Source organism: Quercus robur, chromosome 7 (genome assembly GCF_932294415.1).
Source record: "Quercus robur chromosome 7, dhQueRobu3.1, whole genome shotgun sequence".
NCBI lineage: Eukaryota > Viridiplantae > Streptophyta > Magnoliopsida > Fagales > Fagaceae > Quercus > Quercus robur.
In genome coordinates, this window is record NC_065540.1 from 41195360 (window position 1) to 41311634 (window position 116275).

Consider the following 116275-nt stretch of genomic DNA (forward strand, 5'->3'; position numbering starts at 1 on the left):
AAGCTTTTTGTGACTAATGGGTTGTTTGTGACTAGTTGGAGGACATTTTTGAGCTGTGATTGTGTAAAGGGAGGAGAAGAATATCTGGGATTAGATGACTGTAGGCTAAAGATGATGAGTGGTGAGCTTAAGGAGAGCTAAACCACCAACAAAAATGGCAAACGAACCCCAAAGTCTCAGTGGGGGGTGGCTGTCCCTTTGTGGGCTGAGATACTTATGCTTTTATAATGGAGTTTAGAGAAGCATTAATTAACAAGCATCCAAAAAAACGTAGGTCTCATTCAGGGGAGCAGGTTAGCTGAATTAATAACCTGGATTTGGTCTAAAAATGAGAGATTTTCTTTTGGGGCTATTTTGCTTCTTTAGGCAAGGTAGTATTTGGAGTAATCTTGCATTAAATGCTAAGATTGTTGAGATTGTGTTTAGCCAATAGGATTAAGGCAAGTATTAAGGAAAAATCCTAGTGCTGCAACTGAGATATGGACCCTAGGAAGTAGGATTCAACACCCCAAGCCAGGTGTCAAAGTTTAAGCCCACTTTATAGGGTTCCTCTGGAGATCCTTTTATGCCTTTCTAACCACATGTTCCCAATTTTTTCCCCTTTAGGATTCATGGGCTTGGCACATGAATCACATCTTGAACGTTTTTCAACATTTATAGCATCAATTTGTTGAAGTTTGGATAATTTGGTTTCAGCTCCCCTTTTGTTAGAGGAGCAGTTTTGAGAAAGATGATGGAGTCCCTTCATCCTTTTGACTTCAGTTGATATGACAGCTCTTGGGCACTGTTTACGTCAGGTAGAGGGTGGCAAAAAACTGATGGGACAACCCTTAGTCCATTCTTAAAGGCTTGGTTCCCTTGTATGAGTCCCTAGTTGCTTTTTTTGTTAGGAATGAACAAAGGCTGTTTACACACTCTCCTTTGCCTCCTGTTGGTGCTTTTTGGGCTTGCTCACATGGGCTGGGTTGTGTACACATGTTGCCATAGGTTTTCATTCCTCATGGACTTTTATTAGTAAATATTTTTGGGTTTTTCATAAATACTTGCAATGGGCCTTTGGGCAATTAGTTGTAATGTTTGAAACAATAGGACAAGTTTCAAAATACTTTTGTAAATAATATTTACTTTGATGAATTCCATGTTGCAATAATGTTCATGGTTTCTAATAATCGCATCATAACTTAAATGATGATCTTGTGGGTTTGAATGTTTACCATGAGTGTCGAAGGCATATATTATGGATGTCACGATGCAAATGATGTCCATGTATTTCATGGGTTTATAATATGAGAACATAATTTTCAAGATAACTCCCAATGAGTTTTTTTATAAGAAGATTGCCATGGTTTTTTCCATGGTAATATTTTACCATGATATTTTTTTTTTGCCAAGTATTGATAATCTTGGGTTCTTTTTTGACAAAATAGCGCAAATGAAAATTGGGTTTTGATATTGCCAATGAGAATTGGATTTTGATATTACCAATGAGAATTGGGCTAATTGGGTTTTGACATTGCCAATGAGAATTGAGCTTTGATGTTGCCAATGAGAATTAGACTTTGATGTTGCCAATGTGAATTGGGCTTTGATTTTGCCAATGAGAATTGGGCTTTTGGATAGATAAATTGCCATGGGTTTAAATCATGGGCTTTGATTATGGATTTGAATTCCATTTATAAAATTGTTTTGCCATGGACTTGAATCATGGGCTTTTTAAATATTGCCAAACATAAGTATTATTGGGCTTTAAATAGAATAGGATGTGTGTATTTGAAAGTAAATAGGTGATACTTAAATAAAATTAGGTGAAAAAAAAGTACCTTAACAATATATAAAGCACATATCATTCCTTTTTTTAATGAAAACTTCATAAACATTAATATAAACATATACATATACATATACATCTACATTAAATTTTTTATATGCTAAATTGAAATTACACCATCTAACTTTAATTTTAATATCGCTTCAAATGCAATTGAGATTTTTGAATATTATAACAACTAGCTTGTAATCCCATGCATATGCATGAATACACTTAAAGATATACAATAAGATGCATAATATAATTTATATATATATATATATATATATACAATTTAAATACTATTGATAATCATTTTTATATTTTGTTAACTCTTTAAAAATTTTTGTAAGGATATTATTAGGTATAACATGTAAATTGTTCATTTAAAAAAAAAAAAAAATTATTGTGAAGCACCTTTTTTTTTTTACAATTCATTTATTCTAGATTCTTTGGTTTTTATACTTTTTTTTTTTTTTTTTTCACAAAAATATACTAGATTCTATATAGCTACGTTGCTAGAAACTTCAAAAGACTAATCTTCATATTCAGACGATGCATTTACCCCCATCAAGTAGAACCAAATTCTCCATAAAATTAGATGCATAACCAACCCATCTAATATATCTTTTTGATACACGAATGTTTTGATTTAGATTCTTCTCAGGGTCAATCAAATTCAGCTCTGTGTCATTGCCAAATAGAAGTTCACCATTGTCAGTGACGCCCAAAAAATAATGAATCCAATCGATTGGTACAGATTTTCTAGTCCAAGACTCTACCAAACCATATTCCTTCATCACCCATATGTCGCATATGGGGTCTATATCACGAGACAAAACAATAAAAGCCAGCAATCCCTTGAACACTGCAAGACATCCTTGGTATCCACCTAAGGAATCCTGAGGCAACATTATCTTATGGAATCTCTCATCATTGACTTCAAAGGACAAAATGAAACGGCCGTTGTTAGTAGACGCTATAGAGTGAAGTGCTCCATTAAAAAATATAAGCGGTGAAGTATGATAAACATATCCAATGTTGGGTTCGGATGAATCCACCGATATTACAACCTTTCTCCATGAATCCGTACTCAATGTGTAAACCTCGGCCTCAGCCGGTCGATCTGGGCCATCTGGCTCTTCATCAGACTTTTGAGAACACGTAAGTCTGAGAATCTTGAAATCATTGTTTTGAGAATTATAGGCAAGTCCAAGAGTGATCCAACTAAAAAATTCAGTCAGAAGAGCAGGAGCAAGCATCTTAAACTTTCTAATGCTTGGGTTCCAACATATTATAGGATCATCATCATATCTACTTAGGCAGAAGATGCCGTTACAGAAGCAATTGACGAAGTAACCATCCAAAAAGCAAAATGGGTTTTTAAACCTTGAAATCTCAGTCAATATGTGGTCCCTATTCCAAATAAATGCAACCAATTCTTCATTAGATGAAAAGTACTCTGATTTAGATGTATATAGCAGATAATCATTGTGACTATCTTTATTGGATAGTGATTTGGCTTCGTTGAGCTTGAAGTGTGTGGTAATAAATATGCGGCTGGTTATGGTGGAGTTCAAAGATTTTGAAACGCATCTGAATCGGATTAAAGATTTCACTGGCAGCCGAGTCAGTATGTCGAATACGATGTCGTCCGGGACACACTCGGTTGACAATATTAGCTTTTTCGTAGGTTGAGACATCGGTGGTACTTTTGGTTTGGGTTTGCGGCTAAAAGGAAGTTTTTTTTTTTTTTTTTTTTTGAGAAGAAGCGGCTAGTCGGCTGCAAGAAGGCAAAGTAAAAAAAAATACAGCGTTTATATATATACATTCTCCACCTAAAAAGAGTCCAAGTAAAAATCAAATACCTTAAAATTCTTGAACTTTAAGTTAATAGTTAATACTGACACAATATGCATCAAACGTTTTTATTTGTTGGAGGGGAATTTTTTTTCTAAATAACAATAAATATTAAAAAATTTAGTTAATTGTCAAGTTTCAAAACAATATTGAAAACTAGCATTTCGAGTGTCTAAAACTCGAGTTCCAAGATAAAAATCGAGTTTTTAAGTCTCGATCTGTATGTGGATTACGCGAAAGTGGGAAAAAATCAAGCTGAAAATCGAGTTTTAAAGACTTGATTACCACAAATTGAATAAAAACGCCGCTATAGGTCTATAAAACGTCACTATAGGGCTTAAAAACGCCACTATAGGACTCCCTAAACCTATGCTTGCAAAAAAATTTTGCAGAAAAACGCCGCTATAGGGCTTTAAAACGTCACTGTAAGACTTAAAAACGCCACTATAGGGGAAATTTTTTTTTGCATGAAACTCGAGTTTTAAAGACTCGAGATCTACGTGGCATTTTCACGCTCGCTACGCGAGTCTTTTGAACTAAAGTTCTAATAGGATCTCGAGTTTCTAAAACTCGAGATGCTATTTTCCTTTATTGTTTCAAACGTTGTCTAACTAACTATATACAATCCTTTTGCACTACTATTTTGCACATTACCTCGTTGGAGGGGATATATACGGTTTTTAGGATAGGTTTACAATGCCATGATACTACTAAATTCTATTAGCTCACAGTTCTAAGCTTATCATACTCCTTTGTAATATATACTATAATTTTAGCAATAAATTTTCTAATTTTTATTAAAAATACAACCGGGCTAGAGAAATATAATAAAATTTTTTTTTATCTAAAAATTTCCTGTGATAATTTAAATCTCTTTCAAGTATAGTGGTTGTATGGCATCAACCAACTAAATTTAATTATTTTTAAAAATGAAATTTAATGAATTTTCTGCAATTTGATATAGTCACTTGGTGCAACCACGGCTTTTAAGCCCCATTTTTATTATATAATAAGTGTGTATATATATATATATATAGGGGGAAAATAACAACATTAACTAACAAAATAAGATCCTTTATTTCGCTAAGATTCCTCCTACACTCTTAATAACAATTTAACAAAAATCTTAACCAAATAAGATTTATTGTTCATTGCTTCTTGCGGATCTAAAAATTTTTATTTTTTGTACTTCAAATTTACAACACCAAACAACTAATATAACCCCAATGTACTTACATAACGCTAATTCAACCAAATTCCTAAGCACAAACAATACAACATATCAAATGAAAATACTTCCTCAATATGAAAATACATTTTAGCATATAAACCTTTGCAATACCTAAAACTATTCCTCACCTATGTCAAAAAAATTTCTATGTACTTGAGATGATAGAGAGATGATAGAGAGATGATCGCTTGAGAGATAACATCGAATCCAGGGATGTATATAGCTATGGAGCTGTGAGAAACACTGAAGTTAAGGGGACCAGAAACATTGATTCTGACAAAACTTGTTTTGGATATAACGTTAGTGAAACATGATTTTCTTAAAATCGAGTTCACTTTAAAAAAAAGTCCCAATATAATTTGATACTTTTAAAATTGAGTTACAGACATGACAAAAAAATTTCATAGAATATTTTTTCAAATTCCCATGAAACTGGATCTTAAGAATATTGAGTACAGCATTGAAAAAATTTCTAAGGAACTCGAGTTCCAACTGGATTTATTTATTTATTTATTTTATTGGGAAAAGCCACGGATGCTCGTCTAGCTTGGCAAAAACTTACCTAAAACTCAAAAACATTAAAATTGAGTTACATTGAAGCTCGATTTTTTAAAAATCAAGTTTCAAAATAGGGACACGGTGCTTAATAGTTTGAAAATAGGAATATTGTGCTGGATATTTTAAAAATAAACCCATTTTCCCCGTCTTTTTTATACAAAAATGTTCCAATGCAGCACAAGAATTCTTACTGTTTCAGAGTATGCTAAAGAAGCTAGACCTTGAGGTTTGGACTGTCATCGCTTGGTCTCTACTCTCGATTGGAATGCCCGTAACAAGTTCGATTTTGAAAACATTCAGCTACAACCAAATGCCATCCGTGATGGAGCTATTGTATTTTCTGGAAAAGTACCGGCACTTCACAGCAGCTCAAAAAAAATAAAGACTTATAGCAGAGTCCGTTTTTGTCAAGCGTGTATCTTTTACAGCAACGTCTGTATTGTGTTTAGCTGCTAAGCCTGCTAGGCTCTTTCGTGAGATGTTCACTTTTTCGTCTGCCTATCTGTCACTAGAATCAATGGTATTTAGAAGGCTATTGCTTTTAAACCTTCTAGTTTTCTTCTTAAGCTAGAAGTGGATCTCCTTAGGGATCTTGATCTTGTTCTCAATCAAGAAGAGGAGTTATGGGCTTTGAAGTCTCGGGTTAATTGGTTGGTTCAAGGGGATCGTAATACAGCTTTCTTCCATGTCTCAACTTTGGTTAGGAGGAAAAGGAATCAAATCATGGCTATTAAGAATTTAGTGGGGGAGTGGATCCTTGAGGAGAATGATATTAAAGAGTTTATTAGAAGCGGTTTTAGTGGGATATACACAACATCTCATGAGGCTGTTTCAAGGGATGAGACTAGTTTTGTCTAGTGTCAGGCCAGCCTATCAGATGGGGAGAGGGAGAGCATCAATGAAGAGGTTACTAAAATAGGAATCAAGGCTGCCTTGTGGGCTTTAAAACCATTTAAAGCCCCGGGTCCGGATGGTCTTCATGAGGGCTTTTTCCAAAAATTTTGGCCAATTGTGGGGGACTCTATGATTGAGGAAGTTAAGCAGATTTTTAGGAGTGGGAAAGTGCCTGAGCATCTGAATAAGACTCTTATTGCTTTGATTCCTAAGATCCAAGGTCCGGAGACTTTAGGTAATTACAGACCTATTAGCCTGTGTAATACGGCGTATAAAGTGGTGACCAAGATCATTGTGGCAAGGCTGAGACCTTTTTTGGATAAGCTTATTTCTCCCCTTCAGACGGCTTTTGTCCCGAGTAGAAAGGGTATTGATAATGTCATCATTGCCCAAGAGATAATCCATTCCCTTGGGAAGAAGAAAGGGAAGACGGGGTACATGGCCTTAAAGATTGATTTGGAGAAGACTTATGTCAAGCTTGAGTGGGGTTTTATTCGGAACATGCTTATTAGGATTAACCTTCCCACACAGCTCATAGATGTTATAATGAGTTGTGTGTCGACGGTCTCCACCTCCATTTTGTTTAATGGGGAAGTCTTGGATCCGATTCTTCCTTCTAGAGGGATAAGGTAGGGTGACCCACTCTCCCTGTATCTGTTCATCATTTGCATGGATTTTCTTGGTCAGTTAATAGAAGAAACGTGCAATATGAAGACTTGGCAACCAGTTAAAGCCTCTCAAAGTGGTCCTGAATTCTCTCGTCTCTTCTTTGCGGATGACCTCATCCTTTTTGCTAAGGCAGATTGGGTTAATTGTGCTGCCATTAGAGATGTTCTTGATGATTTTTGTGAGTTATTGGGGCAATCTATGAGTGAAGCTAAGTCGAGGGTGTATTTCTCCCCAAATGTAGACCGTGACACAAGGGAATCTCTTTGTGACATTCTGAGTTTTGCTTCCACTCCTTTCTTGGGGAAGTATCTTGGCTTTTCTCTTAAGCAACCTGGATCTTCTTCTCAGGAGTACAACTTCATCCTTGATAGAGCTAAACAAAAGCTTTCGGGTTGGAAGGCTAACATGCTTTCTCTGGCGGGGCGGAATGTTCTCATTCAAGCCTCTTTAGCTGCTGTTCCTTCGTATGTCATGCAATGTAACTTGTTGCCTGGTAGAATTTTGAATGGATTAGATAGATTGAATCGAAATTTCTTGTGGGGTTCTTCTGAGGCTGCCAAGAAGATTCATTGGGTTGGTTAGGATAAGGTGATAAAGTCTAAGGAGGAAGGGGGGCTTGGGCTGCAATCTGCAAAGGGGAAGAATATAGCTCTCCTTTCTAAGCTTAATTGGAGGTTCCATACTGAGAAGAAGGCCCTTTGGGCTAGAGTTTTGAATATGAAGTATTGTAATTCGAGAAGAAGAGTTGCTACCAATGCTAATAGGCTTCCTTGTTCTCACATTTGGGCTGCGATGAAAAAAGGTATGGACACTTTCAATAAGGGTAGCAGATGGTTGGTTGGTAGGGATAGTGGGCTTAATGTGTGGCAAAGCAATTGGACTAATGGAGGATCTCTTAGAGGCTTGATTCAGGGTCCTATCACGAGGGAGGCTAGTCAGCTAGAAGTGAAAGACTTTATGTTAGACACTGGTTTGGATTGGGGGAAGATTCCTTTTGATCTTCCTATTGAGGTTTGAAGGTTGATTCAAGCAACCCCAGTGACTTTGTTGAGAAGAGGTGTTGATAAGTTGGCTTGGTCGGGATCTCCTAAAGGCACCTTTGATTTGAAGAGTGCTTATAGGATTGCCATGGGGGATGAAGGGATAGATCTTTTCCCAGCTCATTGGATTTGGAAAGTGAATACTCTTCCAAGGATTAGAACTTTTCTTTGGAAGTGTGCCCATAATAGCATTGGAGTTAAGGTTTTCCTTGAGAGGAGAGGTGTTAGTCATGATACTACTTGCCCTTTATTCCAGGAAGGAGTTGAAAGCATTTTACATGCCTTGAGAGATTGCCCTCTTTTAAGAGGCCTGTGGAACCAGTTGGGGATTTTACCTTCTAATCAAGCCTTTTGGAGTAGCAACCTTTAGGATTGGATGATGTTAAATAGTAAATTTAAGCACAGTTTAGGTGCTAACCACCCTCCTTGGAATGTTGTTTTTCCTTTTGCTATGTGGAATGTCTGGAAGAGTAGAAACAATGTGGTCTTCAATGGTAAAAGTAGGAATTCGAAGCTTGATTTGGTGATTATAAACTAAGCAGTGGAATTTTTTCATTGCCTTTCCTCTCCAAGGCTAATGACTCGGAAAATTTTAAGGAGGATTAGGTGGGAGAAGCCAGTTCAAGGTTGGTGGAAGCTTAACACAGATGGCTCTTATTGTGGTAACACTAGTATGGCAGGTTGTGGAGGGGTGATTAGAGATGATGCAGGTAGGTGGATTATGGGGTTTAGTAGGAGTATTGGCATGACCAACAACTTTGCCGCTGAGCTATGGGGTTTAAGGGAGGGTCTTCTTTTATGCAGCAACCTTAACATTAATGCTCTTGAAGTTGAACTTGATGCCAAGGCTATTGTGGATGCTTTGGATAATCCTTCTTATGTGAATAATGTCATATCGCCTCTATTGGATGATTGCAAACTTTTGATTTCGCGCATTCCGCAATTTTGTATTCAACATTGCTTCCGTCAGGCGAATAGGTGTGCGGATAGTCTTGCTAGATTAAGCTATTGTCTAGATGCTGATTTTTCTACTTTTGATAGTCCGCCTGTGGACCTTTTAGATGTTTTTGAGGATGACCTCAATGGGGTGTTTTGTAATAGAATCTGTTCTGATTGTATTGTTGCTGCTTAGTTTGTAATGAAGCTTTTTTAACCAAAAAAAAAAAAAAAAAGATCAGTTTTTGTATACTTAGCTTTCTATCTTTTAACTTAAAAAAAAAAAAAAAAAAAAAAAAAAAAAAAAAAAAAACCTAAAATTTTGGAATTTTATTTTGGCCTGAAATTTTTTTAAAAATATAGGAATTTAAAATTGAGTGCTTATACTCAGTTGACCAGATTCTTTAAACCTTTCTAAGACTTAATAAAGTGTGAGTGAGGGTGTTTTGTGACAAAAAAAAATTATTAAACCCTGGCAAGAAAAACACTTAAACTAGATTATTTATTTTACACTCCATTTCAATAAAATATTATTTCTTTACCAATTTTTATTACTCTCCCAAATCATTTCTCCCTCCCTCGGTGTATATGAGTAAAGAAGTAAAAATGTAATCCCAAATTAAAAACTAAACATTCAAATAGTAAAATTTGGGATTAAGGACTAAAAGCTAAAGCAATGCTCATGACGTTTTTGTCACCAGCACAAAAATGAAACAAATATTATGTTTGCTAAGCATATATTTGTGTCCATGACATTGCCATGTCAAAACAAATATAATAACATCTTTGTTTTAAACAGAAGCTTCATATGCTAACAATTCTTCAGCAGCTTTCCAATGACAACATAAAACACTCACCACAAAAGGGTCATTTTTTATAATTTACATCATTTATGTCAAAACTGTAACCAAAATTATTCCTAAGCTTGAGGTTGAAATGCCTGTCTAAATCCCTAGGGCAGGAGTAACATATTAGCAAACTTAACTACCAAATCATTCAACTAGGAAAAAAATGTTACAATCAAGAAGCAAGAGAGTACATCAATTTATCAATGACTTAACCATTGAAACAGAGGCAGAAAAATAGAATCACTTGTAATATTTTAAGTTTGCACATTATCCTTGCACAGACCAGAAACAATCAGATTTATAACTTAATGCTTTTAAAAAGAGCTAAAAGATTAATGGCATTGAAAAATCATAGATTTGAGTCAAAAATTTGACTTTGACTTCTGCTGTATTCAAAAGTAAAGAGTATTCAGTCATACCAAGTTCTCCATATCACTAGCCCACTTATCAACAATCTCACTAAACCCAGCCATCTTATATCATACAAAATCATATATTTCAATAATTCCATGATTTCCAGCATACTCTAACTAATTGAAGCAGTTGAAACATATTTTATAAAAAAGCATAAGATCAATCAACTATGGCTGCAAAGAATATAAAGCCTTCTATATGATATCGGGAGATATAAAATCAGCCTTATTTATTGCTTACCACCAATAAATCAACTTTCTGCACGCAGAAATTAAGCCCCTATTTTTTTGGTGGGGACTGAAAGCAAAGAGATTTAGCTCATCAAATTTTTCATGAGGGCAATCAGATGCGATAAGATTATGTTGGCTAAGCATGTATGCAGCACCATGACATTGCCATCTTTGAGGATGTGAACAATGTTATTGACACGAATATCAATTCGGCATAATAGCCATAATCTCCTTTAAACACAATTCTTAATAAATTAGTACCTCTAATGCTCATGTCATAAAAAATAAGGGGGAAGAAAGAAACAGCATAATTAGAGCTCGGATTCAAATTGCATATTTGATACCAAAATACTTGCCATTGAACTTCACAAAAATAGCCACCTTGCTAGAACCTCAACAGACTAATCTTCGTATTCAGATGACACATTTACCCCATCAAGTAGAACCAAACTCTCTATGGAATTGGCTGCGTAACCAGCCCATCTAATATTTGATTCCATTATAAGACTGTTCTGAAGTAGATTCTCAGGGTCAATTGATATCAGCTCCATGCAAATCGTAATTAGCAATTCACCATTGTCTGTACAGCCATGGAAATGATGAAACCAATCCATTGGTACACATTTTCTGGTCCAAGACTCTGCCACGCCATACTCCTTCATCACCCATAAGTGGCACATAATGCCCCCAGTAGCTCGATGGTTAGAGATAATAATATAAGCGAGCGATCCCTTGAACACTGTAAGATATGATTGGTATAAATCTAATAAATCCAGAGGCAGCATTATCTTATGGAATCTCTCATCATTAATGTCAAAGGACAAAATGAAACTGCAGTGTTTATTAGCTGCTATACAGTGCAGTGCTCCATTAAAAAATATATATGGTGAATGATGAGAAAGACGTCCAGCGTTGGGGTCGGACAACTCCGCCGACACTACCTTCCTCCACGAATCCGTACTCAATGTGTAAACCTCAGCCTCAGTCGGTGGATCTGGCTCTCCAAGAGACCCTGGGGAACTCACAAGTCTAAGAATCTTGAAATCATTCATTTGAGAATGATAAGCAAGTCCAAGGGTGGCACTATCAAAAGGGTCAGTCAAAAGAGCAGGAGCAAGCATCTTAAACTTTCTAATGCTTGGGTTCCACAAATATATCATATGATCACCATTGTTTTCGTCAAACCTATCGAGGCAGAAGATGCCATTACAGAAGCAATTCATGAAGGCATCACAAATGGGAAAGGGGGTTATAAACCTGGAAATCTCAGTCACTGTGCGGTCCCTATTGTAAACAAGTGTACGCAATTCTTCGTGAAAAGAATAGCCCTCTGTTACAGGTGAATATAGCAGATAACCATTGTGACTATTTTTATTGGATAATGATTTGGCTTCGTTGAGCTTGAAGTGTGTGGCAATGAAAATGGGGTTTGTGATTGTAGAGTACCATGATTTAGAAACGCACCTGAATCGGATTAAGGATTTCACTGGTAGCCGAGTCAGTATGTCGAATACGATGTCGTCGTCCAGAACACGCTCGGTCAACAATCTTAGCTTTTCCGTAGGTCGAGACATCGGTGGCACTTTTGGACCTTTGGTATAGGTTTGCGGCTGCAAGAAGGTAAAGTAAAAGAGGAGCCAAGTTAACAGACTATTTTCAGCGTGTTTGGTTCAAAATGAAAATGCTTCCTTTTTAATTTTCACATGTTTGGAAATGGAAAGACTGAGGGAAGAGAAAAAGTAAAGAATATAATATATTTAATTTAGATATATATATATTTTTTCCTTGAATACTCCAAATAAAAATTGAAATTTTAAAAGTCATCAGTGGTGACCTCCAAAAATTGCAGCATTTTTACTTGTCTTTCTCCTCATTTCTACCCATTTAGGGTTGATGAGAAAAGTGGGCCCTAGTGGATAATAACTCCCTCTATTTTCTCATTACATATATATACAAAATCCTCCGCCACCCATACCCATAGATCAACCGCCACAGCCCACAACCATCGACTACCCCCACAAAATCAACCACTGCTACCAAAAAAAAAAAAAGAAGCTCAAACAAACATTAACCCACCAGCTTCAACCCCTACACCCAAAAAAAAAAACACCACAACATCAACCACCATAACTTGATCTGAGATCATCCCAAATCTCACACCCACAACCCGATCAACCCACCACCTTCAACCAAAATCAGCGAACCACCATTAGAAACACTGCCACAACCACCCAAAGAGAGAGGTGTGGACCGAGGAGAGATTAGCAGCACTAGGCAAGATAGGCGGGCAGCGGCTCCAGGTGAGATCGGTGGCACGGCAGCGGATTGAAGTCGATGAAGTAGAGTGAGTACAAGAGAGGAAGAGAGTGAGAGAAAAAAAAATGAAAGTGAGAAAGAAATAGGGAGCAATGGGAGAAATGGAGACCAGAGAGGAGAGAGAGAGCTGTGTTGCAGAGAGAGAGAGAGAGAGAGAGAGACGTGTTTGGTCCAAAGAGAAAAGCAAATAAAATAAACAAAAGTAATTTTGGCATTGCAATTCTTACCGTCTCATATTTGAGACGGTACTGTAGCGGTGTGCCAAAATATTTAGGATTTGAAATACCTGATAAGGATTGATTTTTGGTGTTTGGTGTGCCAAATGCCAAATATTTGGCATTTGACACACCTAATGGTAATGTTCTTATAATAATGCCAACAAAAAAGGGAAATTGTCATGTTAGCACAACTTTTTTTTTTCCTCTCCATTTTCAAACAAAACTTAAATTTTTTTTATTGTTTGAGGTGTCACCAATCACTTAAAACAATCTAAACATTCATTTATTTGATATTTGAAGTTTATAAATCACATTTATTATCATATTAGTAAAAATTTTATAGCATGTTTAGTATTTTACAAAAAATTAAAAAAAGAAAAAAAAGGATGAAAATTGGTGTAACTACTAGTATAAAACAAATTTTAATATAATTAGAGCACTCTACAAATATTTTACTAAACGAAATTACCATCGTGCACCCTTGGTGCACTGGTCTCCATAAGTATAAATACTTGTAGGGTGTGAAGTGTGGGGGCAAGGGTCAAGGTTCAAATCTCTAGAAGTAAGTTTCACACATATATACACTTAAATTTCATCAGTCTCAATAATTTATACTTAAATTTTATTTATGAAATATATAGCTCAGTATACTTATTGAGATATCAACATGCCAAATAATTGTATTTTTTATTCATCTTTTGACTCACTTCTCTCTGCCACTTGGATTAACTGATGTTCGTATGGATAAATTGATGTTGGCAACCTTTGGATTGGCAAACGATGGAGATCAGTGATGCTCTTGACGCTATTGTTGTCAAGCGATAGCAAGAAGGGTCTTTTTGTTGTTGAAGGTGCTTTGCAAAGGAGATGGTGGTGTTGCTATGAAAGGAAAGGTGTTTAAGAGAAAAACAAATATTAATATATTTAGAGATCAAACTAAAATTTAAATAAAATAGAGAAATTAATATTAAGTCTGATGTAAGTGTATGTGACTTTGAGTTTGTTAAAAGAGAAAAAGTGAAAATTTTATTTTCTAGACCGAATAATTTGACTAAAATTGTGTTAAGACTGATGTGAATGCTCTAACAATACGATTGTGCCAAGAGTATTGATGGCCATATATATATATATATATATGACCATCGATACTCCTCCAACTATTGAATTAAAAAATTAATGTTTTAATTAATATTTTTTTTAAATCTTGTAAAGTAATTTTTTTTTACCATTTATAATGTATGATTGTATTTTTATTTTAAAATAGAAAATATTTTAAATTTTGTTTCAAAATTTTATTTGAAATAGTAATTTAAACTTTTTTTACTTTGGTAATAGGACTTCATATAGATTAGAATATGAGAATTAAATATCTTGGTTGAAAACACCAAAAATTCAGTTAAGCTACATGACTCTTGATATGCATAATAATTTTAGCTTACCAATGATATGATGAAGACTCTAATAACTAATATATTTACACTATAAGAAATAAAGATGCAGTTTTACAAGTTTTTCTAATTTGAATTGTACATAATCAATTGTAAAAAAGGATTATCTTTATTTGTCATTCTAAGGATCCTTACTAGTAATTTCATACTAAATTGTGTAGAATTCTATGAATTTACAAAGGAAAAAATTATTATAAGTCTCCCAACCTAATATGGCAATCAGGAATTTGTTTGGCCATTGAAATAGAGTTTCAACGAAAGAAACTCTGTTCCTATTTGGTCTGGTAGGTTAAAGGAGAAGGAGGAAGTCTCTCAATCTCTTTTTATTATTATTATTATTTTTATTATCTTAACTTATTTTTAGGGATGCTATTGTGCTTTTAGTAATGCTGGTCCTATCAAAAGCTTCGAGCTCAAAATATGCCTTCAACAGATAGTAATACAAAGAAACTCAATTTCAGCCTCATAACAAGGAACTTCAGAGAAATGCTATGGACAAATATCTCTATCTCACTATTGTATAGCACAAATCATACTATCCATCCGTAGAACTTTGGAATCTTATTAAAAAGAAATTTATAAGCTTCACAAGCAATTGGATCTAGTTAGATTAGTCAACAAATAAAAAAAAAGGTAATTGGATCTATTTAGATGCCCAACCTTCTCATTCAAAATATTTATCTTGCAGTTCAAAGATATACATATAACTCTGGAGCAAGCAATAAGATGGAATGGTATAAGAAAGAAACACTAGAGTAATTAGCTTTAATATTTTCTTTGATACAAGAAAACTTGAGTAAGGACATCAGCGGCCACACATAAAACAACAAACAAATGATTAGTTTCAAAATTTTGGGTTAGACTATGGATCCTCGACAGATTAGTTAAAGTTGACCGCATATCATACTATGTCCAAATGATTGTCACTGGTGTTTTGAATTTATATAATCATCTCTCTTCTAGTGAAGCATAAAACTATTCTATGAAAGTTATATAACACATTTAAAACAAACTTTACGTAACTAAGCAAAACAATATAAAACATGCAAAAGCCTTATAAATTGCAAGCTTGTAAATTTGCCGCATCTACATCAGTTAATGCTGCACATAAAAGAACTCCAACTTAAAACAGGATAAAATGCAGCCACAAGATAATTCACACGAGCAGTTAACATATTCTTTTATCGATAATAACTAATAACTTATACACACACTTGCTTTTAACTGAAATCATGACCTCAAGACACAATTTCTGTTAAAACAAGTCTGTGTGATAACCAATGCTCTTCTTTAATTCCAAGAAGGATTTATCTTATCTCATTATACATATTAATGTATCCCAAACCAAAAGTGCTTAACATACAAATAGCAAGTTAGAAATAGAAGTTTGAAGTGCTGGGTAGCATGGTAGCCTTGGACAGAGCAGCAACAATCAGTGGCTAGTAGCCTACTAGGCAAACTAATAAATGTATCTAGTCAAAAAAATCGACTAGGACTTCTACTGTATACAACATTAAGGCAGTTCCACACATTCCTAATTGTTCATGTTGCTGTGTCCACTTATCAATTATCTAACTAATCCCAGCCATCTTATATCAAACAGAATCATATATTTCAATAATTTGGATGTTATATTGAAAAGGATTGTTTGTGCTGCCTTGGTTTGAGCAAGTACAAGTCTGTCGCCCGCCCCTACTATATCTCTCTCTTTCTCTCTCCACCAAAAACCACCGGCAGCTCCACCAAGAGATCCCTATGCCACTAATAGGCCCACCCACAATGGTACACTCCCCTCTTTAATCATTAGTCTATTTCGTTGATTCTTTAACCACTGTATCTCTTTGTTTATGCTAACTAAACAAACCTCAGTATGGACTTAAACTAGTAGATATCTACAGTGAGATTGCCATAGATCCACTAACTGTTTAAAATCGATCTTTTTCAATAGCCACTGACCCACTACTTTCTTTAGGTATAACACTAAAGCTCTTCAGTTTCCAAGATTTTTTTTTTTTTTAAAAAAAAAAAAAAAAATTCCGTATGTGAGATTTGATTTTTTCCCCTCTTTATTTGGTTGCATGACAAGAACAAGGCATGGCAAGTTGCCCTGACTAGTGAGGCGAGTTCGGGGAAAAATCACTAGACTACAGATGGGGGGGGGGGGGGGGGGGCATTATCCAGCCCCACCCTGCCCCGCCATGTTGCCATCCCATTGTCGGTCACAGAACTTAATATTGAAAATTTAACAATTAATTTATTTACCATACTAGAAATAAAGATGCATTTTTTCTAATTTGTACATAATCCAATTATGAATAAAAGAATTATCTCTATTTGTAATGCTAAGGATCCTCACTAGTAATTTCGTACTAAATTGTATAGAATTCTATGGATCTACAATAATAACACCAACAACAGTTAACAAAGCTTTAGTCCCAAAATTTTGGGGTCAACTATGGATCTTCAATAGATTATATAATTATTTGAAGCAAGTATCCAACCTTTTATGGCAATTGGAAGTTGTTTGGCCATTGAAATGGAGTTTCAATGAAAAATCCTCTGTTCCTAATTGGTCTGGCATTTTAGAGGAGAAGGAGAAAGTCCCCCACTCTCCCTCCTTGCATGGAAGAGTATGACAAAGACACACTAGAGTAATTGGCTTCAATATATTATGTGAATGTGATACAAGTTAAACTTGTGTAAGGACATCAGCAGTCACACATACTATGTCAAAATTATTGACACTGGTGTTTCGAAGTTGTATAATTATCTCTCTTCTAGTGAAACATAAAACTATTATATCAAAGTTATGTAACACTTTCAAGACAAACTTTATGTAACTAAGCAAAACAATGTAACATGCAAAAGCCTTCTTAAGTAGTAAGCTTGTAATTGTGTCGCATCTACATCAATTAACACATCACATAAAAGAACTATAACTTAAACCAGGATACAATCCAGCCAAAAGATAATTCATACTAGCAGTTAGCATATTCTAACATTTTAAGCAAGTAGGTCTTATCTGATTATTGCTGTCATTTACCAAAATCCGAACATATCAAGGCTGGCTAGCCTTTTTTTTTTTTTTTACTACTCCGGTATTTTTGACTAATGGATAAGATTTAGGTATACTTACTTACATCGATAAATAAGCAGCCGTATCTTGTAAGTCATGTAATTGAACTCTATTATAAGCTTGGCACGAAAGGGTCTCCCTGAATTTCTAGGTCGGGAGTAACAGCTTAAGAAAATTATACTACCCTATCATTCAATCTGGTAAAAGGGTTCAATAGAAGAAAGTGCATCAAATTGTTATTATTATCTGGAACTTTGAAACAGAGGCAAAAAACAATGACTAATCAATTGCATTTGGAAACATTCACTTGCATAGTAGTTTTGGAAAGAGCCGCAACAATCAGTGGCTAGTAGGCAAATTAAACAAAACATATAGTATTTAGTAAAAAATTTGACTATGACTTCTACTGTATACAAAATTAAAGCAGTTCAGGCATCCCTAATTGTCCATATCGCTAAGCACACTTATCAATTATCTCATTAAGCCCAGCCATCTTTTACCATACAAAATCATATATTTCAATAATTTCATGATGTTTAGCAAACCTTAACATTTTCAAACAGTAGAAAGTTCAGTAGCCCTGTTTTTATTTTTTCTTGTTAAAAAAGAAAATTTGAAGACTTAGAGATTAAGCTGATCTAATTGTTAATGTCTCTAGGGTATACCTATGAGAAAAGATTATATTGGCTAGGCATGTACTGCACCATGGCATTTCCATGTTTGTAGTATAATGGCAGGATCAGTAAATCAACCTCACATCTCATACAAAATGAAAATATTCATGCTTTCTTTTGGGACTAATGGCTTAAAGCTGAAGCAAATCTTGCTCGATACATTTTTGACACTAGAACAAATTTTAAGCAACATTTTTAAGCACCTATTCTTTACCATGACATTGCCATGTCAAATAATATGCATAATCCTTATACAATAGCCGTCAGTTAAATAAATAATAGCCATAAGCTCTTAAGGATTTGCCTTTCTCTTGTTCGACAAAGATAAATGTGGCATTCCATGTCACAGCCATACTTTCATGTCTGCAGCAGGAAGGAAGAAAGCCGACATAATAAAAACTTTGTTTTAAACAAAAGCCTCATAATCCCATCCATCATATATCATACCAAATCATATATTTGATGAATTTCATCAAATCATAACAATTTCAAGCAGTTAAAAACATCTTTAAAAAAACCACATAATCAATTAAATATTTGTGCAAGGAATCAAAAGCCTTCTATTTGATATAGTGAAATATAAATTTGACTTATTCATTACTTACAACCTAAATATAAACTTTCTGCTTCCTGTGCAGATTGCACAAGTTCAGCCTCTTTTTTTTTAGGGACTAAAGTCAAAGAGAAGCTCATCAAATTGTCCATGTTGTCACATGGGCAATAAAATAAGATAAGATTATGTTGGCTAGGTATGTATGACATTTCTATCTTTGAGGCTGTGCACAATGTTATTGACCCTAGTATCAGTTGGGATATAATAGCCACAATTCCCATTAGGATTTTTTTACTCCTTAATAAATTAATAACTCTAATGTTCATGTGTTCAACAATAAGAGGGGGAAAAAATAAAGAGAGCATAATAAGGGCTCAATTTAGTAGTCAAATTCCATATTTGATACCACAAATACCTGTCAACATGAACTTCACCAAAATAGTCACCTTTCAGAAAATTCAACAAACTAATCTTTGTATTCAGATACACTATTACCCTCATCAAGTAAAACCAAACTCTCCATAGAATTAGCAGTGTAATCCGCCCAACGTGCATCTTCAATAGCAAAAATGTTCTGATGATTCTCAGGGTCAAATGAAACTAGCCCATTAACATTCTTCATTAGAATTTCACCATTGTCAGTGCAACCGTTGCAGCTATAGAAGGAATTCAATGTTATACATTTTTTAGTCCAAGTCCAAGACTCAGCCACACCATACTCCATCTCCCATATAAGGCATATGTAACCCCTATTAGGAGGATCATGACAAAAACAATCAAAGCAAGCGATCCCTTGTATACTCCAAGTTGTCTAAACTCTACATTGAATCCACTTGAGTAATTTTGAGGCAGCTTTATCTCATGGAATCTCTCATCATCGGCATCAAAGGACAAGATATATTCATAGCCCTAAAAATATGCTATAATGTGCAGAGCTCTATTTACAAATACACAACGTTTACCTAAAATAAAAATAGGTCGACTTAAGGACTCCACTGATATTTCAACCTTTCTCCACGAATCAGTACTGGATGTGTAAATCTCGGCCTCAATCCTGAACCGATTTATTACAAATTTTTCAATAATATCATAAAAACACGCAAGTCTAAGAATCTTGAAATCATTGTTTTGAGAATTATAAGCAAGTCCAAGAGTGACGCTCTCAAGTCTAAGAGTGCCGCTATCAACATAGTCAATCAAGCGAAAAGGGGCAAGTGTCTTAAACTTTCTAATGCTTGGGTTCCACAAACATATTATATGATCACCTTGGTCGGTAAGACAATCAAGGCAGAACATGCCATTACAGAAGCTAACCACGTTGAAACCAGAAAAGGGGATTTGAAAAGCAGAAATCTGGGTGAGCGTGTGGTCGCTATTGTAAAAAGCCGTACACAGTTCATGGCTAGATGAAAAATCCTTTGGTACATGTGTATATAACAGAACCATTATTATTGTTATTGTTGTCAGTGGATAGTGATTCTTTCGCTTTGTTGAGGTTGAGATGTGTGGTGATGAAAATCGGGTTGGTGATGATGGAGTACCAAGATTTGGAAACGTATCTGAATCGGACTAAGGATGTCGAACACGATGTCGTCAGGGACAGGGAGGCGCTTTTCCGTAGGTCGAGACATCTTCGTTGGCGGTTCCATTTAGGTTTCTGAATATTTCTGATTATTTAACTATTCAGACCTTACTACTTTATAATGCCTATGGCCCATGGTGCTGCGGCCCACGTTGTAAAAAGCCCATTTACCAAAAAAAAATGGGTAAATTTTCTAGAAAGTTTTTGAACTTCTGCTTATAATAAATATAATTTTTTTTTTAAATCTAACGGTAGAATTACATTTTTTATTATATTTTTCATACTTTTAAAATTTTAAAAAGATTAAAGATCAATAAGTACATTAACAATCAAATTTTAAAGTTTCATTCTATCATTTTTTTTTAAAAAAAAAAAAAAATTAAGTTTCAAGTTTTTGTAATATAAAATTATGCATAAAAAAATGTATATTGTCAAGAGATCTCGGTTGGCGGTTCGATTTAGCTTTCTGAATATTTTTGATTACTTTTAACTATTAAGAACTTTCTACTTTTATAATACCTATGGTCCATGATGCTGCGACTCTGGACCTAAACACCCACGTTGCCAAAAGCCCATTTACCAAAAAAAAAAAGGGTAAATTTTCTAGAAATTTTTTGATCTTCTTTTTATAATAAATATAAATTTTAAAAATCTAATGGTAGAATTACATTTTTTATTATATTTTCCATACTTATAAAATTTTAAGAAGATTAAAGATCAATAACTACATCAACAATCAAATTTTAAAGTTTCATTCTATCATTTAAAAAAAAAAAAAAATTTAAGTTTCAAGTTTTTGTAGTGTAGAATTATGCATAAAAAAAATAAGTGTATTGATTAAATAGTAAATGACACCGATTTGAATGAAATTTGACATACCTTATTGTCATCCCATTGTTCGACCCAGGACTTTATAAATATGCATTTTTGACAAAATTTTCTAAATTGCATGTAAACCATTATGAAAAAAGAATTTTATTTATTTGTTATGCCAAGGAGCCGCACCAGTAATTTTGTACTAAATTGTGTTGAATTATATGGATTTACAAATTATAAAATTATTTGAAGCAATTATCCAGCCTTGTATGGCAATTGTAAATTGTTTGGCCATTGAAACAAATTTCGATGAAAAAAAAATCTTTGCTCCTATATGGTCTGGTAGGTTAAAGGAGGAGAAAGTCTCCCCCTCTTCCCTCACCCTTGGGTTTGTTTTTATTTTCCAATAACAAGAAGTCAATAACATTCTCGTGCCTTTTGTAATGCTGGTCCTATCAAAAGCTACCAACTAAAACGTACTTGACATTCAAATAGTAAGTTATAAATAGACATTTGGAATTAAGGACTAAAACCTAAAGCTATGCTCATTACAATTTTGTAGTCTTCCAAATCACAGCAATAGTGCCATGCCAGCAGCAGCAAGAATAAAAGTCAACATAATTACAGCTATGTTTTAAACACAAGCTTCATTCGATAACAATTCTTCAGCAGCTTTCCTATACCATAAAACACTATCACCACAAAAGGGTCATGTCTTACATCTTTTATGTCAAACCTGTAATCAAAATTATTCCTGAGCTTGAGGTTGAAAAGGCCTATCTAAATCCCTAGGCAAGGAGTGACATGTTAGCAAACATAACTACCAAATCATTCAACCAGGAAAAATTGTTTGAAACAAGAGAGTACATCAATTTATTAGTGACTTAATTTTTTTTTTTTTTAAAAAAATTTTATGCAGTGACTTAACCGTTGAAACAGAGGCAGAAAAATAGTGATTCAATCACTTGTCATATAAGTGTGCACATTATCCTTGAACAGATCAGCAACAATCATTGGAAAATAGGCAAACTAAACTAAGCATGTAATTTTATTAAATTAATAGGCTTAATTCTTTTAAAAAGAACTAAAAGAATAAAGGCACTGAAAAATCATATAATTGAGTAAAAAATTTGACTTTGACTTATGCTGTATACAAAAGTAGGAGTATTCAATCATATCAAGTGGTCTATATATATATCACTAGCCCACTTATCAACAATCTCAATAAGTCCAACCATCTTATATTATACAAAATAATATATTTTGATAACTCCAAGATTTTCAGCAAACTCTTAACATTTTCAAGCAGTTAAAACATTTTTTTTAAAAAAACAATAGAATCAAATGCAAAGAATATGAAGGCTTTATTTGATAAAGTGAAATATAAAATTAGACTTATTTATTGCTTATCACCAATAAGTCCACTCTCTGCACCCTGGATAGGATACAGAAATTAAGCCCCTTTTTTTGGGTGGGTTCTGATTTCTGAAGGCAAAGAGATTAAGCTCATCAAAATTTTCATTTTATCAGAAGGGCAATCACATATGATAAGATTATGTAATGTATGCAGCACCATGACATTGCCATCTTTGAGGATGCGAAAAACGTTGTTGACACAAATATCAATTGGGCATAACAGCCACAATCCCCATTAAAATAATTTTCTTAATAAATTAATACGTCTGATGTTCATGTCATAAACAATAAGAGAAAAGAAAGAAACAACATAATAAGAGCTCAAATTCAAATTGCATATTTGATACCAAAATACATGTCATTGAACTTCACAAAAATAGCTACCTCGCTAGAAACTTCAACAGACTAATCTTCATATTCAGACGATGCATTTACCCCCATCAAGTAGAACCAGACTCTCCATAAAATTAGATGCATAACCAACCCATCTAATATATCTCTTTGATACAAGAATGTTTTGATTTAGATTCTTCTCAGGGTCAATCAAATTCAGCTCTGTGGCATTGCCAAATAGAAGTTCACCATTGTCAGTGACGCCTAAAAAAGAATGAATCCAATCGATTGGTACAGATTTTCTAGTCCAAGACTCTACCAAACCATATTCCTTCATCACCCATATGTCGCATATGGGGTCTATATCACGAGACAAAACAATAAAAGCCAGCAATCCCTTGAACACTGCAAGACATCCTTGGTATCCACCTAAGGAATCCTGAGGCAACATTATCTTATGGAATCTCTCATCATTGACTTCAAAGGACAAAATGAAACGGCCGTTGTTAGTAGATGCTATAGAGTGAAGTGCTCCATTAAAAAATATAAGCGGTGAAGTATGATAAACATATCCAATGTTGGGTTCGGATGAATCCACCGATATTACAACCTTTCTCCATGAATCCGTACTCAATGTGTAAACCTCGGCCTCAGCCGGTCGATCTGGGCCATCTGGCTCTTCATCTGACTTTTGAGAACACGTAAGTCTGAGAATCTTGAAATCATTGTTTTGAGAATTATAGGCAAGTCCAAGAGTGACCCAACTAAAAAATTCAGTCAGAAGAGCAGGAGCAAGCATCTTAAACTTTCTAATGCTTGGGTTCCAACATATTATAGGATCATCATCATATCTACTTAGGCAGAAGATGCCGTTACAGAAGCAATTGACGAAGTAACCATCCAAAAAGCAAAATGGGGTTTTAAACCTTGAAATCTCAGTCAATATGTGGTCCCTATTGCAAACAAATGCAACCAATTCTTCTTCATTAGATGAAAAGTACTCTGATTTAGATGTATATAGCAGATAATCATTGTGACTATCTTTATTAGATAGTGATTTGGCTTCGTTGAGCTTGAAGTGTGTGGTAATAAATATGCGGCTGGTTATGGTGGAGTTCAAAGATTTTGAAACGCACCTGAATCGGATTAAAGATTTCACTGGCAGCCGAGTCAGTATGTCGAATACGATGTCGTCCGGGACACACTCGGTAGACAATATTAGCTTTTTCGTAGGTTGAGACATCGGTGGTTCTTTTGGTTTGGGTTTGCGGCTAAAAGAAAGTTTTTTTTTTTTTTTTTTTTTTTTTGAAGATGCGGCTAGTCGGCTACAAAAAGGCAAAGTAAAAAAAAAAAATACAGCGTGTATATGTATACATTCTCCACCTGAATGGAGTCCAAGTAAAAATCAAACACCTTAAAATTCTTGAACTTTAAGTTAATACTGACACAATATGTATCAAACATTTTTATTTGGTGGAGAGGATATATACCGTTTTTTAGGATAGGTTTACAATGCTATGATACTACTAAATTCTGTTAGCTCGCAATTCTAAGCTTATCATACTCCTTTGTAATATATACTATAATTTTAGCAATAAATTTTCTAATTTTTATTAAAAATACAACTAGGCAAGGGAAATATAATAATTTTTTTTTTTATCTAAAAATTTCCTGTGATAATTTAAGTCTCAAGTATAGTGGTTGTATGGCATCAACCAACTAAATTTAATTTTTTTTAAAATGAAATTTAATGAATTTTCTGCAATTTGGTATAGTCACTTGGTGCAACCACGGCTTTTAAGCCCAATTTTTATTATATAATAAATAAATAAATAAATATATATATATATATATATATATATAGGGGAAAATAACAACATTAACTAACAAAATAAGATCCTTTATTTCACTAAGATTCCACCTAAACTCTTAATAACAATTTTAAAAAAATCTTAACCAAAAAAAATTTATTGTTCATTGCTTCTTGCAAATCTAAAAATTTTTATTTTTTGTACTTCAAATTTACAACACCAAACAACTAATATAACCCCAATGTACTCACATAATGCTTATTCAACCAAATTCCTAAGCACAAACAATACAACATATCAAATGAAAATACTTCCTCAATATGAAAATACATTTTAGCAGATAAACCTTTGCAATACCTAAAACTATTCCTCACCTATGTCAAAATATTTTCTATGTGCATCAAATTATGATATGGGTTTTGTACTTGAGATGATAGAGAGATGATTGCTTGAGAGATAACACCAAATCCAGGGATGTATAGCTATGGAGCTGTGAGAAACACTGAAGTTAAGGGGACCAAAAACATTGATTTTGAAAAAACTTGTTTTGGATATAACGTTAGTGAAACTTGATTTTCTTAAAATCAAGTTCACTTTAAAAAAAAATCCCAACATAATTCAATAATTTTAAAATTGAGTTACAGACACAACAAAAATATTTCATAGAATATTTTTTCAAATTCCCATGAAACTCGGTCTTAAGAATATCGAGTTTAGCATTGAAAAAATTTCTGAAGAACTCGAGTTCCAACTGGATTTTTTTTTGTTTTTTTTTTTTTTTTTTAAATGTTGGGAAAAGCCACGGATGCTCGTCTAGCTTGGCAAAAACTTACCTAAAACTCAAAAACATTAAAATTGAGTTACATTGAAGCTCGATTTTTAAAAATCGAGTTTCAAAACAAGGGCACGGTACTTAATAGTTTGAAAATAGGAATATTGTGTTGGATATTTTAAAAAAAAAACCTATTTCCCCCATCTTTTTTATACAAAAATGTTCCAATGCAACACAAGACTTCTTATTGTTTCAGAGTATGCTAAAGAAGCTAGACCTTGAGGTTTGGACAGTCATCGCTTGGTCTCTACTCTCTATTGGAATGCTTGTAACAAGTTCGATTTTGAAAACATTCAACTACAACCGAATGCCATCCGTGATGGAGCTACTATATTTTCTGGAAGAGTACTAGCACTTCAAAGCAGCTCAAAAAAAATAAAGACCCAACAGAGTCCGTTTTTGTCAAGCGTGTATCTTTTACAGCAACGTCATGTATTGTGTTTAGCTGGAGAAATTATAGCGTCCTCTAGTGGACCACGTCACTTGTCCATTATTCCACAAAAAAACTTTCACTTGTTTAAAATTGCTGAGTTAGTAATTAACTTCTGTTTAAAATTCTTTTCTAACTAACAATTTTAAACAGGTGGAAGTTTTTTAATGGAATGGTGAACCATATCACTTGTTTACTATGTGGATCTTATAATTTCTCGTTTAGCTGCTAAGCTTGCTAGGCTCTTTCGTGAGCTGTTCACTTTTTCGTTTGCTTGTCTGTCACTAGATCAGTTTTTGTATACTTAGCTTCCTAACTTTTAAATTTTAAAAAAAATAAAAAATAAAAAATAAAAAAAGCCTAAAATTTCGGAATTTTATTTTGGCCTGAAATTTTTTTAAAATATAGGAATTTAAAATTGAGTGCTTATACTCAGTTGACCAGATTCTTTAAACCTTTCTAAGACTTAATAAAGTGTGAGTGAAGGTGTTTTGTGACCCAAAAAAAAAAAAAAAAAGATTAAACCCTGGCAAGAAAAACACTTACATTAGATTATTTATTTTACACTACATTTCAATAAAATATTATTTCTTTATCAATTTTTATTACTCTCCCAAATCATTTCTCCCTCCCTCAGTGTATATGAGTAAAGAAGTAAAAATGTAATCCCAAATTAAAAACTAAACATTCAAATAGTAAAATTTGGGATTAAGGACTAAAAGCTAAAGCAACGCTCATGACATTTTTGTCACCAGCACAAAAATGAAACAAATATTATGTTTGCTAAGCATATATTCGTGTCCATGACTTTGCCATGTCAAAACAAATATAATAACATCTTTGTTTTAAACAGAAGCTTCATATGCTAACAATTCTTCAGCAGCTTTCCAATGACAACATAAAACACTCGCCAGAAAAGGGTCATTTTTTAAAATTTACATCATTTATGTCAAACCTGTAACCAAAATTATTCCTAAGCTTGAGGTTGAAATGCCTGTCTAAATCCCTAGGGCAGGAGTTACATATTAGCAAACTTAACTACCAAATCATTCAACTAGGAAAAAAATGTTACAATCAAGACTCAAGAGAGTACATCAATTTATCAATGACTTAACCATTGAAACAGAGGCAGAAAAATAGTGATTCAATCACTTGTAATATTTGAAGTGTGCACATTATCCTTGCACAGACCAGAAACAATCAGATTTATAACTTAATGCTTTTAAAAAGAGCTAAAAGATTAATGGCATTGAAAAATCATAGATTTGAGTAAAAAATTTGACTTTGACTTCTGCTCTATACAAAAGTAAAGAGTATTCAATCATTTACCAAGTTCTCTATATCACTAGCCCATTTATCAACAATCTCACTAAGCCCAGCCATCTTATATCATACAAAATCATATATTTCAATAATTCCATGATTTCCAGCATACTCTAACTAACTGAAGCAGTTGAAACATATTTTATAAAAAAGCATAAGATCAATCAACTATGGCTGCAAAGAATATAAAGCCTTCTATATGATATCGTGAGATATAAAATCAGCCTTATTTATTGCTTACCACCGATAAATCAACTTTCTGCACGCAGAAATTAAGCCACTTTTTTTTTGGTGGGGGCTGAAAGCAAAGAGATCAAGCTCATCAAATTTTTCATGAGGGCAATCAGATGTGATAAGATTATGTTGGCTAAGCATGTATGCAGCACCATGAAATTGCCATCTTTGAGGATGTGAACAATGTTATTGACACGAATATCAATTCGGCATAATAGCCATAATCTCCTTAAAAAAAAATTCTTAATAAATTAGTACCTCTGATGTTCATGTCATAAAAAATAAGAGGGAAGAAACAAACAACATAATAAGAGCTCAGATTCAAATTGCATATTTGATACCAAAATACTTGCCATTGAACTTCACAAAAATAGCCACCTTACTATAAACCTCAACAGACTAATCTTTGTATTCAGATGACACATTTACCCCATCAAGTAGAACCAAACTCTCTATGGAATTGGCTGCGTAACCAGCCCATCTAATAATTGATTCCGTTATAAGACTGTTCTGAAGTAGATTCTCAGGGTCAATTGATATCAGCCCCATGAAAATCATAATTAGCAATTCACCATTGTCTGTGCAGCCATGGAAATGATGAAACCAATCGATTGGTACACATTTTCTGGTCCAAGACTCTGCCACGCCATACTCCTTCATCACCCATAAGTGGCACATAATGCCCCCAGTAGCTAGACGGTTAGAGATAATAATATAAGCGAGCGATCCCTTGAACACTGTAAGATATGATTGGTACACATCTAAGAAATCCAGAGGCAGCATTATCTTATGGAATCTCTCATCATTAATGTCAAAGGATAAAATGAACCTGCAGTGTTTATGCGCTGCTATACAGTGCAGTGCTCCGTTAAAAAATATATATGGTGAATGATGATAAAGACGTCCAGCGTTGGGGTCGGACAACTCGGCAGACACTACCTTCCTCCACGAATCCGTACTCAATGTGTAAACCTCAGCCTCAGTCAGTGGATCTGGCTCTCCAAGAGACCCTGGGAAACTCACAAGTCTAAGAATCTTGAAATCATTCATTTGAGAATGATAAGCAAGTCCAAGGGTGGCACTATCAAAAGGGTCAGTCAAAAGAGCAGGAGCAAGCATCTTAAACTTTCTAATGCTTGGGTTCCACAAATATATCATATGATCACCATTATTTTCGTTACACCTATCAAGGCAGAAGATGCCATTACAGAAGCAATTCAGGAAGGCATCACAAATGGGAAAGGGGGTTATAAACCTGGAAATCTCAGTCACTGTGTGGTCCCTATTGTAAACAAGTGTACGCAATTCTTCGTGAAAAGAATAGCCCTCTGTTACAGGTGTATATAGCAGATAACCATTGTGACTATTTTTATTGTATAATGATTTGGCTTCGTTAAGCTTGAAGTGTGTGGCAATGAAAATGGGGTTTGTGATTGTAGAGTACCATGATTTAGAAACGCACCTGAATCGGATTAAGGATTTCACTGGTAGCCGAGTCAGTATGTCGAATACGATGTCGTCGTCCAGAACACGCTGGGTCAATAATCTTAGCTTTTCCGTAGGTCGAGACATCGGTGGTACTTTTGGATCTTTGGTATAGGTTTGCGGCTGCCAGAAGGTAAAGTAAAAGAGGAGCCATTTAACAGACTATTTTCAGCGTGTTTGGTTGAAAATGAAAATGCTTCCTTTTTAATTTTCACATGTTTGGAAATGGAAAGACTGAGGGAAGAGAAAAAGAAAAGAATATAATATATTTAATTTAGATATATATATATATATATATATATATATTTTCCTTGAATACTCCAAATAAAAATTGAAATTTTAAAAGTCATCAGTGGTGACCTCCAAAAATTGCAGCATTTTTACTTGTCTTTCTTCTCATTTCTACCCATTTAGGGTTGATGAGAAAAGTGGGCCTTGGTGGATAATTACTCCCTCTACTTTCTCATTTTCTTTCTTATAATGCCAACCAAAGAAGGGAAATTGTCATGTCAGTACAACTTTTTTTTTTTTTTTTTTCCCTCTGTTTTCAAACAAAGTTTAATTTTTTTTTTACTGTTTGAAGTGTCACAAATCACTTATTAAAACAATCTAAACATTCATTTATTTGATATTTGAAGTTTATAAATCACATTTATTATAATATTAGTAAAAATTTTATAGCATGTTTAGTATTTTACAAAAAATTAAAAAAAAAAGAAAAAAAAAGGATGAAAATTGGTGTAACTAGTAGTATAAAACAAATTTTAATATAATTAGAGCACTTTACAAATATTTTACTAAATGAAATTACCACCGCGCACCCTTGATGCAGTGGTTATTCCACAAGTGTATGTGCTTGTAGGGTGTGAGGTGTGAGGGGAAAGGGTCGAGGTTCAAGTCTTCAAAAGTGAGTTTCATACATATATATATATATATATATATATATATATATATATATACTTAAATTAGGTTATAGTAGAATTTCAATCTTGTATAAATAAATAAAAACTAAACAAAATTAAAAATGCCTATCATTAGTCTCCACAATTTATACTTAAATTTTATTTATGAATAATATATAAATGTATATCAACATGCCAAATAATTGTATTTTTTATTCATCTTTTGACTCACTTCTCTCTGCCACTTGGATTAACTGATGTTTGTATAGATAAATTGATGTTGGCAACCTTTGGATTGGCAAACGATGGAGATCAGTGATGCTCTTGATGCTATTGTTGTCAAGTGATAGTAGAAGGGTCAACCGACCCACCCATTATTTAATTAATAAATTTTTTAAAATAACTAGCTCTTCCTATCTTATATAAAAGCCAATTAGTTCATACAAACCCTTGTAAATTACTATTGTTGTTTAGTTATTAGTGTTGTTTGCCTTTAAAGAGTTACATTGATACTAATCTTAGGGTTTTTTTAATATATTTATATTTATATTTTTTCTACTTAATTTAATAATAATAATAAATTTGTCCAACCCATAGGTTCAACCCGGCCTAATCCGACCCATGTAGGTTGGGTTGGGTTGGACTTATGTGGTGGGTTGGGTTGAGTTGAATTTTTTTTGATCCACCATAGTGGGTTGGGTCAAAAAATCCCCTTAACTAGACTTAACCTGACCCATGCACACCCCTAGTGCTTTGCAAAGGAGATGGTGGTGTTGCTATGAAAGGAAAGGTGGGGAAGAGAAAAACAAATATTAATATGTTTAGAGATCAAAATAATATTTAAATAAAATAGAGAAACTAATATTAAGTCAGATGTAAGTGTATGTGACTTTGAGTTTGTTAAAAGAGAAAAAGTGAAAATTTTATTTTCTAGACCAAATAATTTGGCTAAAATTGCGTTAAGATTGATGTGAATGCTCTAACAATATGATTGTGCCAAGAGTATTGATGGTCATCTATACACACACACCATTGATACTCCTCCAACTATTGAATTAAAAAATTAATTAATATTTTTTTAAAATCTTGTAAAGTAATTTTTTTACCACTTATAATGTATGATTGTTTTTTTTTTTTAAATAGAAAATATTTTAAATTTTGTTTCAAAATTTTATTTGAAATAGTAATTTAAACTTTTTTTTACTCTGGTAATAGGGCTTCATATAGAGTAGAATATGAGAATTAAATATCTTGGTTAGTCAGTTAAGCTATAAGGCTTGATACGCATAATAATTTTAGCTTACCTATGATATGATGAAGACTCTAATAACTAATTTATTTACACTATAAGAAATAAAGATGCATTTTGACAAGTTTTTCTAATTTGAACTGTACATAATCAATTGTAATGGTCTTCATAAGTATAAGTACTTGTAGGGTGTGAGGTGTGGGGGCAAGGGTCAAGATTCAAGTCTCTAGAAGTGAGTTTCACACACATATACACTTAAATTTCATCAGTCTCAACAATTTATACTTAAATTTTATTTATGAATAATATAGCTCAGTATACTTATTGAGATATCAACATGCCAAATAATTGTATTTTTTATTCATCTTTTGACTCACTTCTCTTTGCCACTTGGATTAACTGATGTTTGTATAGATAAATTGATGTTGGCAACCTTTGGATTGGCAAACGATGGAGATCAATGATGCTCTTGATGCTATTGTTGTCAAGCGAAAGTAGAAGGGTCTTTTTGTTGTTGAAGGTGCTTTGCAAAGGAGAAGGTGGTGTTGTTATGAAAGGAAAGGTGGGTAAGAGAAAAACAAATATTAATATGTTTAGAGATCAAACTAATATTTAAATAAAATAGAGAAACTCATATTAAGTCTAATGTAAGTGTATGTGACTTTGAGTTTGTTAAAAGAGAAAAAGTGAAAATTTTATTTTCTAGACCGAATAATATGACTAAAATTGTGTTAAGACTGATGTGAATGCTCTAACAATATGATTGTGCCAAGAGTATCGATGGTCATATATATATATATATATATGACCATCGATACTCCTCCAACTATTGAATTCAAAAATTAATGTTTTAATTAATATTTTTTAAAATCTTGTAAAGTAATTTTTTTTTTTTACCATTTATAATGTATGATTGTATTTTTTTTTTAAATAGAAAATATTTTAAATTTTGTTTCAAAATTTTATTTCAAATAGTAATTTAAACTTTTTTAACTTTGGTAATAGGGCTTCATATAGAGTAGAATATGAGAATTAAATATCTTGGTTGAAAACACCAAAAATTCAGTTAAGCTACATGACTCTTGATATGCATAATAATTTTAGCTTACCAATGATATGATGTAGACTCTAATAACTAATTTATTTACACTATAAGAAATAAAGATGCATTTTGACAAGTTTTTCTAATTTGAATTGTACATAATCAATTGTAAAAAAGGATTATCTTTATTTGTCATTCTAAGGATCCTTACTAGTAATTTCATACTAAATTGTGTAGAATTCTATGAATTTACAAAGGAAAAGATTATTATAAGTCTCCCAACCTAATATGGCAATCAGAAATTTGTTTGGCCATTGAAATAGAGTTTCGACGAAAGAAACTCTGTTCCTATTTGGTCTGGTAGGTTAAAGGAGAAGGAGGAAGTCTCTCAATCTCTTTTTATTATCTTAACTTATTTTTAGGGATGCTGTTGTGCTTTTAGTAATGCTGGTTCTATCAAAAGCTTCGAGCTCAAAATATGCCTTCAACAGATAGTAATACAAAGAAACTCAATTTCAGCCTCATGACAAGGAACTACAGAGAAATGCTATGGACAAGTATCTCTATCACCCTATTGTATAGCACAAATCATACTATCCATCCTTAGAACTTTGGAATCTTATTAAAAAGCAATTTATAAGCTTAACAAGCAATTGGATCTAGTTAGAGTAGTCAACAAATAAAAAAAAGGTAATTGTATCTATTTAGATGCCCAACCTTCTCATTCAAAATATTTATCTTGCAGTTCAAAGATATACATATAACTCTGGAGAAAGCAATAAGATGGAATGGTATAAGAAAGAAACACTAGAGTAATTAGCTTTAATATTTTCTTTGATACAAGAAAACTTGAGTAAGGACATCAGTGGCCACACATAAAACAACAAACAAAGGATTAGTTTCAAAATTTTGGGCTAGACTATGGATCCTCAACAGATTAGTTAAAGTTGACCGTATATCATACTATGTCCAAATGATTGTCAGTGGTGTTTTGAATTTATATAATCATCTCTCTTCTAGTTAAACATAAAACTATTCTATCAAAGTTATATAACACATTTAAAACAAACTTTATGTAACTAAGCAAAACAATATAAAACATGCAAAAGCCTTATAAATTGCAAGCTTGTAAATTTGCCGCATCTACATCAGTTAATGCTGCACATTAAAGAACTCCAACTTAAAACAGGATAAAAAGCAGCCACAAGATAATTCACACGAGCAGTTAACATATTCTTTTATCGATAATAACTAATAACTTATACACACACTTGCTTTTAACTGAAATCGTGATTTCAAGACACAATTTCTGTTAAAACAAGTCTGTGTGATAACCAATGCTCTTCTTTAATTCCAAGTAGGATTTATCTTATCTCATTATACATATTAATGTATCCCAAACCAAAAGTGCTTAACATACAAATAGCAAGTTAGAAATAGAAATTTGAAGTGCTGGGTAGCATGGTAGCTTTGGACAGAGCAGCAACAATCAGTGGCTAGTAGCCTACTAGGCAAACTAATAAATGTATCTAGTCAAAAAAATTGACTAGGACTTCTACTGTATACAACATTAAGGCAGTTCCACACATTCCTAATTGTTCATGTTGCTATGTCCACTTATCAATTATCTAACTAAGCCCAGCCATCTTATATCAAACAGAATCATATATTTCAATAATTTGGATGTTATATTGAAAAGGATTGTTTGTGCTGCCTTGGTTTGAGCAAGTACAAGTATGTCGCCCGCTCCTACTATATCTTTCTCTTTCTCTCTCCACCGAAACAGTGACGGAGCCAGGAATCTTAAGTGGGGGGCCGAACTATATATTCTATCAAGATAAATTCAAATAAAAAATAGACACTCCCCTAAAAAATCCACACAATATATGTGTGTGTGTAATTGAAGTTCATCCATGTTCGACAAATCAATATCATAATGTTATAATTGAAGTATCATATGAGCTTTTTTATTTCTTGATAAAATCTTGAGAATAGGAAATTTCAACCAAATTGCATATATTATCAATGTTGAATGATTTAAAAGTATTAACTGGAATTGAAATTGAGCTAAAAATTAAGGGTTCCACACTTCCACTATTTTCTCACAAAACTTACTACCTAACTATTTCATTCTATTGCAATTGTATATCAACTCTAAACTCTCTTTTTTAAGGAAAAATTACTAAATTATTTGATCAATGCTTTCTTTTGACGGGCCAACTCTTATTTTTTTCATATAACGTTTATATATTTATAAAATATACTTAAATTGTAAAAAAAATTAAAAATTTTGGAGGGGCCAAGGCCCCCCAAGGATACATGTGGCTCCACCACTGCACCGAAAACCACCAGCAGCTCCACCAAGAGATCCCTATGCCACTAATAGGCCCACCCACAATGGTACACTCCCCTCTTTAATCATCAGTTTATTTCGTTGCTTCCTTAACCACTGTATCTCTTTGATTATGCAAACTAAACAAACCTCAGTATGGACTTAAACTAGTAGATATCTACAGTGAGATTGCCATCGATCCACTAACAGTTTAAAATCGATCTTTTTCAATAGCCATTGGCCCACTACTTTCTTTAGGTATAACACTAAAGCTCTTCAGTTTCCAAGCTTTGCTTATGAGATTTTTTTTTTTTTTGAAAAAAAAAAAAATTCCGTATGGGAGATTTGATTTTTCCCCTCTTTATTTGGTTGCATGACAAGAACAAGGCATGGCAAGTTGCCCTGACTAGTGAGGCGAGTTCGGGGAAAACTCACTAGACTACAGATGGGGGGGTAAGGCAGCCATTATCCAGCCCCACCCTGCCCCGCCATGTTGCCATCCCATTGTCGGTCACAGAACTTAATATTGAAAATTTAACAATTAATTTATTTACCATACTAAAAATAAAGATGCATTTTTTCTAATTTGTACATAATCCAATTATGAATAAAAGAATTATCTCTATTGTAATGCTAAGGATCCTCACTAGTAATTTCGTACTAAATTGTGTAGAATTCTATGGATCTACAATAATAACAACAACAACAGTAAACAAAGCTTTAGTCCCAAAATTTTGGGGTCAACTATGGATCTTCAATAGATTATATAATTATTTGAAGCAAGTATCCAACCTTGTATGGCAATTGGAAGTTGTTTGGCCATTGAAATAGAGTTTCAATGAAAAATCCTCTGTTCCTAATTGGTCTGGTATTTTAGAGGAGAAGGAGAAAGTCCCCCACTCTCCCCCCTTGCATGGAAGAGTATGAGAAAGACACACTAGAGTAATTGGCTTCAATACGTTACGTGATACAAGTTAAACTTGTGTAAGGACATCAGCAGTCACACATACTATGTCAAAATCATTGACACTGGTGTTTCGAAGTTGTATAATTATCTCTCTTCTAGTGAAACATAAAACTATTATATCAAAGTTATGTAACACTTTCAAGACAAACTTTATGTAACTAAGCAAAACAATGTAACATGCAAAAGCCTTCTTAAGTAGCAAGCTTGTAATTGTGTCGCATCTACATCAATTAACACATCACATAAAAGAACTATAACTTAAACCAGGATACAATCCAGCCAAAAGATAATTCATACTGGCAGTTAACATATTCTAACATTTTAAGCAAGTAGGTCTTATCTGATTATTGCTGTCATTTACCGAAATCCAAACATATCAAGGCTGGCTAGCCCTTTTTTTTTACTAAGATAAATCAGTGAGTTATGCACAGGTATTTTTGACTAACGGATAAGATTTAGGTATACTTACTTACATCGATAAATAAGCAGTCATATCTTATAAGTCATGTAATTGAACTCTATTATAAGCTTGGCACGAAAAGGTCTCCCTGAATTTCTAGGTCGGGAGTAACAGCTTAAGAAAATTATACTACCCTATCATTCAATCTGGTAAAAGGGTTCAATAGAAGAAAGTGCATCAAATTGTTATTGTTATCTGAAACTTTGAAACAGAGGCAAAAAACAATGACTAATCAATTGCATTTGGAAACATTCACTTGCATAGTAGTTTTGGAAAGACCCGCAACAATCAGTGGCTAGTAGGCAAATTAAACAAAACATATAGTATTTAGTAAAAAATTTGACTACGACTTCTACAGTATACAAAGATAAGCTCTTAAGGATTTCCCTTTCTCTTGTTCGACAAAGATAAATGTGGCATTCCATGTCACAGCCATACTGTCATGTCTGCAGCAGGAAGGAAGAAAGCCAACATAATAACAACTTTGTTTTAAACAAAAGCTTCATAATCCCAGCCATCATATATCATACCAAATCATATATTTGATGAATTTCATCAAATCCTAACAATTTCAAGCGGTTAAAAACATCTTTAAAAAAACCACATAATCAATTAAATATTTGTGCAAGGAATCAAAAGCCTTCTATTTGATATAGTGAAATATAAATTTGACTTAATCATTACTTACAACCTAAATATAAACTTTCTGCATCCTGTGCAGATTGCACAAGTTCAGCCTCTTTTTTTTTTTTATTATTATTATTTTTTTTAGGGACTAAAGTCAAAGAGAAGCTCATCAAATTGTCCATGTTGTCACGTGGGCAATAAAATAAGATAAGATTATGTTGGCTAGGTATGTATGACATTTCCATCTTTGAGGCTGTGCACAATGTTATTGACCCTAGTATCAGTTGGGATATAATAGCCACAATTCCCATTAGGATTTTTTACTCCTTAATAAATTAATGACTCTAATGTTCATGTGTTCAACAATAAGAGGGGGGAAAAATAAAGAGAGCATAATAAGGGCTCAATTTAGTAGTCAAATTCCATATTTGATACCAAAAATACCTGTCAACATGAACTTCACCAAAATAGTCACCTTTCAGAAAATTCAACAAACTAATCTTTGTATTCAGATACACTATTACCCCCATCAAGTAAAACTAAACTCTCCATAGAATTAGCAGTGTAATCCGCCCAACGTGCATCTTCAATAGCAAAAATGTTCTGATGATTCTCAGGGTCAAACGAAACTAGCCCATTGGCATTCTTAATTAGAATTTCACCATTGTCAGTGCAACCATAGCAGCTATAGAAGGCATATGCAACCCCTATTAGCAGGATCATGACAAAAAACAATCAATGCCAGCGATCCCTTGTATACTTCAAGTTGTCTAGACCTTAGATTGAATCCACTAGAGTAATTTTGAGGCAGCTTTATCTCACGGAATCTCTCATCATCGACGTCAGAGGACAAGAAAAATTCATAGCCTTGAAAATATGCTATAATGTGCAGAGCTCCATTTACAAATACACAACGTTTACCTAAATTAAAAATAGGTCGACTTAAGGACTCCACTGATATTTCAACCTACTGGATGTGTAAATCTCGGCCTCAATCCTTAACCGATTTATTACAAATTTTTCAATAATCTCATAAAAACACGCAAGTCTAAGAATCTTGAAATCATTGTTTTGAGAATTATAAGCAAGTCCAAGAGTGACGCTCTCAAGTCTAAGAGTGCCGCTATCAACATAGTCAATCAAGCGAAAAGGAGCAAGTGTCTTAAACTTTCTAATGCTTGGGTTCCACAAACATATTATATGATCACCATGGTCGGTAAGACAATCAAGGCAGAACATGCCATTACAGAAGCTAACCACGTTGAAACCAGAAAAGGGGATTTGAAAAGCAGAAATCTGGGTGAGTGTGTGGTCGCTATTGTAAACAGCCGTACACAGTTCATGGCTAGATGAAAAATCCTTTGGTAAATGTGTATATAACAGATAACCATTGTTATTGTTATTGTTGTCAGTGGATAGTGATTCTTTCGCTTTGTTGAGGTTGAGATGTGTGGTGATGAAAATCGGGTTGGTGATGGTGGAGTACCAAGATTTGGAAACGCATCTGAATCGGATTAAGGATTTCACTGGCAGCCAAGTTAGGATGTCGAACACGACGTCGTCAGGGACAGGGAGGCGCTTTTCCGTAGGTCGAGACATCTACGTTGGCGGTTCCATTTAGCTTTCTGAATATTTCTGATTACTTCAACTATTCAGACCTTACTACTTTTATAATGCCTATGGCCCATGGTGCTGCGGCTCTGGACCTAAACACCCACGTTGTAAAAAGCCCATTTACCAAAAAAAAAAAAAAAGGGTAAATTTTCTAGAAATTTTTTGAACTTCTGTTTATAATAAATATAAAAATTTTAAAATCTAACAGTAGAATTACATTTTTTATTATATTTTTCATACTTTAAAAATTTTAAGAAGATTAAAGATCAATAAATACATCAACAATCAAATTTTAAAGTTTCATTCTATCATTTTTTTTTAAAAAAAAAAATTTAAGTTTTAAGTTTTTGTAATATAAAATTATGCATAAAAAAATGTGTATTGTCGAGACATCTTCGTTGCCGGTTCGATTTAGCTTTCTGAATATTTCTGATTACTTTTAACTATTAAGACCTTACTACTTTTATAATGGCTATGGCCCATGATGCTGCGACTCTAGACCTAAACACCCACGTTGCAAAAAGCCCATTTACAAAAAAAAAAAAAAAGGGGGTAAATTTTCTAGAAATTTCTTGATCTTCTTTTTATAATAAATATAAATTTTAAAAATCTAATGGTAGAATTACATTTTTTTTATTATATTTTCCATACTTATAAAATTTTAAGAAGATTAAAGATCAATAACTACATCAACAATCAAATTTTAAAGTTTTATTCTATCATTTTTTTTTAAAAAAAAAATTTAAGTTTCAAGTTTTTGTAGTATAGAATTATGCATAAAAAAATAAGTGTATTGATTAAATAGTAAATGACACCGATTTGAATGAAATTTGACATGCCTTATTGTCATCCCATTGTTCGACCTAGGACTTTATAAATATGCATTTTTGACAAAATTTTCTAAATTGCATGTAAACCATTGTGAAAAAAGAATTTTATTTATTTGTTATGCCAAGGAGACTCACTAGTAATTTTGTCTTAAATTGTGTTGAATTATATGGATTTACAAATTATAAAATTATTTGAAGATATTATCCAGCCTTGTATGGCAATTGTAAATTGTTTGGCCATTGAAACAAATTTCGATGAAAAAAAAATCTTTGCCCCCTATATGGTCTGGTAAGTTAAAGGAGGAGAAAGTCTCTCACTCTTCCCTCACCCTTGGGTTTGTTTTTATTTTCCAATAACAAGTCAACAACATTCTCGTGCCTTTTGTAATGCTGGTCCTATCAAAAGCTACCAACTAAAACGTACTTGACATTCAAATAGTAAGTTATAAATAGACATTTGGAATTAAGGACTAAAACCTAAAGCTATGCTCATTACAATTTTGTAGTCTTCTAAATCACAGCAATAGTTTCATGCCAGCAGCAGCAAGAATGAAAGTCAACATAATTACAGCTATGTTTTAAACACAAGCTTCATTCGATAACAATTCTTCAGCAGCTTTCCTATACCATAAAACACTATCACCACAAAAGGGTCATGTCTTACATCTTTTATGTCAAACCTGTTATCAAAATTATTCCTGAGCTTGAGGTTGAAAAGACCTATCTAAATCCCTAGGCAAGGAGTGACATGTTAGCAAACATAACTACCAAATCATTCGACCAGGAAAAATTGTTCGAAACAAGAGAGTACATCAATTTATTAGTGACTTAACTTCTTTTTTTTTTTTTTTTTTTTTTTTTTTTTTTTTTTTTTTTTTTTTTTTTTTAAATTTATGCAGTGACTTAACCGTTGAAATAGAGCGTGTGATCCATGCTTTTCGGAAAGCAAACCAATGTGTTGATGCATTGGCTAAACTAGGAGCGCAGCCTTTGTATAGTTTTGCAACTTTTTGTAACCCACCGCCTGTGGTGGAGGCTATATTAGCTTTTGACCAGGCTAATTTGTATTGTAATAGACTTGTGAATTCTTAAGTTAATGTTAAATCATGGTTTACTGGAGGGAAAAAAAAAAAAAAAACTTTTGAAACAGAGGCAGAAAAATAGTGATTCAATCACTTGTCATATAAGTGTGCACATTATCCTTGAACAGATCAGCAACAATCATTGGAAAATAGGCAAACTAAACTAAGCATTTAATTTTATTAAATTAATAGGCTTAATTCTTTTAAAAAGAACTAAAAGAATAAAGGCACTGAAAAATCATATAAGTGAGTAAAAAATTTGACTTCCACTTACAAAAGTAAGAGTATTCAATAATATCAAGTGATCTATATATATCACTGGCCCACTTATCAACAATCTCAATAAGCCCAACCATCTTATATTAAACAAAATAATATATTTTGATAATTCCAAGATTTTCAGCAAACTCTTAACATTTTCAAGCAGTTAAAACTTTTTTTTTTTTTTTTTTAAACAATAGAATCAAATGCAAAGAATATGAAGGCTTTATTTGATAAAGTGAAATATAAAATTAGACTTATTTATTGCTTATCACCAATAAGTCCACTCTCTGCACCCTGGATAGGATACAGAAATTAAACCCCTTTTTTTGGGTGGGTTCTGATTTCTGAAGGCAAAGAGATTAAGCTCATCAAAATTTTCATTTTATCAGAAGGGCAATCACATATGATAAGATTATGTAATGTATGCAGCACCATAACATTGCCATCTTTGAGGATGCGAAAAATGTTGTTGACACAAATATCAATTGGGCATAACAGCCACAATCCCCAAAATAATTTTCTTAATAAATTAATACGTCTGATGTTCGTGTCATAAACAATAAGAGAAAAGAAAGAAACAACATAATAAGAGCTCAAATTCAAATTGCATATTTGATACCAAAATACATGTCATTGAAATTCACAAAAATAGCTACCTTGCTAGAAACTTCAACAGACTAATCTTCATATTCAGAGGATGCATTTACCCCCATCAAGTAGAACCAAACTCTCCATAAAATTAGATGCATAACCAACCCATCTAATATATCTCTTTGATACAAGAATGTTCTGATTTAGATTCTTCTCAGGGTCAATCAAATTAAGCTCTGTGGCAATGCCAAATAGTTCACCATTGTCAGTGACGCCAAAAAGAGAATGAATCCAATCGATTGGTACAGATTTTCTAGTCCAAGACTCTACCAAACCATATTCCTTCATCACCCATATGTCGCATATGGGGTCTATATCACGAGACAAAACAATAAAAGCCAGCAATCCCTTGAACACTCCAAGACATCCTTGGTATCCATCTAAGGAATCCTGAGGCACCATTACCTTATGGAATCTCTCATCATTGACTTCGAAGGACAAAATGAAACGGCCGTTGTTAGTAGATGCTATACAGTGAAGTGCTCCATTAAAAAATATAAACGGTGAAGTATGATAAACATATCCAATGTTGGGTTCGGATGAATCCACCGATATTACAACCTTTCTCCATGAATCCGTACTCAAAGTGTAAACCTCGGCCTCAGCCGGTCGATCTGGGCCATCTGGCTCTACAGTAAACTTTAGATAACACACAAGTCTGAGAATCTTGAAATCATTGTTTTGAGAATTATAAGCAAGTCCAAGAGTGACATAACTATAAAAGTCAGTCAGAAGAGCAGGAACAAGCATCTTGAACTTTCTAACGCTTGGGTTCCACAAACATATTATAGGATCATCATCATATCTACTTAGGCAGAAGATGCCGTTACAGAAGCACTTGACGAAGTAACCATCCAAAAAGCAAAATGGGGTTTTAAACCTAGAAATCTCAGTCAATATGTGGTCCCTATTGCAAACAAATGCAACCAATTCTTCTTCATTAAATGAAAAGTACTCTGATTTAGATGTAGATAGCAGATAATCATTGTGACTATCTTTATTGGATAATGATTTGGCTTCATTGAGCTTGAAGTGTGTGGTAATAAATATGCGGCTGGTTATGGTGGAGTTCAAAGATTTTGAAACGCACCTGAATCGGATTAAAGATTTCACTGGCAGCCGAGTCAGTATGTCGAATACGATGTCGTCCGGGACGCACTCGGTTGACAATATTAGCTTTTTCGTAGGTTGAGACATCGGTGGTACTTTTGGTTTGGGTTTGCGGCTAAAAGAAAGTTTTTTTTTTTGTTTTTTTGAGAAGATGCGGCTAGTCGGCTACAAGAAGGCAAAGTAAAAAAAAATACAGCGTGTATATATATACCTTCTCCACCTTGTTAGAGATATATATTGTTCATATTAGCCCAATGTAATAGGCCCAAACTTAATTTTACTTTGTGTGCAAGTCAAGTCTCCTACTTGTACTAGAAGTCTATTAGTCTAAGGTTTAGTCGCCTATATATACTCATGTTAGGGTTCATTGTAATACAGGTTATTGTACTACACTCTTATACACAATAAAGATGTAGCCCTTAAGGGATTCCTCCGTGGATGTAGGCCGTCAAGGCTGAACCACGTAACCCTCGTGTTCTTAATGTTCCTATTGTATGCTTCCCCTTCCGCATCCACTCTAACATATACAACATGGTATAACACACATCACGATGCTAATATTTAACACACCTAAAAGGAGTCTAAGTAAAAATCAAATATCTTAAAATTCTTGAAATACGGTTTTTTAGGATAGGTTTACAATGCCATGATACTACTAAATTCTATTAGCTCGCAGTTCTAAGCTTATCATACTCCTTTGTAATATATACTATAATTTTGGCAATAAATTTTCTAATTTTTATTAAAAATACAACTGGGCAAGAGAAATATAATAAAAAAATTTTTATCTAAAAATTTCTTGTGATAATTTAAGTCTTTTTCAAGTATAGTGGTTGTATGGCATCAACAAACTAAATTTAATTTAAAAAAAAATGAAATTTAATGAATTTTCTTCAATTTGGTATAGTCACTTGGTGCAACCACGGTTTCTAAGTCCAATTTTTATTATATAATAAGTATATATATATAGGGGGAAAATAACAACATTAACTAACAAAATAAGATCCTTTATTTCGCTAAGATTCCTCCTAAACTCTTATTAACAATTTTAAAAAAATCTTAACCAAATAAGATTTATTGTTCATTGCTTCTTGCGGATCTAAAAATTTTTATCTTTTGTACTTCAAATTTACAAAACCAAACAACTAATATAACCCCAATGTACTCACATAATGCTTATTCAACCAAATTCCTAAGCACAAACAATACAACATATCAAATGAAAATACTTCCTCAATATGAAAATACATTTTAGCAGATAAACCATTGCAATACCTAAAACTATTCCTCACCTATGTCAAAAAATTTTCTATGTGCATCAAATTATGATATGGGTTTTGTACTTGAGATGATAGAGAGATGATCGCTTGAGAGATAACACCAAATCCAGGGATGTATAGCTATGGAGCTGTGAGAAACACTGAAGTTAAGGGGACCAAAAACGTTGATTCTAAAAAAACTTGTTTTGGATATAACGTTAGTGAAACTTGATTTTCTTAAAATCGAGTTCACTTTAAAAAAAAATCCCAATATAATTCTATAATTTTAAAATTGAGTTACAGACACAAAAAATAATTTCATAGAATATTTTTTCAAATTCCCATGAAACTCGGTCTTAAGAATATCGAGTTCAGCATTGAAAAAATTTCTAAGGAACTCAAGTTCCAACTGGATTTTTTTTTTTTTTTTTTTTTTTTTTTTTTGGGAAAAGCCACGGATGCTCGTCTAGCTTGGCAAAAACTTACCTAAAACTCAAAAACATTAAAACTAAGTTACATTGAAGCTCGATTTTTTAAAAATCGAGTTTCAAAACAGGGGCACGGTGCTTAATAGTTTGAAATTAGGAATATTGTGTTGGATATTTTAAAAATAAACCCATTTCCCCCATCTTTTTTATACAAAAATGTTCCAATGCAACACAAGATTTCTTACTGTTTCAGAGTATGCTAAAGAAGCTAGACCTTGAGGTTTGGACAGTCATCGCTTGGTCTCTACTCTCTATTGGAATGCTTGTAACAAGTTCGATTTTGAAAACATTCAGCTACAACCGAATGCCATCCGTGATGGAGCTACTATATTTTCTGGAAGAGTACCAGCACTTCACAGCAGCTCAAAAAAAATAAAGACTTAACAGAGTCCGTTTTTGTCAAGCGTGTATCTTTTACAACAAAGTAATGTATTGTGTTTAGCTGGAGAAATTATAGCGTCCTCCAGTGGACCACGTCACTTATTCATTATTCCACAAAAAAACTTTCACTTGTTTAAAATTGCTGAGTTAGTAATTAATTTCTGTTTAAAATTTTTTTCTAACTAACAATTGTAAACAGGTGGAAGTTTTTTAATGGAATGGTGAACCACATCACTTATTTACCATGTGGATCTTATAATTTCTCGTTTAAAATAAAGACTTAACAGAGTCCGTTTTTGTCAAGCGTGTATCTTTTACAACAACGTAATGTATTGTGTTTAGCTGGAGAAATTATAGCGTCCTCCAGTGGACCACGTCACTTATCCACTATTCCACAAAAAAACTTTCACTTGTTTAAAATTACTGAGTTAGTAATTAATTTCTGTTTAAAATTTTTTTCTAACTAACAATTTTAAACAGGTGGAAGTTTTTTAATGAAATGGTGAACCACATCACTTGTTTACCATGTGGATCTTATAATTTCTCGTTTAGCTGCTAAGCCTGCTAGGCTCTTTCGTGAGCTATTCACTTTTTTGTCTGCTTGTCTGTCACTAGATCAGTTTTTATATACTTATGTTCCTAACTTTTAACATTTAAATAAAAAAAAAAAAAAAGCCTAAAATTTCGGAATTTTATTTTGGCCTGAAATTTTTAAAAAATATAGGAATTTAAAATCGAGTGCTTATACTCAGTTGACCAGATTCTTTAAACCTTTCTAAGACTTAATAAAGTGTGAGTGAACATGTTTTGTGACCCCAAAAAAAAAAAATGATTAAACCCTGGCAAGAAAAACACTTATATTAGATTATTTATTTTACACTACATTTCAATAAAATATTATTTCTTTATCAATTTTTATTACTCTCCCAAATCATTTCTCCCTCCCTCAGTGTATATGAGTAAAGAAGTAAAAATGTAATCCCAAATTAAAAACTAAACTTTCAAATAGTAAAATTTGGGATTAAGGACTAAAAGCTAAAGCAATGCTCATGACATTTTTGTCACCAGCACAAAAATGAAACAAATATTATGTTTGCTAAGCATATATTCGTGTCCATGACTTTGCCATGTCAAAACAAATATAATAACATCTTTGTTTTAAACAGAAGCTTCATATGCTAACAATTCTTCAGCAGCTTTCCAATGACAACATAAAACACTCACCACAAAAGGGTCATTTTTTATAATTTACATCATTTATGTCAAACCTGTAACCAAAATTATTCCTAAGCTTGAGGTTGAAATGCCTGTCTAAATCCCTAGGGCAGGAGTAACATATTAGCAAACTTAACTACCAAATCATTCAACTATGAAAAAAATGTTACAATCAAGACTCAAGAGAGTACATCAATTTATCAATGACTTAACCATTGAAACAGAGGCAGAAAAATAGTGATTCAATCACTTGTAATATTTGAAGTGTGCACATTATCCTTTGCACAGACCAGAAACAATCAGATTTATAACTTAATGCTTTAAAAAAGAGCTAAAAGATTAATGGCATTGAAAAATCATAGATTTGAGTCAAAAATTTGACTTTGACTTCTGCTGTATACAAAAGTAAAGAGCATTCAATCATACCAAGTTCTCTATATCACTAGCCCACTTATCAACAATCTCACTAAACCCAGCCATCTTATATCATACAAAATCATATATTTCAATAATTCCATGATTTCCAGCATATTTTATAAAAAAGCATAAGATCAATCAACTATGGCTGCAAAGAATATAAAGCCTTCTATATGATATCGTGAGATATAAAATCAGCCTTATTTATTGCTTACCACCGATAAATCAACTTTCTGCATGCAGAAATTAAGCCCCTTTTTTTTTGGTGGGGACTGAAAGCAAAGAGATTAAGCTCATCAAATTTTTCATGAGGGCAATCAGATGTGATAAGATTATGTTGGCTAAGCATGTATGCAGCACCATGAAATTGCCATCTTTGAGGATGTGAACAATGTTATTAACACAAATATCAATTCGGCATAATAGCCATAATCTCCTTAAAAAAAAATTCTTAATAAATTAGTACCTCTGATGTTCATGTCATAAAAAATAAGAGGGAAGAAAGAAACAACATAATAAGAGCTCAGATTCAAATTGCATATTTGATACCAAAATACTTGCCATTGAACTTCACAAAAAATAGCCACCTTACTATAAACCTCAACAGACTAATCTTTGTATTCAGATGACAAATTTACCCCATCAAGTAGAACCAAACTCTCTATGGAATTGGCTGCGTAACCAGCCCATCTAATATTTGATTCCGTTATAAGACTGTTCTGAAGTAGATTCTCAGGGTCAATTGATATCAGCCCCATGAAAATCATAATTAGCAATTCACCATTGTCTGTGCAGCCATGGAAATGATGAAACCAATTGATTGGTACACATTTTCTGGTCCAAGACTCTGCCACGCCATACTCCTTCATCACCCATATGTGGCACATAATGATCCCAGTAGCTAGACGGTTAGAGATAATAATATAAGCGAGCGATCCCTTGACCACTGTAAGATATGATTGGTATACATCTAAGAAATCCAGAGGCAGCATTATCTTATGGAATCTCTCATCATTAATGTCAAAGGATAAAATGAAACTGCAGTGTTTATGAGCTGCTATACAGTGCAGTGCTCCGTTAAAAAATATATATGGTGAATGATGATAAAGACGTCCAGCGTTGGGGTCGGACAACTCGGCCGACACTACCTTCCTCCACGAATCCGTACTCAATGTGTAAACCTCAGCCTCAGTCAGTGGATCTGGCTCTCCAAGAGACCCTGGGAAACTCACAAGTCTAAGAATCTTGAAATCATTCTTTTGAGAATGATAAGCAAGTCCAAGGGTGGCACTATCAAAAGGGTCAGTCAAAAGAGCAGGAGCAAGCATCTTAAACTTTCTAATGCTTGGGTTCCACAAATATATCATATGATCACCATTGTTTTCGTTACACCTATCAAGGCAGAAGATGCCATTACAGAAGCAATTCATGAAGGCATCACAAATGGGAAAGGGGGTTATAAACCTGGAAATCTCAGTCACTGTGCGGTCCCTATTGTAAACAAGTGTACGCAATTCTTCGTGAAAAGAATAGCCCTCTGTTACAGGTGTATAGAGCAGATAACCATTGTGACTATTTTTATTGGATAATGATTTGGCTTCGTTAAGCTTGAAGTGTGTGGCAATGAAAATAGGGTTTGTGATTGTAGAGTACCATGATTTAGAAACGCACCTGAATCGGATTAAGGATTTCACTGGTAGCCGAGTCAGTATGTCGAATACGATGTCGTCGTCCAGAACACGCTCGGTCAATAATCTTAGCTTTTCCGTAGGTCGAGACATTGGTGGTACTTTTGGATCTTTGGTATAGGTTTGCGGCTGCCAGAAGGTAAAGTAAGAGGAGCCAAGTTAATAGACTATTTTCAGTGTGTTTGGTTGAAAAAGAAAATGCTTCCTTTTTAGTTTTAACATGTTTGGAAAGACTGAGGGGAGTGAAAAAGAAAAGAATATAATATATTTAAAGGTCATTTAATTTAGATATATATTTTTCCTTGAATACTCCAAATAAAAATTGAAATTTTAAAGGTCATTTGTGGTGACCTCCAAAAATTGCAACATTTTTACTTGCCTTTTTCCTCATTTCTACCCATTTAGGGTTGATGAGAAAAGTGGGCCTTGGTGGATAATTAATCCCTCTACTTTCTCATTTTCTTTCTTATAATGCCAACCAAAGAAGGAAAATTGTCATGTCAGCACAACTTTTTTTTTTTTTTTTTCCTTTGTTTTCAAACAAAGCTTAATTTTTTTTTTTACTGTTTGAGGTGTCACAAATCACTTATTAAAACAATCTAAGCATTCATTTATTTGATATTTGAAGTTTATAAATCACATTTATTATCATATTAGTAAAAATTTTATAGCATGTTTAGTATTTTACAAAAAATAAAATAAAGAAAAAATAGGATGAAAATTGGTGTAACTACTAGTATAAAACAAATTTTAATATAATTAGAGCACTTTACAAATATTTTACTAAATAAAATTACCACCGCGCATCCTTGATGCAGTGGTTATTCCACAAGTATATATGCTTGTAGGGTGTGAGGTGTGGGGGGTAAGGGTTGAAGTTCAAGTCTCCAAAAGTGAGTTTCATACATATATACACTTAAATTAGGTTATAGTAGAATTTCAATCTTGTATAAATAAATAAAAACTAAACAAAATTAAAAACGCCTATCATCAGTCTCCACAATTTATACTTAAATTTATTTATGAATAATATATAAGTGTATATCAACATGCCAAATAATTGTATTTTTTATTCATCAGTCTCCACAACTATATGTTTGAATAATTATATTTTATATCATCAGTCTCCACAACTATATGTTTGAAATATTGTCACTGGTGTTTTGAATATATAATCATCTCTCTTCTAGTGAAACATAAAACTATTCTATCGAAGTTATATAACACATTTAAAACAAACTTTATGTAACTAAGCAAAACAATTTAAATCATGCAAAAGCCTTATAAATTGCAAGCTTGTAAATTTGCCACATCTACATCAGTTAATGCTGCACATAAAAGAACTCCAACTTAAAACAGGATAAAATGCAGCCACAAGATAATTCACACGAGCAGTTAATATATTCTTTTATCGGTAATAACTAATAACTCATACACACACTTGCTTTCAACTGAAATCGTGATTTCAAGTCACAGTTTCTGTTAAAACAAGTATGTGTGATAAACATTGCTCTTCTTTAATTCCAAGTAGGATTTATCTTATCTCATTATACATATTAATGTATCCCAAACCAAAAGTGCTTAACATACAAATAGCAAGTTAGAAATAGACATTTGAAGTGCTGGGTCGCATGATAGCTTTGGACAGAGCAGCAACAATCAGTGGCTAGTAGCCTACTAGGCAAACTAAGTAAATGTATCTAGTAAAAAAATTTGACTAGGACTTCTACTGTATACAACATTAAAGCAGTTCCACAGATCCCTAATTGTTCATGTTGCTATGTCCACTTATCAATTATCTAACTAAGCCCAGCCATCTTATATCAAACAGAATCATATATTTCAATAATTTGGATGTTATATTGAAAAGGATTGTTAGTGCTGCCTTGGTTTGAGCAAGTACAAGTCTGTCGCCCTCCCCTACTATATCTCTTTCTCTCTCCACTGAAACCCACCAGTAGCTCCACCAACAGATCCCTATGCCACTAATAGGCCCACCCACAATGGTACACTCCCTTCTTAAATCATTAGTCTATTTCATTGCGTCTTTAACCACTATATCTCTTTGTTTATGCTAACTAAACAAACCTCAGTATGGACTTAAACTAGTAGATATCTACAGTGAGATTGCCATCGATCCACTAATTGTTTAAAATTGATCTTTTTCAATAGCCATTGATCCACTACTTTCTTTAGGTATAACACTAAAGCTCTTCAGTTTCCAAGCATTGCTTATGAGATTTTTTTTTTTTTTTTTTGAGAGATTTGATTTTCCCCCCCTTCTTTGGTTGCATGACAAGAACAAGGCATTGCAAATTGCTCCGACTAGTGAGGCTAGTTCGGGGAAAAATCACTAGACTACAGATGGGGGTAAGGCAGCCATGATCCAGCCCCACCCTGCCCTGCTATGTTGCCATCCCATTGTTGGTCACAGAACTTTATATTGAAAATTTAACAATTAATTTATTTACCATACTAGAAATAAGCAGCTTATCTTCTAAGTCATGTAATTGAACTTATTATAAGGTTGACATGCAAGGGTCTCCCTGAATTTCTAGGTTGGGAGTAACAGCTTAAGAAAATTATACTACCCAATCATTCAATCTGGTAAAAGGGTTCCATAAAAGAAAGTGCATCAAATTGTTATTATTATCTGAAACTTTGAAACAGAGGCAGAAAACAATGACTAATCAATTGCATTTGCAAGCATTCACTTGCATAGTAGTTTTGGAAAGAGCAGTAACAATCAGTGGCCAGTAGGCGAATTAAACAGAACATATAGTATTTAGTAAAAAATTTGACTACGACTTCTACTGTATTACTGTATACAAAATTAAAGCAGTTTCAGGCATCCCTAATTGTCCATATCGCTAAGCCCACTTATCAATTATCTCATTAAGCCCAGACATCTTTTACCATACAAAATCATAAAATTTCATGATGTTTAGCAAAACTTAACATTTTCAAATAGTAGAAACTTCAATAGCCCTTTTTTATTTTTTATTTTAAAAAAAGAAAAGCTGAAAACTTAGAGATTAACCTGATCTAATTGTTAATATTGTCTCTAGGGCATACCAAAGAGATAAGATTATATTGGCTAAGCATGTACTGCACCATGGCATTTCCATGTTTGTACTATAATGGCAGGATCAGTAAATCAACCTCACACATCTCATACAGAATGAAAATATCATGCTTTCTTTTGGGACTAATGGCTTAAAGCTGAGGCTAATCTTGCTCAAAATATTTTTGTCAGTAGCACAGATTTTAAACCACATTTTTAAGCACGTATTCTTGATCATGACATTGCCATGTCCAATAATATGCATAATCCTTATGCACTAGTCGTCAGTTAAATAAATAATAGCCATAAGCTCCTAAGGATTTCCCTTTCTCTTGTTCGACAAAGATAAATGTGGCATTCCATGTCCCAGCCATACTTTCATGTCTGCAGCAGGAAGGAAGAAAGCCAACATAAAAACAACTTAGTTTTAAACAAAAGCTTCATAAGATAACAATTCTTCAGTAACTTTCATATGTTAACATAAAATGCTATCATATGTTAAATTTTTTTTTTTTTTTTTTTTGGGGGATAAAATCAATCCCTATGCCAGGAGTGACAGATTAGTATAACTTGTTGATAAGTCATTCAATCTGGCAGATTTATTACAGAGAAGAGACTGCATCTATTTAATAGTGACTTAGCAATTGAAATAGAGGTAGGAAACAGTACTGATTCATTCACTTGCAATATTTGAGGTGGTGCACATTATCTTTGCACAGACCAACAACAATAATTGGGAGTAGGCAAACTAAACAAAGCATGTTATATTTGATTAAAAGACTTCATACTTTTAAAAAGAACTAAAATAATACTTATCAAAAATAAAAAGAACTAACAGTATATTGGCATTATAAAATCATAGTATTGAATAAAAAATTTGACATTGACTTCTACTGTATACAAAAGTAGAGTGTTGAAGCATACTAAAGTTGTCTATCACTATACCACTTATCAACAAGCTCACTAAGCCCAGCCGTCATATATCATACCAAATCATATATTTGATGAATTTAATCAAATCCTAACAATTTCAAGAAGTTAAAAACATCTTTAAAAAAACGACACAATCAATTTAATGTGTGCAAAGAATCAAAAGCCTTTTATTTGATATAGTGAAATATAAATTTGACTTACAACCTAAATATAAACTTTCTGCATCCTGCACAGATTGCACAAGTTCAGCCTTTTTGTGAAAAAATTTCTAAGGGAGAAGTCAAAGAGAAGCTCATCAAATTGTCCATGTTGTCACAAGGGCAATAAAATGAGATAAGATTATGTTGGCTAAGTATGTATGACATTTCCATCTTTAAGGCTGTGCACAATGTTATTGACCCTAGTCTCAGTTGGGATATAATAGCCACAATTCCCATTAGGATTTTTTAATTAAATAAGTTGGAAGACTACAAAAGTATGCAGAGTTATAAGACTAAAATAAAATGAATTTTGGTAAAATTTAGATGATGCGTTTTGCATTTAGGCAAAAAAATAAAATAAAATAAAAAACTTAGTATTCACGTGGTGTGTGTAATCTTTTGTTTATGATATTATCAAGAGAAGTCCCTTGAAAATGTTGATGGCCCCAAATGCTGCAAAGATGCTTCTAGGCTAGGGCTATCCACGGGTCGGGCCGGGTTGGGTTTGTGCCCAACCCGGAATCAACCCGAATGAGGCAGGTGGATGAAAATTTGACCCGAAACCAACCTGGAGATCTGGTGATTTAGTCAGATTTTTTGGTTCTGGTCTCGTCGGTTTCAGGTTGATTCGGGTCGGTCTCGGGTTTTATCACCGGGGCTGAAATCTAGTAGGATTTGGCGAGATCTGGCCAAAATCTCGCCGGATCTCTAAGGATATGGACCAGATTTGGACAAGATCTCGCCAGATTTGGTCCAAAATTCGTAATAATTCGCGGGAAAGAATAAAGGTCTAAGTTTGGGTCGGGTGTCATAGGTTTTGAAACGAAAAACTAACAACTGACTCGCGTGGGGTCAGGTTTGCAAGTTCGGAACCCACGTCCGACCGCTGGAGTCATTGGATCGATCGAGTGGCAGCGGGTTGATGTGGGCGGGTTGGCCAGGTTGAGCGGGTATGTGGGCCGCGTGGATAGCCCTACTCTAGGCTTAGTCCGTCGCTTGAAGACTCTAATTGTATGGTTGGCCCTAAGATGCTAGATTGCTACTTAATGGTTTTGAACTAGTCCAACCAAAAAAGAAAAAAAAAAAAAAAAAAGAAGAAAATTTTGAACCTAAAATCTCATAGATCTCACAAGACATTAGGAACCACTAAACTAACATCTTGCAGATGGTTTTATTGTTTCAATTATTCAAGCTAAAGTAATAAAACTATACCTAAGATGTGATTGATTCCTATCTAAAGAGAAAAACAGTTATTTCATACAAAATGATATATAAGTGAACATGGATTGGGTTATACTGGATTCGGATATTTTAAAACCAAACCCAAATCAACTCATAAGGATTGGGTTGAGAAATTTTCTCAAACTTAATAAAAATATTAGATTTCCATTCAACTATTTAATATCATTTTTCAATAACTAATTATAATTTACACAATTCAATTAACTAATTTGTACTCACTGATCCGCTTCTTCTTCAAATATAGCATTAAAGCTCATCATTTTCCAAGCTTTACAGTTGAGAATTTTATTTTAATAATTTTTTGTATGAGGAATTTGTTTTTTTTTTTTTTTTGGTTGTAGGACAGGAACATGCCATGGCAAGTCACCTTGAACAATGGGGCAGGTTCAGAGCAAAATCACTGCTATGCGTGGTGGGGGCAAGGCAGCCCTGCCTTATTGTCATCCCATTGTTTGACCCGGAACTTTATAAAGATGCATTTTTGACAAAATTTTCTAAATTGCATGTAAACCATTATGAAAAAAGAATTTTATTTATTTGTTATGCCAAGGAGCCTCACCAGTAATTTTGTACTAAATTGTGTTGAATTATATGGATTTACAAATTATAAAATTATTTGAAGCAATTATTCAGCCTTGTATGGCAATTGTAAATTGTTTGGCCATTGAAACAAATTTCGATGAAAAAAAAATCTTTGCTCCTATATGGTCTGGTAGGTTAAAGGAGGAGAAAGTCTCTCACTTTTCCCTCACCCTTGGGTTTGTTTTTATTTTCCAATAACATCAAGTCAACAACATTCTCGTGCCTTTTTGTAATGCTGGTCCTATCAAAAACTACCAACTCAAACGTACTTGACATTCAAATAGTAAGTTATAAATAGACATTTGGAATTAAGAACTAAAACCTAGAGCTATGCTCATTACAATTTTGTAGTCTTCCAAATCACAGCAATAGTTTCATGCCAGCAGCAGCAAGAATGAAAGTCAACATAATTACAGCTATGTTTTAAACACAAGCTTCATTCGATAACAATTCTTCAGCAGCTTTCCTATACCATAAAACACTATCACCACAAAAGGGTCATGTCTTACATCTTTTATGTCAAACCTGTAATCAAAATTATTCCTGAGCTTGAGGTTGAAAAGGCCTATCTAAATCCCTAGGCAAGGAGTGACATGTTAGCAAACATAACTACCAAATCATTCGACCAGGAAAAATTGTTTGAAACAAGAGAGTACATCAATTTATTAGTGACTTAACTTTTTTTTTTTTAAAAAATTTTATGCAGTGACTTAACCTTTGAAACAGAGGCAGAAAAATAGTGATTCAATCACTTGTCATATAAGTGTGCACATTATCCTTGAACAGATCAGCAACAATCATTGGAAAATAGGCAAACTAAACTAAGCATGTAATTTTATTAAATTAATAGGCTTAATTCTTTTAAAAAGAACTAAAAGAATAAAGGCACTGAAAAATCATATAATTGAGTAAAAATTTTGACTTTGACTTATGCTGTATACAAAAGTAAGAGTATTCAATCATATCAAGTGGTCTATATATATCACTGGCCCACTTATCAACAATCTCAATAAGTCCAACCATCTTATATTATACAAAATAATATATTTTGATAACTCCAAGATTTTCAGCAAACTCTTAACATTTTCAAGCAGTTAATACATTTTTTTTTAAAACAATAGAATCAAATGCAAAGAATATGAAGGCTTTATTTGATAAAGTGAAATATAAAATTAGACTTATTTATTGCTTATCACCAATAAGTCCACTCTCTGCACCCTGGATAGGATACAGAAATTAAGCCCCTTTTTTTGGGTGGGTTCTGATTTCTGAAGGCAAAGAGATTAAGCTCATCAAAATTTTCATGTTATCAAAAGGGCAATCACATATGATAAGATTATGTCATGTATGCAGCACCATGACATTGCCATCTTTGAGGATGCGAACAATGTTGTTGACACAAATATCAATTGGGCATAACAGCCACAATCCCCATTAAAATAATTTTCTTAATAAATTAATATGTCTGATGTTCATGTCATAAACAATAAGAGAAAAGAAAGAAACAACATAATAAGAGCTCAAATTCAAATTGCATATTTGATACAAAAATACATGTCATTGAACTTCACAAAAATATAGCCACCTTGCTAGAAACTTCAACAGACTAATCTTCGTATTCAGATGACACATTTACCCCCATCAAGTAGAACCAAACTGTCCATAAAATTAGATGCATAACCAACCCATCTAATATTTCTTTTTGATACAAGAATGTTTTGATTTAGATTCTCAGGGTCAATCAAAATCAGCTCTGTTGCATTGCCAAATAGAAGTTCACCATTGTCAGTGACAGGGGCGGGGCTGCATGATAGGGTGGGGGGGCATGACCCCCAAAATTTTTGAAATTTTTTTTTACTATATAGAAATATTTAATATTTTAAAAATTAGCCCTCAAAAATGGGGTTGGCCCCCCAACTATATGAGTTGGTCCAATAATGTTCTTAAAAAAAATTGTCCAATTTGTCTAATAGTTATAGAGAATGTATTGTTTCTCAAATTAATTTTTTATGGTAAAATGTGTTCTCGTATTTTTTTAAGTTTTGGATATGAAAATTGTAAAGATTTCACTATGAAAGATGGTGAAAGATTAATTTAATTCTATAAAACATTTAATTTTAAGGATTCATTATGAAAGATACTAATTTTTTGTGTGTGTATAGATACATGTGTTTGTGTATGTGTATAAAAGTTTGTATAGACTAATAAATTAGCAACACAAATCGGCCCCCAAACAAAAATTTCTCCGCACCTGGTCAGTGATGCCATAAAAATAAAGAATCCAATCGACTGGTACAGATTGTTAAGTCCAAGACTATACCAAACCACATTCCTTCATCACCCATATGTCGCATATGTGATCATTATTAGCTATATCACGAGACAAAACAATAAAAGCCAGCAATCCCTTGAACACCGCAAGACATCCTTGGTATCCATCTAAGAAATCCTGAGGCAACATTATCTTATGGAATCTCTCATCATTGACTTCAAAGGACAAAATGAAAGGGCCGTTGTTAGTACATGCTATAAAGTGAAGTGCTCCATTAAAAAATATACACGATGAAGTATGATAAACATATCCAATGTTGGTTTCGGATGAATCCACCGATATTACAACCTTTCTCCACGAATCCGTACTCAATGTGTAAACCTCGGCCTCAGCTGATCGATCTGGGCCATCTGGCTCTTCAGGAGACTTTTGAAAACACACAAGTCTGAGAATCTTGAAATCATTGCTTTGAGAATTATAGGCAAGTCTAAGGGTGACAAAATCAAGAGGGTCAGCCAAAATAGCAGGAACAAGCATCCTAAACTTCCTAATGTTTGGATTCCACAAACATATTATAGAATTATCATTATAGCTACTAAGGCAGAAGATGCCTTTACAAAAGCAATCGACGAAGTAAGCATCCAAAAAGCAAAATGGGGTTTTAAATCTAGAAATCTCAGTCAATATGCCGTCCCTATTGCAAACAAATGCAAGCAATTCTTCATTAGATGAAAAGTACTCTGATTTAGATGTATACCGCAGATAATTATTGTGACTATCTTTATGGATAATGATTTGGCTTTGTTGAGCTTGAAGTGTGGGGTAATAAATATGCGGCTGGTTATGGTGGAGTTAATAGATTTTGAAACACATAGACATGGCAATACAGGTCAGAATTTTCTGACCCGACCCGAAAAATACCTGACCTGAATCTGATTTTTTTACCCGAAGCAAAAACGGGTTGACCTGTAATCTGATCCGATTTTTTTGCGGGTCAACTCGACCCGACTCGGATAACCCGTGACTTGACCCGTTAAAAAAAATTCACTAAAAAAAATATATAAACTACGTCTTGATACTAGGTGCTTAAAGCACAAAATATCAAAACTAATAATAAATATATCATTGTTGTCAAGTGTCAAGAGAGTCAGAGACTCAAGACTCAAGACAACCATTAAAAAAAAAAAAAATTCTCATTCAATAGTATACTAGGCCTAGACCAAAGCCAAAGGCACGTGACACAATGCACAAATGAATGACAAACCTGAAGGCTGAAAGCTGAAACGTGACCAAATCACCCCAAAGGCAAAGCTTCCTCAGTTCAAATCATTACCAAGGTTTTGAAACCCGGACCATTCAATGAACCGTAAAAGAGAGAGGTTCAAGGTTTTTGAGGTTGGACCGAGGTCAAACCGGGGTTGAACCGTGATAACGTCATAATTAATTTAATAATTATTTAAATATAAATAATTATATTAAATTAGTATAAATATAAAAATTAACTAAAATAATTTAATTAAATATAAAAATCTATCTTTCAAATATATTTTTTATATCATAACTTTCCCAAAACAAATAAGAAATATTAAATACTAAGTAAAGGTAGATATGGTATTCTTTATTTATTTATATGTTGATTAGTTAAACTTGTGATAGCAATAATAATATACTAATTAGAAGGACACTTATATTATATTAAATAAAATAAAAGTTTTAAATTATTTAATAGTCTTAAATTAAAATAATTTTAGAATCACACAATTTTATATTTTTTTGGGCACAATTGTAAATTTGAATACCTATCAAATATATATAAACCCATTATTTTTCCTCTACTGCCTACTCTCTATCCCATCAAAATTACAAAAAAAAAAAGAAAAAAAAAAAAGCTAACAACTAAAAAAAGCTAAGACAAATTTCGGTATTAGATTTTTTCTTAAAAAAAAATTGTAAATATTAATTAAAAGTACTTAACAATTAAGTGAGTTGTCACATCATGTTGGGAAGGTGAAAAAAATGGATGGCTGAAACTCTTCTTACCTTTCCAATGTAATCATGTGGAGGGATTTGGAAAAACACAAATTAAAAAAATAATACAAAAACTAAAAGAGAGAAAGTACAGACGGACAAAAGAAAGAGTAGGAGAAAAAGAAGAAAGAAGAAGAAGCAGAAAGAAGAAGAAGAAGAAGAAGAAGGAGAAATAGCACCAGAGGATGAAGTGTTCACCAGCACTACCTCGTCCACCGCTTCACCGCCGTTCGTCCTCCTCCCCACCACCAGACTGGGTCAGATCGACTTGTTCTTTTCTTTTCTTTTCTTTTTTCTTGTTCTGATTCAACTTCATTGTAAGAATTGGATTTTGTTTTGTGTTTTGTGTTTGGATTATTTGAGATTGAAGCAAAGTTAGATCGGCTTGTTCTTCCCAGCAGTTGTGTTTCTGTTTCTTTTGTATTTCTGTGTTTTTTTTTTTTTTTTTTTTTTTTTTTTTTTTTTAAGGTTCAGATTCAAAGGGAACCGTGAGAAGCGGTCTGATCACGGTTCTTAGAACCGTGCGGTTGAATCGCGATTCGAACGGTTCCCTGTTTTTTGACATAGACGGGTTTTTAAGCTTAAAGAACCGTGATGGTGGGAGGTTCACGGTTTTTCCAGTCGGACTGTACGGTCCAGTCCGGATTTCAAAACCATGTTCATTACATCTCTATCTCTATTTGCCCCCTCTTATTTTATTTTATTTGGTTCCCCTTCTCAGTTCAGTTCATTTCCTCTACATTGTGTAGTGTGTACTAAAAGTTGTGTACTAAAATTATCGATCACGTCTTTTACTTGAAAATGTAGAAGCTACATTGTATACTAAAAGTTGACTATATGGATTTGAAGGTAATTTAATTTTTTATAGTCATAATTATACAATTTTAATTCTTTATTGATTTGCTTTCATGGTATATTAAGTTATATTAAAATATTGTATTGTAGATGAAGATGCTGACGAAATTGGCCAACTTAAACTACAATTTGCAAGTATAAATATTTGCAGTGCTGAATCTACTACCAACAGTGAGTAGATTGAGATTGAGGTGTAATTCTTATAAAATATTTACTTATTCTTCTTTACTTAATATGTTATATTTATTTTTAAATCTTTTTTTTTGTTTAGTTTATCTTTCTAAGTAATCTAACTTTACTATTATTTTAAATGCAACAGGAACATGTGCACTTAAGAAGACCGATAACTTGCTACTTTGCTTGCTTACTTGTTTTGTTTGTTTTAAGATCTATCTCTTTTTGAAGATGTAAACTTGTAATTATATGCATTTTGACAGTGAACCATAACATTGAAAACTTTTTCCATCATGAATTTATGACTATAAATAATTTTTGTCATGTTCAAAACTGTCAAAAATTAGAAAGATATTAACAAGTGGCATTAAATGCAATTCATTTGCTTAATTGATTTTATTCATTCTCTCTAAACATGTTGTCATTAATTTGTTTTTGTTATTAAAAAAAAAAAAAAAAACTTGTTTGAAAAATACGGGTCAACCCGACCTGACCCGCAACCCGATTGACCCATTCCGAACCCGATCCGACCCACCTGTTTTGCCACGTCTAGAAACGCACCTGAATCGGATTAAAGATTTTACTGGCAACCGAGTTAGTACATCGAATATGATCTCATCCGGGACACACTCGGTTGACAATACTAGCTTTTCTGTAGGTTGAGACATTGGTGGTAATTTTTTTTTAGAAGATGCGGCTAGTCGGGCAAATTATAAAAATATATACCAACTGACCTTGCATATATTTACATTCTCCTCCTAAAATGAGCCAAGTAAAAATTAAATTCCTTAAAATTATTGTGTATATATCAAACGTTTTTATTTTTTGGTGGGGATAAATACAGTTTTTTGGAATAGTTTTACAATGTCCTGATACTACTTGTAGGGATAATGGCCCAAAATCATATATTGGGCCTTGGGCTTTATCCGAGGACGTTGAATGGTCCAAGGAGGGACAAATAGTTATCAGGGGTTCCAATTTAAAGTCTCATAACTAAGGAACGAAGGGAAGGTGGTCTGAGGAGAAACTCCTCCTCGGATATGATGAATGCAGCTCAAGTATGTATTCTAGCAGTTAGAGTGATCTTCCAAGAAACTCCAATGATAGGAACGTACTTCACGAACATACAAAAGGGAAGGAAATCCAAAAATATCTAAGGGAAAGCTACTACCACCGCATAAATGCATTGCAGCTACTTTTCTGGCCGCATTTATGTGAAGAAGACCTCTAAACAGTGCTGCCTTGGCTACCACAACTCACAGAAAGCCCCAGAGGGTGTCTGATGGGACAGGTACTCAAGTAGGGGCTCAGATGATCAACAAGTGTAGGATCAAGATGGTCCAAAATGAGATATATAGTGTGAAAGACCCTCCATGAGAGGAAGATCGGAAATTTCATGAGAGGAAATGTTGTATCAATCTAAATTGCACCGGTACCCTATTGTGATTAACTTATAAAAGGGAGACCTCCTTGGACTATAAGTCCATTTAACAATTATCTAACTAAGCCCAGCCATCTTATATCAAACAGAATCATATATTTCAATAATTTGGATGTTATATTGAAAAGGATTGTTTGTGCTGCCTTGGTTTGAGCAAGTACAAGTCTGTCGCCCGCCCCTACTATATCTCTTTCTTTCTCCACTGAAAACCACCGGTAGCTCCACCAAGAGATCCCTATGCCACTAATAGGCCCACCAACAATGGTACACTCCCCTTTTTAATCATTAGTCTATTTCATCTATGTTGCACGGACACGGACACGACACGGACATGGATACGGGGATACGACAATTTTTCAAAAATAAGGACAAGACACGGCGTGGACATGACAATTAAATAATTAATTAAATTTTATATTTAGGTATATTGTTTAATATTTTTAGACATAAAATACGTTTATGTCTCGAATTTAAATTATGTAAGAACTACAAATAAGTAAACTAACACCCAAAGTAGTACAATAATACTCAAAAAATGTTTAGAGTACAAACCAAAAGTTTAAATAGGCTACATTCAACATCAAACTAAAAACATAAAAAGAAAACAAGCAAGACACACAAAAAGAAAAATCACGAAAACAAACTTTAGTAAAATCACCTACAATATTTAACTTTAATAAATAAATAAAACTATAGCAGGACACATAAAAACAAAAATCACTAAATTCATAATGAACATTATAATTTATAAGGCAAGGCTGAGTAAAGAAACAAAAAAAAAAATTATATATATATATATATATATATATAGTAAAGTATAATAGTGAGTGGGATTAAAAAAAAAAAAAAAAAAAGCTTTGGGTGTTATAAATAAAACATGCCACAGTACACCAAACCAAAGGTCCAAAGTAGTCAGCAGATAAAAGAAAGAAAAAAAAATCGCAAAACAGAGAGAGAGAAGAGAAGCTCGGACCTGTCCACTCCGAGAGAGAGAGAGATCAGAAGGGACAGAAAGACAAAGGGAGCTCACCGACTCGCCGATCGGCCCAATGTAGCACCGGCAAGGGACAGAAGGAAATCAACGGTTGGGTTGTGTGGGTTTCTGATGTGAGATTTTTCATCTCTCACTCAAGGGTATATCACAAAATCAATAGTAAGGATTTGTCCATCTGTCAAAATCTTGAATTTTTTTTTTTTTTTTTCACTGCTGGCGTGTTGGCGCCGCATCGGCACCATGTCGAAAAAAAAAAAAAAAAAAAAAAAAAAAAAAAAAAAAAAAAAGACACTGCTCGGACACCGGAGTCCGGCAAGTCGTGCCGGTATTCGTGTCCAACACATCACCAAAAATGGCGTGTCGGTGCAATCTAGTATTTCATTGCTTCTTTAACCACTGTATCTCTTTGTTTATGCTAACTAAACAAACCTCAGTATGGACTTAAACTAGTAGATATCTACAGTGAGATTGCCATCGATCCACTAATTGTTTAAAATTGATCTTTTTCAATAGCCATTGATCCACTACTTTCTTTAGGTATAACACTAAAGCTCTTCAGTTTCCAAGCTTTGCTTATGAGATTTTTTTTTTTTTTTTTTTTTTTTTTTTTTTTTTGAGATTTGATTTTTCCCCCCTTCTTTGGTTGCATGACAAGAACAAGGCATGGCAAGTTGCTCCGACTAGTGAGGCGAGTTCGGGGAAAAATCACTAGACTACAGATGGGGGTAAGAAAGCCATGATCCAGCCCCACCCTGCGCTGCTATGTTGCCATCCCATTGTTGGTCACAGAACTTTATATTGAAAATTTAACAATTAATTTATTTACCATACTAGAAATAAGCAGCTTATCTTCTAAGTCATGTAATTGAACTTATTATAAGGTTGACATGCAAGGGTCTCCCTGAATTTCTAGGTTGGGAGTAACAGCTTAAGAAAATTATACTACCCAATCATTCAATCTGGTAAAAGGGTTCCATAAAAGAAAGTGCATCAAATTGTTATTATTATCTGAAACTTTGAAACAGAGGCAGAAAACAATGACTAATCAATTGCTTTTGCAAGCATTCACTTGCATAGTAGTTTTGGAAAGAGCAGCAACAATCAGTGGCCAGTAGGCGAATTAAACAGAACATATAGTATTTAGTAAAAAATTTGACTACGACTTCTACTGTATTACTGTATACAAAATTAAAGCAGTTCAGGCATCCCTAATTGTCCATATCGCTAAGCCCACTTATCAATTATCTCATTAAGCCCAGACATCTTTTACCATACAAAATCATATAATTTCATGATGTTTAGCAAAACTTAACATTTTCAAACAGTAGAAACTTCAATGGCCCTTTTTTATTTTTTATTTAAAAAAAAGAAAAGCTGAAAACTTAGAGATTAACCTGATCTAATTGTTAATATTGTCTCTAGGGCATACCAAAGAGATAAGATTATATTGGCTAAGCATGTACTGCACCATGGCATTTCCATGTTTGTACTATAATGGCAGGATCAGTAAATCAACCTCACACATCTCATACAGAATGAAAATATCATGCTTTCTTTTGGGACTAATGGCTTAAAGCTGAGGCTAATCTTGCTCAAAATATTTTTGTCAGTAGCACAGATTTTAAACAACATTTTTAAGCACGAATTCTTGATCATGACATTGCCATGTCCAATAATATGCATAATCCTTATGCACTAGTCGTCAGTTAAATAAATAATAGCCATAAGCTCCTAAGGATTTCCCTTTCTCTTGTTCGACAAAGATAAATGTGGCATTCCACGTCCCAGCCATACTTTCATGTCTGCAGCAGGAAGTAAGAAAGCCAACATAAAAACAACTTAGTTTTAAACAAAAGCTTCATAAGATAACAATTCTTCAGTAACTTTCATATGTTAACATAAAATGCTATCATATGTTAATATTTTTTTTTTGGGGGGATAAAATCAACCCTATGCCAGGAGTGACAGATTAGTAAAACTTGTTGATAAGTCATTCAATCTGGCAGATTTATTACAGAGAAGAGACTGCATCAATTTAATAGTGACTTAACAATTGAAATAGAGGTAGGAAACAGTACTGATTCATTCACTTGCAATATTTGAGGTGGTGCACATTATCTTTGCACAGACCAACAACAATAATTGGGAGCAGGCAAACTAAACAAAGCATGTTATATTTGATTAATAGACTTCATACTTTTAAAAAGAACTAAAATAATACTTATCAAAAATAAAAAGAACTAACAGTATATTGGCATTATAAAATCATAGTATTGAATAAAAAATTTGACATTGAATTCTACTGTATACAAAGTAAAGAGTGTTGAAGCATACTAAAGTTGTCTATCACTATACCACTTATCAACAAGCTCACTAAGCCCAGCCATCATATATCATACCAAATCATATATTTGATGAATTTAATCAAATCCTAACAATTTCAAGAAGTTAAAAACATCTTTAAAAAAACGACACAATCAATTTAATGTGTGCAAAGAATCAAAAGCCTTTTATTTGATATAGTGAAATATAAATTTGACTTATTCATTACTTACAACCTAAATATAAACTTTCTGCATCCTGCACAGATTGCACAAGTTCAGCCTTTTTGTGAAAAAATTTCTAAGGGAGAAGTCAAAGAGAAGCTCATCAAATTGTCCATGTTGTCACAAGGGCAATAAAATGAGATAAGATTATGTTGGCTAAGTATGTATGACATTTCCATCTTTGAGGCTGTGCACAATGTTATTGACCCTAGTATCAGTTGGGATATAATAGCCACAATTCCCATTAGGATTTTTTACTCCTTAATAAATTAATAACTCTAATGTTCATGTGTTCAAGAATAAGAGGGGAAGAAAATAAAGAGAGCATAATAAGGGCTCAATTTTGTATTCAAATTCCATATTTGATACCACAAATACCTGTCAACATGAACTTCACCAAAATAGTAGCCATTCTAGAAAATTCAACAAACTAATCTTTGTATTCAGATACACTTTTACACCCATCAAGTAAAACCAAACTCTCCATAGTAATCTGCCCAACATGCATCTTCAATAGCAAAAATGTTCTGATGATTCTCAGGGTTAAACGAAACTAGCCTATTGGCATTCTTAATTAGAATTTCACCATTGTCAGTGCAACCGTAGCAGCTATCAAAGGGATTCATTGTTATACATTTTTTAGTCCAAGTCCAAGACTCACCTTCATCTCCCATATAAGGCATATGCAACTCCTATTAGCAGGATCATGACAAAAAACAATCAAAGCCAGCGATCCCTTGTATACTTCAAGTTGTCTAGACCTTAGATTGAATCCACTTGAGTAATTTTGAGGCATCTTTATCTCACCGAATCTCTCATCATCGACGTCAAAGGACAAGATAAAATCATAGCCCTGAACATATGCTATGAAGTGCAGAGCTCCATTTACAAATATACAACGTTTACCTAAATTATTAAATAAAAAAATAGGTCGACTTAAGGACTCCACTGATATTTCAACCTTTCTCCACGAATCAGTACTGGATGTGTAAATCTCGGCCTCCATCCCTAACCGATTTATTAATACTTCTTCAATAATCTCATAAAAACGCGCAAGTCTAAGAATCTTGAAATCATTGTTTTGAGAATTATAGAGTGACGCTATCAAGTCTAAGAGTGCCGCTATCAACATTGTCAATCAAGCGAACAGGAGCAAGTGTCTTAAACTTTCTAATGCTTGGGTTCCACAAACATATTATATGATCACCATGGTCGGTAAGACAATCAAGGCAGAACATGCCATTACAGAAGCTAACCACGTTGAAACCAGAAATGGGGATTTGAAAAGCAGAAATCTGGGTGAGTGTGTGGTCGCTATTGTAAACAGCCGTACACAGTTCATGGCGAGATGAAAAATCCTTTGGTACGTATGTATATAACAGATAACCATTGTTATTGTCGTCAATGGATAGTGATTCCTTCGCTTTGCTGAGGTTGAGATGTGTGGTGATGAAAATCGGGTTGGTGATGGTGGAGTACCAAGATTTGGAAACGCATCTGAAACGGATTAAGGATTTCACTGGCAGCCAAAGTTAGGATGTCGAACACGATGTCGTTAGGGACAGGGAGGGGCTTTTCCGTAGGTCGAGACTTCTTCGTTGGCGGTTCCATTTAGCTATCTGAATATTTCTGAAAGTAATAACTACTTTGACCTTTCTACGTTTATAATGCCTATGGCCCATGATGCTAATGTGCGGAGGCAAAGCTATATTTTTTGGGTCAGTGGTTTTTTATTTGTGCATTCACATTGCTTTCGATTATTTTACTTATTTTTATTTCTATTCTTTTGTGTTCACATTGATATTGTTTGTACGATCACACTTCTTTTACTCATTTTTTTTCTTTTATTTTTCTTTTTTTATATAGCAGTGTGAACGCTATATATTGTTTGTGCGTTCACACTGCTATTGTTCTTTTATTCTTATATTTTTTTTTTCTTTTCTTATATATTGTTTTTTTTTTTTTTTACGGCTATTGTAGTAGATATATTATTTTATTGTGATGTTTATATTATTTTATTGTGTTGGAAATTAAAATAGATCCACTGATGCTGGATGTCTGTAAAGTGAGTACGTAAAATAGATAAGGATAGATCAAAAAAAAAAAAAAAAAAAAAAAGATAAGGACAAAACTTAAATACAATATTTTAGATGCTATTACTTAGATTCCTCTCTTATGATTGAGTCATGTGACTACTTAACTAAAAAATACACTTCAATCCCATGAGGAAAAATCTACGTGGCAGAATCTTAATAGGGGAATCTAAAGAATAGCATTTAAGTATTGTACCTAAATTTTGCTAAATAAATAAAACAGTTTTTTGTTGTACCAAATAGCTAAAAAAATAGCTCTACCGTGGATGCTTTAAAAAGAAAAATAGAAAAAGGAAACACAAAAAGAGGCCTAGGCCAGCAGGCCCAGCACACATGAAACGCCTCCGCATTAACTATCAAGTTTTGTTTGGTCCTACGGTGAAATTACTTTTTGGCTTTTCGCAACAACATGCACTGTCTTGCTTACAAAGAGAAAAAAAATTGACTAAACCAAAGTAACTGTAGAAATAGCTATAGACACTTTTTAGAAGTAGAAAATTTTCTAGGTATTGTAGAGAAATTGAGGGACCAAACTGTGAGAGACCATATGATGATTGTGAAAGGGCATGAGATGACAAGATGCTCTATTGATTAAGGAAATTGACTGCAGAGGGCACGTTGTACATGCGATTGTGTCCACATTTCTATTCAAGGCTACTTTTACAGCGAGTGCATCATTACTCGCGATTTTTAATAACAAGTGTTTTAGCACTTATTAGTGGATTTTATTTCCACAATTGTTTGTTGCTTGGATAGAGGACTTGGGTTTTGGAATTTTCAAATTAATCCAAATAATGAGCAGATTTACAGTGAACTTACCTTGGATGTTGGGGCATCTAAGATGAATCAAAGTTGGGATTTTTAATTGGAAAACCTAGTTTATATCACGAGGAATGTCTCCTAAAGTTTGCTTAGGATGAGATGCAAGGTTCTTTCCCAAATAGTACTGATGCCAAGACTTAAGTGGGCTTGCTAACATGCACATATCTTCACCAATGGTTTGGTTTTCCAGATTTCTTTCATTTGCAACAATCATGATTCACTCACTTGTATTTGCAATCATATCTATTTTGGATAAGCCAAACATCATAATATAATGGTTTATCCCAAATCGGAATTACTTATCAAACGACTAGGAAGAAGAAGAAGTAATATTTTTATAGAGAGTCACAGACTAGCAACAGTGGCAGTGGGCAGTGGGCAGTGGGCAAACAAAACAAAGCAAATAGCTTCATAAGCTCTATATACCAAAGCTCGTACAAAGAATAAATTCCATATCTGCATTGAAAAATTAGCATATATATAGTCCAAAATATGACTTAGGCCCTTTCTGCATACAAAATTAAAGCAGTTTCAACTTTCAAGCATACCTATATTACAGAAACGAGTATATTTCAATAATTTTATAAATGGCAAACCCTAAACATATGCAAGTACAATAAAAAATAACCATATATGCAATTATAAATGTGCTCAAAATCATAAGCCTTCTATTCGATATGTTGAAATATACAATTTGAATTATCGCTTAAGATCAAGAACACAATTTTGTGTCTTGTATAAATTGCAGAAGTTAGATATTAAGCTACTAATTGTTCATGTTGTCTCACAAGGACATAAAACTGAGATAAGATTATGTTGTCTAAGTATTTATAATACACCATGACATTTCCATGTTCAAGAATGTGCACGTCAATCTTGAAACAAAAATCAAGTGACATATAATACCCAGAATCTCTCAACAAATCCACTAGCACACCCGTTTCAATACAAGACTCAACAACATCATACTCCACCACCCATTTTTAGCATACATCACTATCTTCAGCTAGAGTTTCACCAAAAACAATCAAAGCTATTGATCCCTTGAACACTACAAGTCTTTCAAAGATCAGAAGGAATCCATTTATCAATTCTTTAGCAGCATTATCTCTTGAAATCTCTCACCAGTGACATCGAAGGAAAAATGAATTGGTGGACTCGAATATATGCTATAAAGTGCATGTTTTATTCATTAAACTAATTTTTTTTTGATAAATAAATTATTATACTAATTAAGTTAACTAAAATGAAAGAAACTATAATTTGGTGAAAACAATTTACAACAAAAATGGTTCCAACATTGAATCCATTTCAAAATTGCTTCCCATTGGGTTCCAACTTCAAGTCTGGCACAACGTGTCTCTTAAAATTTCCAGAACTAGCTAAATCCTTAAATAAATCATTCAATAACATTTCTTCTGATCCTATTGGTGCAGCCCCTATTCCAAGACATTTTTCTAGAACAAAGCAATTTATCTTTTCTCTCCTTGCTTGCCATGCCAACAACAGTTGATGGCCTAGCATGGCCATCAAATCAGTAGCATTGTCAAGCTCTCTACATAAAATTATTTGAAGTTCGAGGGGACTGATCAGGCATACATAAACATTCTAGAATTCCATTTGAATAGAAAAAATTGTGAACATTTCGGCAATGCAATTTCATTTTAAAACAAAGCCTATTAATTGAAATTGCAGTGCAGATAGGGTTCCGCCTTCAACTTTTTCCCTAAACCTAAATATGTTTTTTTCTTACGTAACTTTTGCAACCTCATAAGGAAGACTGTAAATAATGTGTTTGTGATTAAATTAGTATTTTACCTTGGGTCCGGTTAACAGGTGTCCTTAACATAATTGTTAATAAACTATAAGAAAGTTTTGACACAGCTTTTATAGGAAATATGAAAACCCATAAAAAAAAATAATTGCTTTTTGTTCCCCATAAAAAGTTTCTAAAAATATTTTCTAAACCAATGCATTTAGGGCATCCGTTAACTTTTCCCTTTTACCTTATATCGAAACTTCCGCTTGTGTCTGTGAATTAAATCACAAATGCTCATCAGTATCCATATCCTTGGTGATGCAAAGGGGCTGTGCAGGCATTCCACTTCTGTGACCAATTCAGTGGCCAAACCACCATTAAGCCCTATAACCTGAAGATTGAAGTAATCATCAGCAGAACAGAGTTTTCCAGTTTCTTTTCAAACCTCTAGTCATAGGGGTCTACAACATAATTGCTCCATTGCTGGTTCAAATGGAGGAGAATACATCTACTTGGAAAAGTATAGATTTACTTAATGAAAATTGGAAATATTAAAGGTATTAATTACAATAAGCAGAATAAGATGAGCAATTTATTCATGACTTTAGCTACAATGGAGAGTTGTGCCAAAATTGTTTGGAGCCAATTCTAAAAGAAATTGTGACTCGTCATCATAACATCTCAACTAAGCTCCACCTTTTTATGCTTGCATAACTCCTAACTGTATATGAAATCTAATTCCAAATTCATTTCCAAATCACATAGAGATGGAAAGAGCAATTTCATCAGACAATTTCAACTCAATAAGGCACAGCCAAGGGAAGAGGTTGGATACTTTTTCTTTAGTAGGAAAACAACCCTTACGTTCACATACTACTGAACATACCCTAAACATGAGCAGCAAGTGAAATTTATTTGAAATCATCTAAGGGTGTTCTCTTTAATCACTTTCCATAGTGATGCTAGTTTGCAGCACTGATAGAAATTTCTTTTGTGGGAGGAGGTTCTCTAGCTCAAAACTTTGCGTCATGTGCTAGTTTTTACATGTTCCTCTAGACAGGGAACAACTTGTGCAGTGTACTATGTTCTACAGAGAAGCTTAGCCCCGCTCTACTCTTTGAACAAATAATTTTAAAATTGTAAGTTTCTACAACAGGACATACTTATGCCATCACTCCAAAGGATCCAAAATCCAAATATTTAGAACAAGCATGAACTAGCAAAATTTATGCACAAGATTAAGGCTCCTGGCTAGAGAAAAGTTATTTCTTCCATTTGTTAAATAATGTTATGGGAAAATGAAAGTAGGTTCATAACCACATGCAAGGCATGGGATGATTTATGGTTTGGGAAAGTGATTTCCTGCCACGTATATTACAATTTCTATTAAACTGTCTCTTATAGGGCAAAGCCATTTTTAATACCAAGTTGTGCAAATCAAATCTACAAATCTGAGTATTCTAAAACTATGTAAGAGCTTTAAAAAGTTGTGTGATATACAAAATCCTAAGAAGTTAATACAAAATAATAACAACAACAGCAACATCAAAATTTCTAATGAAATTACATTATATTGATGTTTCATCATGATATTCCTTGTTCTAGAATGTGGACAACATTTCTAATCCCTCCCCTCCACCCCCCAACAAAAAAAGTAGTTAATAAATGATAGGTATTCCTTTTTTGTTCTATATAATTTAGTCCTCCCACATCAAAGCAATACTTTCATGTCAGCAATAAAAGGAAAGAAGACAGAACACAATAACAGCTTCAGTTAACCGCAAATTACATAGAGAACAAACCTCCTAACAGCTTCATATGATGCAACAACTGTGAAACGACAACTTCGATTTCATAAGGATAGGCACTTGATTAGAAACTCCAACCTACTAATCTTTCTATTCGAGTAAAACCAAACTCTCCATTAAATTACTTGTGAAACCTACCCATGCAGGAAATTGAATTCCAAGACTATTCTCTTCTAGACTCTCATGATCGAATGAGAAAAGGTGCCCATTGGACATCTCAATGAGAAATTCACCATTGTCGGTGCAGCCATAGAAGCTGTCAACCCAACCTAGATTTACAATCTTTGAAGTCCAAGACATGGACACCCCATACTCCCTCATCACCCATATGAGGCACTTAAAACTACCTGCAACAGCTGGACTCTTACCAAAAACAATGAAAGTCAACAATCCCTTGGATACTGCAAGATATCGAGAAAATCCAAGTAAATGTCGAAAAAGTCCATGTAAGTAATTCCACGGCAGCATTATCTCTCGGAATTTCTCATTATTGAGATCAAAGGACAAGATGAAATGGTGTCCCACAGTAGTACATGCTATTGAGTGCAGAGCTCCATTTAAACATACACAGGGTGAAACATCAATACCACTAATAGATCCATTGAGTCCAGACCCAGTTGATGATTCAACTGATATGACAAACCTTCTCCACGAATCCGTACTCAGTGTATAAACCTCGGCCTCAGCAGGATTATTACACACAATTCTCAAAACCTTGAAGTCATTGCTTTGAGAATGATACGCAAAACCAACAGCAACCTGAGTAGAAAAGTTGGCGATGTTCACAGTAGCAGCGAGCATCTTAAACTTCCTAATGCTTGGGTTCCACAAATACATTATATGTCTACAGTTTTCCACATAGCTAGCAAAACAGAACATGCCATTAGAAAAGCCCATTATCCGAGAATGACTAAAGGGTATTTCGATCCTAGAAATGTTGTTGCTCAATGCGCCATCGCTATTGCAAACAACAGTACACAAATTTCTGCTATTAAGAAGAGGATCCACATGTAGTGGTGTATATAGCAAATAACCATTATGATTGTTGTTGTTTTCTTCATTGGAAAATAGTGATTTGGCTCGGTTGAAGTGTGTGGAAATGAAAATGGGGTTTGTGATGATTGAGTACCCAGATTTGGAAACGCACCTGAATCGGATTAAGGATTTCGCTGGTACCCAACTGAGGATCTCGTCAATGATGTGGTCTGGGAGAAACACAGACGATAATTTAGGCTTTGTTCTCGGCTCAGACATTGCTAATTCATTCGATAATGTGCGTTGTTTGGGATTCTCTCTTTGTGATTTATTTACTGGGTAAAAGTAAAGTGAAGTGAGGTTAAGACCCTACTGTCCTGCTCACTCATCACACAACGTCTGGCTTTTATTTATTTATATATATATATATATATATATATATATTAAGATATTAAATATAAAGGGTAAAGTTCTGCTACAATTTATACTAAAAAAATTAGATAGTTACATGTTTTTAAAATATAATTGTTGGATTGTATATTTTTTATATTCTCAACTTACATGTTAAATTTTATACCAAATAGATATTATTTACTATTCAATTCATAAACTTATTTTTTATGTATATTTTTGAAAATATAAAATTTTTGCAAGAATGAAGGATATAAGAAGCAAATGTTATTCAAATAACAGATTTGTAAAAATCTACATTTAATAAAATGATATTAAGTGAAATTGTATTTTTGATTGCAACCAAGTTTGTAGTCTTTAGTTCTCCCAAAAAAAAAAAAAAGGCTAGTCAAACAGTAATTACTCATACTAATACTAATAGTCTGTCGTTGTGTTTGAAGGAGATTCAAAAGTTGTCCTTTTAGCTTTGAAGATGATTACGAAATTTGTTGATTTTGAATGAGATTCTAAAGTTTTTCCTTTTCTCCTCCAAAATCTTTAGCTCTCTTTTCTAGTTATATTAAGTAACTCTAAGTTCTTTGCTCTTTTGGACTTTGTTTTTGTTTCCAGACATGTAAATTTTTTGTCTAATAATATTGCCCCTTGGGCAACATTTTGTAATTAGGATTGGCCTATTGCCATCCCTTCCCTCCCACTGGATCTTTCTCTCAGAAGTTAGAAATGAGATTGGCCCTTTTACCCTCCTTTTTGATATATAAAATTTTGTTTATAAAAAATACTAAACATAGAAAAAAGTGGAGTAATTTGTTTTATATTTTATTTAATTTATAGATATAAATATCAAAACCGCTAAATAATGACTATCCTTTATAATTAGACCAAAACACCAATTAGTTTTGTATACGTGAAGATTGAGCTTCACATCTCTTATTTGACGATAAAATTTTTTACCAAATGTGATAATTAGAACCCAAATTTCGGTTAAAATTTTTAAAAAGTGTCAATTGCAGCATCTCTAGGACTTTTATGTACTATTGGAGTAAGAGCTTCTTAATTTTTTTTTTTTTCATCTTTGCCAATGTAAATTGTAAAAAAAAAAAAAAAAAAAAAAAAAAAAAAAAAAAAAAAAAAATACTAACCCCGTGTGAACTTTTATGATGTTGCAATAAAACCTTTTCATTTTCATTTAAAAAATAATAATAATTTGGTGCAAAAATAAGAACATCTATTGCTATAGTACCAAAATTTATATACTAAATTGACGGGAAAAAAATACCGGTCTTACTGCAAGAACTTAAACGTACAAGTGGTCTCACTACATATTACCCAATTGTAAATATAAAATAAGTTTTTTTTTTAAATGATTTTATGTGGGTTTGTCATGTTTATTTCTGTAGGTTTTTTAAATAAAAATGTATTTTTAAATATAAAAATAACTTAGTAAGTAGTTGCAATACATATATATATATATATATATATATATATGTATGTATGTATGTATGTATCTATGTATGTATGTGTGTGTATTAATTTTTAGTAATTTGGTACAATAAAATTATACTTAGCCCCTCTTAACAATATCATTTATCTTTTTAAAAACCATAAAAAAATTATAGATCTAAAATTTAAAATAAAATTAACAAGTCCAAAAAAATTAACCCAACAACAATAAAAATTACCAATAACAAACTTTCCCAACTAACAACACATAATAAATTTACCACTACACAATGCACGCCATGGCATGATAATCAATCTACATGTTTAAGTTCTTGTGGGGTGGGAGGGAAGTCAGGGTCGAAGTTCAAGTCTCTAGAAGAAAGTTTTATACACGTATATACTAAGATTAGGATAAAGCAAAATTCTACCTGAGAGGAAAAAAAAAAAAAAGAAAAAAAAAACAAGAAATACAAAATAAAGATAAACAAGACACCCAAAAAAAAAGAAAGAAAACCCAAGTAGATTGTAACTAGGAGAAACATGCAAGACACCTAAAATACAAAAGGAAAACCTAAGAGCAATCACACTAGTGATTGTAAAATATAAAAAATTATCAATTTTACACATTTTTGCTCAAAAATTACCCACATTAATGGGTCTAAAACACAGTTCCTATGCAAAATTTCTATAGTAACCATGTATATATACAGAGTTACTATAGCTTTGTATCCCATTTGTTTATTATTATTTTCTCTCACATCCTCTCTTGTCTGATTTCCCTGTACTCTCTTCACCGTGAAGAAGAAGAGAAGATTTAACCTTCATAGTGAAAGAAGAAGAAAAAAAGAGCCAACATCAACCTCCACCAACCCACCACCACCATAGCAACCTAGCACCACCCAACTATCACCACCACAAGTCATTTCAATAGTTGATTTTCCAAACACGAAATCAATAAAATAAAAACAAAAACAACTCAAAAACAACCCAAACCCCACCAAAAAACCCCACCGAAAAACCCAACCCAAATCCAACTCAAAATCAACACAAAAAAAAATCAACTCAAAATCAAACCCATACGAAAACCCACCAGAAATGCTGTTGTATGACCTCGCTACTGTCATGGGAGCCCTACCGATATTGCTAGAGTTGACGATATGACCTTGCTGTGTGTGTGTGGGTGTGGGGGGAAGGGGTTGGGATGAGAGAGGCAGAGAGAATAAAGTGAGGAGAAGTGTGTTTGGGATGAGAGAGAAATATATAGACATCCTTTTACAAAAAATCCAACTCTGTAACTCCACTGCCATCAAGAAATCTATTGCTCAAGTCATTGTCACTTGAGTTCACAAACATTAGTCCTCCTGGTTCACATAATAGTTAAATCCATTCCTCAAAACTCATCTACAGGCTTTAGTAATAGTGGTCAACATTTGTGTGATCCTCTCATTGGGTTGAGACTCGAGACCCTTTCTTGGGGTGGCTCCTTCTTTAGAACCTACAATTGTCCCTCTTCTTTGGGACCGTCCTTTATTAATTGGCACTTAGCTATAGTAGTGAGCTATCTAATCACAAATGCCAAAGGGGGTCTGAAAGGCATCAAAGTGTTAACTGTTAAACTATATTATTAATTTTTTGATGGAAAAAAAAACTATATATATATATATTTATATAAAATTTCTATATTTCAGTCATTCTATTATTATTTTTTATATAAAAAATACGGTTGTATTAAATGTCAAACTCAACTATTCTCAAAATAAAGAATGAGTATATCCATCATAATTTTGTAATAAACAAACTTGAAAATGGAACTTTCCATGAAGCAATGGATGTTAAATTAAAATTATGATAAAGAGAGGGATTAAGCCTGATATATTTAATTACATACACCACCCTTTTGTTTGGATTTGACAAAGATGGGAAGGATAAGTCTGCTTTGAAGGTTTTTGAGGAGATGAGAATTGCTGGTTACAAAACAAATATTTGCACCTTTAATGCCCTAAGACGCATGGTAACTGTGGAAACCAAAAATCAGTCGAATAATTTCTTTTGCCGCATCAGATATCACAGTAAAAGCTAAGCAAAACTTCATAAGAAAGTGCAAAAATAGAGCAATATCTCATATTCAAGCATATTAGAAATGAATTTTATTGAGTATTCCATTGCATCTTGACAACATCTCAAAACGTTTTGTTTCAGATTACAATGCGTTGACAGCTATTTTCATGTTCTTTGCGCAATGCCCTGGAAAACCGCAAATGAAATAGTTTCCTCCTTGCACAAGCTTGATCTGATCACTTCCAGATTTAAATGTTTGCCCTGATGATGCCGTGCATGTATCATAACCATTTTTACCTACACCAACCACATTGTGGAATGCTGGGTTGTAGTTGAACACTGTAACATGAAGACAAGAAAAATAATAACCCTTAATAGAAAATCGTCAAACATTATGATAGAGAGTTGATACTGTAGGACGTGAAAACAATCTATACCCATAATTATAATGTTAAAGAAAATGATAAAAAAAAATGGTGATTGAAAAAGTATGAAGTTATTTATATATATATATATATATAGAAAATAATGATTCATATTTACCGAGTACATCACCAGCCCTAAAGGTCTTTCCATTAGGCCAACCCACAACATTGAAGGTCCATCCACCAGCATCTCCAACAGTATAGGTTGCTGCCAAAACGTTACCACAGTGAAGGAGCATACCCAATAGTAGAATTGAGACAACAATTGCACTACCTCTTCCCTGGGGTGCCATCTTAATAAAAAAAAATTCCCAACAAAGAGAAATACTCAAAGATAAGATAGAGTCAAGAATGGAGGATACCTTGACCCTATAGAAATGTGCGTTTTATAGAGTTTTTGCCACCAACTTTTTTGTTGTTTTAGGGATTAGTTACCAAATATGGTAATGAAGGTGACAATCAGAGTAACATAGAGATAAGGATGGATCTATAGAAATGTGCATTTCATTGAGTTTTTAAACTTTTTTAAGGGACCAATCACCAAATGTGGTAACGAATTAAAGGTTTACTTTATATTTGGTTGCTTATTGTATCATGTCACAAATGGATAGTTGAGATATGAGGGATTTGAACTCTGGATGATTACTTTATAGAGTTTTTGCCACCAACTTTTTTGTTGTTTTAGGGATTAGTCACCAAATATGATAATGAAGATGACAATCAGAGTAACATATAGATAAGGATGGATCTATTGAAATGTGCATTTCATTGAGTTTTTGAACTTTTTTAAGGGACCAATCACCAAATGTGGTAACGAATTGAAGGTTTACTTTATATTTGGTTTTTTATTGTATCATGTCACAAATGGATAGTTGAGATATGAGGAATTTGAACTCTAGATGATTACATTGAAAATGATGAGAAGTACCAACCATTTGAGCTATAAGACTTTTGGTTGATATCATATAATATGTAATCTAATAATAATAAAAATGATATAATAAAAGTTGAGTTACACATTGTACGACATGTTTCTATACATAGACAGTTTCAAAAAATCCTCCCTTCTTCTTGTATTTTTTTGTAAAAAAATAATAACAATAATAATTTTCGACAAATTTGATGCGTCTGTTATAGGAGTACCTATAACAGTGGTTTTAAAACCGCCCCTATAGGGTATTTAGGAAAATAGAAGTACATCCTATACCAGCGATTTTAAACTACTGTAATATGTACTGTCTATGCCTGCGCTTTTAAAACCACCGATATAAGTCATTTAAGAATATAGAAATAAGCCCTATACCAACATTTTTAAAATACCGTAATAGGCCCTTCTTATACCAGCAGTTTCTGAAATGCCACTACAGGGTATTTAGGGAAATAGAAATACATCCTATACCAGTGGTTCTAAACTGCTGTAATAAGTGTTGCCTATGCTTGCGCGCTTTCAAAATTGCTGGTATAGGACATTTAAGGATATAGAAATAAGCCATATACCAACGTTTTTAAAATGTCGTAAAAGACCTTACCTACAATTAATTCTTTAAAATACCGTACGGTGCGTTTGGAAGACTCACTTTCATTAAAGGCATTTCTATAAAAAACACCAAGCCGCTTATCCACAAAAAAAAAAAAAAAAAAAAAAAAACCACAAACCCTAATACACAAACGCCATATTTCCCGATTGAAATTTCAAACTCACTCTAACTTCCATTTCTTCGCTACAACTCCATAGACACACAGATTAGAATACCGTGTTCCAGACCAACAGGCATACAAAAAAAGGAAATCCAAAAGGAAGCGAAAAAAAAAAAAAAAAAAAAAAAAAAAAAAAAAAAAAAAAAAAAAAAAAAAAAAAAAAAAAAAAAAAACTCTGTTCGTCTTCTGCAACAGTGAAAACTAAGAAACTTTGTTCGTCTTCTGCAACAACAAGCGATTTAGAAAATAATTCAGAAGGTAGGGATTTTTTTCCTCTTTTTTTGTTTTCTATTCAATTACCATTTGTAGGGTTTTGAAAAGGCTACATTTTTCCTTAATTTCCAATCTATTTTTACAATTCCTTGAGTTCTGTTTGTTCAATTGTTGTATTTTGTTTAGCAGTTTTTTGTTATGTTTGTGCTTTTTTTTGGATCACCCCTAAAATTTGAATTAATTTATGTTTTGTGCAGATCTATGTTTACCCTTGATTTTAATTGTGAAATTTCTAACATGGATTGTTTAAAATCTGAATGCTTGGAGAATACAATCGCCTTTGTTGTTTTCCTTTTTGATATTTTATTTTATTATTATTTCTCTATTGATATTTATTTTCATCTTTTTATTTAATAGAAAGTAGGAATTGCTTTAATTTTTTTAACCCTATTTCCAGTAGCCTTATAAAAGGTTGGAAATCTCCTCAAATTTTTGTTCACTGTGCTTTCTAATCAATTTCACTTATTTGTGTTTGTGTTGGTTGATTTTTGAGACATTTTACTTTGTAATTGTGAGGGTTGTATAATTGCTAATTACAATTTCAAGCCAGTTTTGTATATTTAGTTTGTAGTCCCTAGCATAAAGTGTGTTTCATGTACAGTAGCTGTTGATTTTTATAATTCACAAAATTTATCATATGTGCATGCACCAACCCTTCGGTGTTAGTTTTCGAGTTTTTATTGAAAATTTAGTTTTGCAATTCAATGAACTGCTCAAATGTATTTTTTTATTGAGATCCATGGAGGAGTGTACCAACTATAGGTTTCACAATAGTAACTTTTTGTAATACAGTTTCTAGAATTTCGAATCCTACCTAAATTTTAATGGTTGGTTATCTTTTAAACTTAATAATTACATTATAGTTTTTGGGTTTTTTGTTTTCTCTCTTACCAGTTCTGTTATTTGTAAGGGGGAGTGAAATTGTGGAATTTTGAATATTTGCTCAAGGTCATTTTTTGTTTTCCATGAAGAGTTTGTTAAAGACCATATTTATGAGACAGATTCTTTAAGTGACGTGCATGGTTTATGTGAAGGGAGTATTTTCCTACAATTGCATTCTTCATATCTGTTTGGTTCTTTAATCTGCTTCTTCAACTGTTTTTTTTTTTTTTTTATAATTATTATTATATTTAGGGATTCCAATCATAGTATACTTTTGACAGTTTTGTTACTGTTATAAACTTTAGTATGTGTGTAACTAACTTGGTCCTATTTTTTAGTTTCTAAGTTATTTGGTCTCATTTTTATTTTCTTTTTAAAAATTTAAATATGCAGTGTAGCCTATGTCCTACTTCTTTACATTTATTTTCCTCAACTTTCTATTCCAAATTTCTATAATCAAATATTTTCTTTTATCCCCTTCTGAGTCTAAATGGCCTTTTGTACTAAAAAGAAGGCAAATTCCAGTGTCTATTTACTCTTTTGAATCTATAATTTTTTTTTTTATGTCTCTGTTTCTCCATTGCTTTATTCTTTGGGGCTTGATTAAATTTTTATTTCATTTAAAGTTTGGTTGAGTGGGCTGTTAGGATATGAGTTGCATTACTACATAATGCTTATCAATTTAAACTTTGCTCCTGCAATATGCCTTAATGGCTATTTCATTTTTCTTTTTTTTAAGTAGAATTACTTCATGCTTCCTGAATTTCATACGAAGAAATTTAATGACTAATTGATATTACTTGAAATTGATTTACTTAATATTAGATTTCTTCCCTTTAAAATTTGTATGATTTTTATTTTAGACTTGCTTGAATTAGTGTAGGATAATTGTGGCTATCAATACATGAGGTGAGAATAGCCAAATAGGCAGTTTGCTTAGCTATAGGTTATTTGATTAGTCTGAACTTTAAGAAAATTGGAAAATTGGAATCATCACTGTAATGGATGGGCATTTGCATGGGAAATTATAGGTGAGACATCATCAATACTTCGAAGCATAATAGAAATGATTATACATGGGGGAATATTACTATAAAACTGGTAGAAGCAGATGGTATATTAGTGTTATGCTTTATTTCAGCCTACCTTTTTTTTACATTTTTTCTCATAAAATATTTTTAAAAATACCATTTAGAGGAAAGATGTTAGGTTCTAAGGAATTAGGAACTAATGTATTAGAACTTTATTTTGTAATGTTGGCAAACCATGATCAAAACGTTTTAGTCTTATTTAGACTTGCTCAGAGTATATGCTTTTTATGTAAAGTTGGAATCAAGTTGCTGTAGGATTTACTGTCTAAATTTGCCTGGCTCGATCGATCGAGAATTAGACTCGACCGATCGAAAGTCGTGCAGATTGTTTTTTCTATAGAATTTCCAACTCAACCCAAGCCTGTTTGACGTGTTGGGTTTTATGTTTTTCCTTGAGTATAAAAGGGAAAACCCTAGCCAGGTTTTAGGATGCTCTTTATGCTGTGTGTGTGAATCTTTTGTGAGATCAAGAGGTGGTTGCCTTCACACATACTTAGGGTTTCCAAGATTTAAGATTATGTCAAGAACTTGGTGATCAATTTAGTTGCTGTTTCAAGAGATTAAGGATACACAAGCGGGAGTGCTTGTACTTGCTGGGAATCCATGAAAGAAGTAGTCCATGGACTCGGAGCTGTCACGTGGTCGTGATAGTAAGTTTCCTACTCGAGGTAATAATAAGATGTTAGTGGTCTAAGTCGCTATTGTGTAAACTTCAATTCTTTCATAGTGGATTTAGTTTTACCTTGAGGATAGCTAAGTTAAATCCTCCCCAGGTTTTTTATCAGTTTGGTTTTCTTGGGTTATAATATTGTTGTGTTCTATATTTTTCCGCACTTGTCAATGATATGATTTATATGTGTTAACCTAGATCTGCATAATTTACCTAAGTTAATCGCTTGACTAAATAACTAGGTTAATCTGATTGTGTTTAAGGGGTCTAAAAACAAACAAAAGAAAAACAGAGTTCTCCTTCCGTTAGAGACCGAGAGGGAGATTGAAGAAGTTTGATATTTTTAATTTGATTTTGATTGTCAATTTGTCACTGCTACAATTATTGTTTCTTTATGTCTTATTGTTATTTCCTTTTATGTATGTTTTGATCTCAAATTGGATTAAAATTATAGGAATAAATAATTGTGTTACCCATGTTCTTAAAATTTTCTATTGTATATGACTAATTGTTAACAGTGTTCTATTCAATTTTTATCTATTTTAGATTAGTTTTATGACATTTTGCATGCTGTTTCTGAAATCATTTCAAATTGTAGAGTGAATATATGTGGAGTAAATTTAAAATTATTTTCTAGGATGTTTAAATTCTCATTGTAATTCTGTTTTTGAAAGATAATTTCCTCAAATGAATTTTCAAACAGAATAACAACTAAAAACATCATCTTTTAAATAACCTTTCTTAATTTTTTGAACTATTTAATTGCACTTTCTTTAAAGAACAGAATAATAATAAAAATACTGCATTTACTTTTTTTATAAGAGAAATCCAAAGATGACCATGTGAATGAGAAAAAAAAAATTGTTATAAATTTTATTTCTTAAAACCTTTTTGTATAATTGATACTTGCATTTGTAATTAGTATTTTGCAAAAACAGTCCTTCACTTCTTTTGCAATAAAGGCATTCTCTTTGTTGGTGTAAAAACAAAGCCTTTTTGGTTGATGTGCTCATCCAAAAGTACGCATTTATAGGCTTTCAATTACTATTAAAAGTGCGACAAAAATTATTAAAATATAGCAAGATGCTAACTTCTGTTTTTTGCTTGACTTTGTGATTCATTAGATTGATTAGAAAAGCTTTGAGGAATTAAAAAGTTTTTTTTTGGCTTTTGAAGTGGTGCTTCAGTTTTATTTGTGTCTACATAATTTCAAAATTGTAAAGTTGTGATTTATAACTATTTTGTGTTGGCTTTAATTTCGTGCCAAATTTTATTATAATTTTGTACAATCTTTTGTACCTTGTATTTTATGTGGGTTTTCATTGTAAGGGTTGTGTGTGAGAGAGAGTGTGAAGACTCAAGACAATTAAAGACCAGAGAAGTTTTCACGGGTATCTCGCGAGTAGCCTTCCCGCGAAGTGAAGCATGTGCTCAGCACATGATTGGAATGCGAAGAGTCATGACAGATGGTGACAACTAGTTTTCGCAAATGTATCGTGGGTAAGGCCTTCCCGCGAGATACCCGCGGAACAGTCTGTTTTGCCAATTTGTCATATCTAATACACCCTATCTATACCCACACTATATATACCCACATTACTCACATATGTTGAGGAGTGCTTTTTCAAAGAGAAAACCCTAGCCACAACCTTTGAGAGTTAAAGATTGTTATACCCATAATCCTCTACACAATCCATTATGGTTTTCCTCAACTCCAACCTCTCCATTTCCTAATCCTTGAGAGGTTGATAGCCCAAACACTTACCACACCCATTCTGAGTGTAAAGTGAGGTTTTGGTGTTGTTAGGAAGCATTGGAAGAAGCCATTTGTTTGGTGGATGCAATTGGGTTGAATTGCGTGATCTAGAGAGCTAGAGAAGACCCTTGGCGAAGTTAGTTGATAGAAGGAGTTTGGAGGGCTCAAGTACATGGGGTAGATTAGGCTTGGAGGGTCTTTTGTTATTCGTGTACTCCAACTTATTCTCTAGTGGATTGATTTACCGCTTGGAGGGTCTTTTGTTATTCGTGCACTCCAACTTATTCTCTAGTGGATCGATTTACCGCTTGGAGGGCGGCGGAGAGGTTTTTCGCCAAGTTCTATGATTTCCTCTTCAATAACACATCGGTGTGTTATCTTGTGTTTGCATGAAAGTTAAAAGAGCAAGGAAGAAGAATGCAAACACAAGATAACACACTGATGTGTTATCGAAGAGGAAACCGAAAAACTTGGCAAAAAATCTCTCCGCCAACCCCCAAGCAATAAATCGATCCACTAGAGAATAAGTTGGAGTGCACAAATAACAAAAGACCCTCCAAGCCTAATCTACATCATGTACTCGAGTCCTCCAAGCTCCTCCTACCAACTGACTTCGCCAAACCTTGTTTTCTCTAGCTCTTCGGATCACGCAATTCAGCCCAATTGCATCCACCAAACAAATGGCTTCTTCCAATGCTTCCTAGCAGCATCAAAACCTCACTTTACACTTAGGATGGATGTTTTAAGTGTTTAGGCTATCAACCTCTCATGGATTTGGAAATGGAAAGGTAGGAGTTGAGGAAAACCATAATGGATTGTGTAGAGAATTGTGGGTATATCAATCTCTCACTTTCAAGGGTAGTGGCTAGGGTTTTCTCTCTCAAAAGTACTCCTCAACATATGTGGGTAATGTGGGTATATATAGTGTGGATAGAGACCTGTTGTATCACATATGACAAATTGGCAAAACAGAATGTTTTACGGGTATCTCACGGGAAAGCCTTACCCGCGAGACAATCGTGAAAACCAGTGGTCACCATCTATCATGACTCTTCGCATTCCAGTCATGCACATGCTTCACTTCGTGGGAAGGCTTCTCACGAGCTACTCGCGAAAACTTCTTTGGTCTTCAATTTGCCTTGAGTCTTCACACTCTCTCTCACACACAACCCTTACAATGAAATCTCACATAAAATACAAGGTACAAAAGATTGAACAAAATTACAATCAAATTTGGCACGGAATTAAAGCCAACACAAAACAGTTGTAAATCACAACTTTACAATATCCATTTGGAATAGCTTTTAACTTTCAACTTTAAGCTTTTTAACTATTTTAAAATTTCTAATTTTAAAATTTCTAATTTCTAATTTCTAATACATTAAGGTAGAAGTTAAAAGTCGGTTGTGGAAAGATAGGTTTTAGGAATTTCTTTTGTTAGTTTGGATATATATATATATATATATATTTTTTTTTTTTTTTGAGAAAAATTTTAGATGACATTTAAAGATTAAAAATCACAAAAATTACATTCAATAAGGCCATTGCATATTCCCAAATTAGACAATTGCCAAATACACATAAATCTCAGAATTAAAGTTCCAAATAAATTCTTATTGTGGGTTTATAACAATTCCCAATTTCCCATGTGGGTAGGTCCATACCATAAGCTAAAAAAGCCCAATCCATTTCATCTAATAACCAACCATGAGACCTATGGAGTTATGTGGAAAATCATATATACAAAAAAAGCCAATCCCAAGCCCAGCCTCACTCATGGGAAAAAAAATGTCATTGATTGTATGATACAATTTCTCTTACTGAAGTAAAGTAAGCCTCGGATGAGAACCATAATTGGGCCCGTCAGGATAAATTGATCAAGCCCAAAGTTGATGAATCACCCATGGTCATTATTATTATTATTTTTTATTTTGTTAAAAATAGATTTTTTTTTTTTTGGGAAAACCCAAAAATACACTTTAAAACCTGTGAAGCTTCCAAAAAAAAAAAAAAAAAAAAAAGAGCGAAAACTTATAAACACCATTCAAGTGGTGCGATAACTTAAAATCTTAAAGCGGTACACTTATTCAGCCACACACGAACACAAATAGAGAATCCCTCCCTCAATTGTTTCAACCGCCATTCCTTCACTGCAGCAGCAAACTATTAAGAAGCCTTCTCTGCAAAAACAAACTATTTAGAAGGTGAGCATGCTTTTTTTTCTATTCAATTACCGTTCCCATTTGTCTATAACTGCCCACAGATTATTTTCCCTCTATTGAATTTAATTTTCTAGGGTTCTTCTTTTATCTCTATTGAAAAAACATATGAGTTCTAATTTTCTCCTTTTTTTTTTTTTTTTTTTTCATTTAGGAGATATTTGTTAGGTTTTCACTTTTCTTTTCCGATGGTCTTTATGTTTTGTCGAATACTGAAGAGTATAGATTTGTTGACGGTTTTCCTCAAACTAAAATTATGGTTTCCCTAGAATTATTTATAGCATATTAAATTCTGTTTTTCTGCATTACTCAATAAGTATTAGGTTTGGCTACTTTTTTCTCTAATTTTCCATTTATTTTTTCAATTTCTTGAGATTTTTTTGTTTGATTGTTGTATTGATTAAATATTGTTTTTGTTTTACAGATTTTTATTATGTAAATCAAACTAAAACATTGAAATAGCCTCTTTTTTTTTTTTTTTTTTTTCTTTTTTCTGTTTATGTCATCTTTATTTTGGTTCAATTAAAATTTTATTTTGGATTAAATTGACAATTATAATTATTATGACCCAAATAATTTATTCCCCTTTTTTTCCAGTGGCCAAATAGATGGTCACAGAATGTTAACATTGTTTTTATTGTTGAACCTGCCATATTAATATTGTACATAAAGAAATATCAAATGGTCTATGCAGACGTAATACATACCGTTCATTATGTTGAAGCTGTCAATAATATAAGTTAGATTGTCACTTATGTTGCAAATGATAGATTTTACTCCATAATTATATATAAATTTTTCTGATGTTTAAATTGTGCAGATAATACAAATTCAAATGAATATGAAGTACACAACTTTGAAGCAGATATCGAAGGACAAAGATAAATCAAAAGTGAAAGTTAGAGTTTTACAAATGTGGGATGCAATTAAATAGCAAACAACCATTATCTGATCAGCCTCGATATGATATTGGTTGACAAAGAGGTAAATTCATAATTGATTTCCTTTTAGAATAAATTTTACTAATATTATTTTATTAAAACTTGCAGCCAATCAATGTAAATTGGTTGTTATGTATTGCTCCTATTGATTAAGGGATAATTCATTTGAAATGTTTGTAGGGAACATTGATACATGCAAGCATCAGAAAGAATCTTGCTCAAAGTTATCATCCACAACTAAATGAAGGGAGCATATATACAATTACAAATTTCTTAGTAGAAGAAAATATAGGGAACTATTGTCCAGTACATAACAAACTCAAAATACTTTTCAATTCAACAACTTCAGTCTCAAAATTCAGCGGATTTGATCATTCAATACCTCAATCCCAATTTGAATTTGCTGATTATGGAACAATAGCTTCCCGTTGCTATGACACACCTTACTTGACTAGTAATTTTAATTGTTTTACAAGTCAAGCATCTACTTTTACAGAGCTAAAAAAATAATGCAATTCATAACTTAATACTGACTATTATCTATAAAAAAGAATATGTTCTTACCAGATGTGATTGGCATATTGGACTACATTGGAGCCATTGAGGAGATCAAAACAAGAGGGTGTCCAACAAAGATGAGAAACATTAAACTATTGTTAGAAGTGTAAGATATATATACATTTTTTTAAACTTATATGTTATAATTTTTAAATAACTCAAACTTACATATAAACAACTTTAGGAACAAATCAGTTCAAACAACTTTGTGGGGAAATACTGCACAACAAATAGATGATGATTTCTACAAAACAAATAAAGGGCCATTCATTGTAATAGTCACTTCAACTATTATGAAAACTTTAAGAGGTAACAATTGATTGAATCATTTATCAAATACATAACATTTATGTATCAATAATGCTTATAAATTTTTACAACTTTTTTGTAGGTGACTATCAACTATCATCCACTTTTGCAACAAAGTTGTATGTCAATTTAGACATTCCAGAAGTTGCAGAAATTAGAAACAAGTAACTACTATTACATTTTTTCTTTTCAAGTATGTACCTACTTTGTGATACTTCTTAAATAATAGATAGCATAAAATTGTATAAAACAGATGCTATAGAAGTTTTTTTTTTAAAAAAGAGACCAGCAGGTATTTTTAAGAAGACATGTTTATTTCAGTTTGTTTAGATATATAACATTGTTTATATCTATCCCTTTTTACGATTTGTACGACTATGCTAAAAAATTGAATATTCAGAAGAAAAAAATATAAAATAATGCTATTGTTGATGCATAGATTGAACACCACAATGGACAAAAACGTAAAAGAAATACTGCCAAAGGGACTACCTAAAGTACAAGATAGAGAACTTGCCTTACATAATAAAAAAAATAGTTGCTGAAATAAAAGACTTGGAATGGAACTTAGAGACAAAGGTATCAACTATACTCTTATATTATGAATTTATCGTAATTGGTAATTAATTGTTTATGTGTTTTATAATAAGGTATAATTTTATAAATTAACTAAACTTTGTATTATAGGACTTACTGGTAACATGCAATGCCAAAATCATTAATATCAACAACAAATATGGATGGTATTATGTTGCATGTCTTATATGCAAGACAAAAGTGAAACAAGTCAAAGGAGTTCTATGGTGTGAATGTTGTAAAAATGAGCCAAAGTTTGCAGTTCCAAGGTAATGAAAGAAAAAATGATTTGTAAATTCACAAATACACACAATATATATATATATATATATATATATATATATATAATATTCTACTAACAAATTTGTATCTAAAATAGCTATAGAATACAAGTCCAAGTACAAGATTAGACCGATTTAACCACATTCATATTGTTTGACAAAGAGCTGAGAAAATTATATCTAAAACTACAAAAGAACTTGCAGAGATGCAAGAAGAGGTAATTTCATATATAAATATCAACCCTATATCTTTATTATATGAAAATTGAAGTATACATATTTTGTACAAGACATGACGCATGTATGTATACATATTTTGCGAATTGTATGATACTTTGTTCATACATATTTTGAAATTAGATGAGAATATTTTACCAAAAGAGATTCAGAAAATAATTGGCAATGAATATTTGTTCCAACTGCATCTTGATGAATATAATTTGAAGTATGGAAAAAAAAAATTACATGGTTATGAAGATTTTGGAGACGGAAATTTCACATAAGCAAAATGACTTACGTAAAGTTGAAGAACATCAGGTAATTGAAGCATACTTACATCACTTTGCTTACTATATGATTTAAACATTATTCTACACATAACTTACTATACATATCTAACAGATACATAAGAATGAAAATTATTGCAAGACACAATGGAGGAAATTGTAAGAAAATCCAGGAAGGACAAGTACATAGTCAGTCAAAAAATAGAAATAGGAGAAACATTTGTTGAAAGACCTGAATTAATTGCTCCTATAACTACTGAAGATGGAAGACTTGGTCATAAAAGAATGCCGCACCAAATGCTTCAAAAACGTCAAAAGGGTACTAAGCAAATTGCATCAAAGAAGAAAAAAATTTGATGACTTTAGGATCTAAATGTATTAGAACTTCAATGTGTAATGTTGGCAAACCATGATTAAAACATTTAGTCTAGATTTAGGCTGCTGAAAGTGTGGTTATGTGTAAAGTTGGAACTGAGTAATTGCAGGAAATTACTATTCAATTTCTACAAGGCTCGATTGATCGAAAATTAGACTCGATCGATCGAAGCTCATGCAGATTGTTTTTTCTACAAAATTTCCAACTCAACCCAAGCCCATATGATGTATAGGGTTTTATGTTTTCCTTCAAGTATAAAAGGAAAAACTTTAGCCACATTTTAGAGGTTGTTGATATGCTGTGTGTGTGAATCTCTTGTGAGATCTAGAGGTGTTTACCTTCATACACACTTAGGGTTATCAAGATCAAGATTGATGTCAAGAGCTTGGTGATCTCTTCAATTGCTATTTCAAGAGCTTAAAGAAAACACAAGTGGGAGTACTTGTGGTTGTTGTGGATCAAGGAAAGAAGTAGTCCATGGACTCGAAACTATCACGTGATCATGGTAGTAAGTTTTCTACTCGAGGTAGCAGCGAGCATCTTAAACTTCCTAATGCTTGGGTTCCACAAATACATTATATGTCTACAGTTTTCCACATAGCTAGCAAAACAGAACATGCCATTAGAAAAGCCCATTATCCGAGAATGACTAAAGGGTATTTCGATCCTAGAAATGTTGTTGCTCAATGCGCCATCGCTGTTGCAAACAACAGTACACAAATTTCTGCTATTAAGAAGAGGATCCACATGTAGTGGTGTATATAGCAAATAACCATTATCATTGTTGTTGTTTTCTTCATTGGAAAATAGTAATTTGGCTCGGTTGAAGTGTGTGGAAATGAAAATGGGGTTTGTAATGATTGAGTACCGAGATTTGGAAACGCACCTGAATCGGATTAAGGATTTCACTGGTACACAACTGAGGATCTCGTCAATGATGTGGTCTGGGAGAAACACAAACGATAATTTAGGCTTTGTTCTCGGCTGAGACATTGCTAATTCATTCGATAATGTGCGTTATTTGGGTTTCTGTCTTTGTGATTTATTTACTGGGTAAAAGTAAAGTGAAGTGAGGTTAAGACCCTACTGTCCTCCTCACTTCTCACTCCTTACACAACGTATGGCTTTTATTTTATATATATATATATATATATATATATATATATATATATTAAGATATTAAATATAAGGGGTAAAGTTCTGCTACAATTTATACTAAAAAAAAATAGATAGTTACATATTTTAAAAATATAACTCTTGGATTGTATATTTTTTTATATTCTCAACTTGCATGTTAAATTTTATACCAAATAGATATTATTTACTATTCGATTCATAAACTTATTTTTTATATATATTTTTGAAAATATAAATTTTTTTGCAAGAATGAGGGATATAAGAAGCAAATGTTATTCAAATGACAGATTTGTAAAAATCTACATTTAATAAAACGATATTAAGTGAAATTGTATTTATTAATTGCAACCAAGTTTGTAGTTGTTAGCTCTCCCAAAAAACAAAAAAAGGCTAGGCAAACGGTAATTACTCATAGTAATACTAATAGTCTGTCGTTGTGTTTGAAGGAGATTCAAAAGTTGTCCTTTTAGCTTTGAAGATGATTATGAAATTTGTTGATTTTGAAGGAGATTCTAAAGTTTTTCCTTTTCTCCTACAAAATCTTTAGCTCTCTTTTCTAGTTATATTAGGTTAACTCTAAGTTCTTTGCTCTTTTGGACTTTGTTTTTGTTTCCAGACATGTAAATTTTTTGTCTAATAATATTGCCCCTTGGGCAACATTTTGTAATTAGGATTGGCCTATTGCCATCCCTTCCCTCCCGCTGGATCTTTCTCTCAGAAGTTAGAAATGAGACTGGCCCTTTTACCCTCCTTTTTGATATATAAAATTTTGTTTATAAAAAATACTAAATATAGAAAAAGTGGAGTAATTTGTTTTATATTTTATTTAATTTATAGATATAAATATCAAAGCCGCTAAATAATGACTATCCTTTATCATTAGATTAAAACACCAATTAGTTTTGTGTACGTGAAGATTGAGCTTCACATCTCTTATTTGACGATAAAAGTTTTTACCAAATGTGATAATTAGAACCCAAATTTCGGTTAAAAATTTTAAAAAGTGTCAATTGCAGCATCTCTAGAACTTTTATATACTTTTGGAGTAAGAGCTTCTTAATTTTTTTTTTTCATCTTTACCAATTTAGTAAATTGTAAAAAAAAAAAAAAAAAAAAAAAATACTAACCCCGTGTGAACTTTTATGATGTTGCAATAAAACCTTTTCATTTTCATTTAAAAAATAATAATAATTTGGTGCAAAAATAAGAACATCTATTGCTATAGTACCAAAATTTATATACTAAATTGACGGAAAAAAAATACCGGTCTTACTGCAAGAACTTAAACGTACAAGTGGTCTCACTACATATTACCCAATTGTAAATATAAAATAAGTTTTTTTTTTTAAATAATTTTATGTGGGTTTGTCATGTTTATTTCTGTAGGTTTTTAAATAAAAATGTATTTTTAAATATAAAAATAAGTGAGTAAGTAGTTGCAATATATATATATATATATATATATGTATGTATGTATGTATGTATATATGTATTGTAAGGATTGAATTTGGATTGGACCTAGTGTAAGATTGAGTTTAAGCCCAACAAGCCCAAACAATGAATTTATAGAGCGTGGGTGAAATAACCAGTTCTACTCCAAAAGATGGACAATAAAAGTTGCTGAACTAAGATTATTGAACACAAGTAAATGAGAAAATCTATCATCGGCACGGCTTGAGGAGCTTATGTTATAATATCTAGTATTTTGACAAAGCTACAAGAGTTCACTGTATTCTTACAAAGATTTTTTGATTTTTTCGATCCCTCTTTTAGGTCACCTTCCCGTGTTATATATTGTAATCTTGGTGTTATCCCTACCATACACGTGTAGGTTGGATTCTAGGAGCTCCTTGTCCCATCCAACACCTCCTAGAACCATCAAATAGTAGCTATAAGGCTACTTGGTCACTGTTTAGGTATCACCTCTATATTAATGCGGTTAGAGAGTTAGTTGGGAGGCATTTAATGTGAAGGTAGCAGCCTTTTAAGATATTTGTTGCCTCCCTCTACTTACCCCTTGTCCAACGTCCAACTCCTAATTGTGATGTAACTTTGAAGAAGGTCTAGGGTGATAAGACACTCTTACTAATCTCGGATTCTTATTTCCGAGATGGTTTTTCTCCTCGGACGTGTGTTGGATTTATCTCGTACTATTTTTATTTCTCTCTTTATACCATTCCCATTATAACCTCATTTGGCCATTCTCGGATTAGTTAATGTCCTCGAATTGGGCCGTAGGCCCAATCCGTACAGCCTTAATAATACCTCCTAACTAACTGGCCCCCACAATAGCCCTTCAAAATCTTGCTTTTCAACTCCTCGGGAGGAAAGGATGATTTCAATGTCCTCAGTCCATCCTGTTTATGGTTTTATTCTGTATTCCTGATTTCCCAAATGCCTTTCTACTTGCTCAAGGCACGCTCCTGACGCTTCGGCATCCAGAGCGTGCCATCATTAAATTTTGGCAGCACCTTTGTCCCCCACGTTCAACGGTAGGATGTAAATCGAACGGTGGAGGATTTTTCTAGTTTTACGAGCAGGAACTTTCCCGCTTGTAACTTCTGCGCCACTATAAATAGCTTTTCAAATCAATTCCTTATCCTTCTTTCAATAATCACACAGTCTTAAAGCTCATTACATTGAACCTGTCTCTTTCTCTCATCTCCCTGTGCGTCTACAAATACTAGAAATATGTTCGAGGACCCCTTTTTTAAACCTGTAAGTTTTCTTAACGCCTCTTAGTTTTCGTTTAAAACTTGTTAATTGTTCTTCAAAAACCTCTTAGAAAAATGGGTAAGTTCAAACGTTCAGTTGAGTCCGAGGAGGGTATGGAAAGTTTTAGAGCTAAGTATAGGATCCCACCAACAGTAGGCATGAGGTACACTGCCCAGGGGGAATGGGTAGATGCTAGAAAAACAGGAGAGGTGGTCATTCCCATGATCGCCTTCATAGAGGGGGGAATGACCATTCCCATGGGTACCATCACTAGGAATTACCTCAGGTTCTTTAGACTATCCCCCACATAGTGCGCCCCAAATATGTTTAGGGTCTTGGGGAGTATTGAAGCTTTAAACGAGAGAATGAACCTAAATTTGACCCACCACGATGTGAATTGGGTATACAGTTTACACCACCTGAAGGGGCAGGAATATTACCTTAAGTCGAGGCATCCCGAAGTAAGGTTAATCTAGTGTCTCCCCACTTCAATCAAAAACTTAAAGGAGGATTTCTTAATCTTTTCTGGGGAATAGCACGATGGCCTACCCTATCCAACTAAGGAGGGAGAACTAGGTGGGGGTATAGCTGTAGATTTATATGTCTTGGTTCGCATTTCTCTTTTGTTTCCTAACACCCCTGTCTCTGACGAAATTTTATTCTAATTTAATGATTTTGCAGATAAGAATTCTACTAAACCCAAGCTTAATTTAATCAACAAAGAGAGTTTGGATAAGATTTTGAGTGCCAAGGTGTACGTAAACGAAGCTGACTGCCAACTGCGAGCGGCACACCTGATTCTTGGGTATACACCCCTTTCTCTTGCCTTCCAAGCCCTAAAGTACGTGATAAAAGCCAACGATCCTCGACTCCACCGTATCAGTGTTGCCTACCAAGGGTTCGTTGTTTCAGAGGGTATTCCATTTTCTAAAGGCACTCCCCATACTCAACCACTTTTTGTTGCCACTCCTTCAATAGGAGCATCATCCTCCCAACTCATTCTTGAAGAAGAGGAAGAAGAAAAAGAAGATTCAGAGGGGATTGTAGACGTATCAGACACCTCGGATGAATTCGAAGCGTTCAACCAGCCTTTATCCCCCGAGAGTACATCAAACGAAATGGGTATCCAGAGGAAATCCTAGAGGAGCCTGATGGAATTAATAGAAGACCAACCTGGAAGAGGTGCATCGAGGAAGTCCACTCAACCTAAACTTCCTCCTCCTCCTCCCAAATCTCCTCTCCCTCCTTCTCAGCCATCTCTGCCCTCTAAGACTGAACCTGCTGATCCGAAGAGGAAGAGGGGGCAGAAAGGTAAAGACGTGGTGGTGACCGGGAGATCTCGTCCAACTCGTGAAGACGAGGCTCAATGAGCTGTGAAGAAGCAAAAAGTTAGCCACGTGTCACAACGAGGCGTGGAAAGGGCAGATACTCAACCTCCGGAGTCTCAAGCTTGGCTCCTAGCACCCATGCTTGGTGGTGAGCCCTTGAGAGATGATGCATCACTTAGGGACTTCAATGGGGGCATTGGGTGCCACATTGCTTCGGCCTTGGAGGAGGCTTTGTTACTTCCAAAAGATATGACCGAGTTGCGGAATATTAGGAAGAACGAGGTTTTCCTCAATTGTAAGAGATATTTGGGCATGGTATGATGCTAACCCTTTTTTTTACTTATAATTACTATATATATATATATATATATATATATATATTTGTTATGTTACTGACCCTTTTCTTTTAGGCTGTCCAAGCCACTTTCAGGCTTGAGAAGATAACCAATTCTTGCTACCAGCAACTGGAAGATGAGAGAAAAAGGTGGGTAGCTGCTGTGCAGACACTCAACATTACTGATCAAAGCAATGTTGAATTAAGGAAAAAGCTGGCTAATGAGGAGAATGCCCACAAGAGTGCTGACTCGGCTTTGGAGAGCACACAAAGACAAGCCGAGGATCAAAGGAAGCGCCTGCGTGAGGCCAATGATCAGTTGGCTACTTCTAGGGAACATATGGCAACCCTTAAGAAACAACTGAAAGAAGCCCAGAGGCTCAAAGATCAGGCCGAAAAAGCAAAGGCCGAGGCGGAGAAAGCAAAAGTAGAGGCCGAGAAGGCAAGGGAAGAGGCTGAACAGCATGGCTACGACATCGGTGTAGTCGAGACCGAGGATACCCTCCCGGTAGAGGTCCCTACCGTATGTTGTGCCTACTGTGCTCAGACATGGGAATAAGCTCTCAACTGAGCTGGGGTTAAGACTTCTTCTGAGCTGAGAAGGCCAGAAAACATCTATTTCCCCCCAGCCATACAAGCCTCGAACCTTCCTTCCAACCAAGAAGAGGCGGCCTCTATAGTTACTGACCTTGCCGAGGAAGCCTAGACTCAGGATCCTCTTCCTCCCAGTCAGCAGGAGTAGTCCAAAGAACCTGAAGCTCCTAAAGATTCCTCTTCGGACAAGGCTGCAGAGGTTCCTCAAGATGGGGCAGCTTCTCAAAGTTTTGAGCAGGCTTTAGCTTCAACTACCATACCTGCTGGAGAAGTCCCTAAAGAGAAAGAGAAAGTTGTTCCTCCTGAAGCAGTTGACAAAGCCTCCAAGAACAAGCTCCAAATAAAGTTAAAACCATAACTCTTTATTTTTACATAGGGTAGTTATAGTTAATGTAATAAAATTCTCTTTTTTCTTTTTAAGACAAGTTTTAATGAGATGTACACTTTAGTTTTCCAAATTTACATGGGTTATTATTATTTTATTTTTTATTTATGCAATTTTCATTTTGTCTATTCTTTGTTCATACATAACCATATGCCATAGAAGAATGAAGTTTGCTGATATGAGGGAAAACACAGTTTTACATATTTTAACTGAGAATCCGAGCAGATCATGACTATTAAATCCATAGCACTATCAAGACATGCTCTTAATTTATCAATTCTAATAAGTTTCAAACTCTGAGAAAACATCCAAACGTTTAAATAACAGGAAAGTCCAGGATACCTCAAAATGCTTTAAGTGATGCTCATGGATTTTACTTTGGCTTACAAATTTGATTATAACTCAGTTCAAGGGGTATTAATTTCCACTAAGTTTGTGGTCCGAGGAACCTGACACAACTTAGTTTCTGTTTAATACTTCAATAGATGTCATAGGGTATTAATTTTCACTAAGTTTGTGGTCCGAGAAACCTAACATAACTTAGTTTCTGTTTAATACTTCAATAGATGTCATAGGGTATTAATTTCCACTAAGTTTGTGATCCAAGGAACCTGACATAACTTAGTTTCTGTTTAATACTTCAATAGATAGGGAAACATATGATGCATAATTAGAGTAAATTAAAGAAAAAACTAAATAGGACTATTTTTATTAATAATAATACCTCTTTAGATTGTTTACATTCCAAGGGGGGAGTATAGTTTTTTCATCTAGGTCCACCAAATAGTATGCACCTATTCCTGCCATCGAAGTTATCCGATACAGTCCTTCCCAATTGGGTCCTAATTTTCCCTAGGCTGGATTCTTGGTAGTTCCCAAAACTTTCCTCAATACCAGATCTCTTACGGCCAATGGCCTTAGCTTTACATTGATATCGTAACCTTGCTTGAGCTTGTGCTAGTAGTAAGCCAGTTGGACCATTGCATTCTCCTTTCGCTCTTCGATCAAGTCCAGACTTTTTTCCAACAACCCATCATTACTGTCCAGGGTAAATGCATTTTTTCTCAACGTCGGGAAACCTGTTTCTAGAGGGATTACAGCCTCGGCTCCATATGTTATTGAGAAAGGGGTTTCCCCTGTTGACCGTCGAGGTGTTGTTCGATACGTCCAAAGGACATGTGGTAATTCCTCCACCCATTTTCCCTTTGCCTCGTCTAACCTCTTTTCAATTCCATTCACTATAACCTTATTGACAGCTTCAACTTGCCCATTTCCTTGCGGATAGGCTGGAGTGGAATACCTGTTCTTTATCCCCAGATCAGAACAGTATTGCCTGAAGGCTTTACTATCAAACTGAAGGCCATTATCCGAGATGAGAGTATGGGGAACTTTGAATCAAGTAACGATATTCTTCCAAATAAATCTTTTGACATCTACATCTCTGATATTAGCCAAAGATTCAGCTTCGACCCACTTGGTAAAATAATTTGTGCCGACCAGCAGGTACTTTTTATTTCCTGGTACTTTAGGGAAAGGACCTACAATATCCAAACCCCATTGAGCAAAAGGCCAAGGGCTGGAAAGAGGATTAAGAACTCCTCCAGGCTGGTGAATGTTTGGCGTAAATCTCTGACACTAATCACATTTTCTAACATATTCCTATGTTTCTTTTTGCATGCCTGGCCATTGGTATCCTTGAGTAATGGCCCGGTGAGATAGGGATCTTTCCCCCATATGACTTCCGCAGATTCCTTCATGTAGTTCCTCTAGGAGTGACTCTGATGTCTCGGGATGTACACAAAGTAGATATGGCCCAGAAAAAGAACGTTTATACAACTTTTTATCCTCGGACAACCAAAACCGAGGAGCTTTCCTTCGTATTTTCTCAACTTCTGCTTTCTCATTAGGCAATATATCCTTTTCAAGGAACAGCAATATAGGATCCATCCAGCTTGATCCCAACTTGACTTGATGGACCTGGAGCAAATCTTTCTTTGTTGAGGTAGGGGTGCATAAATCTTCGACAAGTATCACTTGGGGCAAAACCTGTGCCGAGGAAGTGGCAAGGGTAGCCAAAGAGTCTGCATGGGTATTTCCACTTCTAGGGATATGCGATAAATCAAAGAATTCAAATTTCATTTGTATACGCCTAACCTGACCCAAATATTCTTGCATTCTTGTATCACGAGCTTCCAGTTCCCCTTTTACTTGGCCTACGATCAGTCTGGAATCTGAGAACATTTCCACTACCTTTCCACCCATTTTCTAGACCATCGCCATTCCCATCAACAAAGTTTCATATTCCGCTTCATTGTTTGTAGCCGAGAATCGCAACCTCAAGGACTTTTCAATGGTGATATTTTCGGGGGATACCAGAACTAGCCCCATTCCTGATCCTCGCTGGTTTGCTGCTTTATCCACATATACTTTCTAGGGTGAGGGGTATTGGGTGGAGATTAAGCCAACTGACTTTTCATCCATACCATGCTGCTTCGCATCTATTTCTTCAAGAAATTCAACAAACTCGACCACTAGATCGATGAGGACCTGGCCTTTTACAGAGGTACGAGGCATGTACTTGATATCAATAGCTCTTAGAATTGTGCCCCATTTAGCAATCCTCCCGGTATAGTCTGTGCTCCGAAGTATTGATTTGAGTGGTAATTGAGTCAGAACAATCACAGTGTGTGCCTAAAAATAGTGGGGGAGTTTCCGTGTAGCATGCACTACTGCCAAAATGGCCTTCTCTAGTAATAAATATCGAACCTCGGCTTCGTGAAGCGACTTACTTACGTAATAGATTGGTCTTTAGATACCACCGTCTACTCGTATCAACACAAAACTTACTGCGTAAGAGGCTACCGCCAAGTAAGCAAACAGAACCTCGTCCACCTCGGGACTAGACATGATGGGTGGCCGAGATAGGTATTCTTTAAGCTGTTGAAAGGCTAGAGTGCACTCCTCGGTCCATTCAAATCCTTTCCACTTATGCAGTAAAAGGAAAAAGGGCCTGCACCTATCTGCTGACCTGGATATAAATCAGTTCAAAGCAGCAGTCATCTTAGTCAGTTTCTGGACTTCCTTGGGAATTCGAGGTGCTTGCAAGCTGTTAATGGCCTTAATCTGATCTGGGTTTACCTCAATTCCCCTATGAGTAACCATGTAGCCCAAGAACTTTCCCAAGCTTACCCCAAACGAGCACTTAGAAGCATTCAGGCGCAACTTATGCTTTCTCAAAATTTCAAAAATGTTTGCAAGATCGTCCACATACTCAGATGCCACCCTACTCTTTACAACCATATCATCAATATAGACCTCAATGCTCCTGCCCAATTGTGGTTCAAACATTTTAGTCATCATCTTCTGATAAGTAGACCTTGCGTTTTTCAGACCAAAAGGCATCACTTTGTAGTGATAGTTTCTAATTAGAGTGACAAAAGCTGTATTTTCCTGATCGTCCGACACTAATGGTATTTGGTGATATCCTTGAAAGGCATCTAAAAAACTCATCCGAGGATGCCCTACTATTGCATCCACCAACTGATCTATCCGAGGCATAGGGAAAGGATCTTTGGGACAGACCTTATTGAGGTCTGTGAAATCCACACACATACGCCATTTCCCAGTTTTCTTTCTCACCACCACTGCTTTAGCTAACCATTGAGGATAGAAAACTTTCTTGATAGCCCCTGCCTATTTGAGCTTGATTACCTCATTTTTGATAGCTTCGGCATGCTCTTTTGAGGGACATCGAGGTAGTTGTCTCTTCAGGGTGATGGAAGGGTTAATGTTTAGGTGGTGACAAATGAAACTTGGATCTATACCCGGGGCTTCATAAGCGCTCCATGCAAACACATCAGCATTTTTTCGAAGGAATTCAACCAATTATTCCCTCTTCGGTAGAGGCAATTGAGCTCCAACCTGAAAGAACTTCTTCAGATCGTAACCAATAATGACTCTCTCTAGATCTTCACATTTCGCCTCATCGGCTGGTCCATTGAAGGGCAACGCCGGAGTTTCTGACTGCTATAAGCCATTATTAACGATGGTCGAGGTCTCAGCCTTAGGCCGATGTTGGATAGCTGCTACTAGGCATTGTCTGGCTGTAGATTGATTTCCTACTATTTCCAAAACCTGGTCTCCGGATGGGTATTTCATCTTCTAGTGAAGAGTAGAGGAGACGACCCCCAGGCTATGAAGCCAGGGTCTGCCCATAATGGCCGTGTAGGGAGAGAAAACATCTAGGACAATGAAGTCCACTTCCACCACATCTGTGCCGGTTTGCACAGGTAATTTGATCTGACCTTTCGGGACGACCATTTTACCCTCAAAACTCACTAGAGGAGAACTGTAGGCTGTCAAGTTTTCAGGTTTCAAATTTAGCCCCCTATACAAGTTAGGATACATTATGTCAGCAGCGCTGCCTTAGTCGATCATCACCCTTTTCACATCGTACCCACCAATTCTAAACACAACCACTAGATTGTCATCATGGGGCTGTATGGTTCCAACTTTGTCCTCATCTGAAAAACCTAACACTAACGGGATACCCATCTTGGCTCTCTTAGGCATTGAACTAGACTCCTCAGCTGGATAACGGGATACCGACATCACCCTGGAAGGACAAGATCTGGTCCTCCCCGGGGCAGCAAAAATAACGTTTATTGTGCCAAAATGGGGTCTTGAAGAAGTATCTCCCTGAAGCTCTAAATCCGTTTGGATTCCCCGACCACTAGAATGATGCAAAAGTTGTTTCAACTTCCCTTCTCAGACTAACTGGTCCAGATGGTCCCACAAGTTTCTACAATCTTCAGTAGTGTGTCCATGATCCTGATGATATTGGCAATAAAGGTTTTGGTTGCGTCTCATAGGATCTCCTGCCATCTTGTTTGGCCATTTGAAGAATGGCTTATTCTTAATCTTCTCTAACACTTGTTGCACTGTCTCTCGAAACACAGCGTTAATCACCTGGGTGTTGGCAGATCCTGGCTGCCCAACAAAGTCTTTTCGAGGTCAGTTATTATTGTATCGGTCCAACCTGAAATCCCTCCTCTCCTAAGGGATCACCTTAGCCTTTCATTTCCCCTGTAGTTGGTCTTCTTCTACCTTTCTGTATTTGTCAATCTGATCCATTAGTTGACATACACTAGTAACAGGTTTACCAGTTAGAGATTTCCTCAAATCATACTCGGTTGGAAGACTAGCCTTAAAAGTGCTAATGGCCATATCATCGTACTCTCCTTCTATTTCATTAAACATCTCCTAGTATTTGTCTAAATAAGCCTTCAGAGTCTTACCCTCCTGCATGGACATAGATAATAAGAATCCCAAAGGCCGAGGAACCCTGCTACAAGTAATAAAGCGAGCACCAAAGGCCCAGGTGAGTTTCTTAAAGGAATCAATAGAGTTCGCCTTTAAACCATTGAACCACCTCATCGCCACTGGGCCCAAGCTAGATGGAAAGACCTTACAGATCAAGGCCTCATCTTGGGAGTGAATGGCCATCTTTTGACTGAAATGGTTGACATGTTCTACCGGATCTGTTCGACCATTATAAATGGTGAACGTGGGTTGATGGAATCGCCGAGGAAGACTCGCACCTTCTATGTTTCGTATGAAGGGTGATTTAGAAACTTGACTCAGCGCTTTGTTCATGGCATCGTTCCCCAAGCCTTTGCAATGCGGGCTTTTATATCTACGTCTATGGTGGTACTCCTCATCATAGGAGAAGGTCTCGCTGGGTAGCACCATCTGTCTCTTCAGAGGACGACTCAGAGCTGGGCAACGAACGTCTTCGCTGAGTGTGATGCAATTCCCTCTTCAATTCATCGATTTCATGTTGCATGTCTTTGTCATCCTTTGCATGGGAAACATGGCTCTTCCCTTGAGATTGACTTTTACTGGTATGAGTTATGTGCACACTTCCCTCACGGCCACCTCTTTATTCAAGGCTCCTACGCGGATTGCTATGCTAAGAACCCCTTGATTCTGCTTGATGTAAATTAACATCTACCTGGTGTGGTCCTGTTGTTGCCTGGTGTAGACCTGTTTCCTCCATCGTGAACGTTGTACCCGAATCTCCTTCAGAATAAATCAAGCTTCCCTATAGACGACGCCAATTTTAAGGACTGAATTTGGATTGGACCTAGTGTAGGATTGGGTTTAAGCCCAACAAGTCCAAACAATGAATTTATAGAGTGTGGGTGAAAGAACTAGTTCTACTCCAAAAGATGGACAATAAAAATTTCTGAACTAAGATTATTGAACACAAGTAAATGAGAAAATCTATCCTCGGCACGGTTTGAGGAGCTTATGTTATAATATCTAGTATTTTGACAAAGCTACAAGATTTCACTGTATTCTTACAAAGATTTCTTGATTTTTTCGATCCCTCTTTTAGGTCACCTTCCCATGTTATATATTGCAATCTTGGTGTTATCCCTACCATACATGTGTAGGTTGGATTCTAGGAGTTCCTTCTTGTCCCATCCAACACCTCTCAGAACCATCAAATAGTAGCTGTAAGGCTGCTTGGTCACTATTCAGGTATCACCTCCACATTAATGCGGCCAGAGAGTTAGTTGGGAGGCATTTAATATGGAGGTAGCAGCCTTTGAAGATATTTTTCGCCTCCCTCTACTTACCCCTTGTCCAACATCCAACTCCTAATTATGATGTAACTTTGAAGAAGGTCTAGGGTGATAAGACACTTTTATTGATCTCGGATTCTTGTTTCCGAGATGGTTTTTCTCCTCGGACGTGTGTTGGACTTATCTTGTACTATTCTTATTTCTCTCTTTATACCATTCCCATTATAACCTCATTTGGTCATTCTCGGATTAATTAATGTCCTCGGATTGGGCCGTAGGCCCAATCCGTACAACCTTAATAATACCTCCTGATTAACTGGCCCCTACATGTATGTATCTTTGTATGTATGTGTGTGTATTAATTTTAGTAATTTTGTACAATAAAATTATACTTGGCCCCTCTTAACAATATCATTTATCTTTTTAAAAACCATAAAAAAAAAAAAAAATTATAGATCTAAAATTTAAAATAAAATTAACAAGTCAAACAACAACAAAAATTACTAATAACAAACTTTCCCAACTAACAACACATGATAAATTTTCCACTACACAATGCACACCATGACATGATAGTCAATCTACATGTTTAAGTTCTTGTAGGGTGGGAGGGAAGTAAGGGTCGGAGTTCAAGTCTCTAGAAGAAAGTTTTATACGCATATATACTAAGAGTAGGATAGAGCAAAATTCTACCTGAGAGGGGAAAAAAAAAAAAGAAATACAAAATAAAGATAAATAGGACACCCAAAAAAAAAAGAAAAAGAAAAGAAAAGAAAGAAAGAAAACCCAAGTAGATTGTAACTAGGAGAAACATGCAAGACACCTAAAATACAAAAGGAAAACCTAAGAGCAATCACACTAGTGATTGTAAAATATAAAAAATTATCAATTTTACACATTTTTGCTCAAAAATTACCCACATTAGTGGGTCTATAACACAGTTCCTATGCAAAATTTCTATAGTAACTGTGTATATATACAAAGTTACTATAGCTTTGTATCCCATTTGTTTATTATTATTTTCTCTCACATCCTCTCTTGTCTGATTTCCCTGTACTCTCTTCACCGTGAAGAAGAAGAGAAGATTCAACCTTCACTGTGAAAGAAGAAGAAAAAAAGAGCCAACATCAACCTCCACCAACCCACCACCACCATAACAACCTAGCACCACCCAACTATCACCACCACAAGCCATTTCAATAGTTGATTTTCCAAACACAAAATCAATAAAATAAAACCAAAAACAACTCAAAAACAACCCAAACCCCACCAAAAAACCTCACCGAAAAACCCAACCCAAATCCAGCTCAAAATCAACCCAAACCAAAATCAACTCAAAATCAAACCCATACGAAAACCCATAAGAAAACCCACTAGAAATGCTGTTGTATGACCTTGCTACTGTCACGGGAGCCCTACCGATATTGCTACAGTTAATGATATGACCTTGTCGTGTGTGTGTGGGGGGGGGGGGGGGGGGGGAAGGGGTTAGGATGAGAGAGGCAAAGAGAAGAAAGTGAGGAGGTGTGTTTGAGATGAGAGAGAAATATATAATAATAATAATTATTATTATTATTATTATTGTAGGGACACGTTTCGCGGTGAACCGCAGTAGAGTTGGGTTCGCACGTGAATGGGCCTAAACAATATCATTTGTAGAGAGTGGATTCGAAAGGCTAGGCCTTAGTTACCCCGTGGTGGTTCTGGTGGTGTTCGTATGTGATTTAAGCGTTTTCACCCTTGGGGCCTTTCTTCTGGAGGTAGACTGGGAGCCTTTCTTTCTTGGCCAGTCCTCCCAGCCCCCCTTCTTAGATTACTTAATTTTTCTTTTATACTAGTCTGCATTCACTTTCCTTCGTCCATGTGTAGGGTCGACATTTCCAAGACTGATACTTGTCCTGTCAATCCAAACCCAAAGTTGTTGGGAGTGGTTAATAAAGTTAAGGGATAAGGCTCTGTTAGGCGCAGAGATACGCATGGGGAACATGGTAAAAGCAGCCTTTTCTTAGATATTTTAGATTTCCCTTTAAGCATGTCCCCTTACCGTTTTGCCCCTCTTCTTGGTGGATCTTTGGGTCAGCCGAGGACTGCACTGTCCTCGGCTGCTTCTCCGGGCCAATTGGGCCTTATTATTCTTGAGCTCGGGCCATGTCCTTTTTCGGCTTAGGCCTTTGAACTCTCCATCAGCAAGTGGGCCTGGCCCATCAATTATTGGACCCCACAATTATTATTATTATTATTATTATTTAAATAAAATGAAGTGTATAATAGATGAACTAATGTGGATGTTTTGTAAATGTAGCTATGTAAAAAAAAAAAAAAAAGTATGTTCTTTTTGTAAAATAAACAAAAAATTTTAGAAGAACTGATGTAAATTAATACTCTAAGTGGCTAACCGAGAGAAAGGAAGAGAGAGTGACTAAATGAAACTCTGAAACCTGAAGCAATGAGGGGTAGATGGTGGCAAGCATAGCAATTGCAGTAGCAAATCTAAAAGCACCACCACCAGTGTCTCTCTCATTTGAATTCTAGTGCAAAATTGCTGAACTTTTGTTGGTTTATTTGATCATCTGAGTTATGATTTCTATTTGAAGTTTTGAACTAGACACAAATATCAACAAAAAATGGGAATAAAGGCAGGAAATCTCTACACTCATCGAAGAGAGAGAGAGAGAGAGAGAGAGAGAGAGAGAGAATTTTGATTTTTTTTTTTTTTTGAGAAGGAATATGATCAACTTTTATTAGGGAAATCCAGCAATATCAGCTAGTACAAGAGAAATAAATGGTGGTGGAACAGTCTCCATCCACACCGAAAAATCAGAAATACTAATGGAATGTCTCGCTAAGTGATGCGCTTCTATATTACCCTCTCTCTTTACATGAGAGTAGAGTAATTGATTAATAAAACTAGCATTACATTTGATATCCTCAATTAATAAACCAAAGGAAGACAAATAAGTGCTGTTATTTCTCAAAGCATTTGACAACACCTGTTGAGTCTTTCCAAAATAGCTCGGTTAAAACCCAACTCAGCTACAAACTCCAGAGCTGATGAGGTAGCCAAAGCTTCAATCTTTATGGGTGTGTACTGTTATGGTGAGAGTTTAGACATAGAGGCCAAGACTAAACCATTGCTGTCTTGGATCACTACTCCATAACCCGATTTTTTCTGCTCCTTGAAGACAGCTCCGCCACAATTTATCTTCACCAGTTTAGGATGTGGAGGATGCCACTTAGCCCGGAAACCAGAGAGAGCAAGTCGAGTGATGAAAGGCTCGGGTTGGGTGGCTGCAAACTCAGCTACACGCTCCTTTGCCAACGACGGAATTTGATGGACATTTAAGATTGGTTGGCTCACACGCACCTGATTCCTTTGGGTCCAAATAAGCCACACCGACGTTGCAAACAGCTCCAAGCTGCGATCCTTTGTGATGAGCCATGAGAGCAATTCCTTGAAGTCCACAAAGGTGTGTCGTCTTCAGCAATATTGAAATGGTTCTTCTTCCCACACCACATCCAGTTTGCTACAATTCCAGAGCGCATGAAGTGCTGATTCGGGGTCATGTTTACAGTGGTCACATGTTGGATTTTCGATGATAGTTCGCCTCACCAGAGTCTCTTTAGTTGGCAACGAGTTCCTACAAGCTCGCCACACCAAGTTCTTGATTTTGTTCGGTACCTGTAGAGACCAGATTGTCCGCCACAAAATTCTGTCATGCTCCATCTGCTCATCATCCCGTTCAGCCTGTGTTTCAGCCTTCAAAAATCTGTACCTGGACTTGCTTGAGTACACTCCGTTGCTAGTGAATGGCCAAAATAAAGTGTCTTCAGCTGCGCACCTTGAGAGGGGAATAGACTTGATCAACTCAGCTTCTTGTGGGGAGAACAAACCATCAATCAAACCATGATCTCACTGCCTTGTGTCTCCATTAATCAAGATCTCCACTTTAGCATCAGCCATTGTGTCCACCTTATGTGATTGAACTTGTGGCATATTTTTCCTTGGCAGCCAATGGTCTTGCCATATACTCACTGCCTTCCCATTTCCAATCCTCCATTGGCAGCCCCTAAGCAAAACCTCCCTTCCATGTAAGATGCTCCTCCAAGCATGAGAGCCACTACTTGACCATTTAGCCTCCATAAAGGTACAATTTGGAAAGAATCACGCCTTAAAAACTTTGTGTAGCAATGAGTCCGGGTTTTTCAAAAGTCTCCATGCTTGTTTGGCTAGCAAGGAGTCATTGAACATAACAATGTCCCTAAACCCCATGCCTCCCTCCAATTTTGATTTGGTTAGTTCCTCCCACTTCAATCAATGGATCTTTCTTTTTTCTCCTCTTTGTCCCCACCAAAATTTCTTGATCATGGTTTCCATTTCGTGGCAAAGACCCAAAGGTATTTTGAAGCACCCCATAGCATAAGTTGGGATGGCTTGTATTACCGCTTTAATGAGCACCTCACAACCGGCTTGAGATAAGAGTTTCCCTTCCCAGCCATGCAATTTTTTTCACACCTTCTCCTTGATAAAATTGAAGCCTTCTTTCTTTTTTCTACCCACCAATGATGGTAGCCCAAGGTATTGTTCAAAATTCACAATTTCATGTATACCCAAGGCAGCCATTATTTCTTGTTTTGTTGCTTCCGTGGTAGATCTGCTTCAGAAAATTGCTCTTTTGTTTTTGTTCACCTTTTGGCCTGACTCCTCTTCATATTTCTCAAGAATAGTAAGGATTTTCCTGCATTCATCACCACTTGCCCTACAAAAGAGGAGGCTGTCATTTGCAAACAATAAATGGGTTAGTGTTGGGCCCCTCTAGCAAAAAGGGAAGCCCTTGATCTCTCTCGAAACTGCTGCTTGTTGGATTAGGCCATGGAGCCCCTCGGTGCAAAGTAGGAAGAGGAAAGGTGATAGTGGGTCACCTTGGTGAATACCTCTAGTGGGTTGGATAAAGCCTTGAGGTTCGCCATTGATCAAAATGGAGTAAGTTACTGATTTTACACATGCCATGATAAACCCTATCCACCTCTCGTTAAAACCCATTTTTCTCATTACATTTTCAAGGTAATCCCATTCCACCTGGTCATATGCCTTACTCATATCAAGTTTAATAGCCATATACCCTGTTTTCCCCGAATTCATGTTGTTCATGCTATGAAGTGATTCAAAAGCCACAAGAATGTTATCATAAATCAGTCTATTCTTGGTAAAAGCTGATTGGTGCTCGGTGATGATGGTAGGTAGAATATTTTTAAGTCTATTTGCTAGGACTGGAGAAAATTTTATAGAGGACATTGCACAAACTAATTGGACGATATTAGGTGACAAATTCCGGGTTTTTTATTTTTGGGACCAATGTAATGAAGGTGTGATTTATTGGGTGAGGGACTGTATCTGTGTTAAGCCATGAGAGAACTGAGTTTGTTACATCCCTATCAACCACCCCCCAAAAGTGTTGGTAGAATAATGGTGGTATGCCATCGGGTCCTGGTGCTTTAAGCCATTTGCTTGGGAGCTTCCTTTACTTCATCATCTCTAAAGGGAGCAACAAGGTCTGCATTCATGTGGTCGGTGATGACATTAGGGATGTGGTCCAACTCAGCTCCTTGTGCATTCGGCTTTGAGGAGGTGAAGAGGTCCTAATAGTACTTGATCATAAGGGTAGCTATGTCATTTGGATCCCCCTCCAATTATTTGATTCATCCATAATCCCACGAATAACATTTTTCCGAAATCTCCTAGTGGCTCTGCAATGAAAGAAACCCGTATTTCTATCTCCATTCTTTAGCCAAAGTGTGCGTGATCTTTGGCTCCACATGTGTGCTTCCTTATCTAAGAGGATGTTTATTTCCTCTTTGAGCGCTCTAACCCATGTGTTTAGCCTCGTTAATTGTGCTTCTAGTTCGGCCTGAATCAAAAGTTCCTTTTTCTTGGCCAACTCCTTTCTCACATTCCTAAAAATGTTATGATTCCACCATTCAAGATCACAACCACATTTTTCAACCCTTTTCAAGATGTCACTGTCACTAAAGCCGTGATTGTAAGATGACCACGAGGCTTCCACCACTTCACCACAACACTCATTCGATAACCACATCTCTTCGAATCTAAATAATTTCCTTCTTGATGGAACTTCCAAACCTGAAAGATTAATGTATAGAGGCATATGGTCTGATGAAGTACAATGGAGATGGTGCACAATTGTACCTGGGAACTTAAGAACCAACTTGCATTGACCACCCCTCAATCCAATCTCTCCCAAATAGAATGTCCATCTGCGAAGTACTTGCTCCATGTAAATCTGTTTCCCACAAAGCCAAGATCAAGAAAGCCACACTCATCCAACACATACCTAAATAGCTACATCTTACCCTAATTTCTTGTTGCACCCCCAAGTTTCTCTTCCTGTCTAACTATCTCATTGAAATCACCTGCACACAACCATGGGATATCGAGATGGTGATTAAGACTTCACAGACTATCCCATGCTTCACCTCGCCTTGAAGTGTCTGGTTCACCATAAAACCTTGTGAATCTCCATTCGTTAGGGGACCTTTTGTCAATCTAGGTATCAATGTAATACTTGGATGAATCAGTCACCACCAAATTAATTGAGGCTTTCCAAAAAAGAACCAGACCACCACCGTGCCCCACTGTCGGTACCACCCATTTATTTTCAAACTCTAAGTTTTGTTGAATCGTATCTAGCTTTGCTTCTTCTGCCAGTGTCTCGACAATCAGGGACGAACGCAGGATTTTAAGCCGGGGGGGGCTAGAGATAAGCAAAATTTTTTTTTTTTCAAATACGCATCCATATAGTATTAATAAATGATCAACCAAGACAAATACCCAAAAATCATTGTTTCTTAGTATATTAAGATACAATCTACTAACAAAAACAAAAGATGCGAAACACTATTGTTTCTTAATATATTAAGATACAATCTACTAACAAAAACAAAAGATGCGAAACACTATTGTTTCTTTATACAATCATCTATGAAAAGGGAACTCGACGCTCTTTCAAATCTTCAAAATCATCTACTATTGAATCCAAACTAAATGTCGAAGCTATATCCTTTTCAATGTATAACATCAAAGAGTCATTCAAAAAGTCATCTTCCATTTTGTTTCGAAGTTCAGTTTTGACAAGTTTCATAGCTGAAAATGCTCGCTCTGTAGTAGCAGTAGAAACTGGAAGAGTAAGCACAAGTATCACCATTCTATAAACAAGTTTGTAGTGTTCTGAATTTCCAGTTCTCACTAACCATTGAGATAACTCAGATAAACTTTTCAATTTTTTGAACTCTGGATCTTGGACTACATTATGCTCAAAATGATAAAGCTCCTTCTCCAACACTTGTTTGTCATAATCTGTGAAATCTTGTGGATAGAAATTCTTTACCAACAAACAAAGATCACTAATTCTGAAAGATTTTAATGCCTCTCGAGGTTCTAAAGCTGAGCTAAGCCTAAGCAACTCCATTGCATCTTCATTAAACCGATAATTTAGTTCCTGTAGTTGAGAATCTATTGTAGCATAAAAAATATTTACTCGATAATGATGCTCATTTGTAACGTTATCTGGTTGATTACGAGCTCGACCTCGCCTCGCAACATAACGAGCATTCATATCCAGGACATCAATGCGATGCTTCTCACAAAATGATATCACAGTGGTGAGTAAGCCATCCCATCCATCATCTCTAAATTTTTGGATAAGTGTTTTAGTAGATGAAACTAAATGCATAGCATTTAAAATGTCTTGAGATTGGCTTTGCAAAGCTTGACAAAGTTTATCAGTGATCTCCATAGTTTCCTTCTCAAGATGCAAGATGAAAACAAATTCAAATGAAGTTAAACCTTCATAAGCTGACTCTCCTTCTGCCCGATTTTCTCCATCAATTGCACCATCAATTATATTTTGTAAAACTTCAACAGTTGAACTAAACATCCTTAATAAGCTAGAAACTGATCTAAAATGTGAACTCCAACGTGTTTCTCCAGGTCGTTGTAAAGTGCCAATTTGATTAAGTCCACTTCCAGTCTCAAGCTCTTCAAGATCAATCAAACGTGCTATTTCATTAGCATTGGCAACTTTCAATTGCTCATTGCGCTTGCATGAAGCACTAACAATTTTGATCAGAAAAAGCAATGTAAGAAAAAAATGACTAATGGGAACAACTTGTTTTGATGCTTTTACTAATGCCAATTGTAAGCGATGTGCAAAACAATGGATATAGTAAGCATATGGGCAATCATTCAAAATCAAAGCTTGTAATCCATTCCACATACCTCGCATGTTGCTTGCTCCATCATATCCTTGCCCTCGAATATTTTGTATATCTAAGCAATATTGAGATAACAAAGAATATATCCCCTTCTTTAGAGTCAAAGCTGCAGTGTCAACAACATGAATAAGCCCAAAAAAGCGTTCTTTCACAAAGCCTTCTGCATCAACATATCTAAACACCACAGCCATTTGCTCTTTCATGGACTCATCACGAGCTTCATCAACCATTATGCAAAACTTTGCATCACCAATTTCTTCCCGAATGGCCTTCTTCACTTTGGCTGAGAAAACATGTAGAATTTCCTTTTGAATCCTAGGTGATGTGTAGGTTGCATTTTTTGGAGCTTTTTCTATTATTTCAGCAACCTTCTCATTCCAAAAAGTCACAATACCCAATGATTCATGAAAGTTCCCACGATTTAACGAACTAAAACTTTCATCTCGACCTCTAAAAGCTATAGCTTGAAAGGCAAGATATCGCACAATAAAAATTGTGGCCTTCAATTGCAACCGATTATTTGCAATTTGTTCAGTAGTGAAATGATCAACTACTCTTTGCAAATGCTGCGATTGGTTCATCAAATCCTTACACATTTGCTCAGCAACTCTATGAGCTGAGTTAGGATCTTTTCCTATATGAACTTGAAAAGAACAATCTTTGCCCCCAACCTTTTTCCAATTTCTAAATCCACCAACAATAAATGTATTTTGTCCCACAACCACATTTGGATTATGAAAGACAAAGCAGGGTAGACAATAAGCTGCATCTGTTGTAGGAGAATATTCAAGCCATTTTGAATTATTTCTATACCAAGAAGCTTGAAAACTACGATTCTGCTTTCCACTTTTTTTGAATGTCTCTAGAGGAGGTTGGTGCGGACCTTTTTTAATGTAAGCCCGTCGAATTTCATCACGTTGATTAACATGATATTCCCATATCTGTTTGCGTGTTCCAGGATCATAATCCAAAGAATCAAGGTCAATTCTTTGAAATTGTGTTTGAGAGATTGGAACATTCGCATTTTCCGGAATTGGAACTTCCGCATTTTCCGGAATTGGAATAGCAACATTAGTTGTTGGCAATTCCACGTTGACTTCAGAAGAATTTGAAGTTGAACCCTTTCTTTTGAAAAAATCAAGCATTGTACTTGATTTTTTCATGATCTACAAATAAAATAAAAATTATATAAGAATTACCGTTATTTTTTTAAATTTGTGTGATAATTTCTTATATTATATGATTTATTTTTTTTTCTTTTTGTCTTTTGTCTGCCTTTAATATATTTGTGTTTAAACTGCCTTTATTTATGTCTATGTGTTGTCTCTTCCTTTATTTATATAATTATATCTTTTATGTTTTTTGTATCTTTGTATTGTCTCTTGTCTTCATCTTCATCTTTCTAATTTTGACCCACTAACCCAAATATCCAATAAATCCCACTACAGTCAAGCACTACTCACAAAAACTTTTTTTAACTTTACTTTTTTGTTTTTTTTTTTTTTTTGTTTTCTCCCCTGTCGCTTGTCTTTGCCCAACAGCAACTCCACACCACTTTTCCCTATTCCCTATTATTATGTCCAACTAATGTCCAACACTTCAACTACCGGTCAACAAAGGCACAAAGCCACAAAGCATCTGACTCTATCTCTTTTCTATTTCTTTTATCTATATAATGCAAGGCAGCAAGAGCCACAGCCCATAAACACAGTCACAAAGCCAAAAACCCAAAAAAAAAAAAAAAAAAATACACACAACACAAGCACCAAATCAGCACAACACAAGCACCAAATCAGCACAACACAAGCACTCAAACACCACAAGCAGTAGCACAGCTGCACAGTTTCTTAATTTCTTTGATTCTCAGAATCTCAGATCACAGATTCACAACACAAGGTTTTGAAATTTGAAGGAAAAGATAAGAGTTAAAGCTCAAATACCTGTGATTCTGTGAAGCTGGGCTGGGCAGATCGGGAAACGGCAACCGGCGGCAGCAGCAGCAAGTTGATCTCGTCTCGCGTGGCGGCGTGGCCCGCGTGGGTCTCGCTCTCGCCGGCGTGGGTCTCGCTCGAAGCAGCTGGGTTCGCTCTCGCCGGCGTGGGTCTCGACTCTCGACTCTCGCTCGAAGGCCGAAGCAGCTGGGTTCGCTCTCGAGTCTCGTCGGCGTGGGTCTCGCTGGAAGCAGCTGGGTTCGCTCTCGTCGGCGTGGGTCTCGCCGGCGTGGGTCTCGCTCTCGCCGCGTGACTCAGCGTCTCTCTCGCTCTCGTCTCGCTCGTCTCTCTCGCTCTCGTCTCGCTCCGTCACGGTCTCACTTTCCTTTCTTTTTTTTTTTTTTCTTTTTTTTCCTTTGGTTTTTGCATTCTCCGTTTGGTTTTGGACTGCTGAGGTTGAGATTTTTCTCTAATTTTTTTTTTTTTTTTTTTTTTATTTTGTTGTGGATTGGGTTATGGCCTTATGGGCTCTGCTCTGCTCTGAGCTGGCCGGATTATGGGCTAGGGGGCCGGATTATGGGCTAGGGGAACTGGGGAAGGGGGTTCATGCCGGATGATGGGCTAGGGGAAGGGGGGCCGGAGCAAAAATTTCAGGGGGGCCCAAGCCCCTATTTTTTTATTTTGAAAAAATTTTACTTGCTAAAAAATTTTTTTTTTGGGCCCAGGGGGGGCTCGGGCCCCCTTTGCCTTGTACCTGGGTCCGTCCCTGTCGACAATGAACACGATAGAGGGATCTTTTGCCCGAAATATTTCTCCAAGCTCCTTCCCTGTACGCAGGTTCCCAAGCCCACGACAGTTCCATACTATGCAATTCATGGCGACTGGCGGGGCTGGGTGTCAACCTCCGCCAATTTGATTCCAACATCCTCCTCACTCCTTGAAACCTGATAGGGTTTGTTTGGTAACTTGGAATGGTCATCACTAAGTGCCGCTGTTCTTTTCCCCTTACTCGGTTTGCCATGTGATAATTCCTCTGTTGGTTTGTTGTTTACACATATAACCGTAGTCCAACGTGGTTTGGTGGCTGGCGTGGAAACCTTAGGGTTTTTTTGATTGTCACGTGCAGGGCAGCTGGTCTCAATTGAATTGAAGACTTGTTTTAATTCGGTACTAATTGCTGGGGGAGTAGTGTCCGTCGGTTTTGGTTGTGTGACTATCTTCAACGGATGCATGTGGACGTGGATCAGGGCAGGTGGGATTTCCTAATATGGTAGGATTAATTGGTGGGTCAAACTCCTTTAAATGCGCCCCAATCTTATTAAGATGGATATCCTGAATTTGCGCACTTGGAGGCTGAGCATTAATGCGTTTTAAATCCTGAGCATCATTGGAAAAATCTGTCGTTTGTGGCTTTAACTTTGTAACAGCTTGCCTTAACTCCAGACTCTCCACGTCAACTGAATCACAACGACTTTGCTCACCGGTTTCGTCACTACTCAGTGGTGGTGCTCGGCGTTCCTCTGTTTGAACCTCTAGACCAACCTGATTAGTGGGATTCGAATCACTCCGGTCGTTACTCATTGATTGCATGTCCCCTTCCTGTTCGTAACATTCAACACCCATTGGCTCTTCTTGCACCGGCACGGAAAGCTTCTCGGTTTAGTTCTGCTGAGTCGGTATCTCCTCTGCCCTTGACTGAGAATCTTGTTCGGCCTTGTTGTTCACCTTCCTCGCGGAAAAGTACCCTAGCACCGTGACTGTTTTCTTCTTCGAAGCCATAGAGTTTGATTGAATTTCCACTACACAACCTATAAAAACAGTTTCCCAAAACCCTTGAACAAAAACCCCACAAGCCAAGGAATACACGTGGTATCCCCAGGAACCTAACATCACCTTCACAAGAAGGGACGAAACTAACAGCATAGACAAACTCTCCTTCAGACAGAAGGGACAAACACTTCTACTGTCCAAGGGAAGACCCGGCTTCCAGAGAGACACAGAGACTTCTGTTCACTTAAACTTTTTGATATTACTTAATTACTTGCACAGTGGATTTTTTTTTTGATAGATACGACATATGAAAGATTTAAATTCTAAATATATTCAATGAATATAACAGAAGATGCTAATAAATGGTGAATTTTATTTTTATGACATAGTGACTCAAAACTACGTAATGTTCACAAAATAAAACAATAATAATAAAGACACCATGATACTAATCATGAAAACAGAGAGAATTTTGATTGTATTAAATTTTCTTTTTGATATAATTGATTTGTGAGATAGAGAATGATTAAGTATCTTAAAACTGAAATAATAATAATAATGAAATGAAATAAAAACTCAATAGAAAAATAATGGAATAAAAAATTAAAAAATTAATTTTTATATAGGAGAAGTCAAGAAATTATTTGAATTGTTATATTGTTGTAAGTTGTAACATAATCCCTATAATTAAAATGACTTTTATTTGAATGGTAGATCATGGAAAATTCAACTATAATGGTTGATTTCTTCATAAGAAAAAAAAAAAAAAAAAAAAGATAACAAGCTAATTTGTTCACAACCTCTACACCTCTAGTGTTTGATGTCCTGGTATCTGAAAATCCTCAAACAGTCAAACAAAATTTTGAAAAATCACCACCAATGAAATTAGTATTTTTTAATTGTAGTGTGATCCCAGATTGTGTCCACGAATATGAGATTGTGGTGTTACTTAATGTGATGAAATTCAATGAGCTTAAATTAAACTTGGCCTATTGATCATGAAAAGAAAAGCTTGGCCCAGCCCCCATGTTGGAATCCTGGCTCCAGTCATCTTTGTCAATACCAATTCAAAGTGGTTTCTTTACTCTCATCCAATTTTCCATCACTTCCTCACATAAACAGGTAAAAAAATTCAATGGTCAAATTGATATATATACAAGTATAAAAGCAGCAACAAGTTTATTGACAAATTGTTTTACAACTATCGACATTGCATGTGATTAGTACATAACAAAAGAGGACTTCTATTTAAACCAGATTTAGAACAAAGTCCATCATAATACAAACCCAAGTTGTCATAGAAAAGCAAATTAAAGTCCTATTGCATTCCAGCCCTTTTCCTAGCCAGGGCGTTTGCACACTGGTTAACTGCTTGGAAGCAATGATTTTATTCTTCACCATAGTATCTGACTAAGGAGGTTCCTGCAATTCGCAGTAAGAGATACATGAGAAATACTATTGCAAGGAGGCCCACCAACACATTCCACAACCACTTTTAGCATCAATCTCAACTTCTATTAGCCAACAAATTTAAGTTAAGACCCATAACTCCATATCTACATTAGAAGCTACAACAATAGCTAGTGTCTACCCTACAACGAACAATGAACAATCCATTTATCAAACAAGAAATTCAGAGAGCTATTAGATCCATCCATCTATTTAGTCCCCTTAATGAATACGCTTTAACCCTTTCTTGATGGCAGTCCATGTTCCAGAAAAAAGTTGATTGGGGTTCCTATAATTACCACTAAGAAGTAAGAACCATGGCCCAAAATTTATCCTTTTGAACCTTTAATTTCCAATTTAACTTTAGCTAACAAGGATAAATTTTTTGGTTTCAGTGCTTGGAGGCCTAAAATCCCCTCATTCTTAGGCCTTGTGATTTTTTTCTAACAGACAAGATGTAACTTGAGTTTCTCCTCAGTTGTTCACCAAACAAATTGCTACTAATTCTATCCAAGGAATCAAGATCCTCCGTTGGTGGTAGGACACATTATATCACCTAGGTAGGCACGGCATCAAGGTCTATTCTACTAGCAAAGGAAAGTAGATGACCTTTCCAACCAGTAAGTCTACCTTGAACTTTCTTGATCATAAAATAAAAATCTTACCTCATGGATCCCCAGAGTTTCAAGGGGAATCCTTTTCCCAGATTTGGTCTAGAATGAAAGTTTAGACAGCTTCAAAACTCTTCCCTCCTTATAACAAGAACATTTTTTTTTTTTTTTTTTTGATAAGATATAACAAGAACATTTTAAGAGGAATAAAATCTAGACTTCCCTTGATTCACCTTCTGCCCAGAGAGATCACAGAGCACATCTAATACTTCTTTTAGACCCTGACAATTTTTCCGATAGGCTTTGGCAAACAAATCCAAATCACTTGCGAAGAATAAATAGCTTCAATCAAAATTTGCTACATAGCAAGTTGTGAATAAGTTTTGACCTTATTATCATTTATGTAAAAGTCTGTCCGCAATCCAACAATCAATCAATCAATTCAATTCAATATCTAATTTAATACTATATATAAAAGCAGAAGCATTTTCTTGTAATTAAGAAGGTGTTGCCACGTTAGGAAAAATGTCCACTTAAAAAACAACCACGTTTACAATTAAAAAGCAATAAATTATATTGGTTGGCAACATTAACACACCGTGTGATAGCCTCTCACTCTCTCAATACAAAAAAGAAAAATAACTAGTCAGAATACAATTAAGTGAGCATTTCAATACTCTCTACGTCTGGCGTTTTTGCATTTCCAGGTTTTTTTTTTTTTATTTTTACCAGCGCTTGGTGCATTGCTCATGTCCCATGAACAGTGTACCAAGGCATATGAATAGTAATTGTAGAGTGAACAATAATTTTTTTTTTTTTTTTTTAGTTTTCAATTTCAGCAAACTAAAAGACTTGTTATACTCAAAAAAAAAAAAAAAATATATATATATATATATATATATATATAGAGAGAGAGAGAAGGCGAGAGTTTGTAAGCCATCAACCATTCCATCTCCAGACTTAGAGCACCGGAACTGCAACCACATGGAGAAAGAAAAATCTATACGCATCAACACCGTTAGGCTATATATCTACCACCATCAGATCGACGAAACTGGCTCCGATACGTTTTTCTCCATTTTTTAAGATTTGGGTATGGTATATTACTCTTTATTGAGTTTTTTTGTTGGATACGTTTAGATTTGATCTTCGTTTTGATTCTTTTTTGCTTTGGGTTTTTGGGTTCTCCATGAAAATGTTTGTTTTCTCAAATTTTTTTTCCCTATTTCGGTTTGATTTTAGTTTTGTACTTACCATGCATACTCTCTCTTA

General features: G+C 34.6%; 8 protein-coding genes across 16 annotated transcripts; 1 reads left to right on the forward strand and 7 right to left on the reverse strand.

The window, feature by feature from the left end:
* Positions 1 to 10667: 10667 nt before the first annotated feature.
* On the reverse strand, positions 10668 to 47832 carry LOC126693460 (F-box/kelch-repeat protein At3g06240-like). 8 transcript variants are annotated; one of them, XM_050389444.1, is made up of 3 exons: positions 47596 to 47832; positions 28887 to 29011; positions 10668 to 11826 (listed from the first exon to the last, which is right to left on the reverse strand). In XM_050389444.1, the coding sequence occupies exons 1-3, from the start codon at positions 47703 to 47705 to the stop codon at positions 10889 to 10891; spliced, it is 1173 nt and encodes a 390-aa protein (XP_050245401.1). In that variant the 5' UTR covers positions 47706 to 47832; the 3' UTR covers positions 10668 to 10888. The 8 variants fall into 8 exon arrangements, with proteins under 8 accessions (XP_050245401.1, XP_050245404.1, XP_050245402.1 ...); XM_050389447.1 differs by lacking the exon at positions 28887 to 29011 and adding an exon at positions 47073 to 47316 and having other exon boundaries at positions 10668 to 11428; XM_050389445.1 differs by lacking the exon at positions 28887 to 29011 and adding an exon at positions 28489 to 28804 and having other exon boundaries at positions 10668 to 11428; positions 47389 to 47832.
* Positions 47833 to 55947: 8115 nt separating this feature from the next.
* LOC126691414 (F-box protein CPR1-like) lies at positions 55948 to 59630 on the reverse strand. Its single transcript, XM_050386460.1, has 2 exons — positions 59524 to 59630; positions 55948 to 56599 (listed from the first exon to the last, which is right to left on the reverse strand). Exons 1-2 carry the CDS (start codon positions 59628 to 59630, stop codon positions 55948 to 55950), a joined length of 759 nt encoding a protein of 252 aa, XP_050242417.1.
* Positions 59631 to 67637: 8007 nt separating this feature from the next.
* LOC126693468 (F-box/kelch-repeat protein At3g06240-like) lies at positions 67638 to 71781 on the reverse strand. Its single transcript, XM_050389457.1, has 2 exons — positions 70420 to 71781; positions 67638 to 69008 (listed from the first exon to the last, which is right to left on the reverse strand). Exon 1 carries the CDS (start codon positions 71677 to 71679, stop codon positions 70516 to 70518), a length of 1164 nt encoding a protein of 387 aa, XP_050245414.1. The 5' UTR covers positions 71680 to 71781; the 3' UTR covers positions 67638 to 69008; positions 70420 to 70515.
* A 3670-nt stretch (positions 71782 to 75451) lies between these two features.
* On the reverse strand, positions 75452 to 77448 carry LOC126691415 (basic blue protein-like). Its single transcript, XM_050386461.1, has 3 exons — positions 77437 to 77448; positions 75853 to 76027; positions 75452 to 75648 (listed from the first exon to the last, which is right to left on the reverse strand). Exons 1-3 carry the CDS (start codon positions 77446 to 77448, stop codon positions 75452 to 75454), a joined length of 384 nt encoding a protein of 127 aa, XP_050242418.1.
* Positions 77449 to 84140: 6692 nt separating this feature from the next.
* Positions 84141 to 86986, forward strand: LOC126693469 (uncharacterized). Of its 2 annotated transcripts, XM_050389458.1 has the most exons (7): positions 84141 to 84308; positions 85144 to 85307; positions 85445 to 85718; positions 85832 to 85928; positions 86007 to 86131; positions 86214 to 86295; positions 86819 to 86986. In XM_050389458.1, exons 2-7 carry the CDS (start codon positions 85287 to 85289, stop codon positions 86829 to 86831), a joined length of 612 nt encoding a protein of 203 aa, XP_050245415.1. In that variant the 5' UTR covers positions 84141 to 84308; positions 85144 to 85286; the 3' UTR covers positions 86832 to 86986. The 2 variants fall into 2 exon arrangements, 1 of the variants encoding a protein (XP_050245415.1); XR_007645371.1 differs by lacking the exons at positions 85445 to 85718; positions 86819 to 86986 and having other exon boundaries at positions 84143 to 84308; positions 86214 to 86453.
* Positions 86987 to 95320: 8334 nt separating this feature from the next.
* Positions 95321 to 96625, reverse strand: LOC126691416 (uncharacterized). Its single transcript, XM_050386463.1, has 2 exons — positions 96043 to 96625; positions 95321 to 95751 (listed from the first exon to the last, which is right to left on the reverse strand). Exons 1-2 carry the CDS (start codon positions 96623 to 96625, stop codon positions 95321 to 95323), a joined length of 1014 nt encoding a protein of 337 aa, XP_050242420.1.
* A 7419-nt stretch (positions 96626 to 104044) lies between these two features.
* Positions 104045 to 105094, reverse strand: LOC126691417 (uncharacterized). The gene is made up of 3 exons (XM_050386464.1): positions 104868 to 105094; positions 104465 to 104753; positions 104045 to 104404 (listed from the first exon to the last, which is right to left on the reverse strand). The coding sequence occupies exons 1-3, from the start codon at positions 105092 to 105094 to the stop codon at positions 104045 to 104047; spliced, it is 876 nt and encodes a 291-aa protein (XP_050242421.1).
* Positions 105095 to 107948: 2854 nt separating this feature from the next.
* Positions 107949 to 112049, reverse strand: LOC126691418 (uncharacterized). Its single transcript, XM_050386465.1, has 3 exons — positions 111928 to 112049; positions 111183 to 111562; positions 107949 to 110338 (listed from the first exon to the last, which is right to left on the reverse strand). The coding sequence occupies exons 1-3, from the start codon at positions 112047 to 112049 to the stop codon at positions 107949 to 107951; spliced, it is 2892 nt and encodes a 963-aa protein (XP_050242422.1).
* Between the last annotated feature and the right edge of the window lie 4226 nt (positions 112050 to 116275).

What these genes read in the sequence shown, in the direction of transcription:
- LOC126693469 (XM_050389458.1), top strand. Translation starts at nt 85,287, where the DNA reads ATGATATTGGTTGACAAAGAG. An exon ending in TGACACACCTTACTTGACTA is followed by an intron (nt 85,719 to 85,831) that starts GTAATTTTAATT and finishes TGTTCTTACCAG; the next exon opens with ATGTGATTGGCATATTGGAC. An exon ending in ATTAAACTATTGTTAGAAGT is followed by an intron (nt 85,929 to 86,006) that starts GTAAGATATATA and finishes AAACAACTTTAG; the next exon opens with GAACAAATCAGTTCAAACAA.
- LOC126691415 (XM_050386461.1), bottom strand. An exon ending in TAGGGCTGGTGATGTACTCG is followed by an intron (nt 75,649 to 75,852) that starts GTAAATATGAAT and finishes TTCATGTTACAG; the next exon opens with TGTTCAACTACAACCCAGCA.
- LOC126691418 (XM_050386465.1), bottom strand. Translation starts at nt 112,049, where the DNA reads ATGAATTGCATAGTATGGAACTGTCGTGGGCTTGGGAACCTGCGTACA. An exon ending in GTCGACAGGGACGGACCCAG is followed by an intron (nt 111,563 to 111,927) that starts GTACAAGGCAAA and finishes AAAAAAAAAAAG; the next exon opens with AAAGGAAAGTGAGACCGTGA. An exon ending in CCAGCTTCACAGAATCACAG is followed by an intron (nt 110,339 to 111,182) that starts GTATTTGAGCTT and finishes ATTCTTCTGAAG; the next exon opens with TCAACGTGGAATTGCCAACA.
- LOC126693468 (XM_050389457.1), bottom strand. Translation starts at nt 71,679, where the DNA reads ATGTCTGAGCCGAGAACAAAGCCTAAATTATCGTCTGTGTTTCTCCCA.
- LOC126691416 (XM_050386463.1), bottom strand. Translation starts at nt 96,625, where the DNA reads ATGGGTGGAAAGGTAGTGGAAATGTTCTCAGATTCCAGACTGATCGTA. An exon ending in TCAAGGATACCAATGGCCAG is followed by an intron (nt 95,752 to 96,042) that starts GCATGCAAAAAG and finishes CTTGATTCAAAG; the next exon opens with TTCCCCATACTCTCATCTCG.
- LOC126691417 (XM_050386464.1), bottom strand. Translation starts at nt 105,094, where the DNA reads ATGGAGGCTAAATGGTCAAGTAGTGGCTCTCATGCTTGGAGGAGCATC. An exon ending in ATTAATGGAGACACAAGGCA is followed by an intron (nt 104,754 to 104,867) that starts GTGAGATCATGG and finishes GCCATTCACTAG; the next exon opens with CAACGGAGTGTACTCAAGCA. An exon ending in ATTGTAGCAAACTGGATGTG is followed by an intron (nt 104,405 to 104,464) that starts GTGTGGGAAGAA and finishes GTGGACTTCAAG; the next exon opens with GAATTGCTCTCATGGCTCAT.
- LOC126693460 (XM_050389442.1), bottom strand. Translation starts at nt 47,705, where the DNA reads ATGTCTCGACCTACGGAAAAGCTAAGATTATTGACCGAGCGTGTTCTG. An exon ending in AAATCCTTAATCCGATTCAG is followed by an intron (nt 11,952 to 47,595) that starts GTGCGTTTCTAA and finishes AATCCGATTCAG; the next exon opens with GTGCGTTTCTAAATCATGGT.
- LOC126691414 (XM_050386460.1), bottom strand. Translation starts at nt 59,630, where the DNA reads ATGTCTCAACCTACAGAAAAGCTAGTATTGTCAACCGAGTGTGTCCCG. An exon ending in AAATCTTTAATCCGATTCAG is followed by an intron (nt 56,600 to 59,523) that starts GTGCGTTTCTAG and finishes TGTTTGCAATAG; the next exon opens with GGACGGCATATTGACTGAGA.